At 41.2% G+C, this 140,375-nt stretch overlaps 4 protein-coding genes across 5 annotated transcripts; 2 read left to right on the top strand and 2 right to left on the bottom strand.

The window, feature by feature from the left end:
* The first annotated feature begins 11,376 nt into the window (after positions 1 to 11,376).
* On the top strand, positions 11,377 to 13,538 carry pou3f1 (POU class 3 homeobox 1). The gene has a single exon (XM_080039180.1). It carries the CDS (start codon positions 11,395 to 11,397, stop codon positions 12,523 to 12,525), a length of 1,131 nt encoding a protein of 376 aa, XP_079895306.1. The 5' UTR covers positions 11,377 to 11,394; the 3' UTR covers positions 12,526 to 13,538.
* Positions 13,539 to 43,457: 29,919 nt separating this feature from the next.
* Positions 43,458 to 45,826, bottom strand: utp11 (UTP11 small subunit processome component). Its single transcript, XM_080040186.1, has 8 exons — positions 45,658 to 45,826; positions 45,351 to 45,412; positions 45,127 to 45,229; positions 44,861 to 44,980; positions 44,345 to 44,438; positions 44,109 to 44,239; positions 43,872 to 43,982; positions 43,458 to 43,737 (listed from the first exon to the last, which is right to left on the bottom strand). The coding sequence occupies exons 1-8, from the start codon at positions 45,715 to 45,717 to the stop codon at positions 43,654 to 43,656; spliced, it is 765 nt and encodes a 254-aa protein (XP_079896312.1). The 5' UTR covers positions 45,718 to 45,826; the 3' UTR covers positions 43,458 to 43,653.
* A 6,010-nt stretch (positions 45,827 to 51,836) lies between these two features.
* Positions 51,837 to 80,392, top strand: fhl3a (four and a half LIM domains 3a). 2 transcript variants are annotated; one of them, XM_080039757.1, is made up of 6 exons: positions 51,837 to 52,099; positions 73,738 to 73,910; positions 74,955 to 75,129; positions 77,425 to 77,594; positions 78,102 to 78,288; positions 79,041 to 80,392. In XM_080039757.1, exons 2-6 carry the CDS (start codon positions 73,755 to 73,757, stop codon positions 79,202 to 79,204), a joined length of 852 nt encoding a protein of 283 aa, XP_079895883.1. In that variant the 5' UTR covers positions 51,837 to 52,099; positions 73,738 to 73,754; the 3' UTR covers positions 79,205 to 80,392. The 2 variants fall into 2 exon arrangements, with proteins under 2 accessions (XP_079895883.1, XP_079895884.1); XM_080039758.1 differs by lacking the exon at positions 51,837 to 52,099 and adding an exon at positions 73,458 to 73,578.
* Positions 80,393 to 96,533: 16,141 nt separating this feature from the next.
* On the bottom strand, positions 96,534 to 114,096 carry rspo1 (R-spondin 1). The gene is made up of 6 exons (XM_080038905.1): positions 113,884 to 114,096; positions 108,654 to 109,374; positions 106,355 to 106,549; positions 103,600 to 103,743; positions 102,328 to 102,552; positions 96,534 to 98,250 (listed from the first exon to the last, which is right to left on the bottom strand). Exons 2-6 carry the CDS (start codon positions 108,748 to 108,750, stop codon positions 98,075 to 98,077), a joined length of 837 nt encoding a protein of 278 aa, XP_079895031.1. The 5' UTR covers positions 108,751 to 109,374; positions 113,884 to 114,096; the 3' UTR covers positions 96,534 to 98,074.
* Positions 114,097 to 140,375: the final 26,279 nt, after the last annotated feature.

Raw genomic sequence — 140,375 nt, 5'->3', positions numbered from 1 at the left:
TAAAGTGGACAAACTTCTCTGCAGCCAATATCGACCGGCCCTGATATTACTGATTTTTTTTATGTTGAGTATCGATACTTAAAGGTGCTCCGAGGAACTCCGAGGAATGTTTTTGTTCATTCTTGCACCCCCTTTGGACAAAAGCTGTACTATTTTAACTACCCTATAGCTATTGTTCCTGGATGAGCGTATACCCATGACAAAGGCATTAAGAAAAAATATATAAAAATAGAAATCTTTGCATTGATGGTCTCGTTAGCTGTTAAATGTAATTTATGATCATCAGAGGAAAAATGAGACCGTTTCAGAAATAGCCAAAAGTTCCTCGTAGCACCTTTACGTTGATTGCATTCGTACAAGAGAGAATGATCCAGTTCACGTCAGATCATGTTTTGGGCACATAAATAATTTGTTCTGTGTCCATCTCTGTCCATCTTTCTCTGCCACTGTCATGTTCATACACAGTGCATTCATCTTGCCAGTTCAGAGTATTCACATTATACAGATTTGGTTAAGTACCATTCAAAATTGTCTGTTTTTTTTAACATGAATGTAATTAAGTAATTAATGGATAACGCTAAGAGAAAATTACTCAGTGGAAAATGTGAAAGTGAAAGGTATTTACACGTTGAATTAAATTAACACATTTTTATGTTAACAAACAAGAAAAAAAAACACAGATTAGTTATGTGCTTTTGGTCGATCTGGCACTCCCAGTGGTAGAACAAAGCCAATTCAGAAGCACTTTTTTTTTATGGTTCAGACAAATACAATAATTTGGTTCAAGTTGGTGAAGGCATTTTAAAAACTGAACACTACTTCTCTTTTAATATATTGTAGTTAAGCTTTTTGAAGCTTAACCAAAATAATTATATTCCAGACAGGACGGTTAATATTCATATAATTGAAAGATGTCACTTTTCAGGAAAATTTAGACTTAGGTCGAATCATTTGATACTGAATAAATAATTCTGGTTTTCATGTGAGAACAGTTTTCAAAGAAACATTGATTCGATATTCACAGTCATGATCTAAATCAAAAAAAAAATTTAAATTAAGAATATTTAAAATTTAACTTAACTGTCAACTGATCAAGGGTCTTTCAAGTACAGCAGGTAAAGCCAGAATGCAAGACTTTGATCAGATATTTGCCTTATCTTGTAGGTTTTATTTTATTCCATCTACTCTTGGCTTTTCCAACACTTAAATGTATGACAAATGTTAGCTGTATTTATTTTCACCTACAGGAATGATAAACCCTTTCTACTGAACTAAAATACTTAAAGCAGGGAATAGCCCACTCCAGGATGATGCTAACATAAAACAGTGCAGAGCTGGGCTGGCCTGAAGACACATGATTTAACATACTGCCATCACCAGCCTACCTCTGTAGCCTGAGCACCCCACACAATCCATTCACACATCAGTCACTGCTCGCTGTGTGTGTGTGTGTGTGTGTGTGTGTGTGTGTGTGTGTGTGTTTGTGTGTGTGTGTGTGTGTGTGTGTGTGTGTGTGTGTGTGTGTGTGTGTGTGTGTGTGTGTGTGTGTGTGTGTGTGTGTGTGTGTGTGTGTGTGTGTGTGTGAAGGAGAAACAGAGATGAATGACCGTCTAATCACTCACACAATACAGCTAAGCCCCCATAATGAAAAAGGTTGATAAGAAAAATTAACATAAAACCTAAGTGGTACAGAATGAGACAGTGGACATAAATGACAAGGCTCTTGCTCTATAAATCGACATCATAAACACAAATATATACGACTCACACACATAACTCCCAGACTTTCCTCATTCTAAGCTGAAAAATGACCCTAAAGCGTGTGTACAAATATCTGCTTCATCCTCATTTTTTTGCTTTTTGTTAGTTCTTGCAGAGCGGGCCCTCTCCACTCATAGCACGGTGCAGTAAGATTTTAATGGTAAATCAACAAAGGGCCGACATGAAAGAAAGGCTAGCTTTTCCAGTTTGCAGGGTGAAGAATTATTCATCAGCGCTGTAGTGTTGCACTGCAGGCGAAAATCCTGCAGCAGCGCTCCATTTTAATTGCCAGAAAATGACTGTAAATGATACAGAGAGAGAGGGAGAAGGGGGCAAAAAGAGAAGGAGACAGAGGCAGGGAGAAAGGGAAAAAGAGAGTTGGAATTGAAGGAATAAAGAACGGGCGGAGGCTAAAGAACCCCCCCGCCCCTCCACCACCACCAACAGCTGCCCCCCCACACCCCAAATTGAAGGCCATGGTGATAAAAAGCTATGTGTGGCAATCACAGAAGTGGAGTGTACCCCCCCCCCCCCCCAAGCAGCCTAAAAGAGAGATAGTGAGGAGAGGAGGGCGAGGGGAGTGCCATCAAAAAAGGAGTGGTGGGATTAGGTCTGAGAGAGAGTTTACTACGCTCTTTTTGTGTGCCGAACCTGCAGGATTAGAGATAACAAATGTTAGCCGGGGACGGGCACCTGCTGTGAGACGAGAGGAGGAGGAGGAGGAGAGCTAACCCGCTAAAACAGCAGAATGGGCTTCTGTGGCCCTGTGCAGATTTAGAGAAGAGAGGGCCGAGAGAGGGAGAGAGAGAAGAGAGGATATAGAGAGAGGGAGGGAGAGCAGGGCAGACCAAAGTGAACGGAACGGCTACAAAGTCAATTTGTAATTGTCAAACAGATGAAGGAGCGGAGATTTTTGGTGGAGGGGTAAACATTGAACTGGCTAATCTATATGGACCCTCAAAGCCCTGCTCTGCTCACACAGCCACTGTAACGCTGTCGCCGATGTGCGTTGCTGTTTTCTGAAATCGCAATGCCCCTGTAAATCCCAAGATCAACATGATGTTTATAAAAAAAGAAATAAAAAATAATACAAAAAAATACATTTTCAAACTTCTCTCAAAGTTTCTCCGCTCTTATCCATCCCTATAAGCCTTAAGTCCTGACTATCTTTGCACTATACCCACCTATGTATTTTTCTTTCCACCCCAGCTCACGGCACTTGTGGTCTTGTGTGTGGCTGAAATTGCCGCTGGGGCCTGGGGACCTCTCCGCCTGCTCTCTGCAATGACCCCAGCCCAGGAAGCACTCAGACTGGTCAATCTACAATTAAAAGCCTGTCTCTAGCCCACTAACTCAATTCAACCACTCAGCTTAGTGCCGCGTTAGAGCCGGTGCACCCAGACAGAACCGAGACAGACTCAACAGCATTGACCCTGCCGGTGTGGTCACTCACTACTACACACAGCCTTACAGATGTTTGAACATCATGTGGGGCTTGTCTGGGGGAAAAAAAATGCTTCCCCCCTATAGGTTAGCAGCAGGGCAGTGGAATGCACACGTGACAAGAGGCAGTGGCAATTTACCTTGAGGCCCAGGCCTGAACACAAAGGTCACGACCTCGCTCGCGTAAAATGTCTTGGTACCTGCACTTCAACTTGAGGGTTTAACCCCGCTTAGCGTTCAATACTGAGGTTGACCTTTTACTTTGATCTAACTTAAGGCATTTACTGTAGTGGCATGTGCACTAAGAAAGTATGTGTGTGTGTGTGTGTGTGTGTGTGTGTGTGTGTGTGTGTGTGGTGTGGCTTAGTATTTTTGAAACTGTGTCAACGCGCACACACACACACACACACACATCCATTGACGACATAGTAAGTAGGATATAGTAAATTAAACAAGCAGTTAACTGAAATATAAGGACACAAGAACACATGCATTCGCACAAATAGCTTTCACTCTCACTGATACACACGCAGACACTCTTTTACACACACACATTGCACGCTTCACTCACCCCATATGTTTTTTAGATTCTACTGTTTCATCATTCACTCACTGCTTGAAAAAAAGAAGAAGAGAAAATAAGACTGGGAAATGTAATATAAAAACAAAAGCCGGAGAATAACTGCAGGGGCTGGTAAACGAAGCATAAAGACCCCGAGTGACCGAGGGGAATTATTTGGCTCCATTAAGCAGGCATTAACATGAATTACTATCTAATTAAAATTAAACAGCTCATTAATAACTTTGCGGTGGGGCCTAAGTGTGGAAGTTCTCTGGTGTGTGTGTGTGTGTGTGTGTGTGTGTGTGTGTGTGTGTGTGTGTGTGTGTGTGTGTGTGTGTGTGTGTGTGTGTGTGTGAGAGTAGTTGTGTTGTGTCGTGGCCAAGAGAGCAGTCAAGTGGGATAAAACTAAGCAGCTGCCCCAAAGGAAAGTCAGGGCCTGAGAGGGCTTACCTGAACAAAGCAACTAACCCAAATCAGCCAATGTTCTTCACTAAATAAAGGTAACTTTAATCAACCATTTAATTCTGCAACTGCAAAAACTAGTGAAACACAACAGGACAAAAAGCATCCAGTGGCTTAGAGGTTAAGGTGAAATGCATCTTCCTGGGTTCAAATCTGACAGGTCCCACTGTTGCACGTCCTTGTCTCTTTCCCTCCTTTGTTTCCTGTCATCTCTCCACTCTCAATAAAAAAAGCAGCAAATAGTGTTCAATAAAAGCACAAAAAATGTACTCAAAGAATATGTGAAAACAGTGACTCAAAATCTACTCACACTGATGATAATGCGTCTCCAATCTTCCGTCTAAGTCTTAAAAAACTGGGTTTTGTTCCTGTTAAATACAACAAATTTAAAGGCATTCTGGGTAATTCTGGAGAATGTTTTTTGACAAATTACTTTTTGTCAAAATCAGTGAATATCTCCTCACAATCTGCCACCTGTCCGTAGCCTACTGTGTGTGCGCTGAAAAAAGTTATTTGTGAACAAACATTCTCTTTTCATAAACGCATATTAAATGATTTTAAAGCAATCAAAAGGGACCATGTAATATTTGATTGAAAAGAAAATTCATAAATGTGTAGTTTCACCCAAAAATGTAGTTGCAACAGCAACAACCTGTTGTCTGTTTACTGTAAGTGAATGCGTGATCCATCTCTCTCTATATTTCTCTATATCTCTATATCTCTATATCTCACTCACTCACTCACTCACTCACTCACTCACTCACTCACTCACTCACTCACTCACTCACTCACTCACTCACTCACTCACTCACTCACTCACTCACTCACTCACTCACTCACTCACTCACTCACTCACTCACTCACTCACTCACACACACACACACACACACAGTCATGCTCATTCCCACTCAACTGTAAACCAAAAGGTTAAAGATGCTGAAATGAAGCCAAGCAGATTCATGATTACAAAGACGTCATCTGAACTACAGACTATGACAACTTCTGTGAGACGCGTTGACTCACTCCTGCTGTGTCCTGTTGGGTTGTGGGCTTGGTGTTGGAAGGCCACTCAGTCTCACAGGACCTGTCAGGAGAGGAGATGATAGACACAGAGAGAGAGAGAGGGTCAGAAATCTGAAGATTGTTGTGTTTCCGGTCTTGTTATCATCTTAACAAGTGGAAGTTTGTCCGAAGGTGCTGCTAGAATCTAAACAAAAACTGAAAGTTCCTCGTAGCTACTTTAACAAATGTTTATGTTCGTAAAAAATGCAGCATCAGCACTTAGAAACCAACAACTTCTGAAGCAGGTTTGCAAACACCCTCGCTCTCCGTGTATTGATAATGGAAAGTCATCGTGGAAATCCACAAGATTGTCCGAAAGCAAAAACTTTCAACAAAATAAGGTGAAGGAATAATGACAGATAGTCCCCAGAGATGGTGAGTGAATAACAGAGAGAGAGAGAGAGAGAGAGAGAGAGAGAGAGAGAGAGAGAGAGAGAGAGAGAGGGATATGGAGTAAGGCCTCCAATGTATGCCAGTGCATGCATCAACCAGTCCCCCTCCGCCTCTCCCCATCCTGGCCAGGAGCTGTTTACCTCTCTATCAGCGGTGCTCTCTAAAAGCAGGGACCCCATCCATATTCACCGGCCTCAAATTCCTCTGCTTATCTCCCCCCCAACCCTTGAAAAAGCTCCCTGTGTTCCCCTCTGCACATACATACATACATAAACACATCTTTACGGAGGCAAGAGGCAAAACGCGCTGGGGCAGGAGTGGGGGGGGTCGGGGATAAGAATCACCTTGAATTCAAAGCAGAGGATTGTGGGTCCTCAGCAGACGGACAGATGGACAGGCAGCCGGCCACACTAGGCTAAAGGCTCACACCGGGGTTGACACACCAAGCAGGAGACGGGTAGAGGGAGGCTTTAGGGGATGGGAATAGATGTACGCCTACAGGGGCCATTGGCAATTCAGGGGATTTGTAATGGTGAGGTGTGATGCTTATGAAATGGTGTGTTGTTGGATGATGCGCGTCATTAGGTGGTATAGGTGCATGTATAGATTGTGTGTGCATGTGTAAAGCTCTTGTGTCCATTTCAGCTGCAGATGTTTACCTCCAACCTTATGAAAGAGGTGGTAGACAAGTCTGGAGTGTTTTAAAATTCAGAAATGTACATATCAAAATTGTGAATGATGCATTTTTTTCTTTTTCTTGAATTAGCTCGAAAAAAAAAACTCCAAAACCTAAACTGACAGAAGAACCATCTGCTTTGGCCTCCTGTAGAATGTATTGAGGGTCATTGGCAATTCAGAGGATTTTTAATGGTGATGCTTATCAAATTGTGTGTTGTTGGATGATACTGTATGTGTCATGGTGGTAAAGGTGCATATATACAGGGGTACAGGTTGTGTGTGTGTGTGTGTGTGTGTGTGTGTGTGTGTGTGTGTGTGTGTGTGTGTGCACATTTACACTTTTGTGTCCGTTTCAGCTACAAATGTTCATGTGTTCATAGTTTAAGATTCAGACTTATATTAAAATTAAGAATGAGATCTTTTTTTTTTTATTGTCTTAAAGTGGCTCAAAATAAACCCACGACCTCGATTGACACAAGCCTATCTGTTTTGGCCACCTTTAGAAGTTATTGAGCATTGTAATTGGATTAGCTGCTATTCCCAACATGGAGATTTACATGAAGTGGACAAATCACTTATGTTGGTGGCTGCTTTGAAAACGGGAGCAGGAGACCGGCTGATAAGAGTTGAGAGGGAGGGCTCAAAGAGTGCTTGTGCAGAAGTAGAGACACATGGAGTATAGGGGGGGAACCGCGTACCCCGGTCCCTCTGCTTGCTGCCTTGTTTAGGGATTGAAGTTGGGAACTCTCTCCACTACTAATTGCGGGCTGGTGCCTTTCATGAATATTCATCTTGGCGCGTTCAGACCCCGCCTAATTAGCCTAGAGATAGAGGAAGAAACTCGCACCTTTTAGCACAAGAGGAGCGTTTTCTCCCCCGTCGCATTCTCAGGGGGATGCTGGCAGAATAGCCCAAGTTCATTAGCCAAAAAAAGAAAGGGAAAAAAGTTACCTGAAAAGCACGGGACGGTTTGGTCTTCAAAATGAATGGGCAAACAGAGCTTATTTTGCTATTGCATATTTAGTGCCTATTACGCATGTCTATCAAAAAAAAGGAGGGGGGGAGGGGGAAACGAAATACAATTATCTGATTGAGTGAGTTGGTTGGTGGATATTATTCTACTCGCAGTAGTTGGGAGGGAGGCACATCATATGAATTTTAATATCTAAACATAGCTCGTGGCAGGCCGAAATGTTCCCAGTGGAATTGAGTAAGACTTGTATTAAACATCTAATATGAGGCCGAGGCCGTTTCAAGAGTAGGAAGTTTGTTTCACCTGTGGAAATGGAACTCGACACCTTAAACTTTTTTTTTTCTCGAAATGAAATGTTTGCAACCTTCGAACGAGGACTAAAATAATAACCGACTCTAAAAATCTTACCTTTTTCTCTAACATACATTCATGCTTTAAAATAGAGATTTGGTTTTAAATTGTTTTCTGCATAATAAAAAAGTATTTTTCTTCTCTGCATCATTTTAATCATCTTATTGAAGAGTATATAAAATGGTGTGAAATAATTCCTTAATTATCTTTTGAACTGTTTTTCTTTCATACACATTATTAATTATTCTGTACATCGCATCCTGTAGGCCTACTGATCCCCAGTCACAGCGATAGAAAGCGGGAAACCGGTTAATTGAAGGGTCGTTGGGGTCCTATTGGTTGAGGTGCGCCTTGACAATAACTGCTGCATATTAAGTAGACTGGGGGAAAGATTGACACGTGACTGACTGACTGACTGAAAAAAAGAAACGGCCCTTTATTCTAATAAATAAACTCCTAAATTAAAATACTACAGAGACACACACTGACTCCCTGCATTTTGTTTAACACCGTTTCCAAACAATTGGGAGAGGATCCTTGGTCAGCAAAATCATCATGTTTATAGTGCCCTTTCCGGGTTTGAATGTCTTTTTAGTACGTTTTAAATGTCTCTGCAGTCCCTGCATTGTCACTTTGTGTCGAGGCAGCAAAGGAAAAAGAAACTCGTGAGAAAGTGAAGAATACATTCGGGTTGACACAAAGACGAGACTTGTTGTGCAACCCCTCGTTTGTGGGAAAAAAGGGTCACAACTTCCTCGACACTCATCTCTGCGGTTCATACTCAGTGTGCCTCGCAATTTCTCTATTTTTTCCTCACTCTTTTTTTTCAATCCATCATATCGTGTGCTCTTTTCCAGTCGCTTTTCCTGTACGGCCCGTCATTCACCACCAAGTTGTGTGTGATCCCTTTCATCGAGCGCACCATGGAAACCTAGTGCGTCCTGGCAAAAATGCACCTCAGCGCACACAAGGCCATATTCTTTACAAAAGGGGCCAAAGCATCTGGATCTTTCTCTCTCTTTTTTTCTTCTCCTTCCAGCAGCTATACTCGCTGGCATGGCAAAGCACAAGACTGGGTCTGTGTGGCACAAACCACTGCTTTTTATAGACTGGGGGAGACAAGAATGACTGAATGGCTATAGCGCGTCTTCATTAAGTGCGAAGCTGGCTGCATGGAGCTCCGGTCCCTTATAGCGGTGACACGCAGCCACTGAACACTCTCAGGAGTTTTAAGGCTCAGAGGAATAAGACACCAGCAATAAGAGATGCATGGCTACTGGCTGGGATTTCCCATTAACCAGTGCCGTTAGAGAGGTCTATCATTGTCTTACGTGTTGTTTTTACATGTAATACCAATTACCCGGGGCCGGGGTATATTCTATTAACCATTATTTACAAGAAATAACGTTTAGTTAAATTAATACATGTCATGCTGTTATAGTACAAATCTATTCCCCTTCAAAACGTGATCATTTAGTCATGCAAATTAATGTTTTTTTTCCAGAATTAAAGAAAAATGCTAAACGTGATATGTTAATCATTAGATGTGTTTCTCAAACTGACACATACAGAATGCCTCCAATAAAATGTACATTGCATTTTTTTTAAGACACGTTCATAATTTCTTGAAATCGGACTTTGTTACTAATGAATCGCATTAAAATGACACGCAGATGACTCGCACGGATTGTCTCCCACTCATCCCAAATACATATATAAAGGGTGGGAGGACAAAAACCACGCCTTTCAAGAGATGATGACGAGCACCTGTGACCCCGACAACATTTTCCACTGACTCACGCACGCACACACACACACACACACACACACACACACACACACACACACACACACACACACACACACACACACACACACACACACACACACACACACACACACACAGAGTCGCTCGCTACATTGTTAACGCTGGAGACAAGAGTACAGCAGCAAGGACGCGGTCACAGCAGAAAGGATAGACAACTTACCTTTTAGTCATGTAGTCCCGGATTAAAATGAACACTAGAGTGAGGTCGTTCTGTAAGTAGAAAGAAAATAGTCGCATGGAAGGAAGATGACAACAAACTAACAGGCGGCAGAGATAAACAAAAATAGAAGAGTCAAAACATTGCTTTCAGGTAACTGATTAAAATGGGACTGAAAACCCCTTCCAAAAAGCTCCTGTTTTAGAAGGAGTGGAACATGTGCCTGATTGCAGAGTTTTAGGCGAATGGAACGGGAGAGATGTAAGATTTGTTTAAAGCCCCGCATTTCCATTTAAGAACGTGATTGTGTTTGCAAAGATCCCTTTCAATCTTCGCATCTCCCCCCCTCTCTCTACCCCTCAGCGTCTCTGAGGCTGCTTTGCAATTCATAGAATTGGTAATTTGCTATTGGGACAAAACGTGAAGGGAAAAATAATCAGATCAACCGGGAGAGGTAGCGAGGAAGGAGCCAGGAGGAAGAAACACACAGGGTTTCTCTCTGCAAGTTGCTGCTTAAAAAAAGAAAGAGAAAAAAAATACTTCGAGAGGTAAATGATATAAGAATACAGAATTTATTTTTCTGGAAACGGGTACATCTAAATGTCCAGGACTGGGGAATCAGACCAGCAGCAGCAGATTGGCAGTACGAATGTCGTGTCAAAATTACATTAGTTTGCTGATAATCACAATTGTAAATTGTGATAAGAATTATAAATTGTGATATTCAGATGCACGTGTGTGTGTGTGTGTGTGTGTGTGTGTGTGTGTGTGTGTGTGTGTGTGTGTGTGTGTGTGTGTGTGTGTGGGGGGGGGGGGGTTAGAGAGAGAGAGATTAAAAAGAGAGAGAGGGAAGAGGGAGCGTACCTTGCCTTATCATAACTAAGTGGGTGGTGATGATGAGATCATACAACATTGAAAATTACCGAGACAATACAAATAAATGACATGCGCGGAGGCTTTGAAATAGAGCGAATGTGTGTGTGTGTGTGTGTGTGTGTGTGTGTGTGTGTGTGTGTGTGTGTGTGTGTGTGTGTGTGTGTGTGTGCGCGCGTGTGTGTGCTAGCGCGCGTGGGTGGCTGCAGATTGGGAGAATCGCGCTTTATAATCTTTTTAAGATGAGGAGCGCTATAATCATCAGTGACCTATTATAAAGGTGGGTGTATTTGTAAATGCATGTGTGTCTGTTGGAGCAGTGTGGGAGTGGGTGGGGATGGGGGGCAACCCTTCAAAAAGATGTCCCGTACTCCCCCACGTGGTTATTTGCAAAACAACCGATCTAAACTCAGGGAAACCTAATCAAACCCCGCTGCTGCAGCCCTGTCCAGTCACCTTCCTTGGAGAGAATTGGGGTGGTGGTGGTGGTGGGGGGGGGGGGGGGGGGGTCAAGAAACGAGGCTATCGAGAAGCTATAGCCTAGAAAATGAAGGGGTGACCTGTTAAAAACTCAAAGAGACATTTAATAAATAGTACATGTGTTTCTCCATAACATATGTAAGATCGGGGCTCTATCCATCCTGTGCGCGAAAAATGCGCTGTGCCATGTATTGAAACCCTGCGCCTATTGAATGTGTCCCCAGTGGGCTCGGATCGGAGAGGAGCCAATACAAGCGGAAGGGGGGCGTGTCTTCGCTCCTTCCCCAAGACCTCCCAGAGCAGGTTGTTGCGTTTTGCCTTCTAAAGCCTGGAGACCTCCGAAGCGCTCGTCAGTTTTCGAAGTAGGAGCCATGGCGACAACAGCTCAGTATATTCCGAGGAATAACTCCTTGCCGTCCAACCCGCTCATGCATCCGGATTCGGATAGGATGCACCAGGGGACGACTTACAGAGAGGTGCAGAAAATGATGCACCACGAGTACTTGCAGGGGCTCGCAGCCACCAACACGGGACACCCGATGAGCCTGACGCACCATCAGTGGCTGCCCACGTCCAACACCGACTGGTCCACGGGCACCCACATCGGGCAGCAGGAGCACAAAGCCAGCGTGGTGCAAGCGAGCCGAGAGGACCTGAGCAGCGGCTTCCACCACAGATCTCACCTCGTGCACCAGCAGACGCAGAGTGCCCACCATGGCTCGTGGGCGCCCACCACGACCCACCACTTGTCCCCTCTGTCCCCGGCATCCAACGGCCACCAGTCGCTCGTTTACTCCCAGCCCGGATACACAAACCTTAACGCAATGCTGAGTCCCCAGGCCGGCTCCCTGCACCACGGCATGCGGGACACGCTCATCGACGACTCGGGCAGCCACGACAACCAGATGGAGTCGCCACAGCAGGCGTTCAGCCACCACCAGGACCACTCGGACGAGGACGCGCCCAGCTCCGACGACCTGGAGCAGTTTGCCAAGCAGTTCAAGCAGCGGCGGATCAAACTGGGCTTTACGCAGGCGGACGTGGGCTTGGCCTTGGGCACCCTGTACGGAAACGTCTTTTCTCAGACCACAATCTGCAGGTTTGAGGCGCTGCAGCTCAGCTTCAAGAACATGTGCAAACTTAAGCCGCTGCTAAACAAGTGGCTGGAGGAGACAGACTCAAACACGGGCAGTCCCACCAATTTGGACAAGATCGCCGCGCAGGGCAGGAAACGAAAGAAGAGGACCTCCATCGAAGTGGGGGTGAAAGGGGCGCTGGAAAATCATTTCTTAAAATGCCCAAAGCCGTCTGCTCATGAAATCACCAGTTTAGCCGGCTCTCTGCAGTTGGAAAAAGAGGTTGTTCGCGTTTGGTTTTGCAACAGAAGACAAAAAGAGAAAAGAATGACACCAGTGGGGGTCCCTCACCCGAATATGGAGGACGTATATTCCCAAGCAGAAACCCCTCCTCTACATCGCACACTACAGAGTCCTGTGCAGTGACTATTTTCATGAACAATCCCAGCATTTCCGCAGGGGGGATAGGAAAAAAGGGAAAGGGACTATGGAGTTTACAGTATTTAAGTTTGGCTTTTTGTTTTCCTGAGAGAGAAAAGAGACATGGAAAAGTTGATCAGATGAGTTTTGCTCTTATAGTATTCGGGGATCGTCATGTCCTACAAATAGATGGCAAGAGGGAAAATGTTAAGAAAAAAAAATCAAGAAAAAAGAAAAAAAAAAGATTCGCTATTACTGATTCCGTGCGCATTTAAAGTGAAACAAAGATCTTTATTTACCAAAATGATATGGAGGAGACATGCATAGAAAGTCAATTTGATATCCCCATGGCTGTTTCAAATGGGGAGTAATTAATTGTGGCAACTGAGGCCAACTCCTCCTGGTGTACTATGAACTGTTGGCGCTCACCAGAAATGAGGTGGCTGCCTGAAAATGATCAACACTGGAGACGAGTATCCTACACACTGAATGAACATTTAGCTTTTTCAGGCTTAAACTGATTAACCAGACTTCTGAATATTAGTGTATACTTTCTTTGTTTTGTTGAGTGTGATGTTTTGGTTTGAGAATACTTTAACTTCAGTGTCTCTCTTTCTACAGACTTTTCTGTCTTATGATTTATTGTTTCATTATTTGCTCTAGGTACTGTAACTCATCAGAGGCAGCATCCTCTATTTGTTTCTGTTTGCTCAGTGGGAGTTGATGGTGGGAAAGTGAAATTATGGCACCCGAAAAAACACTCACAATTAAGGTCAGACACCATTCAGAAAATGACCAGTGCAACTGGACGTCTAAGTCCCGCTTGCATGCCTTAAAAAGTATATATATATTTAAAGCTTTCGCAGGCTGACCACGTCGACATTTGCAAACAGCACCAGACGCTAAAAGGGTAATTCTAAAAACACATTTTATTTTTTATTTTGGGGAGGGGTTGATTGTTTTCAAACGTTGTTTTCTTTGCATGGAGCACTTATTCTTTCGTTGATATTATTATCATTATTAATATTATTATTATTATTGCGATTTTATATTTGTTATTATAATTGTGAGTGGAGCTAATCTCCATAGGTTAAAAACACAATAAATCCCATGTTTACAGGTTCCTGGTTATCACCACAGAGCGCTGTCAGCTCACACTGCTTACTGCCTGTTATCCCGGTCGTATTCCAAACATTTCAAGAGAGATTGGTCAAACACGAAACGAAAAGTAATAGAAACTCAGGTAACTTCAGTGCCCCATGTCGGAATATCACGCCTGTACATGATTTTTATTTTATTTTCTTAATAATTTTTTTTAAGATGATTTAATCTGGTTAAAGCCACACCATTTTCCTTTGTCCCATATATCCATTGTATTATATTAAAACGCTGGATTCGGAGAAATGAAAATAATAATTCGTTATGGGTAAGCGAAGAAGGGACTTGACTTTAGATATATTTATTTTGTTTCTGACCTGAAAAGGCAAAATCTGTAAATCTCATGCGTTGTGACTTTTCCAGTCCAAAAGCCTACAGAATCCAATACATGACGAGGGAAACTTTTTTTTTAAAGAAAAGAAAATAATGATAATAATAAAAAAAAGATTTTAGAGAAAATGTTGCCAGGATTATTTCCGATGTGTAAATATGTCCAATATGTAAACTTGTATTTGTTCCGAGATATTGTTTTGTTTTTGTTTCTTTCCGGGCAGTTTTGTACACTTACTAATTCCAAGAAGATATTTTAATATGATTTCATTTATGAATCTGACCATTTATATATATATATTTATTTCTTAAACGTGTTTGGAGCTTTTTGTTCAGCTCTGTTAATGGTTACGTTGCAGTGGATTTCAGTATGTTTTCCTTTTTGTTTACTACATTGGTTGTATGTTGATTGCTAAATGTAGACTGCAAAGTCACATTTATATTTATGTTATAGTAATATTTTATTACTTACATAAAACATATATACAAGAAATGGTCTTTTGTCTTCATTAAGATCCAAAGCACTCGTCTTTTGTTGCTGTCTATTGTAGCATCACCAGGCAAACAAGATAAACATGATCATAAAGTTGAATGCTGCTGGGCACCGGGAAGTGGTCAGCACACCATGTGTGTAAATAGCAGTGATTCGTTATGTAACATGGGTCGTTTAAATCAGAAGCTGGGTACATGTGCTGTTAACGGGAATAGACAACAGTATTTTTTACCTCAGGCATTCCCTGCTAAATCCACACAGTCTCTGACGTTGTCCACATCTTTGTGTAATATTCGCAGTATTAAATTGTGCAATATTAATACGGAATGGCTGTCTTTTCATTGAGTGGTGGCTATTATTATTATCATCAACATAAGCCTTTTAGAATTATACGTGTAATTAGCCTAGAAGAAGCATAATCCAGGTGACGTATTTATTTAGAGTATAGAGACTTAACAGGCCTTCTTCAGTCAATAATGAGTCATTGGGATGTGAGCTGTTTTCCTTATATAAACCATCGAACATCACTTGTCATGTGTGAAGCATTTAAAAGGCGAATTATGCGGAATCTTTGATCTGGGACACAAGTGCCTGCAGGCAAAAAATAAATAAATAAAAAAAATCAGACTCTTTCCAAAGATGGAGAGAGGAAAAACACATATAGGATGAACCAAAACGGCAGGCCCTCGAGTTTATTTAGAATAAGGACATTTACATTCACATGCAGCATATCTTAATGTTTTTTCAGAACCCCAGGTAAATATTCAGTCAATATAAATAATATCATGAATGTAGTTTTAAAGTTAGGCCCTTCTGTTACCCGTATACTCACAGCGGCAGTACGCACTGTTTTTCTGCATTTCAAATCCACACGTTAGACCAGTTGGCCAATTGGATTCCATTTAGATATTCAGGCGCTGATCCATTTTGAATCCATCCCTCACGTTCACGCTTTCATTTTCTAAAATCACCGTTAAAAGTTAAAAGATGAAGAGCAGCAGAAACATTATACCGCACGAAGCATATCCTAAAAAGTTCAAGTCTAGGCTTGTTGAAGATGCCCATAGTACATATAAGCCAATATTTATTTTAATCATCAAGGTAAAAGTTCATTTCAAATAGTTGCCAGTTGCACATTTGTTTTGTATTAGGCTCTTCTATCGCTCATAATGTGACCAAAACATGACCAAACATGAATGAGCAATAAAAAAGTTTTTACGCATAAATCCGTTTCTAAGGAAAACTCAGGTGCAATTTTGGAGAGTGACATTTAGGCTTGGCTACTCGACTCTTATTTCTTCTGTGGCATTTAAAAACACATCTCTTGACACCCAATATCTTCGAGTGGCCCATTTTGCGTAATTCGATTATTCAAAAATACATATTTGTGTGCGTAATTGTCTTGGCCACAGTCGTGCCATGCGTTGTGAGTAGTAAGTAACATGATACAATATTAGCCCGCCAATATATAAAAATGTTTTTATGTGCAGCTGCGATGCCAGTGAAGAAAGTGGCTTTGCACTGGCTGAGGTGGTCAAACTGTAGGAGAAGAGGCCAACATTAGGAGCAAACCACTTGCCAGAGAACAGCGGATTACAGGCGCCCCCTGCTGGCAAAATATGTGTACTGCAACACCAAAGCTCTACCTCAAACTAGTTTGAGAGGAAGGAACAATACAAAGCAAACTAAGCAATATAATAGGCATATACAATATAATATAATCATCGTTGTAAACATAATTTGACATATTTGTGTGTGTTTGTGTAAAGCACACACATCTCGACACATACAGCCAAGTAACTCCACCAACTCTTGTTGTACAGTGCTACTGTATTCAAACATCAAGCTACGCCTCAGTTAGGCTGAGTTAAATTACATTGCTTGAGGTAAAGTATAGGTTCTAATCTGTGAAGCCCTAAACTTGACGTTCCTATTTTTCCATCATTACATTCCCCATTCAGGTTAACTTAACAAAAGCAAATGTACAAAACAATTCCTTTCGACAAAATTAAAAAATAATACGAGCTAGAGGGATTCATATAACAAACAAACAAAGAGGTCAAAAACTGTGGCACCATTCCAGTATCCTTACTGTCACAGGTCACAACTCTCAAAGTTTCCTCTTACACTATAACAATAAGGTCAATCAAGATGCACAAACTCCCAAAAATAATATAACTGCATTTCAAAATAAGATTCCACATATTCTTAAATTAACATAATTTAAGATTACCTTATAATTTACTGTCATGTTAAGTATTAATTAATATTGTCTTTAAAGGCTCCTACATAAAGTGTGTCTATGAAGTTGTTTGGATGCCGCCTATAGTTCCCTGATAACTAGTCCTCCATTTGTCAATTCTTCAATGTAGTGGGCCACGGAGAGACACAGCAGGTCCTATGAAAAAAAGAAGTTTTAAATGTAACTCAGCCGGCAATCCACCATCAAACCTCCCAGTATCAAACCATCGAGGGCCTCGAAGTGACCCGTGGAAAAAAGTGATTGAAATGCAATGCAAAACACGGAGGCCTACGGAGTGTACATAGATGGGGAAACAGAAGGAGTCCATAGTTGACCAGACGAGAGAGATTGTGGTGACTGGTACCAACTGTTATTTTTTGATGATATGCAATTTTTATTCGGTACCGTATGGAGGGACACAACCTCCATTATGCCCGTGAATCAATAATACATGAGCAGAACTCATCACAAAAACAGCAAAGCCCAGCTATTTGACCTACGAATCACCACAGTTCACCCTGTCCTCCTCTCCTCCTCCTCTCCCCCTCTCTCTTTCTCAGTATAGTCTGCTCTCTCCTGCACTGAGTGGGCCCTCGGCACAGTTTGCAGACGAGCTCCGGCCCTGTGAGAGGGCCCGGGCGCTTGCTCACCAACACACCGATGCCTCCTTCATCAGGGAAGTATCGTCACACACAGGAGATGTGGATTAGTGATGATTAGCAGGGATTATGGCTGGTTAATGGTGGGAAAATACATTAGGAAACCATCGGCTCTGCGAGGGGGGGAGGAGGGGGATTTCACTCACGCTAGCGGATTTGCATTGATCCACAGCAAATGAATGAGGATTAGCAAGCATCAAGCTATCTGCCAACAGATAAATAACATTAAGCGTATTATACGCCAACGCCTGTTATTAATGACATTACAAGCACCACTACAATGCTGGCAATTATGGAAATAATGGTGGCGGTGCTGAATAATTTACTTCGGGTTGGGATTCTTGGGATTCCCGATCATCCTCATGTATACACAGATGTGGGGTGATGCTGGAGAGCTTAGCTAAGTGTTAGGCAGTAAAAGCATGTCGTTTTTTTTGGGTACAGCTCTCTAATAGGGCCTGTGTTAAGGGGGTTAAAATATACAGTATATTGGTAATGGCTTTATCAATGCTTAATCAATCATTTATGACTGCTTTATGGATTTGTTAAGCCATTTGTAAAGACACGTTTTGGGATTGCGTTGCTCTGAAATACCCCTTTGGTTGGTTTAAATTCTCCTCCAGCAACACGTCAGTCTTTTGCTCTCTCACAGGAAGACCCCTCCAATGGATCATTTCATCACTAACCCTTTAGGGAACCAAACATCCATTCATTAAGAACTCCAGACTATATTGGTATAGTTAAAGAAGTCCTTTTTTAAATGTTTGCTTTCCTCACTAACCCAACTAGTGTGCAGCTTGCAAGTCCATAAGTAACCCAGGAATGCAACGTATTAAATACTTATCTATAAAGCATTAATAAACGCAAAACACTACACTTTATATCATGAAGTGGATATTAGCTTGAAGTGACAGGTGGCAATCTTACAATAAAAGCACATGAAAAATGTGGTTGCTCTAGTTTCTCCTTTAATATATGCATCCCTTTCATTTTATGGCAGGTAAAAGTTCTATTGGATCAATACTGAGATATGATTGACACTGATTAAATTGCATAGAGAAGGCAGCTACAATACACTTACTGTGCATAGGAACATATTATATATCCGTGGGTGGAGTGCGGGGGGGGGGGGGGAGAGAAAGGTGCTCATTCCTCTGTCTCACCCACATTTTTAACCTGACATTTTTGACCTGAAAGAGCCTGTAGCTTTCTCTCTCTATTACTACCACTTCCTCCAAGCAGACTTCTCCTCTCCTCCTCCTACCGTTTACGTAATAAATACTCCACTCCCACAGTGAGTGGCAGAGAAAGGGGGGATGGAGACTGGAAAGAGAACAGAATAATGCATTTTTTCATCAAAAATTCCGTCTCTTCCCCTACCTCAAGGTTTCCTCCTCTGAGCCACTTGAAAGATGGGCAACAATGTGGCCACACAGTGAACACCTAGTTACCATATGAAACACTCCAGCAGTGAACTGGAGGAGACGGAGACGGCAGAGGAGAAGTCTTGTGTTATTTATGATACTGGGCCTTGTAGCTATATGGGTTCCCCCTTCATGTCGACTCCAAGGTATGGCCCCCATATGCGCGTGGGGTTTAAGTGTGGCTTTAGAAAGTTACTCTCCCCGCTCTCTCTGCATCTCTTTGCTCCTCACTCTGAGGTTTTGAAGAAGAGAAGTAGCCCGTCTCCCTCTTTCATGGCTTTGAGGGACATTTTATATCGCCTCAGGTGTCTGTCAGTGTGACTAACAGTTCTGAGAGTGGAGAACTAATATCTCAGGAACTCGCCTGCAGGCAGCAGCACATCGATGTTTCTGTTGTGGCATACAATGAGAGGAAAGTCGTACTTTAGAGCCATTCAGCGGCAGCAATTACGACTGATTCAGTGAGCTGGTTGGTATTAAACAATGGATGTGACAACCTTTGCAAGTAATAAGAACACAGTGGGGAAGGCAAGATAAATGCAATTGTCTGTACTGCACTTGCTGTAGGATGTCTGCCAAAAGCTCGCAAATAGCACAAGGAAGCATATTGGGGATAACACAATAAAAAAATTAATAATAATGTTTTTTTTTCTTCTTTTCAAGACGACTTAACTGAAATTAAACTACACAGCTGATAAGGTTGCCCTTCTAAACAGCTGCACAAGGTTGCAAAGTCAATTGTTGCATATGGACACGGCATGTTAAAGGTTGTCCCTTCTCTTCACCTCCAAACAGGACTTTTGTCAACTGTAGTGGTGATCGCCTTGATAGCAAGGTTCAGTTTGGAGAACAGCAGAGGAGTGGGAAAGAAAAGACAGGGCCTTGCGGTAGAGATGCACATAGCGATAAACAATAGGAAGGTCGTCCAACCCGAGAGCACATGTTCAGGGTCTTCCTTCATCAAGGATATTCAAATGGAATACAAAACAAACATGGCTCTTCAGATTTCAGAAATATATAGCACAGCAGCTGAAAGACCATCTTTCTCATCTACCCTGATCAGCTTTATTGTTATTTCTAAGAAGGCATATGGACAATCTAGGAAAGGATAGCGAAGGATTCTCACACAAAGATAATGGCAGTGCAAAAGTAACTGTGGAAGTTTCCAGCTCTGCTCCACCCTATAATCTACACCCAAAGAATACGCTTTGTGCTTGTCCTTTATCCATGACTGATCCTTGGTGTTATGCATGCTGGAATATATCATATATTGTGAACCCTGTGCAAATTGGAGCCGGACAATAAACAGATCATCAAAGATGATCCTGCTGCCCCCGACAGTCGGCTCTGCCCTGCGATGGTGAGTTCAAAGGACGAAGATCCGTGGGCAAATGAGTGCTGTAGCTCGGCGCACAGTCAAACTGAAACAACAACAAAGATAAGGCTGATGGAAATAAATATATAAATAAGGAAGGAAGACGGAGGAGAGGGAAAAAAATTAGTCAAGCGTGGGGGGGGGGGGGGGGTAGACACAGCGCAGAGATGAAATGGAGACCTGCCACTGTGCTCAAGGACACCGTGTGCCACTATGTAATTAGAAATGTACACAGATGATTTGGATGCAGCGATATGATTAGGCAAAGCAGTCCCCAGTCTTAGGCCTAATCAGCTCACTTCTGAGAGATACTCCAAGACTGTTGGTGTCTGTGTGTGCTTGCATGTGTGTGTGTGCTTGCTTGTGTGTGTGTGTGTGTGTGTGTGTGTGTGTGTGTGTGTGTGTGTGTGTGTGTGTGTGTGTGTGTGTGTGTGTGTGTGTGTGTGTGTGTGTGTGTGTGTGTGTGTGTGTGTGTGTGTGTGTGTGTGTGTGTGTGTGTGTGTGTGTGCGTGCGTCTAAAAGTAGAGGGGGTGTTACTAGAAATCTCTCCTCTCGCTACAAGCTCTAAGAGGGTATGGAAGAGAAACTGGCATAAAGACACCCATGCAAAAAAATTGAAGACTTCCAGAAATTGGGAAACTCTCATGGATGGATATGAGCACACATTTAATATACAAACACATATTCAAGGTGTTGTTTATAAAGAGGATTAGGGCCAGCATTATTGGGAAGGAGGAGATATAACTTTCAGAGCAGAGCCAGTGTCAAAGACTTGCGATGATGAAAACACATGGAGAATGAGAGGAACAGAGGCTACAGTATACATAGTATGGGAAACAGATTGGCATGGAGAGGAACAAGATTAAGGGAGAAGGCATAGAGTAGAGAAGTTGGCAAGAACTATCATCATACATTTTTTTGAGTGAGTAATAATACTATATATAATGAAAGAAAATGTTTCACTGTCCCACTCCCCAGTCACTTTCAGGTCAAACTTCAGAACAGGTCTTTTGAGAACACCGTATTGTGATGTCAGCGCAAGAGGAGTCGCACAATTACACCCAAAACCCCAACACATATGTGCCCCGGAGCTAGAGGTTGGGACATGCACAAAAGAGGCGTTGGTCCACAAAGACCCCGAGTTATAATGAGCAGAGGCCAATTAAAAAGAGCTGCTCTCTCCTCATCTACCACCTCTCCCTTTCTCCTCCTCGCTCTATCCGTCCCTCTGTCTCTCCTCCTCCAGTGGCTTGTTATTGATCACCTTTAACCCTGTCTCTCATTGGTGTCAAAACCACCATTTAGGGTCATCCCCAGGGCTGAGCGTGTGTCGATCGCACCCTGCCCTATAAATCATTACCAGTGGAAGAGGTTCTCCGAAAAGGCGCTGGCTGGCTTGCCTGAAGCGCAGTGGGGAAGGGCCTTACTTTAACGCACACATTTTGGCAGAGCCCAAACTGGTGCCCCCAGGGGTTAAGGGGTCATCGATGGTCATATGGATTAACTCCCAGACAACCCCCTCCCCCTCCCCCCCTCTAACCCTGGTATCTCCAGCCAACCCACCTCCATTCCCCCACGGGCCCGGCGGAAGCACCCCCTTTGATTTTTAAATAAGACAAAAGGTCATCCGGCGTCCTGACCTGTCTTAGCAGAGACCTCCGTCCCTTGTTACGTGACAGTTCTTCTTTATTCATGATGGGCCCTTAATTTGTGTCTCTCTCTTGTCGCCGCAGAGTGAATGAAGGATGAGCAAAAGTTTTAAGGTGAGATGTTAAAAAAGGGAAGTTCACAAGATGATACGGTCGAGAGGCTTTTTGTCAGTGGCGCAAGCGGGCGACAGGAGGCCATTGTTGTCGGTGTCTATCTGACTTGGCTATCTGTGTTGGCCCGGTGCAAAGTGCCCTACCTCCTCCTGGGCTGGAGGCGCCTCATCGCCTCAGTACACGGCTCCATATCAGCCAGATGCTGTATCCACCCACGGCCCTCCTCCTCCTCCTCCTCCTCTTCTCTTCTGTTAAACCCCTTTCTCACTCTCTCCATCCCCCCAAGCTCTCTTCCCCATGTAGAGAGGTAACTAAACAGTTGTCTCCAACTCACTCTCTGTCTCTTTCCTTCTAATCTGCCCCTGTCTGTCTGTCTGTCTGTCTGTCTGTCTGTCTGTCTGTCTGTCTGTCTGTCTGTCTGTCTGTCTGTCTGTCTGTCTGTCTGTCTGTCTGTCTGTCTGTCTGTCTGTCTGTCTGTCTGTCTGTCTGTCTGTCTGTACGTCCGTCCACCTGCTGCTCTCCCCACAGTGGTCAGACTAGGGCCTGGGAATGAGGGGATAAGAGGTGACAGGTCCTTTGTCGGGGTAAAGACTCATGACCCATAAGTCTTTATGGGTAAGCAGCCCAAAGGAAGGGGTAGGAGAATCCCTCTCTTCAAATCCAGGCCCATCATATCCTACAAGATGGTGTGTAGTTGGAGGTCATTTAGTTATTTCTTTATATAAGGTAACAATTTTCGTGGGACTTATTTGCACTAAAGTATTTAACATTTTTGCTACTTAATACATCTACTTTAAGAAGCAAATATTTGTACTCCAATACACTCTTTTGACACCTTTAGTTGCCTGATCATTGCAGAACCTACGAGTTTATTAGGGTTAAGCTACCCAAAAGTATGAAATAAGTGTCATCTGCATGGAGTTATAGCTGCTGCTTTTTTCTGCATAATCATTACTTTTACATCTAATAATTTATATATAATTATTAAATAAAGGAACGGTACTTCTGTTGTGTAACACACGTCACATTTTGTATGCAGTATTTGAGATTTACTTTTACTTAAGCAAAGATTCTGAATGTTTTTCACAACGTTAGCGAGTAATTAAAAATACTCAATAGATATACTATACTCTGTAATACATTTTCCATATTCCACTCATTTTTAATATGGTAGCTGCTGCTGTGTAATGTGGATTTAAGCAGACAGAATGGGGGGGGGGGGGGACCACTCACGTTAATCAGCTTGCGTTGCTTGCATGTACAGATGAAAGGTGATCCATTGATGTTGAGGGGGGATGGTGCTGAGGCGAAGCAGAGGGTATGGATTTGGTACCCATTGTTGGTAGGGGGGTTCCGCTTCTCCACCCACCTCTTCCCTGCGGGACGGCTCTACCAGGGGGTGCAGGCGTGGGACAGGACACTCTGCCATCAAGGGGATTAATTGGTGTGGCACCTCTTTGGTGCACATGGCCAAAGCAATTAAATAGTGGCCCAAGGCCTTCAGTTTGCCATTACTAAACCGGTGACAACGCAGCAAATTGGGCCTTTCTCTGCAAACTTGTGCCCACGTTAGGAGCACATATGCCGGAAAGATTAAACAAATTCTGCATGTGTCTGCAAAACTTATTTTATGATGTGTGAATACTGGGGAGAAAGACCACAGGTATGGCAGCATCAAATACCCAAAGAAGGTGAATGATATGGAGATGGAAGACTTTAAACACACACATTCTTTGAAATCTTTGCAAATGTTTGTGTATACGTGTCCGTGTATTTCTGCATGGACATTTGAATGTAATATGTGCACAGTGTAAGCAGGGTCTGGTGGCTTTCTTATCTCTCCCACTGTCTCTCCCACACTCCCCGCAGCCGTCAATTAGTGAGCCTGGGTGTGCATAGGCCTTGTGCTCTTTAACACAAGCCTTTGTTGCCTCTCTCTCCCCCTCTCCCTCTCTGTGTCTCCCCCGTGTTTGAAGATTGAGAAAAGACACAAGGCAGGTTACAGTAGCACCCCTCCTCTCTGGGGTGTTGGTTGCTGTCTGCTCTTCTGTTAGCCTGCCTGGGCCCAACGCAGCAGACCAATAGGTGTCCACAGAACCTTCAAACACTGGAGGGACAAACATACAAGCCTGGCCATGGAAATATACGCCATCACCTCTATGAGTGCAGAAAGACGAATGGCCCCTTACAGTATATATGCACATTGTGGGATGTAGAAGGTGTGGGTGAAGACGGAAAAAGAAGAGGAGCTATGCTAAGACAATGCTAAGAAAAAGACAAGGAGGCAGAAGGATGGAGAGGGAGGGAGGTGCATGAAAAAGGAGAAGGAACAAAAAATTAAGAAAAAGATTAGGAGAATGCTGAGAAAGAAAGTGAATGGATAAGTAATGAAGGAAAAGATTAAGGTTCATAAACGGGAAATTAAGGGACAGGGAAGGGAAGATGGATAAGGGTGAGAAGGAGAACCAAATGCGCCCCTTCAATTTTCCCGAAAGCACAGTCTGCAAATTCATCTATGCAATAAAGAAAAATGTGATATACAGTACAAAGCCTTTGAAACTTTATGAAATAGTCCATAACGATCTTGACAAAAAAATAACCTCCTATACTCAGGACACTGTTACCAGTGTTTCTGAAAGATGTACTAGTTCCCAGAGTCTACATACGGGGGGAAACTCAAACAGAGCCATGAAAAACACACCTCTCCCTACAGATACGAAGCTGTTTGCTGTCAATGTCAAGACGAAGAGCAATTCCAGGTGCCTTTAATGAGTAACTGACAGATCAAATATATTAGGCTAGAGCCAATATGCAATTTTTCTATTAAAAAGAAAAAAATGTAGGCCCAAAAAGAGCAACTGAGTGCAGACACCCTTTATTTAACCAGGGCCAGACAGGTTCAGCCCCCCCTACGAGCCAGTGGCTCTTTCCCTACAGCTCTTTAACGGCAGTCCAGCCCAGGTCTCCAGACACTGGGCTGGAGAGAGGCGTGAAGAAGGGGGCCAGACTGCAAACCATCCATCACGTCCCCCTGACCCGCCCTGCAGTGCTGAAAAGACCACGGTTATCACTCACCCCCTGACACAGCCATCGACGTTTGCCCTTAGATGCGCACACGCACACAAACACGTGCACACAGACACAGACACACACACACACACACACACACACACACAGACACACACACACACACACACAAGGACACTGAAGAACACATATAGACAATCCGCAGCGCCTTTGCAGTCACTCCAAAATGTCCCCGTCACCTCTTGTCCTTTCCTCCATTGAACTCTCATCACCATCCTTCAACCCTCATCATTCACAAAAATGCCAACAAGCTCAACAGATGGCTCTTAACCAGAAAGGCCATGACAAATGCCAGGTAACTCCCAACAGTGACCCAATCATGTTAGTCTACTCTCAACTAGAAAGCAGTTATGTCTTCCATTCCTGCAAAAAACTAGTGCAAAGCCAGTGTCAGCTTCTTCGACCTAGACTGGTGGGGGCCTTTTTGTGCTGATCCGAGTTTGGCGTTACAATAGCTTGTATTGTCCCGCTGCCTCTCAGCTTTATTACATATGTATGTGTTGATTGCTGCAAAACAACAATGCTGGTGCATGGCATTAAGCGGTAACAATAACAGTGATGCTTGGCGCTCCTACTCAGCGTTGGTTGTTTATCCAACAAACCCCTGTGTTTGACGCCCAGCACCCAAGTGGTGTGAAATACCAGAAGAAGAGCCAGCTTAGAAATATCATGAATGGGAATTTTACAGAATTCTTTCCTTTACTGAAAGGATATTTCACGCTAAAAACTATTACAGATCAGGGATGACTGACTGGATTTATTGTTATACATATCAAGTCAAGTCAAGTCAACTTTATTTATATAGCACATTTATAACAGCCAAACCAGACCAAACTGCTGTATGGTAAAATAAGTAAAATACATTACATCCAAAACATCATAAAGAAAACATTTAAATTAAATTAAAACACAAAACAATAGTAAAAGTTCCAGTAGACACTGCTGGGATAGAATGCTCTCAATAAAGCCAAGGAAAATAAGTGGGTGTTTAACAATGACTGATCAGTTGTGGCAGCAGATATTATTTTAAATGGCAATCTGTTCCAAAGTGTTGGAGCTGTCTTGAAAGAATACAATATTTGCCCGAATAACGTTTAGTTTTGGCTTCATCCAGAGTGCCTTGCATTGAGTCTGAACTCTGATCACTAAGCTTTGTACTAGTTACCCAGTTGTGATTCATATTGTGCAGATGTGTGAAATTGATACAGAATCCATGGCACAATGGACACATATGAGAGCGCTCCATAGGCTCAAAGGTCACCTGGCCCACCCACGTCACTGTGGTGTAACGAGCCTGCGTGGAATGCCAGGGGGTCGTTCTGGTTGAAAACCTTGGGTTTGTCACCCGCTCAACCCTGCAAGCATCGTGACACACCCGAGCAGGGCCAAGCAATGTGCCACCCCCGCCAGCACCCTGCGGTATCAGAGACCTACCCACCCTTGGGTCCCATTCACACAAACCCACACATGGGCGTATACGCAGACAACAGCCATCTCTGATGCCCTTCTGATTCTCTCCGTTGGCATTTCGCTGGAGAAGTTTAGTGTGTGTACGTGTGTCAGTGTATTGGTGTGCCTGTGCGTGTGTGTGTGTGTGTGTTTGTTTCACTGGGGCTGTGTGCAGAAGGGAAGGGGGGGTGACAAGAGTTGTGGTGCAGATGTCCACAGAGCCAGCCGAGCCTCATGAATGGCAACTGTTGTGATGGTGACGGGGAAACGCGTTGGAGGCCTGGCCTACGCACTCCAGTCCTCTGAATGGCTGGAATTCAACATGGTCGAAAAGACAAGCTCATGCGTGCAGACTGGAAACAATGCGCCTGTTTATTACTTTTCTCTCTATCTCTTCTTTCTCAGTCACTTTCACTCTTTCTTCTTTGGCTTTGAATTATACACCCTTTGTAAATGCAGCTGTAATTTTCATTGTGTTGACGTTTTGATTATGGACATGCTGTTGATTATGGACATGCTGTTGTTGTTCTCCATATATATATACAGTATATATATATATATATACTGTATATATAAGTATATATATGATTAAAAGCTATAAAGCCAATAGCTATATGGCTAAGAGCAAAATCGAATTGATTCATTCTTAATAGTAAATCAAATGAAGCTAATAATTCTTCGAGGATGAAGGACAATCTATTAAAACAAAGGAACAAAGATGGATAGGAAGTCACAGGGTAATTGATTTGAAGTGGAAATGTTATGATTGATCTATTGATTAGCTGTCTGGTGCTCCGGCCTTTTCTAACAGTTGACGTACCGCTTCACTCAGGGGACCAAGAAGCCGGGCCCTCAGAGGGACACACAGGACCATCTAGTTACCATGTAGCTATCAGGACTATGAGACCAAGGCCAGACAATATATGGAGGACGCCTCTGTCCTGTTAAACATCTGTTCAGCTATTCTCAGAAGGCAATGCTTTGGTAAACACATGTTGTGACTCAGTGGGCTGTTTACATCTTAGAATGTATTGTAACAAAAAAAGCTTTTTTTCTGGATAAAATTATGTGACTGATGTTGAATTGACAAAAAAACAGAAGTGGAATTTACTGTATGTGTGCTAGAAACACATTTTTCAGAAGAAAGACTAAATATTCTGCTGCTCTCAGTTTGCCCTAGATTTTCTTTACAGTACGCTGTCAACATTATGTGTAAATGAGAGCACACGCACATTTCCACAGATGCACATAACACATCTACAGTCTTTCTCTGAGTTATAGTAAATAATATCAGTCCACGACTGTGAATGTCCTCGCACACTGTCTATTAGCTACTGTACATCCGAGAAAGCACATAATGCAAAGTAGAACCCTAATACATTATTTGAAAAATGTTAAACATTTTTATAGACAAATGATATGTTGTACACCTCAGTTCCAATAGAGGTACACACAGCTCCCATCTCCTTCTTGTATCAGTGACAGTGAAGTGGACAGCCAGACTACAGTGAAGACCTTTATCCTGACCAACACACAGATAAATCACTCAGCTCTGACCCACACACTCACACAGGGGAGCGACACAGAGTAAAAGTCCAACATGTCCCAAGAGGGACCAAGAAAAGGATTCTTGTTTGAAGCAGGAAGGGGTTATTGTTCCCAAGATGCCCGGGCGTGGGTATCATCCAGGCACAGAATAGCTACGGGGAAACATTATCTCTCTGGGCCAGTTTACAAGACCCAGTCTGGCCCGGCCTGGCATACAGTAGTTTGGTCATCTAGGTACTTTATGTTGTGAGTGGCTCTTGTCTCCCATAAGAACAAAGTGCGGGCTTGTTGGAGAGACCCAGAGGGGTGAGTCCCTGCTCTCCTATCCGCCTCCTCTCCTCCCCTCTGGCCCCCAGACCAACTGCGATGCTGCTGGAGTTCAAGCCTGGCCACGTGTTGGCCATTACACTCCCACAATGACCTTGTTGAGCTCAACATTTAGAGTCCCATAAAAACATTATTGTCCGACTCCTGGGATCGTTTGTCCACTTCTACAAAGGCTCAGAGAAAAAAAACAAAATGTTAACCCCCCCTCTCCCCCCAGGGTTTTGCGGAGGCACATTTTTCAGATTCTGCCCCTTCTCTACCCATCCACCCACCCGGTACCACATTGCGCCTACAGTGACGTACTTCCCAGCGGCGGGGGCACCGCTACACCAGTACAATCAGATATGAAGAAAGCTGCTTGGTCAATATACTGGCCCCGAAACACAGCCATTTTGTGTTTTGCATAAATCAGCCTTTGCCCTTTTTGCCACAAATGTTCCTGTTCTATCCATTCGTCCATCCATATCCTTCCTTTATTCAGGTGCATTACTATAGACCCATAACAGCTAAAAGTCCCTAATGGTCATTTAGTCTCTAAATATGTCCATTTCACATTGGCTTGGTGCATGTACCTGCTGAAGTGAATGGGCAAGGTCGTGCCAGCCTATTAGCCATATTAAAAACCAACCCATTATGGTAATTGGGGAGGGCTAATGCATGTACAGGTTGCTTAGCGCCCATGTATTAGCTCTGATAGATGACTCAGTGATTAGCATTGAAAGGTACATTGTAGTACAGCACTGCTGCTTGTCCCCGCGCTTGCCTTCCTCTGATCCCGTCTCTAAATGTCCTGACCTCTACTGTGGACACTTAGGTCGTTTATGCACGTCCCTGACCAAATGTGTGCTGCTAGGAATCGGAGTGACCGCTATATGTACAAGGACATTCGTTATTCACTGTGACAATGACAAGGAAAACTATTTTTTTTTCCAGAGGGCTGAAAAATATACTTAATTTCCATAACAGGCAGGTCATTATTGTGGTTAGAAGGCTCGTTTCATCCTCATTATCTACCCTTAGCAAATGGACCTAAGATGTGCACGTAAATATACAGACTGAACATCCTGGACTGTGATCTGCTGGAGCAGCACATTCACACACTTATCAGCATACTTCCTGCCAAACACATATTAAAAAAAAAACACTTCTTGGATGTGGAATTATTATATGGGGAGAGAGAGGGGAATGACGTGCAGAGACCTGACCCGGGTCGGATTCGAACCCGGGTCCGCTGCGAGGCCTGAGCCTCTAACCACTGTGCCACGCGCGTCCCCCCAAGATGTTTGCATTCTTAATAATGAAATAAGATTATCCCAATATAAAAAGGACCTGAAATGTAATTAGAATATATATATATATTATTAAGAATGCAAACATCTTGGGGGGACGCACGTGGCACAGTGGTTAGAGGCTCAGGCCTCGCAGCGGACCCGGGTTCGAATCCGACCCGGGTCAGGTCTCTGCACGTCATTCCCCTCTCTCTCCCCATTTCAACTCTGAAAAGAATGCAAATATCTCAGTATTCAAAACGCTATGAAAAATACATATTTGAATGGAGTACATGGGAAGGAGTAAAGCCCCTATCTCACTGGGCTGCGACTGTTTGCGACCAGTTGGAGACACAAAATTGCGACAAAATGTGCCAATTTGCGACAATTTTCATTTGCAGTCTCACTGAGTTGGTTCCTCACGACAAGTTTGCGAATGTCTTTGCCGGAAGGTCGCATTTATGTCTCACGAACGTCTGGCGAGTGTCGCACGAATGGAATGTCAGTCTCCTTTTTGTCTCAAATCAGTTGCAATTTAATTTCATATGTCGCCAAACCCTCGCAAAGTTGTCTCACACTTCTCGCACTTTCTGACTCGCGGAGACTAAATTGAGAAGGGTTTGCGACGCGAGAGACACACCGGCGACGACTCTGAGACTATTTTGAGACTGATTTGTCGCACACTTTTTTTGAACATGTTCAAAATTCATGCGACAACACTGCGCGGCTCTGCGACTCATGCGAGGAAATTGAGACCTCCGCGAACGTTTGGAGACAGTTTAGAGACTCGTTTGCGAATGCAGTCTCCAACTTGTCGCAAACAGTCGCAGCCCAGTGAGATAGGGGCTTAAGCATGATCCCACAGGCATACTGACAAGTTTTTAATTTAGAAATCCATGAGAGGAATGCTGTGCCTTAAAGGAGCGGTAAGTGATATAGTCCTTTTAGCTAACTTCCTGTCAGTGATTGCAGTTAGCAGTCCCATCCCTCGTTTCAACGTTGCCTTCACATGAACACACAGCTGTCTTCGTCAGATAGTGCAGCGATGGAGAGCAGCGACTCATCATTCATGGTCACAGAGACCCGCCTCTGTCTCCTGATTGGATAAAAAACAAGTGGGATACTCAAAATTGTATCTGGCAATTGCTGCAAAGCTGAATGACTGCCGCATTATGAACTGTGCTTACTGTTTTAGTGGTTGCTGTGTGAATATAGAATGATTTGATAGTTATGTTAACAAAAAAATATCACTTACTTTAAGTACCGAAATAACATTTCATTATATTTTACCATCTGTCCTGAACCACCAGCACCCACCCCGATCCCCGTCATTCTCCCAACCCAGAGCTCCCTTCCCCTGCTCTGTGAGCGGCCCTGGCTGGCTCTCTCAGGGAAGGGAGCACATTCTCCTTTCATCCCCTCTTAGAGGACAAACATCAGTCCCATCTTACCGCCCATCCATATTCATGAGCCGCTTATAAATATCTGATAGGAGCCTCGCTACAGCTGTTTAGCAGGGAGAGTAACGTAAAGCCTCTCGCACATACACACACACACAAACAAATATTTCTACCGTATTGTTCATGCATGTGCACATTCAAATATGCTTAAAGATGTACTGTGTCATTCTGTCTTTCACACACAAACAAACACTGGTCGGAGGCCGGCTATCGGCCCCATATCTTCCAGTGGTTCTACCTGCCTGGCCTTCTGATAACATCGGCTCATTGCGGGACTATCTCTCTCTCTCTCTCTCTCTCTCTCTCTGGCTTTAATTAAAGCGCAAGTGTGACCACAAAATGAGAGAGGAATCCTTAAGTGCCGTATTTACCTTCCCTCTGACAGGGCTTGTGCTTATCAGTGAAGCAGGACTGGAGTACTGGAGCCAAGAGACAGGGACTTCTCAAAGGCCTGAGTAATCGCTCGGGCCCCTCTCCCTCAAAACACACACACAAAAAACACACACACACACACACACACACACACACACACAATTCCTCAACCTGAGCATTACCCAATCTTTTGATGCATATGGAATACAAATGCTTCACATTGGTTCTCAATTTCAGGAATTTAAATTAGCTAATGGAATATACAGTAAGAACAAAGAGTTTAACTAAATCAACATTCGCAACACCTCATTAAGACAAAACAAAACAACATAACAGAGTGTGAAAGGGGAATTGCTTATGTTCAGTCATGTGGCTGTAATGATTCATGGTAATTATTCTTCTAATATTTTCCAAACAAACAACCAAATACTTTTGACTGTTGGAGGAACATTTGACTTGTACAAACCGGTATCCCTCATGTCCTACATAGAATAGCAAGAGAGAAAGCAATAAAAAACAATCTTGATGTTGCAGTCTTATGAATGGTTCATTTGTCAGAAATCCAACCACTACACGACGAGTGCCCCTCATTTGGCTTTTTACACACTCAAAAATTCTCAAAGTGAACCGAAAATGTACTCCTTTGCAGCCGTGAAAACAAAACAATGAGCTGAAAGATGCTAAATAGCTCTATAGAGCTGTGCACATTTCTGAGTCAGATGATAATTTGTTATTTTTGTCAATGAGATTCCCCCTTTTACATTGATTCCTATTACCAAATATGAACTAACATTTTAAAGCAGCTTTAAATCTCAAGTGTTTTATTTTTAACCTTGTTCAAATCTTAACCTTTATGCTCGATTCAAATATGTCTTGCTTCTTTGCATATACGAGGAGGAGCCCTGCAGCCATTTACAATGTAGATTCCTGGGGAGAGGAAAACAGAAGGGTCTTTTTTTTCCTGGGGCTTCAGATTAAAACGGTGATATGAACACGTCCCTATCACTGTCTCGTAGAAGCTTTGTAATCACATCCCTGCAACTGATACTGAGGCAGAAACAGAGCGTGAGAGGGAGGGTGAGCAAGAAGAAGAGAAAGGAGGGAGATAGAGAGAGAGCAGCATAGAAAGAAAGAGGCAGCCAAAGGCACAATCTTGGAAATCAAATGCCACAATCCACTGCATGTTTAGTATGGCACAGATACGGTGACAATATTCAAAGGTGACATAGCATATCATTGGACAATAGTGGAGCAGGTTCTTGCCGTTTCAGGGGAGGTAGAAGTCGCAAAACTGCACTTCTAAGGGAACTTTGCTTGTGTTTCTTCTTATCTTTTGATATTTTTTTATTTACTGATACCTTACTGCTTCCAGCCGCTCGTCTTCTCCTCCAACTCATTAGAAACGTTAGAATTGCTGATGCAGGCAAGAAAACACATTTTGCCTCCCTCTGGAAAATATCTTAGTTCTGTTTCCAATACAAATAGAAGTAGATTTAAATATTGCTCCTCAGGAGTGTGCTCGTGAGACTGTGCAAGAGAGGGAGGCAGGGGAGAGAGAGTGTGTGTAGGCCTACTGTGTGCATCTGTGTGTTGAGCCACGATTGGTGTTGTATACGAAAGTTTGAGAAATTGTGTGAGCGTCTATGTTTGTGTGTGTGACACAATGTGTGGTCCCAGAGGGTATTTCTGTTCCTTGTGTGGAGTACAGTTAAAGTGAACAATATAGGCTGTAGTGCTGCACTGCACCTATGCAGTGTGATACCACAGAACATCAACAAAAGGCAGTATTCAGTTTTGTAGAGGAAATCTGAAATCCCTCTTCACTTTAGGAAATGTTCAAAAATGTTGGGAGCTTTAAGCCACACGTCTTGAATATCAATGGTAAACATAGATTAGGGTCCATTAGAATGATCGGTTTGGCCAATGGCTTTGATCCTACATGGAAAATACCTGTGTACCGCAACAAGTGCTTTTATTAGCTTAAGCCTTAGTCAGTCATCAAATAAAAGCATAGGGACTATACTTGGAAAAAAGTGATAAAGAAACATATGTAGGCTAACTCAGATAAAATACATCAAAGGTTGATAAAAGTAAATAATGCAGTAGAATTAAATTACAGTTAAGCAGAGGAGGAGGGAATTATAGCATAAAAAGTGAAATATGAAAATCCAGAGGGAAAAAAAGGAGAAAACTGAAGTAAATAGAAGATGGAGAATTGAACACAGGGAGGGGAGGGAAGGCAGGAGCTAGCTATAGCTTTGCTCATTAGCCATGCACAGCATCTTGGCTCCTCTCCCACACCTCCCGGCTCATCAACGCCTGGGCCCTGACTGCCAGCGCACCCCCACCTCCATGAACCTCCTCTGTCTGTATCATCCCTCCATCCCTCCCTCCCCTTCCAGCCCCTATAATCACACCCGCAATCGCAGCCCCTAATTAGGTTAATTAATTTGTATCAGCCCTTGTAGGGACTTGGCTGATGAGGCAGCCATAATAGCATCAGCGTTTCCCCCACCACCCCCCTTGTATAAAAGAGAAAAAAAAGGGGAAGAAAGATCTGATGCAAAACCTGTCTGTGACAAGACAGGACTATAAACCATGGGGTCACATTTACCTCCCCACCCCCAACCTTTCTCTCGACACCGTGTTTTTCTCCCCTCTAACCCCAACACATCCCTTCCCCCTGCTCTCCCTATTCAATCGTGGTGACACTGAAATCTAAATAAAGAGTGATATATAACCTATCATGTCACAGGGCTTCGTCGTGTCCACTGGAATGACACGTATATTGTACGTATATTAAAGAATCTAATCTGCATCTTCCCAGGGACATACTTTGTTTGTTTGCATAATACAAGTGTGGACTTTCGCTTGTTTGTTTACACTCACAGTCTGTCGTGGATTTCCAAAAGTGGAAGAAATAAAAAAAGTGCACGGTATTATGATGATGATTTCTCTTGGCGGTTTTGTCTGTGTAGTTGTCGTCAGAGGGACCGATTGAAGCATCGCATTACAATCAGTGGCCCTCAGCGCCCCTCATCAGGCCACTGACGAACAAACTCTGATTAACACCCCACTCCCCTCCCTATCTGATTACTGCAATCACCCGGGCTAACCACGCAAAAGCACTGTCCCACTGCAACATGCACACGCACAGCCGTGCACACTCAACACCTCACTGTTGAGAAGATATGAGGCGCCACAAGTTCACAAAAAGTAAGTCTTGTCATGCATTGTCACTTCTGCCATTAGAGAGGTAAATATTGGAGGAGCAACACACTAATAGGCCTTGGCAGGAACATAGTGTGAACAGAGAGAATATTATAATGTGTAAATAAAGGGGCTTGATACAATAGTAAACTAATATAATGAGTAGTCTGCAAAAACGTACACACCTACAGTTCAAACCCAAGTCCAGTGTCCAGTGTGTGTAGTGAGAATATTGCTCCCCCCCCCCCCCATACAGAAGAACTGGGCGCGTTCCAATTGTGATGCAAGCAGACACATGCATAAATATACACACACACACACACACGCAATCTCAGGCAGACAATGACACTGGGAGGCTGCGAGACAAGGACAGATCCGGTAGTTAAAGCGTAATGAACACGTCCCCGAGGCGCGCGCCTGGCATTCCCCTGAATGATGGACTGACAGTAATACCGGGGCAGATGGGTGCCCTCCACGCCCCGTTCAACACCACACACACACACATGTACACATCCTCCCCCTGTTGTATCCTCCTGTGCCTCTCCCCTGCAGAGAGATACCCCCTGTAGGTTTGATGTTAAGGTGGGTGGGGGGAGCAGGGGTGCTGTGTGTGTATGTGTGTACGTGTGTGTGTGCACCTTGAGGTGGGGGGCACAAGTATGAGGCCCCCGTCATGATTTAGGCTCCCATGCAAATTTAATCAATTCGAGTACCTCTCGCCAGCCAGGGCTCATTAGCGGCAATTTAAAAAAAAAGGGGGCCTTGTGATTCCCACCTCCTTGCACGAGCCAGACATTCAACTCACACAGGCACACAAACATGCTAAGATACACACACACACACACATCCAAATACTCACACACAAATACACAGAAAGGCACAAACGTCAGGGGCACTGTCAAGGCTGTAAAGATTTTCCTTCAGACGTCTTCCCCCTGGCATGGAGAGAGAGACCCTGCCTGCACGCTCAGAAAAAAAAGAAAAAAAACTCTCCTCCCCCTTTTCTGTCCCTCCTCTCTCAATCCACTACTTCAAAAGCCCCATGACACCCGGCTTCAAGTTAAAGGAGAGAGGGATCCACTCATCCCCCTCAACCCTCCCATTCTGAGACACCCTCCCAACACTCAGTCCCCAGGCTACCTCTTCTCTCCTCTCCTCTCCTCTCGCTCCCAAGCTCTCCGTAATTGGAGGATCGATTAGTATTGTCCTTAACCATCCTTAACCCCGGCTATGTGCGCTTGGCTTTGGAGCAGGGCACAGGAGCTGTGTTGGGTGGAGGTGCAGCACTTTGTGAGGATCAAGTGCCATGCAGGATACAACCATGTGGGGAGGTGATAGTGGCTTGTGACTCATTTGTATCATCCTGTATCATCCAACATTAAAGAAAATCTGACCACAGAAATCCACATGCCATCACTCAAAAAAACTTCAAGGGTTGTTTCATCCAAGTTACATTAAAACTTAATAGTTTTGTAATTTGATTTATTGTCCCAGATTCGATCTGCCACTGAGATGAGTATCACTTGTGATGAATGAGAAATCTGTTTTGGGAAAATGTTGCCGTTAACCGACACTTTTAAATGAAATGGATAATTTCCTCGATTTAAACACAGTTAAATATCTATGTCTAATGGAAGATGTCTACACTGGTATCTCAGGGTGTCCCTCTGTGTGTACCTTTATGTTCCCCATATTTAACAGAGCAGGGTTTTCCCATAATATAGGCCTATCTCATAACTAAACTTGTAGCACAAAGATCCATTGTGCTGTACCCCGTCTTAACCAGTTTGCACTTTTTTACTCTCAAACAGTTACTATATATGGGGGTCAAAGTCATGACCTGCAGCTGTGCGATACCGCATACTCCACTCCACTTCTAACTCCACCCCCATTCTAAAAAAAAATTACTATTTGTTAGCAATCCTCCAGGGTCATTAACTTTAGAGATGCCGTCGGACAGGATGGCCTGTGCGAGTCCTCAGATGAATTATGAGGCCTTCGACAATAGAGAAATGCCTGTCTGTATCTTTAAAATCAGAAGGTCGCCCACTGCTGCCCACCCCTGAGCCCTGCCACTGCACCCCGGCGTAAGAGTCCCGTTGCTAGGGGGAGGGGGGAGGGGGGGGGAATGAAAGGAGAGCTTGAGCAGGAACAGTGACTGGTCTGTGCTTGGGTCGCACAGTCCGATAGGGGTCCCGGAACTGCGCACATAGTAGTTTGACCCCTGGGCTCCCCTCAGCGACCTCCACCCCCATCCGCTTATGGACGCTGGGCCCTGAGGGTCCCGATCCCTGCACGCTCTCTCAGCAGTGTGACGCAGTAAAGGAGGCAAGGGAGGGTGGGAGGGGTAGGAGAGGGGACCGAAGACGTCAATCACTCATATAGTGGTACAGCTAAATTCTGATTTGAATGGGCCAACACTAAAATGCCTACTGAAGGACCTTGCTGGGTCTTGTTATGTACGTGTTTAAAAAAGTGGAGTCAGCTATTCTGGAGAAATCAGTGAATATCTCCTCACAATATGCTACCTGTCTGTAATGTGTGTGCGCTGAAAGAAAACAACAGTATTAATACACAGCCTATAGGTTCTCTAAACGGGCATGTAAACAAAGGGGGCCCACTGTAGCTAGCAACATGCCAGTTTTACAGCGCCTAGGCTGGATTTTATTTTCAGCACACACACACACATTACGGACTGATAGCAGATCGTGAGGAGATTTTCACTGATTTTGCAACTTTAAGGGGTATACAGTGGCTTGTAAAAGTATTCATACCCCTGGAAATTTCCCACATGTTGTCACGTTACAACCACATACGTACATTTATTTTATTGGGATTTTATGTGATACACCAACACAAAGTGGCGCAACATTGTGACGTGGAATGAAAATTAAACGTGGTTTTCATTTTTTTTTAATAAATAACATTTTAAAAAATGTGGCGTGCAAAAGTATTCAGACCCCCTGAGTCAATGCTTTGTAGAACCACCTATCGCTGCCATTACAGCTGCAAATCTATTGGAGTATTTCTCTACCAGCATTGCACATCTACAGACTGATACATTTTGTCCATTCTTATTTGCAAAATAGCTCAAGGTTCAGATTCAGCATCAGATTGGATGGAGAGTGTCTGTCAACAGCAATTTTCAAGTCTTTCTCAATAGTCTCAATTGTATTTAGGTCTAGTCTTTGACTGGGCCATTCTAACACACGACTATTCTTTGATTTGAACCATTTCACAGTAGATCTGGTTGTATGTTTAGGGTAGTTTTCCTTCTGGAAGGTGAACCTACACCCAGTCTCAAGTCTTTTGCAGACTAACAGGTTTTCTGCCCTGTATTTGGTTACATCTACCTTCCCATCAACTCTAACCAGCTTCCCTGTACCTGCTGAAGAAAAGGACCCCCAAAGCATGATGCTGCCACCACCACGTTTCACTGTGGTGATGGTGTGTATAGGGTGGTTTGTAGTGTTAGTTTCCGCCACACATTGCATTTTGCATTCAGGCCAAAAACTTCACGTTTGGTCTAATCTGACTATGCATGGCTTTTGGCAAGGGTTGGAGGAAGGTGCTCTGTTCAGATGATATCAAGTTTTTGGCCTTAATGCAAAACGCAATGTGTGGTGGAAAACTAACACTGCACATCACCCTATACACACCATCCCCACCGTGAAACATTGTGGTGGCAGCATCATGCTATGGGGATACTTTTCTTCAGCAGGTACAGGGAAGCTAGTTAGAGTTGATGGGAAGATGGATGGAGCCAAATACAGGGCATAAAACCTGTTAGTCTGCAAAAGACTTGAGACTGGGTGTAGGTTCACCTTCCAGAAGGACAACTACCCTAAACATACAGCCAGATTTACAATGGAATGGTTTAAATCAAAGCATAGGAATGTGTTCGAATGGCCCAGTCAAAGTCCAGACCTAAAAACAATTAAGAATATTGAGAAAGACATGAAAATTGCTGTTGACAGACGCTCTACATCCAATCTGATGCTGAATCTGTAGTTTGAGCTATTTTGCAAAAAAGAATGGGCAATAAATATCAGTGTGTAGATGTGCAAAGCTGGTAGAGAAATACTCCAATAGATTTGCAGCTGTAGTGGCAGCGATAGGTGGTTCTACAAAGTATTGACTCAGGGGGCTGAATACTTTTGCACGCCACACTTTTCAGTTTTTTATTTATAAAAAAAATGTAAAACCACGTTTAATTTTCATTCCACTTCACAATGTTGCGCCACTTTGTGTTGGTGTATCACATAAAATCCCAATAAAATAAATGTACGTATGTGGTTGTAACGTGACGAAATGTAGAACATTTCAAGGGGTATGAATAATTTTGCAAGCCACTGTATGTTTGCTACATGTGTATCCATATTGTCTCATAAATTTGTATAGTTAAAAATATCCTCATTGACATTTCTTCTGCAATTAGGAACATGCTGTTTACTCTGTACTAAATGACAGCAACCATTCAAACCTAGACACCCACCATCACTCTTTCTCTGTTTTGGCCCCGATCCTGAGGTGTTGGCTCACCTTTGCTCTGGTCAGCAGTGTTTGGGCCAAAGCCTCTGGTGCCTTTTCCCTCCAGCCCACTCCACCTCTTGTCTGTGAGCCTGGTGACATTTCAGCCTGCCTCCCCCCTTCCCCTCCAAAGGCTCCCGGGAGAGGCTGATGGATGGGCTCTGTTTATGAAGCTGCTGCCACCACAGTGATCAATCAAACCTGGGTCACTGTGATCCGCTGCTGCTGCTGCTGCTGGCAGCCAGCTCTTCAGTCTATTCCACACTATAGGCTGGCTGGAGGAACTACACACATACAGTGTGCCGGCTGCCTCACCTGAAATATGGGGCTTCAGACAGTAGATTTCAGAGAGCCCTAGAAATCTAGACTCAGCCAATTTGGGATTGTCAGGACGGGGGATTTTTTGGTGAGGAGGACTGATGGCACTAAATAGTTTGCCTTATAATTAAGTGGCAGTCACAGCATCTAAAGTAATCCATGCTTTACCATGAAACCCAGGCAAACTGGCCAATCAGTTCACACACACTTTCCCATACACCTGTGTGTATTGGAAAGCATAAAGATGTGAGGAAGACATGGAAATTGACAGCTGTCATCGGCCTTTATCGTTGAAGATTTGTTGATGTGTTGCAGATAAGAAAAGCACAGATGTAATTCATAAAAATTATTTGGATGAATTCCATTTAGCTGTTTCGGTTTTTGGGTAAGACTATTTAGGCCAGACAAAGTAAGGCATTTTGGGGCCAAAAATAGAATAAATTGTAAAATAAAAAATTTTCAGCTCAGATCATTTCTATGAGGTGTCCAGAACAACATACTAAAAGTCCTAAGAAATCCTAGTTGAGGAAATATGTTTAATTCTCATTAATCCGAGATGTGTGCCAATAAGACGAGACACCAATAAATCCCAATGGGGCTATTTTTTTCCTTTAGTCCTATCAAAATGAAACTTTACACAATGAAAGTAACCATGAAAATTAAAAAATGTTGTATTACAAGTTTCTTTGAAAATGAATTTTAATATGCAAATGAGCTATACACTAATCATACTTATGCCCAAAATAAACCCAAATAGGCTTAATTTTTTCCTTTACTCCTACCACAATAAAACTTTGCATAGTAAAAGTATACTTGAAAAGTAACTTATTTTGTATTACAAGTTTCTTTTTAAATGAATTTGAATATGCACATGAGCTCCACACTTATTGAATATCCAATCATCGTACTGCCAATGGGTGATGGCAATGCTGCTTTTAGACTGGCCTCTAACCTGAAAAACTGCCTGGCTTACCTGCCAGGGGTATAACAGGTGCCTCTCATGAATTAGATTTGTCTCTTCAAATGCCACTGCATGCAATTTGACAGCACTACAACAACAATCAGAGCAATGAACAATGTGACGTATTAAGCCCCGTTCGTTTAGCGAACAGCAGGATTAACTGTTAAATGTAAATTTTGCCGTGGTCGGTCTGCAAAACAGAACATTCCTCTTATGCTGGGTTTACACTAGAAGACTTTTAAAAGACTTTGAAAAGACTGAAACCCTCTTACATCTAAAGACAATCAACTCACACCTGAAGACATTAGTTTTCAGTCACAGAGTGAGATTTTGAAAAGACAGGGGTCTCATATTGGTTGTTGCTTTCTTTGGTTCTTGTGCCGTAAACAGCTTGTGTGCATTCAGATCAGCATGATGCAACAAGAGTACTAACAAGTCTGTGTCATCACCTACTAAGACTGTGTCTTTTGTTCTGGCAGAGGTAATGGCAGTTTGGACAAGGAGCACATCTGCATTGTGCTTTGCATGGTTTGTGATACACCATCACACATCATGCTGATCTGAATGCACACAAGCTGTTTATGGCACAAGAACCAAATAAATTAATTGATAGCTGTCCCCAGACAAATGTGCAACATCACAACTCTCTTCCTGAGATTGTCTTTCCCTTTTGGCAAGTCTGACCTGTTTGGGTCACTTTGGTGGGCCTAAACTGACCTGGTTTTATCTGTGTTTTATCTAGTGCCATCCAATTTCTTCCCTAAAGATCTCTCATTACATTGGTCCATTTCATCACTCAATTCGGCCCACCTGATTGTGTTAACCTGCTCAATTTAACCAATGCAGCTCAGGGTTCACAAACTTTTGCACATACAAAAGTTGGCAAATAATTTTTTTTTTAAACTGTTTTAACAATTGATTTCCGGAAAAGAAAAATGTTGAATTGATAAACAAACATCTGTTATTTCATATAAAAAATACTGGTATTGATAAAAATGAATTAATAATGGTTAAAATAAATAAAATTAATAAAGGCTCAAGAGGATCACATACATTCAAGCAGCACTGTATGGTGCATAAAGTAGACAAAGGAGTTACTTGGTCCTAAGGTGTGTGACAATCTCCTCTTTAGCCATGCCATTTCAGGCTGTGATTCTACGTCTCCTCTATTTGGCATAGGAAAGGGAATGGCACTGAAAAAAGTAAAAAATTACACTAGCTAGGGGAGGGGGTAATCTAATTCATGAGAGGCACCTGTTATACCCCTGGCAGGTAAGCCAGGCAGTTTTTCAGGTTAGAGGCCAGTCTAAAAGCAGCATCGCCATCACCCATTGACAGTACGATGATTGGATATTCAAAAAGTGTGGAGCTCATGTGCATATTCAAATTCATTTAAATAGTATTTAATAATACAAAAAAAGTTACTTTTCAAGTATACTTTAACTATGTAAAGTTTTATTGTGGTGGGAGTGAAGGAAAAAATGTAGCCTATTTGGGTTTATTTTGGGCATGTACGATTAGTGTATAGCTCATTTGCATATTAATTTATTTTCAAAGAAAATAGCCCTATTGGGATTTATTGGTGTCTCGCCTTATTGGCACACATCTCGGATTGATGAGAATTAAACATATTTCCTCAACTAGGATTTCTTAGGACTTTTAGTATGTTGTTCTGGACACCTCATAGAAATGATCTGAGCTGAAAAACATTATTTTACAATTTATTCTATGAAAAACGCTATTTTGCCTGGACTAATTGTGCATTTTGACTAACTGTCACACTGCCATGGCAAGTTACTGGGACAGCTGAATAGAACCGAGCCATTTGGTAACTAAACATTGGGATACCTGATGACCAGTGACAAATGAATTTAATAAACTGTAGAAACCGATGAAGCTGTTAACAATAGCTACATTTGTCTTTTAAGTTAGCTTTTTTAACGAGAGGTATTTTAGCACAAGCACAGCTGCGGCTAATAAAATTAATAACGGGTAATTTTGATTAAAGGGAGCTAATCATCAAGGATTGGTAATAGTGTTGTTATCAATGCTTGCTAATTGCCACCTAAATCGTACTTCATTTTATTTGCTGCAGCTGTGTCTACCTTGCTATGAATGCGAAAAGTGTCCGCTGCACGTGTATACAGTATGCTGCATCGTAAGTCAAGGACTGTTACAAAGTGTGTCCTTCAGAGGCTCAAGACGTAAGCTGAACCTGTGGCTCCACAAAGACAAAAAATAAAAGGTCAAAAAACGATATAAACATTTCCAAGTTTATCACCAGGATAAGATTGATGCGGGTTTAACAATTTAGCAGGTTACCACTTTTCCTCTTAACACCCTATGATTTACAACACATTAGGGCGGCTAACAGACATTCACATTCATGCCTGGCTAGTAATGTATACCATAGAGTGAACTTTTCATTGGTTCACATCATGTATTTTACCTGTGACTAATGACCACATGTGCAAAATATCCTATAAATATGGTTTGGATGTGACTTTAAGAGTTAGGAGGACAATCTGACTGCAACTGACTGGTGTGCATTGAGCTGTGGGATAGAGGGGGAAGCTAAAGTTGTTTACTTCAAAATCCACCAGAAACTAGACTAAACTACATAGCTATTCGTAACATATTACAGAAAGCATAACACCATAAGTGAACTCTGAAGTCTAAATGTTTGGTCATCATGGTCTATTCTAAATGCATATTCCAGTGTGCTCAGCCACCAACCGATTTTCTATGAATTAAAAAATAAAGAGCACTAATGCCACCTATTGGTACAAGAACGGAATAGAATCTACTGCCACAATTCTGACTGCTTAGCTGAGCGGAGCAAATAAAAAGACTATAAAATGTAACCAGAGGCCTCATTCACTTGCTGTTGTCTTTCACTGGCAATAAACCCATAAATAATGTCAACTCCAAGTTACATGCAAGTCAAGGAAACACACAAATGTGTATGTTCTTCTCATATTTATTTGGAAAAAAAACTAAAGGAGTTAGGTAAATATGTACAAAACTGCATGGTTGCAACAATATTTGAGGGAAAGAAAAATCTTCCCACATCTGTGGTCTATGGCGTAAACTGAAGTCCATTATTTTACCAGCATCTCAAAGTTGGTTATTTCTTGTCAATATTAGGACAACTCTCCTCTCAGCGTCTCCTCTTAGTCTCAAACTTGTAGATTGCTGCAGCATTGGGCGTCTCCTTTTTTACCTTGACTTTGTTGATCTTATCCTGTTGGACAGAGTAAAGAAGGTTCTTCATTTTGATTGTGGGTTTGTACAGAAATAAAAATTAACAGTGGCGGAAACAAATATTTAAATTGAAGCCCAAATGCTTATTGTGATTAAAGGAATTCTTCTGCTCACCTGTAGGTCCTTGCGGGTTTGAATCTTCTGGCTGATCACAAACATTTTCTTTTCTCTGTCAATCCTCTGGGAAAGGATCTTATACTGGTGCTTCCTCTGTCGGCCCAATTTCTACAGTGAAAGAGTGAGGAGAAAGCATGAAGCTAGTAGTCGCCACGATATGAATGAAGCACTTTATTTTCAATTCAGACATATTGTACACATGATGTTAATCTGTATGTGTAACAAACAGCGGACCTTGACAGTGTTAGGCTCCACAGCTCCCTGGATGCTCTTAGTCTCCAGAGTTGTCAGAGTGGGTCTGTTGTACACTCTGTCCAACAGCTCAGGAGCTGTGTTCAGGTGGTCTGCCAAGTCAAATGACTGCACTGAGGAGACACAGGAAGACTTTGAGTTAACACTTAACCCCATAACAAAGACAACGGGTGGCTGCTCACCTCAATTAACATGCTTTATATTCCATTTATATTTACCTTGCTTTTTGGAATCCACAAAAAATGTGTGATGGTTTTTCTGTTTGCCGTCTGCCTCCAGAAGATGGAGCTCTCCTTTCAGCCTGTCAATTTTCTGAAGGCAAATAATTAAAAAGACGCACAAAAGGATTACAGGGGGCAACAAGAGAATCCCCTTTTTGGAAGGATTGATTACACTGTGGGAGGTTAGGAAATGGCTGGAAACACATCTGTTATTTAGGTTTATTTGAACACAAACTGCGTGCAAAAAGTTCCAGTAATCTTGAGAAATGCCATTAAAAGAATAACCATGTATACGGTTGAGGGAACAATATTAAATCACTTTTGGACATTTTTGAATAGGATTTGCACTTGGCACCAACCAGCTGTTTTGGGACCATAAGTGTGTTTGAAGCTAATAATTATCCAGCTGTCAGAGTGCATATGAACTCCATTTCTGTTGTGTTCTTTTATTCCAACTTTTAAATAGTCATAAATTAAGTCAAGTGGGTGATATAATAGGAAAAATAAACATACCTTCGACTCTGCAACCCGTTTCATCTCCACATATTTGATATCCTGAGTCCTCATCACTTTCTTCTGCTCCTCCGTCACCTCCACCTCCTCGTTGGGTTTTTTCGCAACGTGAACTCCATCCTTTCAAAAGGCCACAACATAAGCCATAGTGTACTGAATGCTACGAACACAGCAATCAGGGGAACTAACTACAGTGTTTTTATCTTCAGCCATTTTTGCACCAAGATGCTCATGTAATTGCTCTTTCAGTTGAAGCTAAATCTTACCTGCAGCTGAGAGCTGATCATGTTATAGTAGAACTCATCTGGGTTCTTCTCCAAAGCTTTCTTCCGCAGAGCAGAAAGAGTGTTTTGTTTCTTGTGGTAATCACTGTAAAACAAAACAAATACAAATGCCAAGTCAGCTCAGTACAAGACTTACTCCTTAAACGTGCACACATTCAAAGTTTTAGGAGTCTGAATCCAAAGCCAGACAAGAACACAAAACTCACACTGCACGGAGTTTGTAGTCCTTTTTTTTCTCCAGCAATCCCAAATGTTTCCTGAAAGCAGGCTGGTCCAACAAAATGAAACAGTTAAGAACATAGCATTTAATTCAACACAACACAATTCAATATTAATATTTATCGCAGCGGGTGTCACAGGGACAAAGTAAAATGATAATTATGATGTTGATAATATGAAGAATATCAAAATGGTCACTGTCTAAGTCCGGGGGCACTTCATAACAGTATAAACCTAACAGGAGAGCAGGCTAACAGGCTAAGAAGCTAGCCATCACAACACTGAAAGGCTCACCTGAGATCTTTCATGGTGGTTTTTCTGTCGGGATTTCAACGCTTTCCTGAACGACGACATTCCGAAAAACGTCCGCGAGCGCAATAAAGTAAAAAATAGTTAAGTCAAAGCAAGTATCTGTAGGACTTTTCCTAAGCTGCTGTATACACACTGCTGCTTGAGGCTTGAGGTCTTGTGCTTCCCTGATAACTGAACACGTGGGTTCCTGCCTGTCGGGTTCACTGCGAGTAGTTTTGCATTTCCCTGTCGCAGATTCGCATCTGTACTCACGCCAAAAAAATAAAAAATAAAAACACATGGTATATCAAGGGTAAAGTACAATTTGGTGGCGTTAAATATTTTGATATGCCCTTTTCATTTTACAAGTAGTTGTTACAACACTAGCTTCGTGTCGTACAAGCGCGTAAGAAACAGCAGATGGTGCTGTTTCACATATTTTTAAATCCTTATCTGATGTGAGTCTATGGATGTGAGTTGAACCCTGTTAGACATTCCTTCTGTATATAGACAGTAGGCCTATATAGTGGGAGCTTTTTGATTGTGGTATCATAGTGGAAATGTAATGCAGTTGCGGACAGTAAGATTGAGTTGTTGTAGCCTACTTTACTGAAGTGTTTCCATACTTCATACTCAAACTACACATTTCACAGGGGGGGAGCTATTAGCCTAGTCAACGTATTCACTCCACTGTGCTTCTTCAAGATTTAAGATTGAGATTTTACAAAACGAAAAACATGGTTATTTTGATCAAATATGAACCATTGATATATATTTAACTAGTCCACAGTATATAAATCCTAGAAATAAATGAGTTCAAATGTGTTCCATATCTTCACAAGTCACAACATTAAAGTGCATAATGTGATGCATCAGTCATAATTATCCATTACTGTCATAATTGTATTGAGCCCATTCTGCTGCAACGATACTAACTTCTACAGTTACTTAGAGTAGTTTTATATAGTTGTACTTGTAGCTATGTTACTTTTCTTTAAGTTAAGGAAATTAAAAACTCTTCCTTTGCTGGTAGCCTGTTATGTGAATAGATTATTTAAAATAATAATACATTGATTCTGAACATTTTATATACTGAATCATCCAATTTTCTTAATACTGTTTACTATCCCATAACTTCATATCATGTAAGTTCAAAACCCTTTATACATGTTGGCTTTCAAAACTCTGAATAGCAAAGCTTGTAGGGCTTATACCGGTAAAGGGAAATGGCTGGGTTTAATAATATGTATCTAGTAAAAGAACAATGCATTTTGAATCTGACATTTTCTTTGGTTGTATTCAAGCCTGTCTTGGCAAAGGATCCACTTGTGAGGGTCATCAGTGCTGTTGACTTAATAAGTTTTGGCTTGCACTCTTACGTGCGCCAAATCATTTTTGTCATTGTAATGATGGCCTGCAATAGAGTGCACAGTTAACACTAATCAGTTACATGTTTATGTCCTTCATACATAGACACTTACTGTATGTTTCCTTTGGGGTTCCAGACCCCTGTTTTGATTTATTCCCAGACCAGGAGACTTAAAATTATGATTATGTAGGAACTCTGAAGTATTGCCTAACCATTCACACACACACACACACACACACACACACACACACACACACACACACACACACACACACACTCAGACAGGAAATCCACTGTAACAATGAGATTGTAACTAAAATATTTGGTTGTTTGTATCCTTTGACGATCAATCTGTGCAGTTGTTGTCTCTCTGTTTTGAGAGGAAATGAGCTGCAGATACTTGGAAGATGAGGGGGTCATCACTCTACTCTGGGGAAAAAGGCTCTCCACTTCCTGACATGATATTTTGGGGGTAGACAAAGACAAAGCCACAACGGCACCAGTCCCCTAATCTCACCCAGACTCACAACTCCTTGTGTATGTGAGAAAAAGCCAGTATAGGATTGGAGAGGGGATATTCCACTAAACAGCCATTCTCTCCCCCCCATGACATACCACTATCCCCCTTACCAACCGCAAGGAATTTGTTTTATATGTGTGAGATTTGCCCGGCATGCAAAATGTTTTTGCGGGTGATTAGACCAATGAATGGGATCAGTGTTTCCACATTATGTCACTGGCTTGTTTATCAGTGTGATGGATAACGACCCCACGATTCCTGTGAAGGTTTTCAGCCCAAGGATCCACTCGCCTCCACTATGATGTTTAACTAGGCAGAAACAGAAGGCAGCCAGGATTAACAGCTTGAACGTCTTGCGCTCCGACTTGGCTCCTCGCTGTTTAATTCATAGGAGAATTTATCATCACAAGTGAAATGCCTGGTGAGCCACGGCAGGGGTAAATACTACTTTGGAAATCAGGGGGCTTGTAACAAGCTGATACAAGAGCAAGGAGGACAAGAGGTTGTGGGTTTGTCCGGGGTCAGCAATGGAGGAATGCCCTTGTGCAGCAGATGCGAGTCCATTTGGTAAATACGACTGTAAAAATAACACCGCTGACATACTGCAAGACTGGCTGCTGCACTTGGGCTGAGCTCAGCGCTTTGGTATGTCTTCCCTGACCATGGTTGGTCCTCATCTGCAAGCGAGTCGCCAGGACAGCCCACTTGAAAAAAATGCATGAGCCTGAAGTTCGTCCGGTGTGATTGTTCACTTGCAACTCCTTCATATCAACTCACACAAGTTAGAAAAACAACATCAGTATCCGATAAGACAACGTTGGTAGTGGTGGAACGTAAATAAATAAATGCAATAAGATAAGTTCCTTACAATTTTGAGGTACTGATACTTTACTCTTTTCCACTTCATGCTATACTTTACTCATTGTGTTTCAGAGGGCAAACATTTTACTCCACTACTGGAATTTGGCAGCTAAAGTTACTCATTCCTTTCATATTAAGGATTTCTATAAAGCCACACATGATAAACTTATAAAGTAAAATGTAGTGTTGAAGAAGACTATACTAGGGATCCCTGACCTTTAAGGCTGTTGACCCCACAAGGAAGTGTCATGGGTCACGTTGGCACATTACAGATGTGTAGTTGTGCGGTTTCACCAAGAGAGGAATTCTCAATTTTTCACAAAAAAACAAATCAGAAGATAAGAGAAAAGTCTATACTTTCCAACTATAGGGTATTTTTACATTCTCGTATTGTTTCTGTTACTTAGGAAAACAAATCTGAGTATTTCTTCCAACACAAATTAATTATTGGACATCACCCAGCCTTAATTCCAAATATTTCCTTCTACTTTTTCGATGCCCCAGCCAAACAGTAGGTGCACTCCTGGGTGGGTTAACCACAAACCCTTGTAAAACAAAACTCGTCTACAATTAAGTGCCCATTCCATGCTCATAAGTGTATAAGTGTATATTGTGCCATGAACTGTTTTATACTGGAGACAGTGAAGTGGCGAGAAGTTGATGTGTTTCAGATGAGATCAAATTTACTTCAAATGCTTTGTACCAAAAACTATTATCACCAACTTCATCAATGGGATCTTTCAGTTGGTGGTCTTTTGGCCGGGACACACATCTTCCCCTGTACCATCCTAAAGCTGCTATGTATTATCCATGTGGAGAGCACGGACACATACTATTACAAGTTGTTCCTTGGTTTTACTTTGGTGGGACTTTAAACTATTTAATTGCCTCATTAGTCTGCTTCTCGGGGTAACGATGCCCATTACAGTAAATTTTACTCAGGTGTTCCAAAACCACACACTCAATTTAAATTTAATTTAGCAGAGCATGACAGTCCCCTTGGACCTCATCATCACTGTTCACACACCTCTTCAAAAAGTGTTTTAAATTGTATTGTATTATATTTTTCACCCAGGGTAGAACATATCTTAGATAAAGTTACATTTGATCAGCTTTTCCATACAAATAGCTTTTACAGTTAATACTTTGACAGTCTTCTTTTCATTTGGTGTGTTCTCTTCGATGAAAATGTGCATGCTTTAACCTGATTACTCAGTTAACCCCCATTAACTTTTGAACTTGTTTTTCCAAGCACAAACATAGGGATGTTTTATGTAGTGCGTGAGAAGAGCTACCGTTAACCTTTTTACTACAGAAAAAAAAACAAAAAAACATTGAAGGAGTCATCAGGCCATTTCTGCAGCAACGCATTGACAGGCATCTGTCCTTTAATTTGTCGCTCGCAGTCTGACGGGACCACGCCTCAGAATGTAAAATTAGAATGTATAATGAGGGGGTTGTGGGGGGATACAGGGGTCAAACCATTATAGATCACACTCTTTCAGTTGTCGCAGGGCCGTGAAAAACAAGAATCACATGTTTTAGCAGATGTTAAAAAACACTCTGTTTTTGATGAGACATTTCATGGGTTACATTTTGCAGCTGCAGATGCAATTCCCAAAAAAATTGCATTTTTGCACTGATGCCATATCAGCATCAAGTTTGCAGTTAAGCACATGTAATGTTCATCTTTTAAAGTTTGGTGCCCATTGTTTTTTTGTTTTTTTTACAGACTTTACACAAATGTTGAACAATGTTTATTATAAAGCACAAAGGTTTGAGTAAAAATGTATAATCGAACAAAGATCTCTTTAAAGAGAGATTTTTCAGTAAGACATTAGATGATATTACAGCCATGTTACACAGCGACTGGCCAGGTGTCTAGAGGTGAGAAAGTACCCAGGAGTGTCAAACTCTCTTGCAAGGTCTGCTTTCGATTCTTAACACAGCTAATTCTGACACAATAAAAAAACGATGCAGATGTTTTTGTCTGTTATTTTTAACCCTCCGTCCACACATTTATTTGTAAATGTTGAATCTTTCAATTTCCTTGGAAAGAACAACAAGAGACATTTCCCCTTGGTGACTACTACTCTCTGTATCAACCTACAAAATACCATATCGGTCAAACTCTAGTGTTGGTTTGTTTGAGTTACAGCAGATAAGGCTGATAAGACTGACCACAGCAGAATAGTGCGCTATGGCAACCAATCTAAATCCCTAATGTTATGGGAAACAGTGGAACAATGCTATCTATACTACAGCGTTGTGCTTCTGCCAACCATACTGTGTTTTAATATGGGTGGGCAATGGCTGAGCAACAGCAGTGACTCAGGTTCAGATGCAATAATTCGTCCATGTACTGTATGACAAAACAACATCCAGCTGTATCCAGGATGAATGTCTGTCTCCCCCAATTATTGAGTCATGACAAAAAAAAACGAAACACCAGGACTGGAGAAAGGACCCACACTGTGAAATAGGGAAGTGATATTTAATGGCAGGGTTTAGTAATCTCAGTTCACTAAAGGTTATTTAAGAGCAAAGTACATACAGAATGTGGTATGAAAGTTAATGCTGATGTGTGTATATTAATGACACCAATTTCAGGCAGAAGCTGTCCTATTCTCTACAAAACATTTATCCATGAACTTCTGCTGATTCTTCTACCTTATCCGATTCTGATCTTTTTCTTTTTTTTCTTCTAACCCTGACCCACCATATACCATACATCTACACAGCCTATTTTTAATTATGAAGCCAATCCCAGGATAATTTTAAGCATTTTTAATGCCAATTAAGATTACAACACCAATGTTTTGGGTGATTGGTGATGGCTTAAAGACCAATCACCCTATTTCATCAATTAACATGCAGGTGTAACCCCAGGGCTTTCATTTAAATAAATAAAAAATATATATATCACAGTTTTAATGTAACTGTTGGCGAGGAATAAGGTATAGTTCCACTACAATTATTATCAGACCAGAACCAGACTGACGCTGGGCACCATTTATAATTGCGTTGTATACAATTATGAGTTTTTATTTTTACGCTTACAATGTTAACTCGGATGTTAATATCACTTAACTTGTCCAATTAGTTAGTTTTGGATTCGTCTCTCTTGTTGATGTCTGATTTATTGAATAATTGATTGGATGAATGATTGACACAGTTTATTTAAAAAAAGCTTTAAAAGTTCCTTTTGCTCAACAGGCATGTTGAGAAAAAGGTAATTCTATGAGAATAGACTGCAAATAAATAGCAGGCCGGGCTGGGGGCTCCCATCACACACTCTCCACTGCCTGAACCTCTCTCCGGTCTCGTTTGAAGTCGCTGGGAGAATAGGGAGGGAGGGAGGAATAGTTTTTTTTGTGGGGGGGCGGGATTTTGTGACTCACCAGCAACTTCCTCAGTAGTAGGACAAATGTAGCCGGCAAGCTGCATCACTCTGCGCCGCAAGAGATTTGACTAGTAGCTACTGTCTGAAGGAAACACCAACACACACACACACACACACAAAAGTTGTAGCCTACAGCTGGTGGGCGACGCTGCCGAGCCGCCGGAGAGTAGCGAACCTGCAAACTGATCCCAGAACTGATCTGAGCGGGTGTCTACTGGCAGAGAGACAGAGAGAAAGAGAGAGAGAGGCGGGTTGTTGCTGAAGTTCCTCCAGACTTCACTAATTACTCCTGGTAGGACTTCACTTTTTATTCCTATCTGCACTTTTTTCTTTAAGTTTTCCCTATTCACCTCTTTGACCTATATGCCTAAAAAGCCATGACAATACTTGACATTAATTATTTTCATGATAAATTAGTTTTAAAATAGTGTTATATCCCACATGGCATTTAAAGCATTGTAAGCATTTCCAAATGATTTAAAATGGAAATTAATGACATAAAGAGTCACTTAAGTCTGTTAACTTGGTTACTATAGTGATTGTGTAACTATTTGAATCTTTAATGAAAGGAAAGTCTTTGGGGAAAAAGCAATACAATAGTTTTGAGTCTTTAGTATTATTAGTAGGCTAGTATTAGTATTAGTATAGTTAGGTGCATAGTCATTATGATCTATAAATATGTAATTGTCACACCTTAACATTAAATGTAGGCTACTTCATTTAAAGGGTTTTTGCTACTGACTTCAAACATCACTGAGTGTATAGATAAGAGCAGGTGTGGGCTTGACACCATGACAAGCTTTTAATACTTCACACCTTAGTCAAACACGTCGCCCGGGGAGAAGCCTGCCAAGTTAAACCCTGACAAAAGAGGAACCACTTCCTGTGACAAGGGCCGAGAGGGTCTGGGCATATTTTCTGTCTGACTGTGTGTTATTCTGCTTTCCTTGTTTAGGCCTTTTTTTCTTAGTTTTCCTGTCACACTAATCAGAGTGTCACACTTGCACTCATGTGCCTCTGTGACCCAGCAGCCTAGTGTGTAGTAGCCATAGATAGTATAATAAATAGCCTACTACTACACACACACACACACACACACACACACACACACACACACACACACACACACGCACAGCCCCTCAACCTGAGCATTATCCAATCTTTTGATGCATATGGAATACACATAAGGCAGAAAAAAAAATGCATACATCATGAAAGTGGAGGAACAGACTGTGTTGGATTGCGTGACCCACTGAACTGTGTGGACGACGGATTAAGGAACAACTGTTGTTTGACAGAAGCTCCCAGCTGAGTGCTGTGTGTAAGGCCTCAGAGAGCAATGTCCCTGGGGCCAAACGTGTCTTTTTCTCCGGCAGCAGGAAGTGGGCTACAACAATGTGTGTCTGGGAAGAAGGGTGTGTGTTCTGTGCTGCAGCTTCTAGGTTTGTTTGTGGGCGTACGTCATCACATCGTAGCACACATAGTAGTAGTGTCACAGTCAGTCATCAACGGTTCACCTGTTGCGTCAACTGGGTGCAGTGGGAACATAAGGAGTTGGGGCTTGTTGTCAAACGGGAACATTTTTTAATCAAGCTCTCACATGTTTTCTTGGCAATGCGTCACCTTTGAGGTTAGTTTTTTTTAAAGCTGTTTGCATAAGCATAGAGATGAAGATGTTGCTCTTATTGAGCCTTGTCTGCAGTTTACTAAACGGCTGTCATGTTTCGTCTTGTTTCCAGTTTGAGGAATTGTGTCGATTATGACAGCTGACTTCGTGTTCAGACATACAAATAGAATATAACGTCAGACACATGAATTATTTATTTAGCTTTTTAAGATTTTATGAAGCTTCACAGTCCATTTTTATATGATGTTGGTTTGTATAGTGTGGATACGAAAATATATTAAATTAAATTGTAGAAAAAAACCTTAATCCTAGAAATTGATCTAAAACTTATTTCACTCAGCCAGGAATGTGTTTTACTTTTGTCATTGACTTTTCAGTCACCTTGTTGATATGTCACACACAGAGGTTAGGTCAGGTTGTAGACTATATTATTGAGGCAGTATAACAATGCTGTGTGCACAAAAAGGACCCATCATAAACTTTTATGTAAAAAAAGTTTTCATGATGGATGGACAACATTTGCTTATGTATACATCCAGCAGTAGTGAAGTCACAACAATATCATTCATTTGGAGTTGTGTTTCTGACCAAATGTACAGTCAGTCCAAATGTAGCTCCTCACAGCTCTGTTGTTGATTCTATACCATCTGCTGAAGTCTCTTTAATAACTGCAAAAATGCTCCACTAGTTGTTCATTTTGTCTGTCTGATGTTAAGTACTTCAAAGCAGTGGACATTTTCTGATCCTTAAATTGTATTGTTCGCGCCGTTAGGCAAATGATGGCTTACATAATGCATGTCTGGAGTGGAAGTCTACACATTCTCAAGTCACAGCAGCAGAATTTGCGCACACACCTTTTCTTCCCTGTCTGTTAGAGAAATGACACCTTGGCGGACATTTGTTCTCCCAGGCATCCCACTGTGCTTTTTACCACTGACAGGTTATTTTTACACAAACTTGTCACAGTAACAAGCAGGAATAATCCCCCATAGCAGCCAAAAGCCAGTCAGTCTATCCCATTTAGCATCTGGGAAGCTTGCCTTGACAGAGGGCCTCGGGGCTGTATAATGTATTTGTTTGCTTTCCTCCTCTCTTCTTCCCCTCTCCCTTCTCTGTCTCACTTGACCATGGTCCACATTCTTTCGGAGGTCTCAGTGTTTTCCAAAGGTTAGCCCCGCATTGGTGGTGGTTGGATCCTGGCCAGCTCTAAACTGCAGTGGGACTTAAAACAAAAGTGAATGACTTTGGGACTGGTTGTGGCCGGTTTCATGGGCTGGCATCGTTTGAAACCAGGCCAACGATAATGATGGAGAGTCTAGCGGTCAAGTGGTTGCAGGTGGTTAGGGGAGCAGAATTTAGATTTTTTTTGTCAAGCAGTTCTCTTCATTTGACGTTCTGCATTAGCCTGTCCCTGTGTAGAGTTTCTGAGGACACTCATGGGCACAGTTTGTATTTGTTTCCGTTACTTTCAGTCACATTTCTGTGTATGGCTGTTTTCAAATTCCAAACTGTTGGTCATATTTGATTGTTCTCTAACGTCAAGGCTATAATGGTTTTTGTGCCGGCTTCAAACACTCATGATCTCATGTTTAACTACAAACTCCATGTTGTCTCTGTCTAATCTTTCACCCCTTTTTCACTTTCTTGTTTTAAATTTACGTTGTGTTCTAATTTTTGTAGAAGTTTTTGCCAATCTGAACATTCCAGCACAGGCTATTAGGGTGCATACCTTGTATCCACCCTCTCATTCATGTTGCTCCAAACAGAGTCAAACATTGCAACTCAACCTAGCTTTTTTCGTTCTGACCAATTAAAAATGCATCACATCTGTGTTAGCAAAGAAATGTGTGACCAAAAAAGGTAAAATTGTTTTTGCTTTGGTGCTACAACAGAACCTCTCTGGCACACACCTCCCTTGCATTCTTGTAAACTTCATCAGTGAAAAATGTGGGCTATCATATTGTAATGACTGTATATTTTCTATTTAGTTAGTTGTGTGTACATCTGTGTGTGTCTGCATGGGGTTTTTTGGTAGTCAGCCTCCTCTTCAACAGGCTGTGGGGGCGCGTGGCTGGCAGCAGGACAGTGTCTGAATTCTCTCAAACGGGGGAAGTGACCTCAGGTTTCCTGTGCGAGGATGGCCAGGTGCTGTGGTGTTATTGTGAGGGGCGCAAGACTTCCTCCATGGATGCTTTGTTGGTAAACGTCTGAAACTTGATCCACTGAGTTCGGGCCCCTGTGGGAGGTAATATACCCCCCCCCTCCCAATCCAGTCATCCTGCCGCGCTCTCTGTCTATCTCTTTATTTCCTCACTCTCTGCCACAGCGACTCCTCAATTCATGTGAGATTTTACATTAAGAGATTGAGAACACACACTTTATATAAGCAGCTAAGCGTGTATAGAGGATAACTGACTGTGTGTGCTAATGGGGTAATTACATTATTGTAAGGATACAATTACAGGTACATACCTAGCACTTACCTGCTATACTCGAAAAGGAAGTGCTGTTTTCGGAAGGAAATACCAAATTGAAAGGACAGAATCGCAGATGCCTCATAACCACACACTTGATAGTTTAATTCAAACTAATTATATGTGGAGATGGAATGGGGCCTCCATTTTACTTCAACTGTCTGTTATAATCATATTATATAGAATCATTGGTGCCTTACCAGTGTTGTCCCTGGCACTGTCTCACATGAAACAGGTGTTATTTGAGTGCAAGAATCCTGTGTGGACTAACTGTTTGAATTTGTGCCGCGGAAATGTGTGAGTCAGCCGTGACTGTTTTCCCTACACCTTCGCCTCAGGGGAGGATAATAGGGTCATGCAAGTGTAGGTACAGTACGTACAAATGTATAGGATTGGATAAAAGGTACCGAATTGCGGAAGAAGTGCAGCAGTTACCTCCATCTTGTGCCCAACCTGCCTGCCTCGGTCTGATCTTGGGAACAGCTCAATCCCAAAATAAACCCGTTTGCATTGCCTCGGAACACCCTCACCTCTGCTGCGTGTGGGAAGTGTCTTTGCCAAAAAAGTGTGCTAATCTACCTAGAATTGCTTAATGTTACTGTTTACCCATAACATTGGCACCTATAAAATATGTAATCATGGGTGAACGGTACATTTCTAAACATTAGAATAAATGTTGCAACAGTCCATAAATAAGCATGACAGCTGGTTATAAGCAACTAAGCACTGCACATCAAGCAGCAGGGAGAAGGGACGACTGAGAGAGAAGCGCAGATTTAAAGTCAGCAAACAAATTGCAGTGTTTTTTTGTATAAAACTAGTAATGTGATATATATTATAATTCATATAACTGATGGTTATGTTAATAATGGATACATTGTAGGATAAGCCATGGTTAATGGAGGCACTCGAAGAGAAGAACTCTGCGTAGAGGGAGGACTGGGCTTACACATCATACTGTAACACCACATCTTCATGGTTGGGATAAGAGAGTGATCTTCTATTTGATAACATTGTTGTTCAGGGAATCACTGGTCCACTTACCCACAATGATCAGCATACTGTATGTCAGAAGTGGATCATGTTGAATCTCAGTAAAGAATTACATTATATTCAAAGCTGACTGACACCTATAATTGATATCTTTGAATTGGGACTCGTAAAATATAAAGCTACAGTATGATGAAGTCAACATTCATCTAACAGAAACCATCCGCCTACATAGAACTAAGAAAGTGGTTTTATTTCTATGGGAGAAGCAATGTCGTCATCCTTCCCTTTGGTTTGCTCTTGCACACTGGCTTAATTGGGCAATCATTTGAGACCATGTGGCATGCAGTCCTTTACCACGCAGTGATACACAGCAGGCCTTAAACAAGGCAACAATGCCTGAGGCTTAAAATGTCACCTTTCAAAACACTGTAAAGCCAGAGAGGGTGGGCTATTAACAAAGTGTTTCTCCACAACAACAAGCTAGAAGGACTCTGTTCTCATAACAGATGTCTCAGAGAGGTAATTTAACCTCGGCACTGTATACATGCGCTGTATACATGCGTTGTTCCTCCATGCCACTGCTGTATCCCCGCGTTCACCCCCTGCTGCTGTGTTAGTTGTGTCTTTATATGGCTAGTAACTTCAGTTTGCCACAATGCCAACTGCATTAGTGTGAACTGCTTCCCGAACACTTAATAGGGTTGGCTCCCACGTCTGAAATAATGATCCCAGACTGTGACATCATGGCAGAGGAGATGCAGTCATGAGAGTGTGGGTGTATGGCAAGGTGTCAGCGTTTAGTACTCTATGTGCACATTACTATGCAAATGTGCAGGAACGTTCTCTGTGTTGCGCAACAGTTTCCCTGGGATGAACTAAAAAGGCCTTACTTGTTGGACCGCATGGAAAGATGCAACATGTTCAGATGTGTATTATCTTGTCACTGATAAATACAAGACTTGTTTATTTGGAATGCAGCTGGGAGCGAGAGCATTCCCCTCACTGAAAGTAAACACTGTTGAAAATGCTTGCTCTGCATGATGAAACTAGCGAGCGATCAAGAATGTGACTCCTTTCCCCAGAATGTCTTGGACCATTTCCCTCTCATCATTGTTCTTTCTCTCTCTCTCTGTCTTTTGCTCACTATTTATACACACACACACACACACACACGCACGCACGCATGCACGCACGCACGCACGCACGCACGCACGCACGCACACACACACACACACACACACACACAGTACACCTACTACACACGCATAAACACATGCACACACACTTTCGTCTCTATGGCTCTGTTGGAAAGACAATAGTCTGTTTAGAGAAGACAGGCTGAGACAAGCCAGACTTGCTTCACTGAGGTGTGGATTAATGTCAGTCACACAGAGAATGGGGCACTTGGCACATCTCGGGGCACACGTTGGCACTTATTTGTAAAGCTATCAAAGTTGCATAGGAGTAGTAAGCAGAAAATGATGTTCCCTGGCCTCCTTTGCTTCCCTGTGTTCTCTTACCTTCATAGGGTTCTGGCCAGTGCTCATACATTGCTTTGGAGGAACCATAAATGGCAGAAAGTGTCCTTTATGTGGCTATAAAAGGACGTCAGCTCCTGAGAAGATGATGGTGATTCAAACGACAAGTAACAAAATGCGAAGGAATTGACTTCTGGCCCAAGCACACTGTTATTGCCTGTGGACACATCTGTCAGCATGTTGTCACAGAAAAGTGTAATCGAGAACAAATTACCTTACTGTGTTTAGTTTACTCTGTGTGTACCAACTACTAATCATGAAAATGTTGAGTCCCCCGAAGCATCCATGTCAACTCTCATGCAGTCACCTTATGTAATTTAAGTGCTTAAACATGGCGCAGTGAGATCATAACTGTGAAATACTGTTTTGTTTGACAGTGTGTTCATAAACCAGCAGATCATATTGAGCTCAGGATGTTTGTAGAAGTGGGGAACATAGCTCAGTCCAAAAGGATGATCTGAGCATTTACAATCAACACCATTTCCAAATGATTCACAGAACCCCTGTAACAGAGAGAGTAATACCATTGCGGTTGGTTTGCTTGTATACGCATCTTGGTTGAACCTTGAAGCTATATGGGCCTGTGCCAAGCTCCAAACGTTCTTAAATGCATTTGAAGTTGTCCTTCAGAAAAATCATGCATTTTTAATTCTAACCCTTGCACTTTTTCTAATATATTTCTACTTGCCATATGCGATCTTACATATGAAGCAGACAACAGTCTTTTCACCTATAATCCATGAAGTTCCCTATACAATTTGAACATTGAAACCATTATGGAATTACTAAGGCTCTAAGTTAGCACACGTTCAAAAACTGAAAAATAATAGTAACATTTTTAAATATATAAATGTTTTGGTCGAGACATCATTACAGTTCACAGATATTACAAAAACAGATATCACGCAGGCAAATCAGGCATAATCATGATTGTTACGTTTAAAAAAATCCAACCCATCGCCTCCCATCTCCTCTTCCACAGATGGTGAAAGCATCGATGGTCAAACACAAATTAATTTGCTGCACTGCATGTGGTACACTAATATATGCAGATGGTCATAGGAGTGATGTAATGTGCTTTTGGAGCAAATACATTTTAAATTGATGGGGAAAAAGTACAAATGTCTGGACCTCATTGCCACCAATTGTAGCTTCAGCTTTAGTATCTATTTTTGGTCAATGGAAAGTCTTTCATCATGTCATTCAAAGCCCTTTATCTTCTGAAAAAAATCAGAAACGTAACAGCGGACACTGCACTTAATAAAGACTTCATTCAGGTGTAGATTTCATTTCTTGGAGTTAACAATAGTGTGGTGTGTTTTGTCCTATCTGAATATGGAGAGTTCTTGTTCTTCTTTGTGTGCAGAAGTGCCTACACTGTAAGAAATTTCCCTGTAAAAAAACATTAATCAACTGGCAGCAGGGTTGCCATTTTCTTACTGTTAAATTAACATTATTTGACTGTCACTAAAATTGACAGGATTATACTGTTAATGAAAAAAGGGATGAACCTGGACTAAATGTTTGTTATGTTGCTGTTTGCACCGTGAGCGAAGGGGATGTTATATTTCATTGGGCAGATGTGTTTCATCCCTATATAAGTTTACTATGTCCCCTATTTGTTCAAATGCTAAACACAGAGAGCAGCTTCTGTTTGTTACTTCAAGACACTTTTTTACAATATATCAAGTTCAATGGAATGATTAATTTCTATTGTAAATTGTCTCCTGAGTTGAACTAGGGATCTTGTTTAAGATTTCCACAAACCGTTTGTTATAACCAAAAATAACAGTTAGTTCACACAGAAATGTTTTATTTAAACAAAATGCATTGTGAGGTAATGGAATGAAACATCCCCTTTACTGAGGGTGCAAATAGCAACATAACAAACGTGTAGTCCAGTGCAAGTCATTGTGGGAAAGGGGCCGTCTCTACAATACACTTTGTTGTGCTTACTTGATTTATCTAAGGCAATCCGTTTCCTTCATTCTACTGAGTAAACACAACTCTTCAGTTTAGTAAGACTAATTTGGTTTAATTACGTTAACTGCAATTTCCATTTCCAAGTAGATTTAACTCATCTTCAAGTAAACTTAACCAGAGGATATACAGTAAACAACACTTAATAGTTAAGATGTGGATGGATGAGGATTAATGTAGAAAATGGTACAAGCTTCACATGTGCAGGCAGCTCATGTCAAGTTGTCCCTTCCAAGTTTGATGGTAAATTAACAGGAAAGTTCAGTATTTCTGAAAAACATTACCGTTCCGTAAAATAACAGCAAAGGACTGTAATTTAACAGACTGCCTTTTATTTTAACAGTTAAATGCTGTTTTTATAAATAACAGGTAAATGCTGTTGAAATCCTGCTGTAAATTTACAGCAATTGTTTACAGTGTAGAAATAAAGCTGTCTCTGTGATGTTGGAGAAATAATGTGACGGATACAGAACCCCATTACAACTGGCAGCTTGATGGAGTGTATACGTCTAGGGCATTCAGCCAAACCACCTACAGAGATGGCGCTTGACCACAAGCCGCAAATGTAACACATCTCTGCAACCAATCTACATATAGGCGTTATATAAATCGACACAAACTCCTACATGCTGACCCACCAAGAAGCACATGCAGTTAACAAGTGGCAGGCTGCTCAGGCAATAAGAATAACACTATTTTCAGATAGACACTTTCAATTTTTAAAGAACATGTGATTTTGTTCCATATCATGATGAAGAGAGAAGTCAGTTTTGGTTTACAATTCATGCCAAACATGACCAGCTCAGAGCTAGGATGCTAGAAGCTCACTAACACCAGGTGGCAAACAGGGTCCTATATTTCCCACGTCACTTAAGCTCAAAACTGTACATTCACTTGACTCCAGTCCTTTCAAAAGCTTTGCAAACATACCAAAGTTGTTTTCTTCTTTACTTTCCCTAAGGTCCGCCATACGTTTGCAATTCTGTTGGTGCTTTAATGGGCCTAAACATTCGGCTTCAAACGGAACCACATCCAATGTTGGCAATGGAAATTAGATCAATGGGTAAAATGGGGGCCAGACGGTGAGCAAAGCATAGCAGAGGGCCAATGACACAAGCACCATGACTTCATTGTGGAAGTATTCAACCCCCCTTAAAAGACCCCATCCCTCATCCCATCGCACGCTTTCTCAACAGTCGCGAGTGGAAACTGTTTAAGGTTTAATGATTGGAAGAAAGTAACAGAAAAAAAAACGTGTCCTAAAGTATGTGACGACGGTCATTGGCCACACCATGTTATGCTTGTGTGGCGGTCTGTCAGCAGAGTATAACAGTGCTTCTGCTAGGTAGTGCCATGTAGCGTTTAACATTCATCTACTGGCGCCACTGGATTCCGCTAGTCCAATAATCAAGGCAGAGCAATATATCCTGTTAATTTACACGGCACTTGACACGCATTTAGACGTCTCTGATCGATGAAGAGACTGTGGAGCCGTGACAAGAACCTTATGCCTTCAAACTAGCTTCTCACTTTGTTTGTGTCTGTTTTGTGTTTGGCACTGTCCCTGCATCCCTGGAAGCCAAGAATACTCCTATATAGGGAAAGAGAAAGCGGGATAATAGCAGAATGAGGTCAAATAAGACTCGGGCAAGAGTTGTGGTTAATAGATTGAAAGAGATAGACAGGTCTGCATGGGAAGCAACATAATTCAACCACGCTATCAGTGTTTACCAAAGCACCTGTTTTCACGTTGTCTCTCCATTTAACAACTGCAGCGGGGACTTTGCATTTTATCAGCGATAATGAATTAGGTGTGGAAGATGAATGGTGTTTTGCATTGCTGCATGATAAAGAGATCCCGTTGTGTGACACCAGGAGATAAGAACCTGACGGATTGCAGCTCTGCTCTGGCAAAGTCGACAAACTAGCTCTAGGATTTCTGAACTTGCAGCTCTTTCTCGATACTTAAATGAACCTTAGATAAATCCAACCACAACCCATTGTCTACCAAGGGCAGTATTGCTTTTTGATACCAATCAGAATCTGTTTTAGGTGGGTACATGTATTTACATCTACCACTGCCCCTTCACCGCTCCCTTATCCGCTCCCCTATTCATTTGCTATGATTGATTTGGACATGACTTGCTTGCTGCCAGGTAACCAATCCATACTATCAAATTGAACCAAACTGGCAGTGTGGGTATGCCAAAGCTCAATGACAAGTAAGAACTAGTAACGCACAAGGTCCGACAAAGCTAGACTGGAGGACAGCGGAGAATAAGAGAAAATGGTGAGCGACTCTGGGACGTGTTGGGTGGAGGCAGTCCTGGCGTACATGGCAGCATGATTTATGGACACCTTTGAAGTGAGCTCATTCCAACCACACGGCTTGCCTGCTGCATTTCAGAGCAGGGACATGCTCCTGGCAGTATGGCGAGGGGGGACAAATGACCTTTGGGTCAGTAACCTCCACTAGTGAACCACTCACACATGCACGTCCTGATTATGGGGCAATTCATCAGTGTGTGTTTGGGTTCCAACAAGCAAAAAAATTAACTGGCAGAGCTTCCAACGGACACGTGACTCACTCCTAGTGTAACCTACTTAGAGGTCAAAGCTAACGGGGAGAGCAGCAGAGCGAAAAAGGAGGTGGTCCCTCACTGAGATCCTAAAAATTGGGTCAAGAGAGACGTGCTCTTGGAGAGTCCAGCTTGTTGTATTTTATTTTGCTGCAGTGTGCAAAATTATCTGGGGAAACTTCTAGTATCTGCATTAGAGTCTGAATGGAAACACATTTTTATCTTCCTATGTAGTTTAAATCTCTCACTCTCCAGTAGTCTCACCAATGATGACATCATTTGTTTAAATAAGTAAAGCTTCCATCTCCTCTTCTGCTGGTGAGGATTGACGAGTGAGGAGGGTTGGCTTGGCAGTCGGTCTGGTTTGAATTCATCCTCCATTCGATATGTTTGGATTGCTCTAACCAAGATCTTCCCACTTTGTTTGAAACCCATTTCCTGAATACATCAAATTGTTTGACCTTATCAGCTTCATTTATGTGAGCAGAAAAGCCAGGGATTGTGAATATGAGCGGTAATTACACACAACGGAAAGTCCCCACAAAGCGACTGCTGCTCAATGTTCCTGTACAGGCCCCCAGTTTGTCTGATGTGCTTTCTTTAAACCCTCTATCTATCCACAGCTTTTTGTGTTCTCATGTGTGTACCTATGTACACGTGTGACAACTCATGCACGTGGTTGCAGGTGTTCCCAGATATCTACGATTTTATCCCTATAAGCAGGACTGTGTGTTTAGATATAACACGCCAGCTCTGCATTGCGCCTGTGTGTTTGCAAATGTGTGTGATTGTCTCTCTGAGAAATCCCAGATAAGTCCCTTTTCGGGGTAACAGGAAGAAGCAGAATGTGTGTGTGTGTATGTGTGTGTGTGTGTGTGTGTGTGTGTGTGTGTGTGTGTGTGTGTGTGTGTGTGTGTGTGTGTGTGTGTGTGTGTGTGTGTGTGTGTGTGTGTGTGTGTGTGTGTGCATACTGACATGGACCTCTCATTGTTATTAACCTGCCAGTGGTGAAAGGGGTAGGAAATTAACCCCCGCATTTGATTCACACAGCGCATACCAGAGTAAAGGAAGAAGACATAATGTTTTTTTATGACAGGAAAATGGACCTGGGGGATATTTTCAAAGGTCAAGCCACATTATCACATCTCTTTTTATATCTTCTTGGTTTATGCTGCTGGATTTTACTGCGTGGTGATTTTTAAACACATAATAGTATGCATTTAGCTGTATGCACTAGTGAAATAGCACATTTATTTGAGTTAGATTTGACCTGAGTTTGGGATGGATTAATATGGTATCTGAGTTCCCTGATGGTTTATTTTTTTACTGTAAATTTTCACATTACCACAGCATCCCTAATAAAATGCAGGGTTGTGCCCTCAGTCTGCGCTGCGGAGGATGAAACAAGAGCTAAAAAGTCACTGCCAAGAGGTTTATGGTGCAGGGGAATGAGGGCACTGTTTACACGTTGCTAGGGAGATGTGACTGAGAAGGGGAAAATGGCTGCATTTACTGGAAATGACTTCTAAGATATTTATCCCAGCCGATTCACATTTGGCAAACGCCCCTCAATGTCCTGAGCCAACGTATTTCCTTTTTTCCCCCCATACAAACGCATCTTCTGAGTCGGACAGCGAGAGAGGTGAGCGTGTCGGTCGCTTTCGGTTGTGGGAGACAATCCATGCAGCTGTCAAGAATGTAGATTGTTCTTACTGCGTACAATGTGTAATATGAATGAGAGCCCTCTGCACTCGGTAATTGGAAAACATCCGCCTTTCCTACTGTATAACAACATGCTGAATATTTATGTCTGGGGATGTTGTGATGTATGCTTAAACAAATACCCTTCTGGTCTGGGTATTAACCTCAGGGTCAGGTACCATCACTGCAGCCACGAGCCGCAAGTCTGAATGAGTTATAAATAATTGCTAGCAGTTGTGGGTGTGTACTGCACAGTTGTGTGTGGCATGCTTAGATTGCTGAGTGTGCGGCCTGTGAAACCTTAGCCCAGCTCCCTTGATGTCCTGGCTAGTTGCGCTGACTCTGCAACCTTAGGAGACCACCTGGAAATGACCAGTCTTCTTCGGGAGCCATTTTGTGTCTTTTGATTCACAGTTAGCCTTGGCATTCGGCCCCTGTGTAACTAATAGCTAGAGCATGAACAGCAGACTTTTCTGTCATATGAAATGCGCAGAGAAAGTCCATGCCATTTAAATCAGTATTCATTGTCCAAAACTCCATAGCAGCAGCTCAAAGGCACGTGCCTCAGATCCATAGGACCTGTGTAAATAAAATGAGACTCCAAGTCTCTTGGCTGCGGCAATAATGTTTGTTTTAGTTGTAGGTGCAGTCCAGAGGTAACTTCCCAATGTAGTGACTTGGGGAGATATTTGATGTGTCTGCATTGCATGTTACAAAGGCACAGAGAAACAGCCAAAAGTAGATCTTTCTGAGGAAATGACATCAGTGACATGACTATCTGTTCCCCCTCTGGAAGTTGGACTTGTGAAAACAACATCCTCTCTAGGGGCTTGCAAACCAGATACTGAATCACCCAGATTGCAAGTGAAAGTACTACGACCTCACTACTTCTCATTCTGCAAATATTTGAATGGAGACCGGGCTGTGTTACACATGTTAAGTACACTATATTTACCAGGCATGATAATCTAAATTTGAATGCATTTATTTTTAAGCAATGTGCTGGTCCACAGCCCTTAAAAATACAGAGCAGGTGTCAAAACTGATAGGTGTCTCCAACAAACAGTGGAGGCTTCAGGTTTCAAAGGGAAGCCCTATATCCTCTGGATCACAGGGCTGAGAATGACAGGGAGGATGAGGAGATAACAGGACAGTGACTGAGATAGCCATTTTTGGGCACAAATCTGCCCTGGGAAACATTGGAGTGAAGGGGTTCCTATGATTAATGGCCATGTTTGTTCAAAGAGAAATAATATACTTTTCCTCTCATACTGAGACCTTAGAACAACCCTTCACGACGTATTTATTCTAAACCCAGCAGCCACAGCGAAGCACTGTGTGAGAACCCCAGAATATGTAACTGTTATCCTGAGATCTTTCAGCACCTTTCTCAGATTTCCTTTGACTAAATACAGTATCTGCATCCATGTGAAAGAACGGTTTGTTGAGCAGGCATACATTGTTGATTCTTTTGTTGAATTATTATTGATCACACTCTCTTTATCTCCCCTTCTTCTGTAGTTCTTGCTTTACTCTCCTTTCACCACACTGCTCACCACCTCAAAGTGTATCAAAAGCTCAGCTAGAAGACTTTCAAGATCTTTTTTTTTCACTTGCTTTTCAGATTTGCTTTCTCTTTTCTCACTCTCACTCCAGTTTTCCCTCTGCCATTTAAACATTTACCGGCAAATACCAGCACACAGAAAGAGAGAGAGAGAGCGAGAGAGAGAGAGAGAGAGAGAGAGAGAGAGAGAGAGAAAGAAAAGACAACCTTTCTTGCATTCTCTAGGCAATGACTCTCCAAAAACCTCCACTGGCACACAGGAGTTGACTGCATAGTTTCCCCAATGCAAACCAGATGTGAAGCACTAATGTATGGCAGCATTTTTTTCTTCTTCAAAGGAAGACAAATGTAGGCCAAAAATATAGCATTTTGGCCATCCTCGCACAGTGATTTAAAAATAAATTCAGTTTCATTCCTGAGTTCCAAAGCTTCCCTCATGGTGGTTGGGACAGAGCAGAGTATGATTTAGAATAATTGCGATGTTATTGTTTGGTGTTGGTGGGGGCATTGTGGAACGTTGGGATGTGAGACCGGCTCGTGAAAGGAGACTGATGAGATTATGACAATTGCGTTTTTTCAGCTGCACTCATCACCCCCTTGCACATGGTGTCCTCCCTTTGAGCACGTCCTCAAGTGACTGTGTGCCCAGTGACTGTCAGATTATGACAAATGTATGTTTTAAGTACTAGTAAACATAGGTCAGTGCAGGCTTATGCTCGGCCTTTGTTTAACTTTTGTCCACATTTGAATCACCATATCAAATTCTCGTAATAATTGAGTCCAGAAGGTTTGACGTTCTCTCATGCCAGTTACTCCTCTTTATCCTGATGTGTGCGTACACCCACACAGCACAATAAAGGCTAATATTAGTAGACATCATGCTATATCCCTACACTTGCATGGTCTTTAAAGGTTACCGTGAAGGGACAAATTACAAAGGCTGTGGTGTCATCTTCTGCTGCAGGTAGTCATTTCCCTCCTTTATGTTTACGATTGTTGGCTTTCATTTGAGCCCATCGCCCGCCTCCCACTCCACACATAGCCGGTGTTTAAATGCTCAGGGACAATAACAGGTTTGCGCTCCAGTGTCTGGTCCCGAAAGCCTGTACTCTATCGTCAAAGTCTGACCCAGGCTCCCACATAGGATCGGTCTCAGGTGCCTCCCCAGACCCACCAACCCTCCCACCTCCACTCCCCTCTGCCCTGTCACAGCTCGTTCATTGATGTCGTTCAAAGAAACTAAAGTAAATGATGATACAGCTGCTCTCAGTAGCTTCCTATGTGTAGTGTCCTGAGGTTGTGGGTGGCCCTGGGTTCCCCCCACTCAAACTTCAACTCATTTGTAGAGCCACTGGTTGTTTACCAACTGCATCTCAACAGTCGCTCATTGCGAACCCCATCATATAAACTCTGATGGCCGCAGATTGCTCAAAGTTTTAAATGTCATAAAGATGATTGCAGCTTTGGTTTTCTGATTTAGAATCACTGTCACAACTCCACTAAACAGCATGATGCTTTACTAAACTGCCATTGGCTTTTAACTAAACAAAAGGATTTCTTAACATCAAGTGTTTTTTTTTTCTATCTCGACTTGCAAGCTTGTTTAAATGAGGACATCTGTTTTTGAATGGCGGTGAAGCATTATCTGGCGGTGAAGCATTATCTGCCCTTCATGAGCAATTTCATCCTCTTCATTGCTTCTCTTTGATTACTGGGCTTCATTTATCTGATACAACGAAAGACAGCCGGAGCAGCACCCCATTGATTAATATATAACAAATATTTGAGTGTCCAAGCCTTGTGTTGTGTCATCGTGACCTCGATGGTTCGGACCATTTAACATAATGTTCATGCACACCATGAGTCACGGTAATGGGAATTTGCTTTCGGAGTGACTAGTGTCCACAGAATGTAATGCAATCCCTCTAACGTTACGTGTCTTAAACAAAAGCTCTGAATCATTAAAAAAAATATTGTACAATTCATGCCTTTGTCTTTTCACATTAGTAAATGGAAAGTCTTCAATCGTCACGAGGCACTGGAATAAATAAGATCAGACGACTTCTCCATCAGCCTCCTTTCAAGTGGCCACTGGACTGAGACATAAATGATCTTTTGTGAAGTGTGCTTTTGCCATTGTGCTGAATTTTTGATACGCTCAGCCAGGCCCTCAAATGATATACTTAAGTGTCCAGGGCCATACTTTTTCCCCATCTCGAAGCCAGCCAAGGAGCTTTACTGTGTTTGGAAGCTGTCCAGGCACCAGACAGAAGGAAGGCAATGTGATGGTATGTGTTTATAACACAGCCATTTCACTTTCACTCACTTGCGTTTAGGAATTGTCATATAGGTTAGGTTCCTGGTCCAGCATTCACCCTCCTTTAATTGTCTTCCTTTCTTTTTAATTTTTTTGCTGCGGCACTGTTTAATTTCCCTTAAAAGTTCCTTCATCACTCTCTTTGGGGCCTGTGTAAAATGGAAACACAGTTTTGTCTTCTGAACGGGACCTGTTCTACTGGTCTGTGAGTCTTTTTGCTGCCAGAAGACCAGACAGTAAAAGGTAACTGAATGGCAGTTGTAGTCACTACTATTTACAAGTAAATAAAACCTTACTATGCACAGTAAAATCCACACTTGCTTAAGTATCCACTTGGAGATAAAAGCACACTAGTCACGATGGACCTATAAAAAACAGATCTTACAAATAAAGCAGTTGTCTTGGTATTAAATGGGTTCTTCCTAACTTTATTGCTTACAGACCTCATACAACAGCGAGCATAGCCACAATTTCTGTACCGTGTCCGACTAAAACATTTTAAAATGGCATCTTTGGCAGGCTGTGTTGCTATTTCCACCACAGGTCATGTTGTCTTATCAGAGTGGACACAGTTGCACCACTTCCGCACTCTGACATGTGTGGCCCTGAATTATCTTGTCTCATCGTAGTACTTTCACTTGCAGAAGAAAAAAACTGATATGACACAAAAACAACAGCTGCTCCACTGACATTAACTTGATGCACTCATGGGAAATCCACTATATATACTGTAAGAAAACTCATGAATGAGCTTGAAGCATGGAAAAAACTTTCTTGTCACAGTCACTCTGTTTCCTAAATAGTTTGTCTTACTCTTGTTAAGCTAGTGGAGGACTTATTTGGTGTGAATTAAGCTGTTGCTCCAAAATCACCAGCAATAAGACGAATACAAATTATGTTAGTCCACCTTTAGCAGACACACACACACACACACACACAACAGACACTGATCCACAAGAGGTGTCTTTAACTAGACATTTACAGATAATACAGCGTCCAAAGTCAGTCTGTTTTCTTGACTTTTACAATGGAATTTCAACCCTCATGAACATTTTAGATGAAGACGTTGTTGTCATTTCGCCTGTGCAGTACACAGCCATCTGCCTGCTGCGGTCAGCATGATCTCCATCCGCTGTTGATGTTACACGATGTCAAGTGCTTTGTCTATCCGTAGTCAAACAGATATTTTACAAGGGAATTCTTCTACTGCACAGAAGGGAGGGGGGGGGGGGAGAGAAGTGACAGGCCCGTTCCCAGCAGGCTGTGTAGACTGTTCATTTGGAATCAACCAGAGCGTAAGCAAAGTTTGGGCTGGGGATTATCAGGCCTGCCTGTGGGACTGGACTGACAGGGGGTCTGCTAGCCCTTCACTAACCAACCATGGCTATGTTGCCCAGCAACAGCATACAGCCTGCTTGCTTGCATTGGTGTGTTGCTCTGTGGTGGCTCACAATTGGCCCTGAACTTCACCCACTTATGTCACTCAGGAAAGGTTGTGATGACTAGTAAAACGTAGCCTTGGCATTGTTCTGCTATCTTAAAGCCGTAGGAACGTATTATACCCGCAATGGGCTTATTAGATTGGATATTGTTTTCCAAAAAGTGGACATTTTGTCCCAATGGTAGCCCTAGAAGTCAAGGTCAGGGGGTCTCAAGAAACATCTGGATTCATCTATCCTAAAAGTCCATTGTTGACTTTGGAAACATCTGTTGACCTTTGCTGTGGAAGCTTAACTCAAGGGATTTTGACCATGTGACATAGTCTTCATCAGCGGATGGAGTTGACTCATTGGTTATGTATCTGTCGAGAAAAGATCTCACAAAAGTGTTTCAATGAATATAAAGTTCAAAAATCTGCTGTTTCATGACATCTGAGCAAATATGCCAATACAGTTGAAAGCTCCTGAACAAGCCAGCCAATGGACTGCCTCAAACCATAGCCTCACAAGGGTTAAGAAAACCAGATAAAGACATTGCCGCAGAGTCAGCTGACCCATATAGCTGCGTTTAATATATTTTTAGTCTCTCTCTCTCTCAGATGAACTCCCTCTGGATCATTATAGAGAATGGAATGCACTGTTGACTTTATCATACAGAGAGAGATCCCTACTTTGTGCCGCAATACTATAATTAAACTTGGACCATTGTCCTTTATGGAGGCAGTGGTGATTTCCTTGAAGCCCACACTTTTCCCAGGGGGCTGAATTCTGTCACTGCTCTGGTATTTGGGAACTGTATTAACCCAGATTGAGGTTCTTAGTCACTGGGTCATGGACAAGGAGATGGACCTCTGCCGGGAAGTGAGCATACTGTACATACATACAAAGCCTTGTGAGAACTGGCCTCCATACTGGATTTCTTTGTGACCCATCCTTCTTCTCTTCTCTTCTCTTCAATTACGGATTGTGGGTTTTTGTGCAGCCATTCCTGCATGCAGTCAGATCTTGGTCCATGGCCCCGGGGGTCAGTGAACTGCCGTCATGCTCCTCTCTGTTAGAGCCTGTGCCATCAGGAGTTCATTTCAGGCTCTGCAGTGCATTAGCCACTCAAATTCTGATACTCAAAGTGAGTAGTAGTTGAAATTGAAGATGACCTGGATGTTTAACACATGCTCTTCTTCGGATTTCTTAAGTAATACATATTTATGTATCCAGCTTTGGAGTCTTTGCAATAGTGCTGTGTAACGTTCCCATCTGTGAAAGTAAGTAATCCACCACTTAACATTAAACTGATTGCTGGCAAACTAGTTAATCTAGTTGTATAACACATATTGTCTGAAGCCCATAAACACAAGTGTTGAAAAGGAGCCTAGTTATTCATCTCTGTTTAGAGTATTTGTCTTTTTTTTTAGAGGACATACGTATGTATTTGCTACCTATCTTAAAAAGGTTTCCTGACATATTATGGCTTATGCAGCCTTTTAGTATGTGGATATGGGGATGATACATGTGAATTTGAGGAAGGCAATAAACAGCTGCCGGATGATTGGCTTTGGAAATGAAAGCTGACATGAGAGGCGACACAGCCCTGGCTTTGAGAATCATGCCTAGTCTCGTTCTCTTCACCTGGCAAGCATAGGCAGCACATACCTACCTGGCACCGCAGATAACATTAAGGCCGTAGCACTCATTTTCAGCTCTATACTCTGTTGATCTTATCTTGACGTTGTGGTTATGTGGGCTGATGGCAACGTCACCGGAATTTTTTGATGGATGGTGTGTCAAATGAACAGAAATTGATGGTAAAACGCAGACTCGCAAGTTCAGCGCCCTGCTTTGCATTACATAGGCCAACCACAGCTGCTTATTCTGATATTCTGCCATAACCTCCAGATGGATACTATAATATGAGACATCAGATAATGAAGATGTGTCCTTTCAGTCTTTATTTAGAGAGATATGGCAGTCCACTACTGTGAGCCAGAGTATACACATGGCTGCAGGACTGTTGAGCCTAGTTTACACCTTCTAATTTATGCCTAAAGTTTTTTGAAATGGCTGATAGTGTCTCTCTCCAGTTTGGGTAAGGGGTGTTGTAAAAGCAGTAAGCTTGGGTTGAATGTGAGCACTGTGAGCAGGTGAGGTCTACTGGTTCTAGACTTTCTCACTCACTTTCTCATTCTTAATCATTCAAGAGCCTTTGTCTGGCCAAGGGCTGAGACGGTTGAAACACGAGAGTCTGGGACACATGTTTTCTTTTATGATGGATTCTGTGTGATTTGGCTTTAAGTCTTCGTTCCCTTTTTTCTGTCACCCGGTTTTTTAGTGTGTAAATGTATGATTGTCTTTGCATGCCTCTTATGTATATGCTGTTGTGTAAGCGTCTGCAGAGATGGTTGTTTTGTGTGTGTGTGTGTGTGTGTGTGTGTGTGTGTGTGTGTGTCTGTGTGTGTCTGTGTGTGTGTGTGTGTGTGTGTGTGTGTGTGTGTGTGTGTGTGTGTGTGTGTGTGTGTGTGTGTGTGTGTGTGTGTGTGTGTGTGTGTGTGTGTGTGTGTGTGTGTGTGTGTGTGTGTGTGTGTGTGTGTGTGTGTGTGTGTGTGTGTGTGTGTGTGTGTGTGTTTGTCCGTGTAAGACAGGCAGCTGCAGGGCGAGTTTTGAAGTTTGATTGATTATTATATCAGACGTGATTATTGTTTCTGGGTGGTGGGAAAGAATAGCCAGCGGTGCAGCCTGCCAGAGGGCTGTATCCCTTACTGTATCACTGGGCTTTCCTCCAGCCATGCTGTAATGCTTTGGCAACCCGATACTGTTGCCATAATGCTCTCTCACAATATTATTTTGTCACTTTGTTGTGTGCTCAGTCATGATCAAGGGGCCTTCGTACAGTGAAAATCACATACTTAGACAGTAAACCTCCTGTATCCGTATATATCTGTGATGCTGTAGTTGTATATTAATGCCGAAAGGAAGCCACTTGCTAGGGAGTCATGTTCAAACACCTACAAGTGGCTCAAACTCCCACAAATGTTGCACGGGGGTTCCTGTATCTGTTGGTGGTCTGCGCTTAACTCAGAAATATATTCTCGCCTTATAAATATTTACAGGTGTGTATGATGTGCTGCCTTCTAAGGCAGGGAGACACTACTGTATTCCCACTCAGTCACAAGAGTGATTCCTCAGTCTGTATTGGTGCTTTAACTCTTAATGTTGGACCATTTGGAGCGGTTGACAGCGACAGGAAGGAGTTTGGAATAGCTACAGAGAGAGAAAGCAAAGTGACAGCTCTCTCTCTCTTGTCCCCTCCCTCTGCAGCCACCACACTTTCATCACGCAGCAATAAAAGATAATAGGCATATTGCACTGCCTCTCTTGTCTCTCTCTCTCTCTCTCTCTCTCTCTCTCTGTTTTCTCAGTCTCTGTCTTTTTTTTCCACTTGCTCCTACTTGCTTTGCATGTTTCATTTGGGTTCAGCTCCCTCGCTGGTACAAGCCGAAGTATTTACAGGGTAAATATTGGCAGTGAGAGTCTATACTGATGTCCAACTGCTGTGCCGGAAAAGGTGACAGAATCATTCCTCAGGACTCTCACTCCTTTTTTCTTCTCCTCCCCCTGTTTTCTCAGCCCTCTGTTCTTGTTCCTCGTCTCTTTTGGATTTGTCGGCATTTGTTTATTTTCCTAGATGGTGCTGACCAGAGTGTCTCCTTTTTGTGTTTTTCAGGCATACAATAATTTACAATGGCTGACCGCTTTGACTGTGCCAACTGCAAGGAGTCCTTGTATGGCCGCAAGTACATCCAGTCAGATGACAGTCCCTACTGCATCCCCTGTTACGACAGCCGCTTCTCCAACACGTGTGATGAGTGTAAAGAGCTGATCGGCCATGACGCCAGGGTAAGGCATTCATTTTGACATGATCAGACATGCAATCAGCTATCTGCTGCACATCAGTAACAAGTGGAGTACACACAGAAGTTCAATTGTAGCATAATACTTTTTTTAAATTTGATTTAAGAAAAACAAATGTTCCTAACGGCTATTGTTTTCTTTAATGGTTGCAGTAGAATGAATGACCCATTTAACTTTAACTTTAATATTTCCACACTGTGAGCAACATACTGTATTAACATTTTAAAGATTAGACATCTCATCAAACATATGCCCTAATTAGCTTTAAGATATTTCTGCCATTTTTTTTGCCATGGTATTGGATCGCTAACCCAGAAGTTATGTCATGGTAATGATGCATAATTCATGCTAAATGAGGCGTGTTCTATATATTTTTCATGGCAAGACATAGTGAAGGCTAATTTAACATGCAATTATATAACATAAGCCAAGGGGCTAATTTTGTCTACGATTGTAAAAATGAGGGAATGTCTCACACTTTAGCACAATCAAGTTCAAATTAAATTTTCCCTTAATGGAAAACACTCACATGAAGTGGATCAGTTATGACTGACATACGCTACAGTGCTAAGTAGTTTGCATAGCTAAGAAGGCCAATGAGTTATCAACACGCTCTTGGGCATTTGACGATAAAGAAAACCAGCATTTTCTTGGCTCAGCGCCTCACAATCAATTCAGAATCCTTGATGGACCCTTTTTAAACAGAAGTATGCCCATAAGTACAGTACTATGTGTACATGTACACCGAGTAAACGAATAGTCCTTACTGCCGGTGCAGACCTTTTATTGCTCTGTTTGACCAAGACCAATCCACCTCTCTCCTAAGGCTTTTTTGGCCTTTGTTGTTGTTTGGTCTTTCAATCTTTTCCCTATTTACCTTCCTAAAATTATTACAATTCTGGAACTGTAAAACATGAAAATACATTTGGAAGAGACCTGTAATGATTCAAGGGGATTCCATTAATGTGATGCGTTTATGAGATGACCTCCAAGTCCTTTTTTCTGTCTCTTCCTGTTATGCTGCTATAGGAGCTCTTCTATGAGGACCGGCATTACCACGAGCACTGCTTCCGCTGTTTCCGCTGTGACCGCTCGCTGGCAGACGAGCCCTTCACCAGCCAGGACGAGGCCCTGCTCTGCAACGACTGCTACTGTAACGAGTTCTCCTCCAAGTGTGTAGCCTGCGACAAGATCGTCATGCCAGGTAAAGCCCAATAAGGCAGCAGCCCAGGATTTTAGTGTTGAGATTTAAAGCAGAAGTAAGCGATATTTTCTTGTTAATAAACATGTGAAATCATTTTATATTCATACAGCAATCACTTCAACAGTATGCGCAGTTCATAACACAAGTCTCCCAGTCATTCAGCTTTGCAGTAACTACCAGATCCCGTATCCAGTATCAGTTTTTATCCAATCAGGAAAAAGAGTGCATGTTCATGTGGTGGTGACGAAGGGACGAGGGAGGGGACTGCTAACTGCAGTCACTGACAGGAATTTAGCTAAAAGGACCATATCACGTACTTCTCCTTTAAGGCTTCTTTTCATTTGTACTTTGTGATTGACTACTTTCCCAAACAATGTTATGTTATTTGTGCGTAGAATATTCTCACGGTAGAGGTTAGACAGGGAGGATTCCGGCTAAACTGTCACCTTTTGGAACCAAAAACTTCTATTTAATTTGAAAATCCAGGATGAGGTAGTTGATTAAAATATCTAAATACTAGACGGATTGACTTTTTTTTTTAAATATCTTGCACATAATGTATTTGACAGTACCTTATATTACTGCACTTCACTCACCCACTAAGCATAGGTCAGCTTGCCACCATATTTGACTTTCCATGTAGTATACAAATTCAAATCTCAGACTAGATAGGCAAATGACTTTGGAAAAATGATTAGCTGGCAAACTCGAGGAAGCAGGGACAAATGAGTAGTATACCGTAACAGATTGAGCAGACATTGAAAGAAAAGTGGTTTCAGTAAGAAAAAAAAGACAAAGTCGAGGTTCCATGATTGAGCTGCAGCCAGCACTGAATGTGACAGAGTAATTGCCAGTCTGCTTGACTTGTTGCCTGTAAGCCATATCCCCAGGGCTGTGTGAGCCGCCAGCAGGCTGATTATATGAAAAGATAAGCAAGTTAATTATTAAAGCGCCCCTGTAGCATCCAACACTGCCCTCATGAAGCCACAAATTGTTTCAGGAAGAGTACGCCATGTAGGTAATCTCACTTTTTTTTTAGAAAGATCACACATATTCTTTACAATGTTTAGTCTACGTCACACTCTAGTGTGTAGATTCTCCCTGAGAAGAACTAATCATTATAGAGAAAGAGATCAGATCGAGGAAACCTTGACCAGGGAAACTCTGGAGACTTCAGTCCTGCAAACTCTTAAAGATCGCTGTGTCATCCAAACATTTGATTTGTTTGCAATTCTGAATATTCCCTATGCATCAAAAGAACAGTCATTCTAAAAAATATGTCGGCCCTTATACACAAACACACACACGTACCTTTGTTTGACAACTATGCTGGGCTGGAGCTGGGTTTGTTTCACTGAGAAAAGGACAGAATAATCCTTATACCAACGCCATGCAAATGTTTTTTCTCATAAGGTGATTTGGTTAAAAACTGCCCCCATGCCAAAAATGGTCACACAGGAAGTTGTGTTTTTGTGCTTATCCTGCTTTGTCCCTCAGTTTATTCTGTCAGGAAATCCTCTGACACAGACTGCATGTTTTATTTGAGCTTAATCTCCAAGATTGTAACAATTTATTTGGAAGAATAAATACATACAAGAACTTTAAACTTGTTGGAATGCTTGTAAAACTGCCCGCAAAGATGATGTGTACTGTATTTAGCTTTTTTGCCTTTTTTCAGTATTTGTCAAATACTCAAACCTCACTGTTAATATCATCCTCATTGAGCCACTGTAATTCACTTAAGGTCATAATCAGTAATGTTTTTGCGGGATATTCTTGCAGTTTTTTGTTGTTGTTAGAGAGCCCCACAGCACAGAGCCTAAAGCAGTGAAACGTTATCTTTTTGCAGACAGCAGTACAAAATGTCGGCCCCACACAAACCACTGCGTCACCATCCAATAAACCAATCAGTATGATATAAAACTCAACAGCCAAGGGATAGAAAATGGATTGGTTGGGGAAATGGCTTTATCCCTTTCTGTTGAGCCTGCTGCCAGTTTCCAGCAGTAAGGAAAGAAATGTTGGGCCTGTGGCATAATGATTTAAAATAGAATAAATCTCAGTGAAACAAAATGAGTTGTGCATGCATCCGTGCACTTCAAGTGTGTTTTTTCATAGTTTAATAAAATTGCCACTAAGAAATAGCAAAATGACCGTAAGAATCCTATGAAGTACGGCCAACAATTCATTCTAAGTGAAAGAAGTTAAGTCTCTCTGTCCCTTGTCATTCTTTCCGTCCTTCTTTTTCCTTTCTCATGTCTGCCTCCTGTCATCCCTGTTTTCTCTCTCTGCTAGGTACGAGGAAGTTGGAATACGGAGGCTCCACATGGCACGAGGGCTGCTTCATCTGTCACAGCTGCGAACAGCCCATTGGCTCAAAGTCCTTCATCCCAGATAAAGATGAACACTACTGTGTGCAGTGTTACGAGGACAAGTTTGCCCCACGCTGCACGCGCTGTAAAAAGGTCAGCGAAGTTATCAATTCCCCGTCACAGATGCACTTCCATGGGGAATACTCAAAGAAACCATCCAAACGCATGGGTGACTTGAATTGGATTTAAGGTGGAGTCAGCTATTCTGGAGCATGCTTGTGGTCAATTGATTTTTTGTTGTCAAAATCAGTGAATATCTCATCAAGATCCCCTATCTGTCCGTGTATTGTATGTGCACTGAAGAAAAATACACTGTTAAAACAGAGCTAAGGCTCTGTGAACTGGCATGTTGCTAGCTATGGTGGGCCCCCTTTGTTTTCATACGCTTTATTTACATACCCGTTTACAGAGCCTAGGCTGTGTATTAACACCTGATTTATTTTCAGCACACACAGTGTATCGGATTGTGAGGGGATATTCACTGATTTTGTCAACAAGCATTCTCCAGAATCGCTGACTCAACCTTGAATAGGTTTGCAGTGAAGTAAGTAAGTAATATACACTGATCCCCACATCAACCTTTGATCTGGCTCATTTCAGACCTTGTCGAAAGGTGGCGTGACCTATCGGGACGAGCCGTGGCATAAGGAGTGTTTTGTGTGCACCAGCTGTAAGACACAGCTGGCAGGTCAACACTTCACCTCCCGAGACGACAACCCTTACTGCCTCAAGTGCTTTGGCAGCCTGTACTCCAAGAAGTGCGAAGCCTGTGACAAACCAATCACAGGTAAGGTTACATCACTATGTTCAACACACAATGATCATTGATTTGTGCTATCCCAGGGGTTTGATTTGGGATGAGGCTTAAACTCTAAAAATGCTGTTAATACTTTAAAAATAGATTGACTTTAAGATTGGCAGCCAGTTCCAGCATTTTATATTATGTGCCACATGGTTGAATTATTTTAAACTTTTCAAGATTCAAGAAATTCACAAAATGTTGCTTTTCAGCAAAGACATGATTAAAGGATAATACACATTTTTATTTCAGGAAGCAAAAGCTTTATTGGGAATATCTTAGATTAGCATTTTACTGTGAGTGATTGAGTCCATTAAGAACACACTATTTTATCCCAAATTTAAACAATGTTAGTTATATCACATTAGAGATGACTGTAGTTCTGTTCTTCCATGTGCTTGGGAAAATGTGATGTCACATACATAATATGCACCAGTCGGGACTTATGAAATTTGAGTCAGATTCTGATGACTGTGGTGGGGTTGTTTGGTCACTGTCAATCAAATCTGATCAGTCACATGCTCACATCACTGAGTTTGTAGTAGATTCACTGTGTTTTGAGTAAGAAACTCATATCATACTAATATATAATACTAGTACTACTATGTCTTTTTAACTTGGATTTAACTTAACTGAAGTGGACACAGTATTTGCAACTTCAGTAATGTTGAATTCAAAGTCAGCTAAAGTCTAAAGTTTGACAAAAAAGCCTAAGGTGTGTCTCAATGTTCCTGTCGTAGGTTTCGGAGGGGGAAAGTACATTTCGTTCGAGGATCGCCAGTGGCATCAGACGTGCTTCTCGTGTACCCAGTGCTCTGTTTCACTGGTGGGCGCCGGCTTTTTCCCCAACGATGACAGGATCTTGTGCCGCGACTGCAACAGCAACAGCAACAGCAACCTATAGAGCATGCACTCATTTACCATATTCTCGCCCTTCCCTTGTCTTACCTTTCGCCTTCGTCACAGCATTTCAAGAATGGTAACACAGGCTAACCAATGCTGCCTCTCAAGTTGTTTTTCTATAAAGAGATCGGTTCCTCTTGGCCCCCTGTCTGGGTCTGATTTTCATCCAGGAGAAACTGTGCACAATCCTGTTTTAATGCTGCATTGGTTGAACCACCACAAAGATTTGTTCTTTAACCAAAAAATGTTATTATATTGTGAAACAAAATTATTAGAGTGCCTTAAGAATATTATCATCAATATGTATGTACTATTGAACCAAAGAAAAACGCAAAATGCTAGTCAAAATGCTAGTCACTTTGCAAAAGATCCCTTATGATTTTTTTTTATAAAGAAAAAAAAGAAAGTAAAGGTAAAGGTAAAGGTCAGGCTATAAAGAGAAGACATACTGTATATAGAACACTGATAAAGTACAGCATGTCCACCTTACAGTCTGTATTTCATTACGTATGGTGGAGGTACTGTCTTAATGCTTATAACTGCAGTTTTAAGCATTTTCAATTAAAATATGTCAGAAATTTAGAAACTAAGAACATTTAGAAAAATATGCTGATTTAGCTTTCAGTGAGGTAGTCAATTTATGGTAGTTATGATCAATAATATCATGGTTAGATATTCTCTACCATATTACAGTATGTCTCTTCCCGCTACCATGTTATGTGCACATAATAACGCAATAAAAAAACACAGACCACCTTTTTTGTAATATAACTGCTTTTGTTGAACTTGCAATGACGCTTATTTTTTACGCAAAGCTTCTTTTAATTTTTTCTTTTTCATTTGTTTTAATTAATCCCTTTTTTACCACCATTGCTCAAAGAGCCAGCATTGTATAACCCATGAAGCTGAAATGAAAAGCAATGCCATTCCTGTGTTGCAGGAGTATGCATGTCTTTGCCTTAATAATTATGTTGTGGCTGTTAACGCTGATAGTGTTTTGTTTTTCATTGTAAGTTTGTAACATGTTTGTGAAAAATTATATAAAAAAAAATGCTATATTTCATTATTTCAGCTTTGATGCTGGTGAGTCAGAGTTGGCAAATACATACACATTCTAAGGTGTAACATACGCCAGAAGATAAGTTTTATTTGGGATGTCTTTATCAAATAAATTTACACTGACCGATCATTGCTGGTTTGAGCATTTTTTACTCTGTGTGCATTTGTGGTTTTAGTTAAAAATACCTATTAGTGGTTAATGAGGTCATATTTTCTGTGGACTGCAGTGTTTACTGTCTAAGCCAGAGAAAAAAAAGCCTTGTGGTGTGTTTTAAAAGTCTTTCTAGGAAAGATCCTTGTGTGTGAGTGAGTGCACGGGGGAAGGGAATGAATGTGTGCGAAAGTATTAGAGAGAGAAACCATGCATGTGTAATAAAAGGAGTAAAACGAGTTTGATTGTGTCTGTAGGTTGAAGAAATGTGTGTGCGTGAGAGAGAGAGAGTAAAGGGGAGAGTGAGCGCACAAATGTGTGTGTGTGTATATATGTTTATATATATATAAAAACTTTTGTTTATGCTGAGTCGTCTGTTTCATCGCCTTGAAGAAGCACACGTACACAGGCTGCCAAATTCACTCTCCTGTCGGCACTGGTAAAATGTCCTCCTCCCTGCCTCCGTTTGAGATTTTTTCACCAAAAAAGGAAATGGAAAACTCGTAGGCTGCATGGGGGAGGAGGGTGACTGGTGGTGGAAGTGGGAGAGAGAGAAGAGTGTGGGAGAGAGAGAAAGGAGAGCGAAAGAGAGAGAGGGAGGATGTTCACATCTGGAGTTGCTCCATGGCACTTTCACTGGGGGGTCAGCTCCACACACGGCCCCCTTTGGATTTATTGGAAGGAGGAGGCGGGGAGAGGTGACGGCTAGCGGGAAGGGTCAGAGGAAGAGCTGTGGAGATGTTAACTGTATCATGGTATACCAAGCACTCTATGGGCTGGTTCAACTTAAACAGCCGCTTTCAGTGAGTGGGGAAACATGGCCCCTTCATTTGTTTCAAAACTCACTCTCTCACACAATTTATTATCTCTGTCACCCAGAATCAAGTTTACCCAACACAGAGTTTCCTGACAAACAGGACACGTCTGAGAACGTATGGCCTTTCACTTGGGTTGAAATGTGCAAACAGCTGCGTTGCTTGCTTCTCACACCCCCTCACAAGAGGTTGGTCACCTCTTCAAAAAACTTCAAAAAAAGACATAAGGGCTCCCAATGTTGCTACTGGGCCTATCATTTCACTAAAACATCAACTCTTGATGCAAAAATCCAACAGTGGGATTTGTATTACTAGTAGACTGGACACCATCTGACATGTTCTGTCTGCCAGTAATGTCATTTACAATTATGCAGTGTTGCCTGGTGCAGCTTTTTAAAGAAATGTTAACACTGCTTAGAGAAGAAAATAACATTTATGCCTGCCATGAACAATACAGTATAAGTGAATGAACAACTTTCACTTTAAATATCAGATTGAAATCAAAGATTTTCTCTGATCTTTTCACTACAGCGTGCATCACCAGGCCTTTTTAAATACAGATTACAGTTGTAGAACGTCAATAACAGCGTGAATCAGCGCTCGTGAAAAGCTACTTGTAAGGTAGCAAAGTACCCAAAAGTCAGATGAGGAGTGTGGCGGATGCTTATGTTCATACAGGCTCAGATCCCCAAAGGTTTATAAGAAAGTTGGCTCAATAAAAACAGCAGCGAGGGATGATTAGCAGAGAACCCCGTCCACATTGTTTCCAGATGTCTGCTGTGCCCTGTGTTCACCCAGCCGGATCTCTTTTCAGCCTCACATCAGAATCACTTATCACACACTTTAAACCGGAGAGTAAATCCTCAGGATCCATGGTAAAGTGAATGGGATGAAATGCTATTACTGTCCTTTCAGTGCAGTCATTTTACCCATCTCGTTAAGATATTCTCCTGGGGCCGTATTCACAACACATTTTATCTTAGCACTAAGAGTACTCCTAGGGAGCACTAAAAGTTCTTAGTTAGGAGTAATTTCTTAAAACCTATTCACAAAGCTGATAAGACCAACTTTTACTAAGGAATGGGAGGGACTCCTAAGCTAAGACTAGAGGGTGTGGTTGACCCTGTTGCTATGGATGACGTCATGTTCATACCTTCAATGCCCACAGTAATTGGCTGAGAGGGAATGAGAGCTAAGAGTGAATTTATGATAGAAACACTGTGGAGATATCCATATCGTGTCGCTGTATTAAAGTAGAGAGTTTTTCCATACAATTAATGACAAGTGACACTGATTTAACATGAAACCAAGATACTGCAGGGTTTCCCACACATTCGTTCACAATTAGCCTAAAATAGCGCCACATAGGTCTATTCATTTTACATTTTACAATGATTTGAATCGGAAAAAATATTCTCATTGAACAGCTGCACGCCATGCACTCTCACTGTATTTCTCTCAACGGCGACTATGCAGCAATAGTCAGACAGCGACAAACCAGGAAATTCACCATTTAGAAACAACAGCCGGCAAAATCGTAAAGTGCATTCGGAAGGAAAAAGGCGAGACGCGCAACTATACAGACAGCGGACCTGTGGAACGGTGGAGATGGTGCGAAGCGCCACCATGAGCGCCACACATAGGCCTACTCTAGTAGGAAATTAAACCCAAACGTGACACCAACAGTAACTTTCAGTGTATCGTAAACCCAAAGTAACTGCAGGAAAAGGAACTTAATAAATATTTTTTATATAAATATAATATATATATAAATGTGTCTATACTTTCTAAATATAGCTTTACTAAGATCATTAAACCCTTACAGCTATTAAAGGTACCTTTTATAAAGCTCACTAGCATTACATCTCTCCAAAACACCATCAAATGGTTGTCTGTGATTTACTCTTAGTGACTTAGGAGTCCTCTCGAGGACTCCTAGCTTTTCATAGATTTAGGGGCTAGTTTTAGTGCTAAAATGCTTTGTGAATTACACTTATTTTAAAAAGTTAGGAGTCCTAAAATTAGGAGTGAAACGCCCCTTATTTTTGAGAGTTACTCCTAAATCAGCACGTTAGGACCTACTCTTAGCCTTAAAATGTTTTGTGAATACGGCCCCTGATCTGGAGACGGAAAATAAGTCAATTCTTGTTTGAAACGATCTATTTATAGCCATTCATTGAAAGATTACATAACAAATGAGGTCAGTGTTTGATTATGCTTTTATATGTACATGTTTAAATTAAATTAAATTAAGTAGATTTAGAGTTGTAACTGGTGTAAGTGTTTATTTGACAAAGGCCTTGAATCTGTTACATGAACACTTTTGAAAATCTAATTTCAGAAAGCTTTCAAATGGAGCCTAATTGAACGGAGTAAACGCTTAAAAGACGAAACAAGAATGAATAAATTACTGCACTCTCCTGTTTTTCATTTGCCAAACTTCAAGACGTAATCAGAGAACCTTGATGAAGCTTGTTCCAGCAGCGGTGAGTGTTGCTGCAACCTGAGGTCACGTCCTGTTTGATGTCTAGACAAGCACACAGTAGCATGAGTCAGTTTTACGCTGTTACAGTTCACATTATTAAGCCTGCCCCGTATCCAAAGTACCTCAGGGGACACAACTCATCAATTCCATTTTAACAGGATGACGGGATAGACAATCATTAAGAACAATACTTTGCATTCCTTGTGAATGAAAACATTCAGGACTTTAGATATTGTTCATTCCAACATTTATTCAGAACATTTTTTTTAATGACGCACCTGGTGGGAGCAATAATGCTGATTACAAATTGGGAAACACCAGTGGTGAGTGATATGGGGTCTCTGTGTGTGTGTGTGTGTGTGTGTGTGTGTGTGTGAGAGAGGTGTTTACTGATAAGGTTTTGACAGTGGTATCAAAACCTTGCTGTGAAGAAAGAATATCTGTAAACAATTAATGTTTTCAGTTGCTCCTATCCTAGATGTTGTTTTGGTTTTGACAGAGAAGGTTGAGCAGCTTTTTGAATTTACTCCAATGGGCACCCCCTCAGTAGCCTGGTGCTACCAGACCATCGTACTTAATTTCATTTGTACAGAAGACTACTGAAGGGAAAATGAAATTTGGGCGGAAGTAGGTGGGCGGGCAGAGCCAGGCTACCACCTCAGACTGTGTTGTGCCATTCTGACTGTTGACACACATATTTAATGGCAGAATAAAGTCTAAGGCATGTTGACTCAATCAGTCAGCTCCGAAATCCCTCATCATCAATATGTCATTTTTTTTACACAAACAATAGGGGAGACCGGGTATGAAAGTAACACTTTTTTCCAGAGCACTTAAACTACCATTTCTTTTAAAGCTACAGTTCTGAATTTTTTAGGCAAAGTACCCATATTTGTCTACTACAAGTGGCAACCATGTGGGAGATTTACCAGCTTTTTTCCTCTTCCCTAGCTGACTTCAGGCCTTTTTGGTTACTCAGGTAGTAAGGTCCATGTAAATTAGACTATCTTTCCATGCAGATGCCGAGTAAGCATTCCTAAGAAGAACTTCACTTGTCTTTCTGACTCATCATCAATAAGTGAGCTGCATCAGGTAGAGTTTCCTATAATCTCCTCCCATCTAGCCACACAGAGCTCCAGTGTAACTGGAAGTGAGAGAGTCTACAGTCCAGTTATCAGCAGTGACGCAACACTGGCTGAACAGTAAGCAGTGAATAACCAGACACATCGCCAAGGTTTTTGGCGATGTGTCACTTGAGTCACTGCTCAAGTGGTGGGTGCAATTTAAAAACCAGGATCATTGTAGAGAGAGACGATTGTGGTCATTTAGTGTCTCTCCCTGTGTAATGGCTTTACCTGATTTATCCCACAATCTAATATCGTCTTAGGAATTTCATTTATCGGAAAACTAAAGAAGAAAGCTTTTTCACCACATGAAGTATGATTATCATAGAAAGTCATTTTGTGACGATAAGGGCCGAGAGCTATGAATTTATTCAACAAGCAACAGAGGCAACCTAGAGGCGGTAGCTAGCCCAAAGTGTTTAAACATCAGCTCATGTTCATTTATCGGCAGCAAACAATATATTTAGTGTTTACGGTATTCACTCTAGGAGACTAAAGAGACAGGCTATGAGTTTTGGCCGGGAAACTTACATTGATTATTTTCCATATTGGAGCATGGAGGCCGCCATAGATGTCAAAAGAGAGAAAGTTAAACCCCTGGCCATAGATTTCCATGGATTCTTCCTGCTCTCCCCTTTCCTGTGTCATTACTCAGTTTAGCGTTAGGTGTTCGCTTGACAAAATGCACTGGTCCACCGCAGTCGTGTCTGTAATACGTAACCTCAGCAGACGTGGGTTAACCCCAAATGAATGAGAGATTATGCTCTCAATGGCAGTTCAGCATACCTCAGTGACTTTTTAACTGCATGCTTGCTACCGGAGACGCTGGGGGATGAGGTGATATATAGTCAGACTAAGGTTGAATTATACACAGCATCAGTCAGTTTAAAGCTTAAATCAAATACTCGTTTCCACACGAAGGTATGGCAAACAATGAGTTGTAAACACACATATTGACATGTTCGCTGATAGATGATGCACTACTGCTCACTTGCAGACATTTTACAGTTTCACACTATATTACCAAAGTTTAAAACACCTCACATGTAAAGAGCTTACATACACCGTCAATACTGTACATACCTCTGTGATATCTGAAAGTTATTTGTTCCCATTTTCGGTAAAATATCAAACAAACACAACATATAGACCATTGGTTGAACTATATCTCTATCAGCTGTGGCTCTCTAGTGTCATTGACTCAAGAATACACTGTTCATTGTTTGTACAAAATCCACACAACTGTACTTGTATACGAGGACTTAGCCATGCAGATGGGAGCTGATTTTTAACTACTTGTGTCAGTGTGTCCACTTGGGTTAACGTTCCTGACCATTTCCCTTTGAAATGTTTTGGTAAAAATGTATTGTATCCCTATTGTGTATATGTCATTGTCGTATGTGGTTTTATTGTAAAAATAATTACTGTGTCGCTTGTTGAACCCATGTAGTACACATGAAGTCGAGCAGCTGTCGTGGCTCACTGCGTAGAGGCCTAGTATACAATGTGGATGGAGGAGGAAATAAACAACATACATCTGTGTCCCAAGCTGACACCCATGGGGCTAGTGCTTGTTGAGGAGCCTGCCTCTGTGGCTTGGCCTGAGCTCTCACCCGCTCCATTCACTCCCATCTGAGGTCAAGAAGTTGTGCTTGCATGTGGGAAGTTCTTCTACTGTCTTGAAATGAGCGCTCCCAGCAGGAAAACAAGGCTTTGTTTTTACACAGTTCAGGGTCGGATGTGTACACTTTTTTCATCAGATCTCAGTCAAAAACCCTAACTGATGATGACAGCTGCATACCTGACACCTTAGCTATAGTCATTGACCACATAGCCTACATATCCTGTATATGCCAATAAACATCACAACTATTACAAGAAAAGTTTATTAAAAAATCATGTAATTCTGACAAATGTAGTGTTCAATAGACCATGCCAATATGTGCATTGGACTTTGTACAGCCACATTCAAACCGTGTTAGGAGTAACAGTTTTCTGCTGCCATTTTCCCTTCCCCATACATTTTTACACTTTTAAAGGTTTGATGTGGTTTGGGAACTAAAACAGTGTATTAATGTGGGAGCGTAGGAATGTAAAGCTGAGAACACACCGGGCGCGTTGGCGCTTTGGGCCAAAGCGACCAACGCGCCCGATCTGGCGCGTGGTCATTTTGTGTCAAAAAATGGTCCAACGCGCCCAAAAGCAACGCGCCTACGTCATGGCCTACGTAGATGAGCCCGCACGAAACTTATTTCCCCCCGCTTTTTCTATTGCTGATCAACCATGGCTGAGATAATCCCCATCGCTGCGCTCTATCTTTTGTGGGAGTCCGAGGAACGGAGCTACGCAGCTAGTCTCCCCCGATATATTTATTCCCCTAATCAACCATGGCTGCGATCAGATCCGACCCGACACAACAGCGTTCATGTCCACACAAAAACAACACCTACACGGCCAACAATTGTGCCAAAAAACATATAAACAGCAAGTGAACGGAACAAATAGCCTTAAAACAGCATTGCAGATTCACGCCACTCGGAAATGAACACAAACAGCAAGGCAGCACCATACCAAACACATTTACAGCAGCATTGTGCACAGGGCAGTAGAAAATAAAGGCAAGTAGCCTACATTACCTGGCTGTGACGGGACCGTGGCTGGCGTAGATAGCCTATAGGGCAGGCATAAACACCGGTGCTTCGCTGTACTCGTTGTGAAAGTTCCCCGGATTTAGCCGTTGTGTTTGGGTTCATTATATGGAGGTGGTGGCCGCACACAGCCGGGTGAGTTAGCTAACGCTATCCGACCGGTGCTAACTTGGTTTATCGGCTTAAGCACAGCCACACATATTCACTGAATTAACCAGGAAGCCCATTCTCCTGGCTCACTTTCCCCACCCGAGCGGCTTCATATCACCAGCCAGCCGCATTAACTCCACGGTGTTTATACAGTCTCGCACACACAGCGGTGATTATTTGCTCCTGGTTCACTTTCCCCACGTCTTGTAACCCCGAGCGGCTTCATACAGCACCAGGCAGCCAGCCGTAAATACATTTCCTACTCGGTGTTTGCCTCTGTGTTGTCACGGTCTCGCACACACAGCGGTGATTATTTGCGCCTCCATTTTGTCTCAGATTTTTCTGTCCTCCGGCTCTCTGCCAGTGACGTAGGGTCAAGCTCACCGCTGATTGGCCAACGCGGCTAAACGTCACGCGCCGGAGCGTTGAAAGTTCAATATTTTCATCTTTTTTTTGAAGCTTTGCCGGCGCGGTGACGCTTTTTGACGCTTTGCCGGCGCGGTGACGCTTTGGCAACGCGCCCAAAGTGCCCAAAGCAACGCTTTGCCGCGGCCAACGGATCCTCGCGCCCCAACCAATGGTTCCCTATGCAAAAATAGGATTTTTTAACGCGCCCACCACACCCAACGCGCCCGGTGTGTTCTCACCTTAATAAATTCTTAAAAACTCAATTAAGACTGGAACATCTTCGGGACACACGAATATCTGTCAAATCTATTGTCGGACTGTGGCTTGGCCCTTCTTGGTAATTCCTCTGGCATGAATTTCTAATTCCTGAAATGCACAGCATGCATTATAAAGCTTTTTCTTTTGTTCCTAAACAGGAAAACTATTTTTGTCAGCAGATTATTATCATCATGATATTTTTCAGAGTTTATTATTTTGTCTTTCATTTGTTTTTTAGGTTACATTTTGCAGGTGAAAATTAAACTTTTTATTTCAAAATGGGTTCGCAAAAGGCACGTGGATTGGGCCTGGTGATTTAAGTGTAAAAGATAAGATAGCAGTTTGCTCTGAATGCATGACTATCTCAAAATAATATCCCCACAGTTGCATTGCTTTCTATCTTGGAGCAGCCCATGAATACAGTCATCTACTGTTGGCAGCTGGGCAGCTCTACTGGAACAGTTGTTTTGAGATGAGATGTTTGGAATACAGGTTTAAGGAGTGGATTGACCATGATAGACTTTAATTCAAAATGTCAAGAGGTTGTTTCTGAAAAAAAAAGCAGTGACACTCTCCAAGTCTTTGTGAAGAAGCAATCTGATTTCTTTTTCGGTTAAAAAGGAGAGTTTGTGTTGGACTTTGATGAAACGAAAAGCGAGCATATTCAGGCCGTACATCTAGTGATTATACATTTGATACCAGTCATTTGAAAGGATTTACATTGGCAGGCACATTTTCGAGATGATGCATGATATGTCACAAGGTCAGTTTATGGATTTTGTAAATATTCTGAAATAGAAGGAGCTAGAAAAATATATTTCCTATTTTTCATCTTCAGAATTTTCAACAATTTTGTGTTTTAAAAAAAATGCTTGCTTGACAAGAAGTACTTTTCTCACAAGCTCATATTGCTTTAAAACAACCCCACAGAACTTTGAAATCCATGTCTACAAGTAATGGCCAGGTCAGAAAATTAAATTCACAAATCTATCATCAGAATTTCAATGAGATCACCATCATCCCTAAGGCAATGGTCACAGATGGAAAAACTTGTCGGCGTAAACGTAGCTTTTTGTGACTGAGCTTTAGTTTGCGTCTGTTTGTTTGAAACACAGGAAAAGAGAACATTTGATCCTTTAAAATATACAAACAGATAATAGTAATAAAGGTAGGAGTCACTTCTTAATTACAATGATGACTGAAACAACAAAGATAGTTATGATTGAATTCCCTTTTATATTGTTTTTCTCTGTTCTTTTCTTCTGGATTTGTGCCTCTATTTCCCTTTACAAGCTCCTTAGAAAAGCCCCTGAGAAAGAAAATACTTCTTTATGTGAATTATTTGGATTGCCAAATTGTGCACGCCACTATGATATCTGAATGTCTAATTAGTAGGATGATAACTGTTTATGTGTTCATGGCCCCCTCTAGTGGTTATTTCTTCAACTGCAATTCCATAGTACAATATGTGCACCAACAGCTGACCATCAATATGTATATAATATATTACTGTATAAATAACATTTAAATCAGTACAACAAATGTTGCCTTGCCCCAACCTTACCTCTACCTCCACACTCTGAAAAAACTATCGTTGACCCTTATCCCAAAGTAATACTAGCCTGACACCGCCCACCTACCTACTTCCGCTCAATTTTCATTTCCCTTCAGTAGTCTTCTGTACAAGTGAAATGAAGTACAATGGTCTGGTAAGACCAGGCTAAAGTAATACTGTTGTATCATAAAATCTGAATATGAGAGTGAGACGAGTAATGGTTGGGGTGTAGAAAAAGTTTTGTTTTGATTAAATTATCTTATACATCATGTAGGCTATTGTGTTAAACCATGTATACCATTTTCTATCAAGATCAATAAAAATGTGTGTACAACCTTAAAAAACAGTCAGGATAATGTGTAGGCCTATGTGACCTGAACTGAATACGGCCGATGGTGTTAACTGTTCAGCCCTTTAGCTTGAAAATGAATGTGTGTGTATTACTGCCTTTAAGCTAGGCTAATTTGCACGTGCAGCTGCGTTTTGTGCCTTGTTAATGGTCGTGGCAGTGTGTTAGCTACAGGCAATGTTAGAACATGGTTAAACTAATTGACAGATGTGTGTAGAAATAAGATAAAGGGTTGACAAATGCCTTTTAATGAGGTTCATGTTTAAACCTGCAGTGTGTAGAATTTTGGGTTTTATTTCCTAGCAGATTTTGTAGAAAGTAATTATAATATCCACAAGTAGGCCTACATTTAATTTAGTGCATAATAGCTGAGAACATTTCTAGAATTATAATTTTTTCCCTTAGAAAGGGTCTCATTTCTGCATATTTTGGACCAAGGCCTAGTGCCGCCATCTTGAAAGTGTCATAGTTGGAATGTCATCAGGTGCATTGTTTAACATTTAGAATTGTTCTTGTCCTTGAAGGCCACTGTAGCTTCTGTTATTATTCAAAAGGGTTGGGGTTACCCAGGGAGTGTTGCATTCTAGAACTTTGTAGAACTTTCTTGATGATGTCATATTACACACTGCACCTTTAAAAACACAAGTAAAAGGCTACATTTAATTATGTTTGCAGCTATTGCAAAGTGTGTTATGTGTGTACTTTTAAAAGATTATTATTTAAAGGTGCTGGAAGCGGAATGGTTCTTTTAGCTAACTTCCTGTCAGTTACTGCAGTTAGCAGTCCCCCTCGCTCGTCCCTACTCCCTACGTCACCACATTAATGCACTGAGGTCTTCAAGCAGCAAGTTATCTAGCATCATCTCAGATCCATAAGTGTGATAAAACATGATAAAAACCATCAAAACAGACATTGGGAAGGATTTTTACCTGCTCCACCATTGTAGGCGCATATTGGCTGTGTTCGGAAAGCCATACTAGCGTTCTACATACTCACCATACTGCATAGGCTACTGTCTACTCAAAGATCGATTGTGTATGCGAGGTGGGTCGAAACGTTTTCAGTTGAAGTATACTCCATGGACATATAAAGAAGGTATACTCAAGCGATGAAGAATTTCTTCTTCTTCTTATAAGATTCAGGCAGTTTAGACGCTTTAGCGCCGTAGGCTATAACCGCCCTCTACAGGTAAGATATTGAACTAGATTTTTACAGTCCTGTTTTCATCATCTGTGTTTTAGATCTCTTGTTTTATAATTAGGCTATGTTTGAGGCGGAGGATCCCTCCGACGCTCTCTGTCCGGCTCATCAGACAGCTGAGTTGAGCTGGACGAGCTGCGGTGTGCGGGACAGCGATCTGTTCTGATCTCTCTACACTATCAGACTCACATCACTCATTTCACTTAGTAACTCTAATGTTAGGTATTTATCTTCATCTATTTTAAGAGTTTATGAATGACTGCACGTAGGCCTACAGTTGTCAGATCGCAGACCCCAAACTATGTCGTTGCCTAGCAACTTGCTCGAAAATATTTAATTTTCCTGGGAGAATTGACCGAGTGCATTGTGGGGCGGTTGAGTAGGAAAAGTATACAATCATAGACATTATAAAGGATAGACGCCGCGTTGGCCGCTACTGCCTATCCTTTATAATGTCTAGTATGTATACAATCGTCAATCGATTCATCCCCAAAATCTTCCCGGAAGTTAGTAGGCCTACTCATCCGGGAATTTCTCGCATAGCCTACCCAAACTCGCATACCCAACCGTCACATACTCAAATTGAAGTCAAAATGAGTAGCCTATGAGTTGGACGTTAGTATGGCTTTCTGAACACAGAGGCTGTGTTCGGATTAATACAATTTTTAATCTCTCAAATTGTGGTAGGGTAGGCTTGTGGGGGTTGGAGGTCTCATAAATCTAACAGTGTAGCCTATTAAGCTACAATCAATCCACTTACCAATCGAATGTGAATTTAGAAGCTTAGTAACCTGATACAAACTTAGAAATAGACATTTAGCATAGATACCTGAGTCACCAGAGGCCTGTTTCAGGTAGCTGGTTTTGAGGCAACCCAGAGTTTGTTCGCTCTGAGTTAGTGGAAACTCTGGGTTTTCGGTTTCAGGTAGCAGGTTCAGCGCAACCGAGAGTCTGTTACTGCGGCAACATACGCCATGGGTCTAACCTGCTCGGGAGGTGGTTAGACCTACCCTGAGTTTGTTTTCACTTTACGCTGCAGCTCCGACTGAAGAAAGAGTGTCACTGTCACACGCGTCCCTGTACAGTTTGAAGCAAAATCACTCCATAGAAATCTCCATCGGGATGTTTTTTATCATTTCCTGTAACCGAAAACCCAGAGTTACTCATCAACCCTGCGCTCTGAGTTGACCAACTCAGAGCGCAGGATTAAAACCAGTAGCCTATGTAAAACCAGCTACCTGAAATAGGCCCCAGAAGGTTACATTGGCATGCCAGAGACACCCAGCCTGTGACAGGATGATAGCTTTCCTGTGCATGGTATGTAATAATACAAAAGGTCTAAAGTTATAATGCCGCCTGATTTAATACACTAACACTAACGTCTGGTGAAATTCACCCGAAAAACATGTTACCCTGTATCACTAATGTTGTGTGAAAATCACTTGAGCAGGATGACGTCATTGAGCAGCTTGAAGGTACTGAAGGACCCAGGCAACTCAGACAGCACAATTAAAATCATGAAAATACAATCAGGTGGGTGAGATTCACCCGAGGTTAGTGTTCTAGGGTTAATATAACTGCATGCATTTAAAAGATTGTTTTTTTTTCACCGATGTAGTGCTGATTTATTCCAAAAGGGGGCGGTACATATCAAGTATCCTTCTACAATTCTGCAAGCTTCTTATGAACTTTTCCTCTCCTGTATCGTGGCTTTCTGACCTTTTCCTCTGCCCTCAAACACATTAGGGTTAAATTAAGCTTTTTAAATAGCAGCTAAACCGAGCATGCTAGTTCTCCCATACAAACCCCAGCTTTTTCACCTAAGCTTATTCTAGATACAATTATTTGAAACATTACTGTTTCGCCCTAGGACATCCTTCTTTTCCCTGCAAACAGACCTTACTGATAGCCATCTCTTACGGACACTTGAATATCTGCCACTGTCATTGAACCAGTTTGCCAAATTTATTCTCACCCTGATACCCTGATGCCTGTGTTGCGTTGTTGTGATTCGATTTGAGATGATTCCCATTCAAATTGACTCATGTCTTTTAACTATCATCAGATGTAGATTTATCTCTCACAAAAGACTGTTGGCTTCCCCAAAACATAAAATAGTTTCGTTATTTTTTGATTTAGCGGCTCCTAGCTTTTATAGATTTCTGCTGCTGGTCAAACATGCGAGGCTGTCAGTGTTGATGTGCAATTCGTTGGAATATTTTTGAATCGAAGACGACATTTTTTCTTTGTAGATTTCCAGATTCAGCCTCTCAGATCTTGAGCCATATTAGTGAGAGAGAATGGTTATATGGAGCCTTAAGAGATGGAAATTATCATGGATGAGTGGGATTGCTGACAGCACATCTCCAAAGGCTAATCTTTAAAGAGCTGGAAGCCACTTTACTGGGAGGGAAGAGTCCAGTAGATGCTGCTGGCAGGCCGCTGGTGACTCAGTTGGAGATTCCAGTGGCCTCGTTTACCCCGGACCTCTTATTCACCCGGCTGATGACAGAACATCTTTAGAAGATTTCTGCAAGATTTATGTCGCGGACGCCGTGTATTATAATGGAACTGAAAGACATGACTGAGGAAATGTTGTTTAGTTTTCGCAGGCATTTTGAGTAAGACATCGCTGAAATAATAAATAATAGCAATTGTCATAGTTTAAAGGGCCAGGTCACCAAAAAAAAAGAACAGTTTTTCATTCATACTTAGAAGGGTAGTTACCTATGTTTTAGAATATAGTGTCACAGCACAGGTCAAAGGAGGTGAAGGGGATTAATATTTATTATAATTAAAATAATTCATATCTATGGTCCTCATAGCATTGAACAATTACATTCACAGACCTCGCTGTGGACGGTTTTCCTTGTTTCGCTACATTTATAAAGAAATAGCTCCTGAGGAATAATTTAGAGTCTGTGTCACATCACTTCTGGAAAAACAATGGTGCAGCTTAACGTTTAATTTCACCGTAAAGCATCAGCGTTGTTTTTTTGTTGTTGGTACGATCGTATTTGGTTATACAGTATATATGTCAGTGTTTCTTCCATGTTTACTGTTTAAAAGCATCAATGGTACTAACAAACTCTACACTAGAGCATAAAGGTTTTCTGAGCTTTATATGTATTTGTAGATGTTGTAGGCCTACACTTACACTTTCATACAGATCGTATGAAAAAACGTGAGCCAGCTCCATCCGCTGATTGGGATAAGGGATGCAGATGTAAACCCTAAAAAGAAAGGCAATTATAATTGAACCTTTGATTTTTTTTCTTTCTTTGGTCTCAGACAGCATTGGAAAACATGAAAAACAAAGATTTAGTAGTGGTTTAATGGTAATCCTTGTAGTTAAGAGCAGTCAGTGAATTTGAGAGTGATGTCAGGCTCTGATGTTGGATTTTGGTATAGTGTGGTGGTACCCTTTTGTTTACACATGGATCAGGAATTGTGCGTTTACGTCAAGCAGACATGGACTTGGTGTTCTCTACTGACGTGATGCGCTCCCTGGGGTCCGGCTTAAAGGCCAAACTAAAGTAATGACATCATTCAGTGTTATTGATCTTGGCAAATCAAGGGCACCCATATACTCCAAAGATTTACCATTAATTTCTCTTGGAAAACATGGGACTGGGGAACAAGAGAGTAAAAAAAAGAGGGAGAGAAAGAGAGAGTGGGAGGTGAGGGAGAGCTCCGTCCAATGGAGCCAGGGTAAGAATTTATGGTCAGGAAGAGCGATGAATGTGTAATTTACGGTGCATACTCTACCATTCCCCCTGCCCTCCCTTTTGGTAATGAGAAACGGCTGTTTTGTTGTAGGGCCAAGGCATGGTATACCCCCTCCATTCTGGCTATGACACACCATTAGTTTTTATTTCTGTCTCTGCTTTTACGACCCCTGCCCAGGCGCCAGCATTTGGCCGTTGATCGGGTCCATCACACCATCTAAGCTCTTCCACCTCCCAAGATGGCTTCCTGCAGGGCCGAGGAAGGCCATACCATAACTACTGAGGGCTGTGGACAGGGGGAACGATAGCATCAAGCAGATTTCTTTCTCATTCTTTGAGGCTTTGACTGAGTTCAGTTCAGAGAACAGGAGATGGATATACTTAGTAGTATAAACTTTCCATGAAGGCAGGTCTGCTGTGAATACAATTGACGAAACAGTCCTGACTGTTCAAGACTGACCTCACTTGCCATGCGTTTGCTTAGTCTGTTCTATGAATAGATCGTTACCGTGATTGTTTTGTCAAAAACAAATTGACGACCAAATGATCCCCATAAAGAACAATTCCTCTTAAATGCAACTGGGGTCTTAATTCATTGTTTTGGCCATTATTCTTAATGGTTATGTAATTGTACTATTGTTTAAGTAATTGCTGACTTCTGAGAACATGGCGACATCGTTATAATGAAATCTGACTGGGAAAAAACAGTCCCACCACAGACAATCAGGCTGTAAACAAGTTTATCTACATGATCTAAACCACTTTATTTGGAAGTAAAACCGCAAGTGAGAGCACCTAAAATGTTGCTCTTTGTACAGGAAAGCAGATTAGATACGGCAGGAAAAAGTTAAATTTTTACCATAATTATGAATTTTTGAATCATTTTGTTTGTTGATGCTGTGTCCCTGCCATTTGTCTTCAACCTTGTCCTGTGTTGTCTTTAACCTCATGTGGTAGATACCACAATAAAGTCACTAACAAGCTATCATACTAACTAAGGTTAACTGTAAACATTTGTTTTGTTTTTATTTTCTACCAAACAGTCTTGCTAATGTGGGTGTTTGTTTAAAACCTCTATGATTGTGTAACTCGATGTTTTTCTTGCAACACCGGACTCGCTGACTTTTCAGGTTTTTGGCTATTAAGTTGGTAAGTTCAATGATACAACAGTCAATTGGAATAATGGCCATAAATATGAATATAAAACCAGAGTTATAGGACAATACAATTATCCACAGCATAGGTAAGTTTATACAAAACTTTTTCTTGATGTGTGTCATATACGAAGACATACAGTGTATGTGTGGCACTGGTATAGACTGTGAACTGAAATCAAACAAACTAATAGCAAAATCAGTGTATGACTTTCATCAGCTTCATCCAAACTTTATTTAGGCTTTCACAGAATAAGCTATACATGATGATACTAATGCTTCTTTTGTTTGATCATGAACACAGTTTGACATATTCAGTATCACAATCCATAGTATAAATGCATAATGTAGCGTGTAACTTCTCCTGAAGCTAATATCTTGTGTACAGCAAACAGGCTAACGGAAAACATTATAGGACAAAAACAAACAGACAAACAACAACTTTTCTCGGTATCTGCAATGTAACGAAGCCAGCTTTTTTATTTGTAAATGAGTATAAACGTGTAAAATGCTATGATTGTTCTGAAACTTGAGCAGTAGGAAACATTATAGTTGTGCAAAATCTTCAGACCCTGTCACAAAGAGACATGATTACTGAGCAGCTGATGAGTTGATGGCTTATATAATAATCAGTGGCTTGGTAGTTACTGCATATTTGATATATCATTGTGCATTTACATATCCTTCCTCTTGTTTCCCAGGCCCTATTCCTTTCTAATCTATGAGACCAATATTAACACATATGTGCAAACGTAAACACACATGTACAAACATCTAAGTTCCATCAATAAGTAACTCTATTCCGTGCAGAAATGCATACAAAGTACACAAACACCCAGACTTTAGGTAGAGGCAAACACACGCACACTTTCACGCACTCACACATTTGCATGCACAAATGCGCGCACATGCAACCTTGCACACATGCAAATACTCTGGGTTTTTTATTCCTCATTTTCTGTGCAGACATATTTTCAGATATCAACATCAACATTTCATTTGAAACAAGCAAACCAAGCTATCAAATGGCAAGAGTTGGCGTCAAGACACAGGAGGATGATATGAGCTGTGCTCCCAGTAATCCTCCCCTACATCTTCTCTTAGGCTTGCTTTGTAATAGATTCCCTCCTCAAAATAATACACATATATATATATGTATATGTATATATAGAAGACCCTCTGTCCTCAACCACCACAAATGATTTCCAGTGCCTTTCTTTTTTGTTTTGTCTCACAATAAGGTACAAAGACTTGATACTATTTGTTGTCTTTACATCACGTACAGCGGCTTTGGAGAAAAATCCATCTGCCACCTCTCACAAACTTGAAAACAAATGCAGAACAGATTGTGAAAAAAAAACGTCTGGAACAAAATACATCATAGAGGAGACTGCAGTGACCCTTCATTCATTATCAGACTTCTCGGAGAAGCCGCATCGGAGACCCAGGAATCTGTTTCTCAGTTCAAAAAGTGACATAGGCCAGTTCATGACACAAACCATGTCGAAACAATTTTCAACGTTGGCATTGCGGCCTCGGTGACAGTGATACAGCCAACAAGTCTTTCCGAGCATCACTGAGACACCAGTATCTTCCAGATATGTTCGTTTACTCAAGAAAAAGCTTGGCGTAGCCTTTCGTGTTGCAGCGATCCCTCCAGTTCTCTTTGCATCTTCTACAACGCATAGCAGCATAAATCCTTCATCACTTTGATCTTTGTCTATGGCTGGTGCTGCTGGCTGAGGCATTGTTTCAGTTTGTTTATTCATCCAGCAGGCGATTGGAGTTTAGGAGACAGAGCTGGTTGTGATGCTGGGGATAGTAGTGGTCCTGCTCTGGCCCTTTCTCCTCTTCCCCCCTCCTCCTCCTCCTCCTCCTCCTCCTCCTCGGCTGCCATCTTTGCTGCCTCGTCCTCTCTCCCTCCTGTTTGTATCGTCTTGTCGATCTCCCTTGCTCTTCCTCTCTGTAATGAGAATTTGCAGAAAAAAAACATAAATGATTAACTTCATACGGTTTTTCAAATAAACTCCAGTGAGATATCTGTCATCATCGGATGTTGTATGTAAGAAGTGTCTCCGCTCGGCTAAACAAATTCAAAAACATGGATTCCTGAGGGATGAGAGCGCACGATAAGAGCGATGTGTGTTGGATCAGGACCTTGGGGTTGGGGTCGTGTGGTTGTTTAAAATATGAGCAAAACAAGTGTAACCCACGCACGTCCAGTACAGAATGTTTAATCGATGCTAACATGATGCTATGTTTAGCCACGCTGGCAGGATATGTACACAGCAAACACGCGGTTGACAAATACAAGCGGTCGACAAATAATAATCAAACCTACTAGCACAAAATAATACATCCAAACATTTGGAAGCCAATTTATTTTAGCCATGTTTGTCTGTTTACCACTCTGGTCTGAAGTGAAATATCCCAACAACTGTTGGATCAATTACTGTGACTTTTCGCACGGACACTCATGGTCCCCAGAGGCTGAATTATAATCGCTTTGTATTTGTTATAACTTTGATGATCCTTTAGCCTCTCTTCTAGTGGCATTATCAGGTCACAGCTTTCATGTCTCCAATACTTTAGGAGCACATAGCTGAAATAATAACATTCACAACAGACTGCACTGTACATTGTTTAGAGCTAACTGCAGAATGTTTCCATGCTGATACAACACATGTGTACTATATGGTATATATATATATTTAACATTAGACATGCTAGGTCACAGTGAGCATGTTAGCATTTAGTTCAAAGCACTGCTGTGCCTAACTACAGCCTCACAGAGCCACTGAGACACGTGCAAGACAAGCTCCCTCATCTCCTCCCTGCTAAATCGTTTGTTTTAGGATTCACACCTGTCACAGATTGAAGAGTATAATTGCGCTCTAAGTACAAACATCTATCACTGTGTGGTTAATGTCCACACCTAACATTCAAGAGAGGAAAACGCTTAGCTATTCTGCCTATTTATAAATGCAGCACATGCATAGACTTTGAGAGCACTCAGGAAAGTCAAGTGACACCATTTTCTGTAACATAAATCACTTTAAAATCACTTTTGGCATAATGAGTTAAACATTGTCAGGGGCCCAATAATGGCCCATCAGGACGTGAAGAGCTGTCACAAAGTGGAAATGGACATTGTGTCTAGTGTCAGATGGCTATTGTTTAAGCAGCGCGCAAAGTATTGGGTTTTGTATATCTGAAGGGGTGTAGTTATGCAGAGGATGTTTGTTATGAACTTGCGCGTTCTGCACATCCTGGAAACCGACAGAACACGTGCCAAGGGCTGGACAGTGTTCACTACACAGTTGACAACAGCAGGCTTATGGCGCCACCATGTTTGTCTACTGCTATGCAGTAATAACTTTAGGTCTGTGTTTATTTACCAAACACACATTTTTAAACTTGTCGGACAAACAGTTTTGATTCTTTGATTTAAGGGCAGCGCCAAAATAAAAATAAAAAATACAAAGTTACAACAGGCCTATTTCTCAAATTTCACCAAAAACAAATTTCTACGCAGCCGGTAAAAATCATTATACGGTGATGAAGTAGAACTTATGTAGTTGAATGTGGACATACCTAACTCAATAACATTGTTTCACCGCAGGCCCATGCAGAGTCACAATTGCTTTGCTCTCAAACGCAAACTAGGAGGCTCAGTCCCACACAGTAGTGCATAAACAGGAAAAAGAGCCGTTAGAGCCAAAATCGTGAAAACATTTCTGCTGACATTTGGGTTTTTTCTCTCGCTAAAATCATACGATTTTATGTCCGGCATCTTCATCGTTTATGTATTAATCTTCAATAAATAAACATAATTCTGAGCTTTTATGGGCACTGTTCAAACAAGCACTTAATATTGAGCACTAATAGTTTCGCTGTATATGAATGGGAGACGAGAGTGAGCCCTGAGTGAGGTAAAGGGTCCTTACACACACTCGGCAGCCTCTGAGTTGATGTGCTAACGGTGTAAGGACTTAATTACTCCTCTAACAAATCACAAATGGAGCCAAGAGAGGGGGACTCCATCAGTTTATGACAGCCCTGATTGTACCTCCTCTCCATCCAAGCTAAACAGTTTTGCCTGACAAATGCAATAACACATCCAGAAAATTCTGTTTTCGCGTGAGACCCTTTTGTGGAGCTTCGGGAAAAGGGGAAGAAGTTTGCAGCCAAATCAACACAAAGCGTGAGATCTGCAGACCACTAAATCACTAATGTTATACAAGGTCTGCCCCCTGTGTTTTATATAGCCAGCACTGCCAACTCCCACAGATGACTCCACAGCTGCGCTCTTTTTCGCTCTGAGTTTACCCACATGAACTGGTTCACCGGAGTCATGGTACTATCACCCATGAATTACCTCACAGAGGAAAATTTGTTCCTGTGCATCTAGGCAACTGGCGTGTGTCTTATTTTCATACCAAAGTATTTAGCAGCAAAATAGAGGGAAAAAACTGTGTTAAAAGTCTCCTTAGCATCGACAGCCAACCATTTAAAAAAACACAAAGCTGCTATGTCTCCTCTCTCGTCAGGTGACACCTCACATATCCTGTTGCCTGTCTGATATGTTCTACCTTTGCTCCACGTTTAGAGATTTGGCCGTCTACATAGAAGTTTTTACAGGGCAGTTTATAATATTTCACCGTTAATTATTCTTCGGAACCCAAGACCGACATTCTTTCCAGGATGCATGGCGTCAGACTCTTTGCTACTCATTTCTCAAATGATGCTGTCACTGGCCTGTCCAAAGAAGAGCCCACTCCTCGCTGAGCAATTATACAATCCACGCCAGCCTCCTTCCCTCTAGACAGGACCACACATCTATATGGGACAGTGTCGGATCATGTTCTCTCTCTTAAGACTCACAGGCCTAAAGAAACGCTTCCAAAGTGGAGGATAGTGCTTGCTTGAATATGCAAGCCTCCTCCGTGTTTACTCACATATATCAAGGCATATCATCTGTTACGTGTTGCAACAACTGTACAGTTGCCAACACTGTGCAAATATTGTTACACAATGTTGCTGCTTTGCCCGAAATCCCCTAAGCGTGCCACCATCCAATAAAGGCTTTAAATACTACTCGTTTACAGCTCTCTCAGTCCTTGTTAATGAGTAGAAGCTTCCAACTTTGGTTAACATTGGCACAATTTGCAATATGGTGACATTTAGAGACAGAGACATTTGCTAATGACACTTCATTAGCTATAATTATTTTTGCAGTTCAAGAGAACAAACTTAAAAAGCTTCAATTAACTGTTAAACAATAGCTCCGTCTTATCTCTGTGCTTCATAAGGTTTATCATCCCAGCACAACTGCTGGTAAATATTTGATATATTTTGTTTAAAAGCAAATAAATGGGATGATTGCTGTTTTCTTGGCACTCCAAAAAACTCTGGACCAATTGGCCAAAATCCATCATGTATTAGTCTTAGCCGCAAATGAGGCCAAGAGCATCTAATAAGCTGTAATAAAAGCCGATAATGGCCAATGACTGGTATAAGAATGACTGTTAACCTGCTGGAAAAGCAAGCTGCTGCGTGGATGATAAGAGCCCTAGCAAACATGCCATGGCCGTGTAAACCTCACGCTTCAACGGTCTTCGGAACAAATAGCTCTTTTCTAGCTATGATCCTTGTCCAGCTTTGCAGTGCGTAATGCCTTCATCTGCTTGGCTCAAAAGATGGAGTTTATTGTTTACATGCTGAAAAGTCAAGAGATTCTGTATCCTTCTGTGAGCTCGGCCAAACCAAGCCCAATCAACACGCTGCGGGTCACAGACACACTGGCGGGAATGCAGACCTTTGGAGGTTGAGTAATGCTTCCATCTGTCATCATATTAACTGGTGGACGCTTTTCATGAAGCGCACACAACTTTACTGCTTGTTCATTCGTGAGTATTGTCCACTGATGAAAACTATTATTAGCTATTAGTTTTTTTATTGAAAAATTCCCTAGCATAATGTAATTTCCTCCACAGTGTATCAGATGTCTGTGCTTTTCCGCGTGTGTTAATGTGTTTACCTCTCACACAGGGCGTCTTGGTCACAACGCACTTCCTTCTCTCTGTCTCTGGAGCACAGGCCTGTGAGGGTATGTATGCTGGCGAGGTGTCTGGGCTGTGGATCTGCGGCACGGGCAAGCGTACCCGAGACTGCGAGCCTTTCTTAAATCCACATGTTTTGTTCTTCTTCATACAGGAACCCCATTGGCTCCACTCGCCCAGTTCGCACTCGGCAGCACGCTGGCCTGGAGGAGGGGGGGTGGGGGGGGTCAAGAAAATGTGACAAAGACTTAAGGTACCGAGTAAGTCCAACATCTCACATTTGTTTCGAAGCATACATGTATATGTCTGCTTTTAAGAGCTCAGCCGTTTCAGCACTGAAGAATGAGATTGAGTCATTTTTAAAATTCCAGAGACATATGATATTTATTTTGTGTATTTGACTAGAAAACATGAACCAAACTATGAACCTGGAGATTTACCAAACCATATGATTGATTGATTGATTGATTGATTTATATATTTATTTTGTCCATGGATGTCTTCCAACAAAACTCATTTCAACATTCTCACATGTACAATCCATAAAACCATGATGAAAAGGAGGCAGGGTGAAGAATATCTTATATTTCCTGCCCCCTCAAAACAAAACAAACAAAAAAAACACTCAACATGTCAACTCATGTCAGTGCATGACGATAATAAATGAAACAAAATAGAAACCAAAACATCAATCTGAAACTGATTCCAAAACAAAGCAAACCATGATCACAACCATCAATATAGAAATCATCAATTCATATAAGTGCTCATACAAATTCATTGTTTTCTCTTTTATTTGCTGTTTGAGTATAAGGTTATAGTTTACTGTGTCACGCTTGGTGAACCAGCAGCAGGGAAAAGTTCCAACAACTGTTGCCACATAGTCAGTTCAAGGCTCCGGCTGTTTGCCACAATGAGCCAAGACTTCTGGGTTTCACTGTTATTGTTGTCGTTTCTAACTTCAATCAATTATTGTCAATAACAACATCAAAAATGAAAAGAAAAGAATAGGAAGTAAATGCAAAGAATAACAGATCTTTTTATCAAGAGTTCACTTTCCCCAGACAGGACAATATAATATCATTGGCTGCTCAGGTGAATTGAGTGAAAATATGAGCTAACACCTATGAGCTGCTGCTGATTAAGTGAATGCCATTGAAATAATAGTGACAGTTTTTTTTTTAGAAGAGCTTAGCAAGAGCCAGAAGTTTGAAATAAACAGTTCAGGTTAAAGGTGAAAGGTCACTCACCGACACACTCCATGGTCTCGTTGGCGGTGCGCTGGTCTGGAGGGCAGCTGACATAACATCGCCCACTGTGTGAATACAAGCCCTCCTTACATTTTGTGCAAAAATTGCGATTGAAACACGCTTCACAATTGTCTATTTTACATTCTGCAAGACACAGGGGAGACAAAAAGACATGATCAAATGAAAGGATCAAATCAGTTCAAGTCACATTTAGTCTTTATGAATAGCAAATAGTTCTCAGGACAGTGAGGACAAGAGGGATTGTATTTCGTCTGAGAGATTTATTAGTGATTAAACAACACGGGGTCTATTTAGGGGGAGTAACGCTGTTCCCTTAAAAACACATGCACCGCAGGCCTTTTTTTTTTTTCTTTGGAAAAGCGGGTGTGAATGAGTACAGCCAGGCGCGTATTGCTCAAGTGCATTTCTCAAGAGTGGTAAGAGTTCTCCACACCTCAAACTCATTAAAATCTTGAACTCTCCAGTCAAACAAAACAACTTCTTGAAATTTTGATTAGAACATAGCGGGATAAAAAACAGGCCTCTTAAAAGGCTCCAAAAAGATTTGGTCTCATTGTTAAGGGCACTTCATTAACCGCAAAGACAGAAGGGAAATCTTTTAATACCTATCAATATTTCTGTACAGGTAATGTAATTTGATGTAGCTATATTCATGTGTTAAACATTCAAGAATGTTTTAGTCTGCAGCTGGTCCGATGCCAAGATCAGAAATGTTCTATAAGCCTGAATCCTCACTGGGATGGTAATGTTTTGCCTCGTAGATTACTATTTTTAAAAAATCAGACAGCTAAATTTGACAGTACTGACGTTTGTAGCCCTGTAATGTAAGAAACATGTTGCTAACAAGACTTTCTGGGGTGACATGTATGAAGTCAGATGATGGGATAATAACCTAGGTTAGCCACTGAGGGCCTCCGAAAAGAATTTGCTGAGGAAAACCATCCTTCTCTGGAACAAACTAGGCCAGTAAAAGAATGCTGCAACACATGGGAGATTAATTTGTTACTCCATTATCCATATTTTCATATTCATATTAAAATCACAGAAATAATTCCAATAGAATCCATACTGTTCATTTAGAATGGGATACAAATGGTGTTGTCTACCTCCTGTAAGCGCTTACAACACAGGGCTCCAACAATAAAATGCCTTACTATCAGTACACTGTAACAGCTGGAGCACAACGTTGCAGCTCCTGTTTTCAGACTATAAATCTTAGATATCAAAATCTGAAAATATTGCACCATCCTAACCAGAGTTTTAAACCGTATCTGCTTTTACGTCATGTACAAAAAACATCATTCTGCACATCTGACAGATAGTGTGTGAAAAACATCTTGAAAGAGAAGAATAGCCCACATTTTTCCTCCTGCAGCAGAAAATACATACAGGCTGGTAAACATCTGACGCAATTGTACACCTAGGCCTACTACTAAATTGAATCCATGAATGCCATTAAACTTAAGGTTAATGGTTTCCTTTAATTATGGAGGTAATAAACATTTTACTGGGCAAAGAGCATGATCAGTAGTCGTTTTAAACCCGCTCACATTCATATAAACCTTTTGTGTAGTTACTTCAGAGACTATACAGTATATATCACAGCCTGTATATGATATAGTTAGACATAGTGTATGAGAATAAAAAATGTGTAAAAGTGAAAGCATAACAAACATGGATTGTGGTCTGGCATGAATTTCGCACATGAGGGCCAAATAAAATAAAAAAAACACAGAGATCCTCTGAAAAACAGACAAACAACAATGCATTAGAAATGTTTTTGTTGGGATTTTGTTCCAATCCTGTTTTCTGCCCACACGTAAGGGGAAACCAACAACAGACAGAGGTGCTGGAACGTCTTGGCAAAAAAGTACAGGGCCAGTGCCACAACAACCAACTCAGTTCCTTAAGTGTGACCACCCTTTCACCCACCTTCGAAATGAGCAAAAACCGCATGTAAATTAACTACAGATCAATTCAATTTAAAAAATAAATAAAATCCCTGGCTTTCCTCCTGCTCAGAAAATACTTGGTGGCTATTTTTGCTCCCCTTTTACAGGGATAAGTAGGTACAACAGAAGGATTGCATCAAAAGGTCACTTATATATACTTATTTTAAGACACTTGTGTTTTTGATTGAGCATTTCATTATGAGGGGATCATCTTATTCACTCACTCATACATGAGAAATAGTTTCACAGATTGATTAAAAAAGATGAGGCGTAATGAAATGGCATAGCAAAATAACTGGTGTAGCAAATGGTTAGCAGTTAGCAATTCTGAAACGCTTGTTGTCAAAATCACTTTTTGTCATAATCAGTGAATATTTAATCACAATCCGCTACCTGTACTGTGTGTAAGATGAAAAAAGGCTTAGGCTCTGTAAACTCCTATGTAAACCAAGGGTATGTAAACAAAGGGGGCCCACACTCGCTAGCAACATGCCTGTTTACAGAGCCAAGGCTATTCACACTGGATTTGTTTTTCCCCCCAGTGAACTGACAGGTAGTGGATCGTGAGCAAATATTCACAGATTTTGACAGATCATTTTCACTTCTGCTGGCTTGACTTGACATCAGCTGTGTGTATTGTAACACAGTGGGCTGTAGCTAATGAGTTGCCAACTCTAGCCTGCAGATCAGTAAATCTCATGTGCCCAATGATATACTCTTGGTGCACAGGGACACTTGCGATGTCCCTTGGTCAAGAGTCTGCAACACAAAGCAAAACTTACGGGTGCATCTGTTGTTGCCCTCTGGGTTCCTCATGCCAAAGTATCCCACGGGGCAGGAGGCCAGGCACACGCCTATCTGACGGATGTCATTGCGCTCCAGGAAGATGAAGAGCTTGGGCTTACATTTAATGCAGCCGTTATACTCCGAACATCGTTCACAGCCTTTGGGGCAAGATGGTGGCCCCTCAGTACTAACTTTGAAAACACAAAGAGAGAGAAAGCACCAGTCAGGTTGAGGTATAGGCAACAGGACAGCATGGTGAAGGCTATCATCACAGACTGTAAAAGACAAATTGTTTCCAGCCAGATAAGAATTTTAATGAGGAAATAAAAAGGGCATTTGTCAACATTCAGCCTTAGAGAACAACATCAGGGAACCTTAATATTTTGCTGTCATCTCCACAGATCCAGCCATAAAGCTGCCAGTACTTTATCACTCCAGCAAGCGGTGGGTTTATGCTTGCAGCTTAATCTAACCGGGGGCCAAGCCAAACATCTTTGTTTGAACAGTAAGTCACTGTTTACTTCAAACTGCTTGCCGGAGATCCTTAACAGATTTTCATTTCGAGGAACCCGGGTAATTGGGGCTGACAGTCAAAATCAGTCAACTTACACACCACAGGCTTCCAATGGGGTCACTCACACAATAGTAATAGTGATGAAGTTGGCAAACAAATAGTGATGAAGTTGGCAAACAAAGCACCGTCAGTGTTTTTCTATTGTGGTAGCAAAAGCAAGTATCCCCTGTCTTAGGTCAATGCACGGCAGTGCATTGACACTTCCATTCTTTGTAAACCCAGACATAAATCCAATGCCCCCAATATTTAAAAGAGTAAAATGCACAAACCGCATATCTTAACCATTTATAGGAAAAGTGTGTCAAAGTGGACATCCTTTTTTTCCAATGTTAGGAGGCAAAACCAAAGTTGTCTGAGTTGATTCATAGTCCTGTACTGTATCAGCCCTAAATATATATTCTCTTGCACAGCAATACATCTGCCGTCCTGCCCCCCGGTGATAATTCAGATTGTAAAAGCGTTAAAAGGGTTCTCCCCTGAACAGATTACACCATGTGTGTGAGTCACGGTAACGTCAAATAGAGCAATTACAGCCGTGTCTTATTGCTCACTATCACTAAATATGAAATAAAGCAAAACTGGACCTGGGCAGTAATCGTAGCAGAGGGGGAGGGGGGGTGAATGCAAGAATGTGGTGGTGTAAACTGTTTGTGACGTGTGCTGTCTGAAGCACGATGAGCAATATGAGTTTCTCTCCGTTCTGATGGTTTCAATTTGATCCTTGCATAACACTGAATATTTCTTCTTTTCGAAGGGGAGAAAAAACAAGTCCCTCGGTTATCAACTATTTTCCTATACCTGGAGGGGATGGTTAAAGAAAAGACTGACTCTGATGACATTGTCAATGTACAAGCTGTATATCAGAGGTGTAAACTGCAGACTCTTTCCATTCCTGGCTATATAGGAACAGCCTCAAATGACTGGGACACTGTAGAGGGCACTCCTGTGTGTATGGCGAGTGACCTAAATCCTTCTGTCCTCATTTCAATGGCTATGACAATCTGTGACAGCATATATGATCACTGTGACTTGTGAGTTTACACATTGTAAAAAATATTTTATTTTTATGACACAAACAATAGTCGAAAAAAAATGTTTCCTTTCCAGTACTGTTGCCAGTCATGGTTTTATATGAATTCTGGTTCACAGAGGTTGTAAGGTTGAGGCTGGCTTTGGCTGAAAGCTTCTTGTGTGTAAAGGAAGAATTATTTCAAAGCTGACAGTAACACCAGCGCCGAGGCTCTGAGGTCAGAGTGGTTTGCATGAGGTCAGAGAAATGCTTACAACAACATTGGCGGCACGGTCCAATTGAGAGCCTAGAACTGTCAGGTACTCATTCCAATGATGTGCCCACCGAGCCAGACACAACACAAGCGACGGCTTTGAGGGCCAGCCATCCAAACCCTACTTTTAAACAACCCTAATACCCATAAAAGTTTTACATAAACTAAGAGTAGCATAATCGTATAAGGAGGAAGAAAGAAAGAGCCAATCGAGGGGAAACGACCAGGCTAACACAACCTGCCCTAGGAAAAATAAATAAGAAATGATGAGAAAATAAACAACATGTTATCATAACTTTGCCTGTTAAATGTTTATAAGACCAATCCATGATCTCATACCCCAGAAACGAAAGGCAGCAGTGCTGAAAGGGGGGGAGGAAAAGAAAGAAAGAAAGAGATTAAAAAAACTAAAAGGAGAACGAGAGAGAGAACACTCACCCCGTCTCTGCCTTCTCGCCTTGGAGGGCTTCGAGGAATCGCTGTGAACCATGGAGCTGAGGAAGACCATTGCCAGTGCCACCAGTCTCAGCTGCATAGTCCCTGTTGCCTTGACGGCCGCGCAGGGTCCCCCCCTGCGAGCAGTTGGATCAGGTGGGGGGGCCCTTTCCTCTGTGGGACAGGTGGATCTCTCTGCTGCTACTGCTGCTGCTGCTGCTGCTGCTGGGACAGAAGAGCCCTCCTCTCTCTCTCTCTCTGCAATGGCACTGCTCTCTTTCTCTGTCTCTCTCTCCCTTTCCCACCCTCTGTCACTCTGGATCGTTCACTCGTCTTTTAGAGGCTGCTGCGTCCGCAAGTCTGTGTAGTGCAGGGTGATGCTACGGTTGCAAGTCCAAACATGCCCGAGGCACAACAAGCCATCACTGGTGGTTTGCACTGGGCAAAGGGAGTAGACAGACCGGTGGGTTGTAAGGGTGGAGGAGGGGTTGAGGGGGCTGCGTAGTAGAGGATGAGAGAGTTGGGAGAGGAGTTTGTGCCGAACTCCTCTGGTGGTTCAACCCATGAAGCTCAAGGGTGGGCTGGCAAGAGAAGCATCCACTGTTTGTGGATGGTTTGCTGTAAGTGGCTATTAATGATGCTCAAAAATAAGGGCTTGCAGATTGAAAAAAGATGGATGAAAGTTCTTGACTATGTGTGACAATGCAGCTGCTTGTACCAGGACCTGTAGAGAGAGAGAGAGAAAAAGGGATGTAGAAAAGACAAAAAAGATAGGAAACAGATTTAGGAGAGGAGCTGTTACATGTAGAAATAAACTAACATTAAAGTATAAGCCAATATGCCTTTTTTTTAGATAGGTATTGGAGAGAAAGAGTTGAAGTGGGGCAAAGAGGGGACGACATGCAGAGAACTGAGCCGGGCAGGATTCGAACCCGGGTCTGCTGCGTGGCCTGGGCGGCGCTCTGACCACTGCGCAACGAGAAAACAAAATATGCCTTTTATCCAATATAACTTTGTTTCTTCTTCTAAGAGTAACATGAGAAGCCCAATACCTTGCTTAGCAAAAGGACCGGAAACAAGGGAACAGCTAGATTGGCTCTGTCAAAAAGTGACACCAACCAACGTCCTGCTTGTTTAATTAGTTCAAAACTGAGGGGTAAAATACAACAAGGTTTACATCTCTCTGCAATAGTTTCCTAGTATGACTGTGGTTACGATAAGACCCCAGTCTTGTCCTAACTGTGCCTGGCCAAGAAATAGTGCAAGACATAGAAAACTGAGCTTAACATTTGGCTAAACTAAGCTAACCAGTTGTTGGACATAGCTTCATGTCTTCTCAAGTAACTCAGCAATTTGCCAACATCTCATAAATTCTTCTTTCAAGTTAGGCTACTTACAAAATAACATCAGTGTGCTTTAGGGACATCTACACACTCGGTTACATTAGTAACTTTTAAATTGAAGAACTAAACTCTCGACTTCGTAATTCAAATGATCAGTCTTGGAACAAGGAAACTTAAACCACAAACACTTTGGGGTCATGGCATTTCAAGCTGTATTTGGACTTGAATGATGAATTGTGCATGTTCATCCTATGAAAATACAGAGACGTCAACTCTCTCGCTCTCTCTCTCTCTCTCTTGGAAATGCAACACACTCGGACTAAAGGCTTTTGTCATATTTGGTGCTGAGATCTTTTTGAGATAGTGTCATACGCTGCCTGTATTTACAGCTCTTGTGTGAAGAGGACACACAGAACATGTTAGGATCTGAGCAATGGGAGGTCCTCCCTCGCAGCTCAATAAAGAAAAATAGGACCATATTTGGCCGTTGAGTTGGTTGTGGCTCTGAATCACACTTAAGGACAATGCCATTTGGTGCGTCTAAACATTCCAGCAGGCAACATTACATTCTTTGTTAAAGTATAATTAAAAAAGGACAAAATGATTACAGATTTCACCACATTCCTTTTAGGTGAACTGACTGAAATCGATAATTGTGAAACATTAATGTTACTTGATTCCTTGAACTAAATGGAATTTTTCTAAGGCCACTAGTAAAGAGGGCCATCTGTTGAAACCTGTTGTACCTAAATGAGCAGAGAAAATAGCAAACACACACAATTACAAATAATCTTGTGTTCCTGAAGATGCATATTATAAAAAGGAAACATTTTAAAAAGAAAGACAAAAATGTTTACTTTCAATATATAATCATTCAATAGCTTTACACCTAACAGAGGACATGGATAATTGTATCCTCAATTGGGAATATACCTTCCCTTTTCCCCACCAGTACGTTTATTTACTTTTTAACACGTAATGACTTGGAATGTCACTGACACCTCTGGGCTAAATTCATATTTACGGGAAAGAGCCAAAAGAGTGGCGCGGCCAGTTGTTCTGCAGCACCTGTTGGTTACTTGAGAGAGTGATGATCGGAGAATGGGACATGCTAAGTGTCTGGATCACTCAGAACACAACCTTTCCAGCAGTACTGAGTAACTCAAGACATGTGCCAGAGACTCTTTCATAACCCAGCACTCCCACGCCTCTGTGCAAACCTGCCAAAAGCCCACCTCAGCTCATCCATATCTGCTCGCTCGCACACCATGGAGATAAGAGAGAGGATCAGGCTGTTACTGAGAAAAACTGATTGTTGCATGGGGCACTTTGAGAAAAAAGACCATGCTCAGTAGATGGGTTACGGTACAATACGATACGATACGATACAACTTTATTGTAAAAGCAGATCTGAAATGTGGCTGTGATGCAAGACAAATTTCAGATAGATAGATAGATAGATAGATAGATAGATAGATAGATAGATAGATAGATAGATAGATAGATAGATAGATAGATAGATAGATAGATAGATAGATAGATAGATAGATAGATAGATAGATAGATAGATAGATAGATAGATAGATAGATAGATAGATAGATAGATAGATATCCAGTAGCTCACAAAGTCAGTCAACAGACATTATGAAAATTGACAAACAACAAAATGGACAAACAGTCAGTCAAACATGCAATGAAGTTGTGTTGTATTGTATCGTATCGTAACTCATTTACATAGCAATGGTCTTTTATCCAACATGCCCCATCACATGCAGTTATCTCACCAGGGAGCTGTGGCACTACGGTGGCACCTTTTGTGTTTTAAAGGTTCACTGTCTCAGCTCCCCCATCCATTTAAACTGCCTTTCCTCCCCACCAGGCACATTCAGCTGAGCCGCAATGAAACCAAGCCTATAGCTCATCAAATAGTCAGGAGATTAAATTGCCTCCTTTGTAAGTCCTAAGTTTGATCCATCAATTATTCAAGCAACTGAAAGGGAGCTCCCACTCTGGGAATTTATTGAACCCGAGAAGGTGCCACAAACTCTGAGCTCAGAGTTACAAATGCAACCTGTCGATGAACTTTGCGTCAGTGACTGAACCTACAGGCTTTTTGACACATAGAGCCCAACAAATAGCATCGCTGTGTTTGACGTGTGCCAAAAGGCCTCAGTCACACACACAACTGAGAAATTAAGATAGAACGGTTTAACAATTAGCATTTGAAATATACAAGCAGTCTAAAACGCAAGGCAGAAAAAGAGGATAGAACATGCACATAGGCTACCAAATGAAATAACACAAATGCTGGAGCCAACCATTCACTGTTGCGTGGCCACATGTGGCCTCACGTTAACCTCAAACACTTTTCTTTTCAAGATGAAATTATTGTGAAGTGGCATCTGACACATGGACTCCAAAAGTGGAATTATGGTATTGGGTACAGTCTGTCTTTTAAAGGAGCACATGATGCTCCATGAAGTCTGTGCAGTGAACAAAGCAACAGGAATTTGTGTGTAATTTCGCCCAGTCGCAGTGAGCATTCATTCTCAATTTATTTTGATATTCATAAAATCCCTGATTTTCTACATTCAAGCCCTAAGCTCTAGTGGTGCTTGCCAACCCAGCTCACAATAAAAACAGACGTGGAAGAAGAATATGAAGAGATGACGCAACAGAACAGAGGAAATAGGGAAATGAGGTGCTGACTGAAACTATGGTAAGAAAAACAGAGCCCGAGTCATCGTCATGCTTATGCACGCACTCTTGCTCTCAACACCTTTTAATCTACATCTGTAGATGATAAGTAGCCCTGTCCAGCTAAGATATCTGCAGAGTGTGGAGAAACACCTGGCTGCACCGCCAGCAGCAGCACCCACAGAAGCCTCCACCATTTTTTCGATAATCACTTCCCCTGCTCTGCGGCTTAAAGAGTTTGGGCATGTGAGAGGTCAAATGTGCAGCAGTTAAAAACACACTCAACATTTACAGCAGAGGGGAGCATCATCGGCCTCTCTGCCTCCCTGCTCCTTGCTCTTTTCTTTTGAAGTTTTCAAGCGTGCGCAGCTCGCAGCAGTCAAGAGGGTTGATCTTGTACAGCTCAGTTGAGCACAGATCAGCTTTGTCTCGCAGGCTCGCACACCAAGCTGGATTACAGCTGTTTGCTTTGCGCCGCTCTTCGGGGAGTAGGGAAATCAAGTGCAGATCACCACCTGTCCCCAGTCCAGCATCTCTGCCGTCACGTCACTGACCTGTTGTTTTTCTAAATCCCCCCTCCCCCCTGCCTGTCACTTTGAAGCTTGGGAAGCAACTCCAGAGGATAACAAGGAGCCAGTCTGCGTGTGTGTCTGTGTGTGTGTGCGTGTGTGTGTGCGTGTGCACGCGCGTGTACGCGTGCTGTTGAATGTAATCTTAGTGAGGGAAATAATAGTGTGTAGAATTTGTCCCACTCTTAAGTGCAGTTAGCCAGTATAAATAACTATCAATATATGATGTGCCAAAATTAATTCTCAATATTATTTAACACATTTTGTTAAAAACAATTACATTTGAAAATGTTTTACAGGAAAAAGTTACATCAGAACCCAAAGGTTACTCAAAATAGAGCTCTTGGAGTCTCAAGTTTAAAACTTTCAAATGGGACAATGTTGAAGAGACTTCACAATAAATATAGAATAATTATTATAATAATAAGCAATTAACAAATGATAAATTAACGTTTGATATTAGTTTACAGTAAAAAATAGTCTAACTTTTACAGAGAAAAATGTCACGATTAGTTTAAACAAAGTTCAACCCGAATTAAGACAGTTATTCAGAGAAAACCATTCAAGATTTTACCATTTAAAATCAGTTTATCCAATACAATGTGAAATAAAAATTCAACCCACCTGTACATCGAGGTGAAGAAAAATAACGCTGTTCATTGAGCGGTTGGGACTCAATTTCCTTTTTTATAAGGGAAAATCCGTTACTTGTTTGGTCACAAAGAACTCCTCCTACAGGATACCCCCATGCAACTTTTCTCTGTCATCATTTTAAAAAGACATGATTTAATTTCTTTCAGATTTGTCACAATTTCGAGGCAACTTCCTGGCAGGCTGTAAAATGATGCAAAAGACAGAAACTGTGCAATGGATTAAAACATATTAAATTCCTCCAGTAAAAATACTATATGCATAAAAAACACATAGGCCTATGCGTAAAAATATAAAAAATAAAAAACATTCGGCACTAAAATTACGTTTTTATTTCGCCTCCTTCAGTCAGGACGCGTTTTTGCACTGATGCTCCTGCGTGTTGCGTTTTTATAAATCCACTTTGGAGCGCCGAACTTCATCCAACTCCGGCAACTAGAGTTACAAAGCCGTGATATTTGCATCCAAAACCTCAGCTCTGCCAGCGGGCATTACAGGCCCCACCCCTCCGATTCTCACTGAGAGATGAAAAACCTGCGGTGGACTTGTGTGAGTGCTGCTGCTAAACAACTAATATTCTATTCAATATAACCTGTATTTTATCTGATTAAGATGTGTGTGTGTGTGTGTGTGTGTGTGTGTGTGTGTGTGTGTGTGTGTGTGTGTGTGTGTGTGTGTGTGTCTCTCTCTCTCTCTCTCTCTCTCTCTCTCTCTCTCTCTCTCTCTCTCTCTCTCTCTCTCTCTCTCTCTATTGGGCCTTAATTTAGGAGAGAAAGCTAAGATATAACACATACTCCAAATGGAAAAAATGGTTTCCTTAGCATTTCATGATGTCATGCTGGACAAACACAGATGAGCCTTTGAATGACGATCAGCACCTGTAGGTTCCATTTCATGTCATTGGCAAATGGACAATGACATGAAACAATGTCCATACACAATGTGTTACATTAACACACACCCTTGTGTTCAAAAACTGAGATCATTTGCACATTCCTGTACTACTTAGCTCTTTATCTTAAATCACTTTTTGTTTATATTATTTTATATGCCGTATTTTTACTGTTTATTGTTATGCACCATCATACCATAGCAAATTCCTTGTTTGTGTGAATGTACATGAAAATACACAATTCCTGATTAAAGTTCCTGCATGTACAGGTAGAAGTTTCTGACTTCTGGGTTTTACCAACAAGCAAAAAATGACCTTACAACATCTGACCTGGACCCATATTTATTTAATCTACTTTTACTTAACCACTTGACCCTACCAAGTGGGGTCATTTTGACCCCAGCGGTAAACATCTTGTCATATCTCACTGGTATTGTATTCTATTATTCTAATTTTTCATGTCTTTGTCAAACAATGCGTGCCTCATGACTAAATATTATTGTTTTTTGATTTTCTTCTGATATCTGCTTTTTTTAAATACAAATGTATTGGAGTAATTTTGACCCCAGCCAATTTGGCCTTTGTACTTTTAATAAATATAACTATTTATTGAGTTTATCTTTACCATAGTTTCTCATTTAAAGTATCATACATCATCAGGGAGAGTAGGGGTGCTCTCTCAGTACTTCTGAAGTTGACAAACAGCAGAGAAACTCTAAATCTCTATATTTCCATGAAACACTGATATTCCCCTAAAACCAATATTTTCAATTTAAGAACTGAGCATATCATCTTTAACTCAACTAAAATGATAATAGTCTGTTGTTTTTATCTCAGATGACATTATTTACATAACTTGTAATATTTATAGAAGACAAATAATGTATTGTTTTTCTCTGATGGTAGATTCTTCCAGTATTTTTCCTCTGGGGTCTCTGTGACCCGGTCGGTAGTCCATGTATGTAAATAGGTCGGTAGGACAAGGGTTAAATACTAATGATCTAAAACGCCTAAGGCATGAAAAAGGGTTTAAAAAAGAAAATCAGAAAAGGCAATGAGCTGTTTTATATAATAAACAAGTTATTTCAAACACACACACACACACACACACACACACACACACACACACACACACACACACACACACACACACACACACACACACACACACAAGGTATTTGGGTTAATCCATCAGGTTTTTTTTTAAATATTTAGTTTAATCTACTTCGGACTTTTTGAACCCATTTAGTTTATCATCAATACAAGTATCACATACATGTTTAACTTGGACATAATAAGTTTGAGATAACTTTGGGTTTCTGTCAAAGTAACTCTAATATGGAGACAATTATACCATAAAATGTTTTTGATTCACACATGTGAAGGAGAACATGCTGCTAATTTAGTCATATGTGACTCTCTCTTTAAAAAGAACACAAACAAACATGGAAATCTTTCAAAATTCAAAACCAAATCATCATTGTTGATTCGACGTTATCATATGTGCACGTACAGTAAGTATAAAACATCATAAAACTCTCCTATTTCTCTCTTTTCCTACAGGGGCCATAAACAACAGTTCTTGGAGACCATGCAGAGCAGCATTTTTTGTTTTGAGACTGTGACATTCATCAACAGTGTTACGATGAGAGGGACTACTGGATAAACACCAGCCACATTCAGCTACACTTATCCTGCTGATGGATTTATCATGGGAATTAAGTTACAGGGCAGGCTGTTTGTTTTTATGTCCAGTCGCCAAGAAATAAACAGAGCCAGAACCCTGAAAATAGCACATGATCACTTCATGGTAACGACGGCCTGTGATTCAGTTTGACGTCTGCCATCATCGAAACACATTGAGACATTGAGATGATTCGGAAGCTTAAATGTGAACTGACTTAGTTGAGCATGCAGGCAGTTTGAGTTGGATTTTATTGGGGTACATTTTTCAGCTATAAAAATGCAAGATATACAGTATACCTGGCTACATTATTCTACCAGATACCTGGTACATTCTGACTTAACTATTTATCTAAAGTCTGGGTAGCCCATAGCCTGGTGCTACCAGACCATCGTACTTCATTTCATTTGTACAGGACTACTGGGAAAATGAAATTTGGGCGGAAGTAGGAGGGCGAGCAGAGCCAGGCTAGGTAGCCCATAGTGTTTTTGTTGGATTTTGTGTGTGATGAATGCAAAGACTCCCATTGGACCAACAGAGGGATTCTCAGCCTACATGATGTGTAATGCTACCATTTTTACATCATAGAAGGTTAATGTCAAGTGGCACTTCTAAACTGGCCAGTTGGACTTTTTAAGCATTTTTTTAGAGTGACTTTGACAGCTTGTTAAGTCATGAAGACGTCCACTGTCTGCCAAGAGACGGCCCAGCGGAGCCCTAAAACAGAGCCAGACAGTAATTTTTTTGTATCAGCTGTAAGATGCTTATGCATGCAAATATTGCAAAGTCGACTTTATTAAGGTCATAATTTCTGTCATAGACAAAAAGCCAATGGTAGTTATGGGCAATCTAATACCTCCAGGGTAGACTGCAGTTCAGCCAGTTTAAAGAGAGACTGGGGGATTATTGATGACTAATGATAGGTTTATGACTCCAACATTGTGACTGTTCAGAACAGTGAGAATGTCCGAAAAAGATATACAGATGTTCATCATATCCATCATCCAAGAATGAAAATAATACCCGTCTATAATATATAAATCAAATAGAGCTGATTTTAAAACCATACAAAGCACTGCAATTGACCATAATTTAAAATACAAAACGTACCGTTTTTGAATCAAACAAAATCCGTTTTGAGCATGCACATGATTGGTCTGGATTTCCATTCCCTACCTACAAATGTGGTAACAAATCTAAAAAGGGCGAAGAAAGATTATTGTTCATCCTATCGTTCTTATTATGGACAATAGTATCATAGTATATTTCATACGTCAAATATGAGATATCAGATATAATCACATGTATACCCTATTTAAACACTCTGGATGCCAGCAAGGTATTTAATCTTGATCATGTTTCATGCATTACAATCCAATTGGCATTAGGAACTAAGTGTCCATAATACATACTGTATAAGTAACATTTTACTTTTTTTGTTTGTGTGTGTTGTGGTATAAGTTAATTTGGCTTGATTGGCTTGTTCTCAAGGCAGCCTGTTCTTCCAACACATACTTTTAAATCTCCTACAAATGACTTGAGACAAGGCACTCATTTTAGGATGTGTGAGACAGAAAACAGTTGAGTTTTGCATATTTTGTGTGTGCGCCATTCTGTGCTGTAACGTGTCTCAAACTCCTCATCCAATATCTCTTTACCACAGTCTGTTCCCTCCTAATGCCTGACAAAACCACAGCCAAGGCCTGCTCCAAAGTCAAAATCTCCCTAGTGGTCTGTGCAGAAATCCTCATGACTCCAGGCAATTATATCCAGAGTACACTCAAACTGTAGCTCAGTTACAGTGGACTTTTAGGAGATGCTTTAAGATATGATGATACAATGGACAAAGAATTTAAACAAGATATCGAGGGCTTGGTGCAAAAGTGACATATTTGGCGAAAATGACTTTTATAAATCATTTTAAAGGTTCTTGATAAGTTCTATCAAATGGTAAAATAATAACGTCACTATACATTTTACTTTTTGAAAAAAAGGCTGAAAACATAAAGGCGTAAGTGAAAACAATTGAGTTTAGAGCAAAATAGGGGTAAGTGCACTGAGCTTGGCGCACAAACGGCGAAAGTGCATTATAAATAGGATAAAAGAGCTGAAAATATGGAGGGATTGCAGAAAAGACTAACATTTATACTACAAAAAAAATATTTTGAATATGTTTGGAGAATTTGATATACCCACAAATGATGGAGAAAATATGGACAATAAAATAAACACTTTATATATATTTTTTTTTTTAATATAGCCTATATATTTTTTTTATTTTAGTTTTTTTTAAATATGAATTCCTTAAAACCTAATCTCTATTAAAATAAAGATTGCTTCCATATGCGCTTTTTTATTAAATAATTACGATCAATAAAAAGTTTGTTTTTGCTCTACTGTAAACATTCTGAAAAAGTCACTTACGCCTCTTTTGCGCCAAGCCCTCGATATTAATGACAACCATTTTAATTATCAAAACGTAACTTAAGCAATGGTGCATCCCATTAGGACAGTTTGTACTTCCCAATGTATTATTCATTATCAAACCTGATCTCTTCAACAACATTTCATCCTCTCGGCAGGTTCAAATCTAAGTCAAGTGTTGTCTGTAATTACATAGACAACCAGTACCCACTCTCCCCAACGGCCTTAAGGCCAGGACACACCAGTCCGACTACCCGAAAATGGAGTCTGCCGATTCAGGCAGCTCCAGTCTTCCCATCGCGGCCGAAAAAGTGCAAGGAACACACCAAGCCGACTGCTGACTTTCCGTACACTCTGCGCTTTCGCGGGACGTAATGTCTCCATAACAGCAGGCGGCGCTAATCTGTATTGTGGCCCGAAAAAATACGGAAGCCGGAAATGATGGGACGGCTCTCTAGACCATAAACATAGATAGAAATACGTATTTATATTTATGGACCATAAAGAGCACCATTTTTAGCAGAGAGTGTCGAGTATGGTGTCGAGCAGTCAACAAGGGTTGATGCATGTGAGTACTTGCTGAACGAAACAAACAAACAAACACATTAAATCAATGGCTAACTGTTGTTAGCTGTTTGTGCTACCCACCTCACCGGGCTTCACTGATTCGCTAGCCCTCCACAAATTAAATTGCTCCAACTGAAAGACTGCCCGCCACCGATTGAACATGTTCAACATCGGCTCAAAAGAAGCCCAACGACATCTACGACGACCGATTTCACGGCACACACCAAACAGATTCGTGTCCCCGCCCCCTCCAGCCTCTACGACGGCGATTATCGGGCCGGTGTGTCCGGGCCTTAACAAATTGACGATTAAAGCTTTAACGCTGCACTTTACTTTCACAAAACAAAAATCCAAATGATCATCAGAACATACAGTACACATCTAACTTGTTGCTTAGTGGACAGTAATGCCAGGACCACTGTACAGCTACCATATTGGATGTTTACATTATGTATACATTGGACTAAATTATGAAATTAGGTGTTGATTCAGTTCAAATGTTAATTTCCAGTGAGTGACTGGGTAGATAGATTCAAATATTTATTTTCCCCTCGGGTAATTTTTGCAATACAAAAAAAAAACACAAAATTCCAAAAAAGAAAGGGCTTAAACTCAGAACTGACTAAATCCATAACCCAGTGGATCAGTTTTACCAGTGAGGAGGCTTTAAAGAGCCTGGGAGAACAATAATTAGATTCGAAACAATAATATTTTCGGTTATAAAACAGAAAAAGAAAAATGTGTTTGAAGCTGCAATATGTCTCTACGTCTATGTCTGCGGGCCAGTAAGACCGCTTTATGTACTGTGAGGAGTACCAAAATAATCACCAGATTTTGAATTGCTGTGTTTGACAAACAGCAGCAGCCAGAGTGCATTGACCACAGATTTTTCAAAATAAGAGTTACAATTACTGCCATTAAGACACATTGTAACTTTGCAAGTCAACAAACACAGACATCATGAAGTGCTGCTTGTTGTCTATCAAATCACCAGACTTCTTGTCTGCTCTGTTCTGGTGAAGTGCAAAACAAGGCTATCTACGCTGGGAGAACACACACTCTTTTTGCCATGGTGTTGATAGATGTATCGTTACATGTTGAAATCGTAGATCTTTGAACACAGCTGGAGAATCCTAAAAGGACTTTAATGGAGTGCTGTCCATCGTCGTGGATGTTAGGATCAACTGAAAATGTGCATGTACCTAGAGAATAATATGATGAATGCATTCCATAATCATACATCAACAGTAGGTGTCATGTATCTGGTTTTCTTAAGAACTGGAAGAAAGAGAACAAAGTGGATAATTGATAGAACACATACAGTATGAGGAGGACAATATGTTTATGCCATTACTGGGAATATAAGATGACACACATAAATATATCAACGTGGCATTAAAAGAACAGGATTTGAAGCACTTGCACTAACTTCTAATTATGCTACACTTACAGTCCTAGATTTATAGCTCATTTGTGTCCATATAATTTATCTTTGTGCTCAAACCATAGTTTTTACTTTGAAAAATCCAGCTCCTCTATGGAAGTTCATGATTCTCCTTGTCTCAATTTAACTGTAGTTTCTTCTACAGGTACAATTTGACCCAGCAGAGAAGGAGAGAAAAGCATCTAAATCCTCGATGCAATATCAATATTAACATACAGCAGATGTGAAACAGGTTTCCAGAATTCCTGGCTTACGGGAAGAAGAAAAAAAAGTCCATTTTGGCATTTTCAAAATGGCTGTGAGTGGTTCTGGATGTTTAATCTTGATTGGCTAAATGGATTACAGAATCATTTGTTTGGCTTGAACTGATGACTAAGGAGTAAAAGGGTAGTATTTTGTGTGTGGTTTATCGGGCTGTTGTTTACCAAAAGAAGGGAACCATTCTATTTTTGGACCTGCAATGGCCATTTGAAGTCATATGTCATTTGTATATGCGCACATTTTTCTTTTTCAAATATCCGCCGCCGACAGGAGCAGTTGAATGTAAATTGACGTTAGGACGGCCACCGTCCATGCGCCTGCTCGTGCGGCTATATTACCATCTTTACTGTGCCGAAGTACACTTCTTCCAACCGTGCCATTGGCAAAGGAAAAGGTGCTTGGGCATGGTACGAATGCCTAGTGTCAGTGCACCCTGAATAGGCATATCACACCAATTTATTCAACAGTATCATTATGATTGAGAACACTAAAATAAAAGCTATCCTGTCAAGTGGGTGGAAGATGTATGTGTAGCTCAAATGTTATGGGAACCTTTTCCTTTGAAACTCTTCCCACTACTCGAAAATAAAGATTGATCACATTTGAAACAACGTGCCCAGAGAGCGTGCCGCTGCCAACATGTGTTTGCCATATTGGTCCTCAAATGAACAACCGAAATATCACCTTATTTTTATACACGCGAGGCATGTGGTTACTTTGAAAGGATGTACAATGCCAATCACTAGCGCTTCACAAAAAAGCCGACGTACTGTACATACCTAAATCAGTCTTGAAACGATTAAATCTACCACCTGATATTTTTTTATTATCACACTGTAGAAATGTCAAATTGATAGGGTGCATTTTAAAATAAGAAGAGCAAAGAGGTTTATGGTAGATCGGTTTTATTTTCAGGGTATTGTTAGCTCAGACCCGGTGAAATCATCTTCATGTCATGAAGATTTAAGGCATAACGTCATTGAGCGAGAGAGTAAAAGAGGCCTGCAAATGTATGAGGCAAATAGCTTGAGTGCAGCAGATGTTTGAAAGATCCAGATGAGGAACTTAGACATTACACTTAAAACTTAATAAAAACTGGGTTGTCCTTGTTCACATAATACACTTCGAAACTCATTGGTTATTAAGTGATACAACGTTTTCATGATATGCAGTAGTAGCCAAACAAAATACCTTATTACTGCACTGAGCAACATCTTATCCGTCATCTTAAGTTGTCCTTTTCAAAACAATGTGATGCAATGAATGCTATTAACCTACAGTTTGTGATACTGCATTGTAAACAGGTACATTAAGATTATTTTATTATGTGGCATTTCTGAAACACCAGTGTGGTGAGCAAGGTTTCTCTGCCTTTCTGACTAGACAGCATCACTGATGGATGTGGTTGGGTTTGTTTATAAGGGCACACTCACACTATGCCCAGTTTTCTAGTTGCACAGTTTCAGTTAAGAATTAAGAATCCACATCCAAATCCAGATCCACCCCTCCTGGGCCCGGGACAACTGTACAGGTGTTTCCCCCTTGACGTAAACGCAAATCGAGGGCAAACTGCGCCCAGCTGCCAAACTGCGCCCAGCTACCAAACTTTTTGGGCATGTTTGCGCCGGTATATACTTTGTGCAAAAAAACAGGGCAGATTGCGGGCGCTATTTTGCCGCAATTAATTGAGCTATTAGCGCGCCCAATCCATTCTTAATGGATGTGGGTGGCCCTAAATTTACTCTCTTTTGATCCCCTAATGTAAATGTACTGACCATACCCTGGATAAACTGTTATATCACTGCAGTATGGTAAGAAAATGCCCACATACTATATACCCATATACGCTATACCTGCCGAGCACTAACTTGTAGGCAGGAAAAGTAAAGTGATTAACATAGCAAAAGTATTTGACAACTAAGAGAGACATTTTATCTGAGGAGTTGTAAAGACCAAAACTGTTTTAAAAGTAAAATTACAGAATACAAAATGATGCCCCGTGTCACCATGTCTACATTGGGAACTGATTACTGATTACTTACATATCTACAATAAATAAATCATGCAGCCTCAGGGATTCTTTCTCTTGAAATGGCAACAGCCTACATAGAGGTATTTGGCATTTAAATTCTCAAACACATCTATATTTCAGAATGTTTTGCATAATGCCAATGGAAAGGTAATGTAAGTTCTCCAAGACACAAAACTGTGCTTAAAATAATTAACCATCCATCTACTTGCATTCGTACCAGGTGCAACTGACACGTACAAAGCAAAGGTATTCTAAGGTGAGTGTGGTTATGTAAGTCAATGCCGTAAACCTGCAGTTGTACTCTGGCAGGTGCACAAGAAGATGATCTATATTAGCCAATGGAACATAAAACAATAGCTCTCAGGGATTTAATGCAAAATTGATGAAGGCACAGCTAATCACCAGTTAACATTTACGCCATTGATCATAAAAAGAAACATGTGAGTAGACAAGTTGGCAGCTAGCTGATTCCAAGATTCCAGACAGCCTCATATCACTAAATCTTCTTTTCATTTTCATACCCTCCAGAAACCAGCTGAGACAATCATCTGATGCACTCTTTAATGAATATATTTATTTTATTTCATACTTTTCCTTTATGCCTCTGAATGTACTGAAGTCAATTCATGACATTACGTTTGCATCTTTCGGAAATTATCTTAGGAGTTATGATGGACCTCACTGTGGTATGAAAAGGACTTCATAATTTGAGACTGCTAATCGGAAATGAATTACATATATTGGTTATACATAACATGGTGGCAGTTCTGTCTGATGGTACAGTTAACCATAAAACTAACAAGTGAATTGAAACTGGAGCCTGTAATAGCCATATTAGATTGGGGTTTTAATATCCACTTCAGTGTACACATGTGCAATCTCCTTCCATCTTTAGTTGTGACAGATTCGGCTGATGATGCAATGTTAACATATGTTAAGACTGTCAGACAAAAGACTGGTTTGATCCAATAATCTTTAGATAGATGTTTCAATATGGTTGCAGACAGAACCAGAAATAGTTTTTTCCCTTCTCTGTTTTGTAAAAGACAAAAAAAACTTGACTGCACAATATTGAAATAAAATATTGAGCATTCTGGGTTGAACATAATTTCCTTTATTGGATTATATGTTTGATGGTTGTGGGTTTGGAGCTGTGTCTGCTGTAAATAATCAGAGTAGCTTGCACATTTGTTGCACATACTTTCTATTCTACGTAAATTCTGATATATATTTATTGTGTGTGGCAATTGTCTGCAATTGCAATTGCACTGCAAATCCTGTACATAAGTTCTAACTTGTGTAATGTAAATCATAATTAAGTGTAAAGTTAAGGCCCAAAAATGTGATAAAATCAGTCAAAAAACATATAGGTAACAAAAAAGTTAGCAGTTTCATAGGCTTTCCATACGTCGTTTTACCTCGTATCGTGATAATCACAATACAAATATAATTTGTCCAAATAAGCGCTATCATTACTCACTAACCAAGAGCTGGTTTTCATAGAAAATGTCACAAATATTGTCTCTGCCCAGACACATTGTTGGTTGTTATCCAATGAGAATTGTTGGACGCGGGTCACGCCAAACTCTAATGTTCATTGATGGACCACAAATGGTGTGCCATGACAACATTTTTCCACTGTTACATAGTTGCTAATATTTTCCCCAGATAAAAATAAATGTAATAATAGGCTGATTGCACACACACGTGGATACAGTCTAGTTTTATTGATGGCTCTGGTAAATGTGGGCCCTGCAGCTGAGGAGGATTTGTAATGACAAAATGTATTAATCTTAGCCTGGCACTGCCCGCCTACGTACTTCCGCTCAATTTTCATTTCCCTTCAGTCTGGGCCTGCGGTATATTCTTAGGTTTTCTCAGGACAGATTTTTGACGGTCCAATCAGTGAACAGAGGGAGTGGCTCAGAAGCCGGCGCGACATAGGTCATGACTAAATTATGCGATTGGTTGGCAGATTCAGAGTGGCACTGGGCAGATCCAATAGTTTTAAACTTCAACAGAAACCAGCCTTTAAGTGAGTTAACGTTTGTCAATTGAGCAATTCCAGACCTTCTGTACAAATGAAATTAAGGATGATGGTCTGGTAGGACCAGGCTATATTAATCTAGTAATTTCTGTCAAATAAGAGTCCAGATGCTGCGCGAGAAGAAATCAACAATTGTCTCTCTTAATTACATAATATATAATCATTATGTCATCATTATTGTGATAAGTGGTGCACTAACGATTTAAGGAATTTAAGGAGCTACCGGGGGAAAAGGTTTTTTTTTTCAATCTTATTTTTTCTCTGCTATTTTTATATCTACTCCTTCATTTTATCTGCTGCCCCTTTCCCCGCGTGGTGCGTGGATTACACAGCCCCAGTCATGCTACTTCTCTCTGACTGATATTGTTTATGTTTCACTCGAGCGTGATTCGCCTCCCACAGATGTTCTGGAACTGTCCAGGGTGTTAATCACAAGGAACGTCCTCCGTGCTGTAAAGGAGCCTGGCGTCATTTCAAACCTTTCCCCTGAACGTCTCTATAAGGCTGGTGTGTTTTTCTCATCCAGAGGCTAATGAGTTCATTAACACTTGAAACTGAAAAGGGGCCCCGTACGGTGTCTAAACAGACTTTGAGCAATGTATGTAAGTACTGGCATCACTCACCTACTGTTTAACATACAGTATTATTCTGCAATATTTTAGGTGTAGAAAAAACAAGACTTGCAAACATTTCTATTTAAAGTTATCGATAATAGTAAAAGTTATACTGTTTTATCTCTCACTGCAATTGCTAAAATTAGGTGATTTAAAAAAAAATTATTTGCTTATGCTTATATTTATTGAAATGATTGTACATGTCCTGATCCAAGCCATTGATCCACCCAATGCAACCTTCCTCTTTAGTCCCTTTGAAAAACTTAAAACTCTGATGCAGCAAGTGTTTTACTACATCTTTATTTTTAGGTTACTGTAATGTCACCAATGCTATTTGACCAACTGATGGCTCCATCATCGCAGAAGCATGAACCAAAATCTGGTCAAACCAGATGGAATTCATTAAGGGTGCTTCACACATGTGAATGCAAATGCACAAGTAAAATATGTTCTTACGATGTAAGGTGCAGCCTTAAGAAATACGACATCATGGCTCTGAACAGATCCAAGGTGAGCTCTGAAAAGCATATACCAACCAATGAGAAAAATATTGTATTTACATATTTACTTTCAGATTTTCGGGAGCACAGTCACATGTCACAGATGTGATGTGAAGATAGCAATGGTGTAAGCCCATTAAGTCTTAGTCAACTGTGGTGTGTGGCTGATGCAGTATTCATCAAAGAACACATTTTGCCCGCAGCTCTGATCTTTAATGACAAACATCTAGATGTATTATCGGAGATTGTTAAGAATGTTGAGCTGAAATACATGAACAACTTTGACATTTGTGTAGACCTGCAGTGTTACAATACTGCTTGACTTCAAACAACCAACAGCTGTGGCATAATAAATAAATAAAAGGTTTTAGTTAAAATCCCTATTGGCATTGCCTTATGATGTCGGCACAAACTCTTTGGACTGCCTTGCGTGACTTTACAAAATTGCCATCAGTTATGTAACCTTCAACCCGTCGTTTGCTTGAACGACAACCAGAAGCCACAGGTCTGATAGACCATGGCTCTGTTAACCGTGCCTGGAAAGCTGTTCTCATTAGGGTTGAACTGTGATTTAGGGAATATTGAGGACAGACGTCATGGCTGTTGGAAATGTGGTAATACCCCTACGCACTGTGCGGGCAACAGAAGGCTAAATGGATCTGCAGGGACGTGCAGTTTGAAAAAAGTTTTTTTTCTTGTTGTTGTAAGGAGTCCATTAGTCAGGGGTTCCAACAACTAAATAGATAGATGGAACGATGGATGGATGGATGGATGGATGGATGGATGGATGGATGGATGGATGGATGGATGGATGGATGGATGGATGGATGGATAGATAGATAGATAGATAGATAGATAGATAGATAGATAGATAGATAGATAGATAGATAGATAGATAGATAGATAGATAGATAGATAGATAGATAGATAGATAGATAGATAGATAGATAGATAGATAGATAGATAGATAGATAGATAGATAGATAGATAGATAGATAGATAGATAGATAGATAGATAGATAGATAGATAGATAGATAGATAGATAGATAGATAGATCAAGATGTAGAAGTTTTTCCCTTGTTCATTGTTTACATAAAAGCATTTTTATGATTAAGGATAAATGATCATGTGATTTAAAACCAAAGCAAGATTTATAACAAATGTTGACACTGGTCGTCAGACAATACCATAAAATGTTAACTAATCGCAGAGTGGACATGGTTTTATGCAACACTTTAGTTGCAAGTAAAAATTAGATGTGCTTTTTCCCAGCTGTTTATTGCCCACAAGATAACTCATAGCAGCATGCATCTGTTTGAAGCCAGCTATGATGCATGACTTGCACATTTCCTCCCATCGTCAAATTGTAAAAACGGTTGACACTCAATAACTCTTTTATTGGAGAGCATGTAAATGGAACAAATGCATCTGCAGCTATTAGAAAGCTTCAACTTGTCACAAGTTGTCAATATCTTTGCGTCTGTATCCTCATATGCCCTCCCCTTCCAAAATGGCCCTGTTAGTAGACGTACTGGAAATCCTCCCACATTTAGTTTTAATCCGACATCAAATAAGGATCTGGAGTGGAAGCACCATCATAAGAGAGAATCATTTTTGTCGGAGGCCTTGAGCTCATTTACCGTAAGCCTTGGCCGGAGACAAGTTTAGTGTTCCCCACTAAATTGGAGATTATAGTTATCTTTGAACAAGAAATATTTAACTCGGAAGCACATCTTGAGTTCTCTCTTCAGTACTAGTCTTTGAGAATGATCCTGTCAGCAAACAAATATAAATATATACTGTAAATATTAATATCTAGTTCTAAGAAAAAAAAATATTTTTGGGATGTTTGCCTCACAGTGAAGACATTGTTACATAGTCTACCCAATGCATTTTCAAAGGTCACACATTAAAAACAGCATAATATGAGTCACAGAGATAACAATAACATTTCAAAAAATGGTTAATGTCACCTTTTAAGTTGTTTATTAAAACTGACCTGAGATGGTTAGTCACTGGGTAGTTTGAGCCAAAGTAAAATGTGTTCCATCTGCATATTTACCTCAGGAAAAACATTTTGGTTTAATAGATAGAGTGTTATCTTTATTTCTGAAGTAGACAGCGTTATGTGCTGTTGAAAAGGGATAATGATTTAGCCATGCTAGAGCTGTGGCTCAAGCGATTCTGATGTCAGTCAGTCTACATCTTAAGTCCAGAATGAAAAATCACAACAAATAGTGAATTGATCATCATCCCCAGAAAAGTATGACTTTGATGTTACCCTCCTGACTTTAAATCCAGCTCCACAATTTTGTGAAACATATAATATAATATAAATCTATTGGGTGAATTAGGGAGAGCGCTAAGCGAAGAGTTTGATTTTTGAACCTTCCCTTGTCAACCATCATAAATACCTGCCAAACTGTTGAAATTCCCATTAGCCTCAGTGGGAAAGTTAAAGTGATTAAGCCTAGTGTTATTTTAAAATATTAGCATGCTAACATGCTAAACTAAGATGGTGACAATTCTGCACAATTGACCTGCTAACCATCAGCATGTGAAGTTGCTTTTAGCTTAAAGCACCGGTGTATATGTACCCAGACCTAGCGGTCCTTGTCGTTGTTGATGTGTGGACAAAGATTTATTCTGGTTTCAATTTGACTAGATATCGCCATCTATTTCATTTGACTGTTTTGTCTTTTGTATTTTTCGGTAGAAAAAAGGTACTTACATCATGTCTGTGTACTGTGTCTAGCCTTGAAATCCTCTGAAACAGGTTTTGGGTACTAGGATCTTTTGGTCAGGCGGTAACAGTACAGTATTTATTTCACTTCCAAACTCAGCACTTAATCATAGGAAACACTTCCCATGTTACACTTTGTTTGTAGATAAGGAGGAATGAATAATAATGATGCAGGGCCCTGTTGATGAAGCAAAGCGCTGACGCATAATTTTACATTTCCTGCCCGATGATTATCACTGATAACATGCTGAGTTCTGTGCAAACGTGCATGGAGAAAATCATTCAATATTAAAACAGTTTTCATTTTACCGGTAGCATTTCAGAGTTTGTTGAGCCAAAAAAATAAAAATTAAAAATGGTTCTTAAATTCCCACAGTTACAATCATCCATACCAAATAGTACCATGACATTTTATTGCTCTTTTTTCACTCAGTTTCAGAATGGAAACTGTTTCCAATCCAATGTTTTCTCTCTGTGGCTCGGCAATGCATTTACATGACATCTGATTTGCGATAAAATGTCTTTTTAATTACCTTTGTCTCTGTGTAAACTTGTTTCTCATTCTATGTCTGCCGGTTGCGATCACATCTCTGAACAGCTCTGAAGGCAGCACCAAGCAATTTACCTGCATATAGTTGACAACGTGTTTAGACTGGAAAGGGCCATTGACAACACACTCCAAAATAAACACATTTTTGTAAATTAAGTTCTTGTTTTTCTTTGTAGAGCCAGGAACAGATGTCTAATCTGGCTGATGAAGCGCAACCATCTCAAATAACCCTTTTAGCTTTGGTTCAATAGATATACATTTCAAACACAGATGAAGAGAAAAAAAACATGTGGAATCTCGACACAGGTGTTGTTTTCTGGTATAGAGTTTTTAAGGAGTGAGTGCTTCTCTATTCCCCAACAAGTAATAATCATATATCATTTTCCGAATTTTATCTAGGTCTATCAAAATACTTTTTTTTATTATGTGTTCACAATGGACACATAAAATACTTTCCTGAAGATCTCCAATGACACGATTACAGAAAACATGCTTGTTATAGGCCGTTTACATAGATTTGTTCGCCAACTGTTAAACAAGAACAGAATTTCAAAAGTGGTTGTGTGGTGGTGGTGTCTCCTCTGGCAATGCAGACAGAAGAGAATTTTCCTCTGTCTTTTATTTGACATGGTTCTGTTGACTCAGGCCTCCTCCCTGCTCAACAGGTGTCTGACACATCAAACAGATGTTTCTGTTCAGAATGTATATTCCGTGTCTGTGGTTCAAAGATATGGTTTATAGTGCCAGCCATATCAGACCAGACACCTGACATCTGAAGCTTCTCTGTATATTCAGATAAGACTTACTGCAACTTAAGAGCTTGACTGATGCCTGAGTCACGTCTTTTTTCTTCTTGTATTACCTTTGTATAGATTATAGTCCTAATTATAATGTGACGTGCCACAACTGCATCACATTAAGGGACGTGTTCTTTATTTTATTTTAAATAGCAAGCAACCATTACAGCTGTGCATTTGAAAGTATGAGCATGCGTGTTTGTTTTGAGAAAAAATAAATCATCGGCATGCTTCAGACGCACTCTTTGAACGCGCATGTGTCTCCCACTCAGAAGGTCCGTGGTAGCAGAAGTCATTAAGGGGGCTTCCCATCTGTACAAGTTAAACAGCAGAGGAGCTGCGTGTTGGAAATTGGAATGTGCTAGTGATTAAGCATGTCACATGTGCAGTAAACACCATGATTCAAAACCACGTATGACCCCCTGCTGCCCACTGAAATCAGAGCTGATCACACGTCTACTGCGGACACGTGCAACCCCAATGGCCCATTTAATAAACACACCACATTTTTCCTAACAACTCCTAATTGGCCCTCAAAGAAGGACTTTGATTTGATTTGTATGTGAGTCGATATCGAGGAGGAAAAGACAAAGAGGAAAATCCCTGACAAGATTCGGTTTCCCCCAAAGGGCTTGAGAGTCAGTTTAACTGTCCACAAATTTGCTCGCAGCCCAATAATTGAGATCAAGTGCTGCAGGAGAAGACAGGCCCAATGGAGGATCAAATAACTGATTACTTAGGAAAAGAAAGTGAGGGTGCCTGCCAGTGAAGATTTGTAGAGGGACCAAAAGATCAGTTTGTGTAACAAAAGATATGGCACAGGCTGGAAATTCCTCTAAATCAAATCTTGTGTGTATGGGATGAAAGTTTGGGAGAAGGATGCAGGAGGGATGCCATAGCTATGGCTGCAAATTCATCTGCACTACTTCTGCAGAATGTTTAAGAGTAAAGATCCTGTTTTTTTTAGATACATACCTTATTGTCAGCTCTTATTTGCTATTCCCACAGAAATAATGTGAATGGTGATCGGGACATCCAACTTCTTTAGTAGTTCATTTATGGAAATTTAAGCAAACCCTTAGAGAGATGATCATGACTACATACAACGCTGCATAACGATACCAGTGGTGTTAACCTCTGGACATTGTTGACAGGGTAAACTGTGTGCATTCTGTACAGAGTAGATGCGGCGGTTACTTTGTTTTTATCAAATAAGGACTAAAAGTATTTCTGAAAAGGCGACGAGCGCAAATTCGTTTTGGCGAGGGTTCTCAATTGAGCGCTTTTTGTTTTGCAAATATGACTGAATAGATACAATCAGAGCAGAAAAGTAGTCAAAAGGAACACTATGAGACTGGGACATTAATGAAATCCCAGACTTGCACACAAAAGAACAACAACAAATAGGACACTGATCTCCGTTTCTTCCTAAATGCATCCCAGCTGTCCCAAATGGAACCACTATTTTGTTGCTAAAGACAACATTTAATATCCTGTAATGTGGGTTTGATAGGCTACAAAAGCATTCTTACATGTCACATCTGCAGCCCTCTGACCCTGTGCTTCCTTTAACATACATCTGGACTGATGTTATCTGCTGGGTGCGCAGTGTGGGTCAGCGGTATGGACTTCACAGACTTAACCGTGGTTCACTGAAGTCTCCTCCACGTTGGAAAACCTGTTTTGGACAGCTGTTAAGTTTAAATTTCTTAATTTAATAGTTTGGTATGGGCACCTTGTGGTCGTTAAGTTTCCAATGAGGGAAAACAATCATGTTGAAAGAGCTGTGCTCGGTTGGGGAATTAAGGAATGAGGTGGAATGGATGTTCTCTTTTTCTGCCTATTCACCTCCAAATAGAAACCCTAAAAACAGCAAATGTGTGCTTTTCAAGTTGCTCAGGTTGCCATGTTAAAAAAAAACATAATTGCATGACTTCTTGGCATAACATTTCTTACAGAAACATATTTTTAATAGATTTAAATTTTATTTTAATTAATCATTATCACTGCTATATGTTAATCTAATTATCTGAAGACCCAGACAACCCTAAAGTTTTTAAGGAATGGGAAGCGTTGACTTTTCCATCCAAAAACCCGTGTTCCTATTTTATTGCAAGGATCTAGATATAGATACTTCACACTTCACAATTTAATTTTTTTTCAAAAACAATATTTTCTTTACATTATTTGGCACAAAGTAATAAGAGAAGACGACTACACCTTGTAAAATGTGCGAGGCATTTTTCACCATTGTATGGCACTTTTATAAAAGATGTAACAATGTGCCTGCAGTTCAGAACAAAACCATAAAGGAGCAGAAGGAGTGGGGAGAGAGGGGGAAACACCGGGGATGCATGTTCCACACAGATTCTCCAGTTCCACATTCCTGCAGTGCAAGGAGGTGTAGTTCACACATCCTATCTGCCCGCTCAATTTAAATATTTTGCTGTGTTTTAAGTGCTTCTTAATTTTTCATGGTCTCCAGCCCTTCCAGCTGATCCCTTCCAGATGTGGCACAAGTTGTAGGTGAGTAAGAAAGCATGGGGCAACGACACTCCGCCCTATATACACACACGCTACCATGAAACATATTCTTCCTTTTATTTATTCCTACATTTCAGGTCAAAAAGACACACACACAAACACATTAAGGCTATGTGAGTCATGTCCAATGTTTTTCTCAAACTCTGTGGGAATCACAGATAAACTTATTTTTTTTAAATGGAAGAGGGGGAAACTATTCCCAGCAGCATTTGACTAACCACATACTCTGCCGCTGGGCCAATCACTGTCACGATGAATGCAGCCATGCCATATCTTGATCAATCACAGAAAACCTCCGGGCACAGTCTCTGCTGGGTTCAAAAACATTTAGTTTCAAAAAGGTCCGGGAAACAATAGGCCTGTGGGATGATCCACTCAAAAAATGGGGAGCTCACGGCCACATGGTCACAAACACAGGGGAATGTCCTTGTCAACAAGAAAATCTGGTTTTGCTGCTATTTTTGTTTAGACTGACAGTCATAACCGGTTTCATCTGTTAATGATCAGGCCTAATATTATATTTTTTAAGCTCTGCTTCAAGAGAAAAAATATGATCAAAAAGAAGAGCACAATATGGAGTTGAGTTTAGATTAGGTATTAAGTTTACATAATCAATCAATTTGAATGTGCTGTTGGCCTTAATGCAAAAAGTCACCTTGAAATACAGACCTTCAAAGCAGCAACTGGTTTCATCTTATTTCAGTTTATTCTGCAAACCAACCGATTCAGGTAATTCATACCAGAGAACATTCAGATCCTTTCAGTTTTTGTCAAATTGAATTTACTTTTGTGTGACACAATGTACGGCTTTCTACAAAAAAGAAAACATCAGCCACCTTGTAGCCTCAGATGAGATGCTGAACCCAAGAGCAATAAGGACTTTCAAAACAGCCTTCCTGCAAGTGCATTATTATGCAACTATAACACAATGTCTTACACCCACACAAAAATGTTCTCTGTGATATATGACCAGTATTAAGTCTCTATAAGTTGATTTTCACAATAGACTCACTGCACTAAACTAAAACCACATCCTGCATGGAAGGTAGGTAATAAATCAAATAAATGTAAAAATATATATTTTGGCTTACAAGTGTTCAGTGTTCATCATTTAGGAATGGGCTTAAATAAAGCAACAATATGGTAATTTAAATCCCCTTAGGCTCCATGGTCATAATTCTAAAAGCCCAACGTTTGTGCTTAAGCACATCATTGAACCAGAAATCAACTCCATATTGTTGACATTATAATGTCTGCCCTGGGGTTTTAGTATTTCCTTATATCTAATCTCTCTCAGAAATTGCAAGAGAAGGCTTGATCTCCATACTAACTTTTTGGGGGGCTCCAGTGTTTGTTCCTACGTTTAAGGATTTAAAAATGTATCCCTCATAATACAGGGATTGTTTGGTTTGCATGTCAAAACAGATTCAAGCAAAGACATGAACAATTGACTAACATTTTCACCCACATGTGTCATTTTAGAGGATTTTAAAGCCTCATTGTAGAGCCTGCAGAGGAGACACAGTAACTTGGAAAGAATGATGTGTTAAATTGGGTTGATATGAGTTGTGTATCAATGTGACTGATGGGCCTTACTATATCCTCCCTACCTCCTCAACATTCCATCTTTCTCATTGTATTCCCACAACATGCACTGCAAATACAGACGCTATTGTCCATGAATGTATAGTTTTTGTTGATCTTGTGTTTGCCTGCTAACGTACAAGTATGACCGCAAAGAACAAAATGCAGTCACAAACGTGTCAAATCTGCCTCCAAGATTGGGAGACTGGAAAGAGTGATCTAAGGAATCTCACATCCATCTACACCGAACTAAATCGTGCACAAATAATGGAATGTTTTTGAAAGTAGGTGAGGCATGAAAGAGCCCATAAATAGGCTACCAGGCCCAGGATTTGGGAGAGGTTCAATGCAACATAACCCAAGTGCAGAACAACACAGGAGCGAAAAAGGCTGAATGTCTTCATCGCTCCTCATCCTCCAGACAGACGGAGTGAAGAGGAAAAGGCATATCGACCTCAGTTACACCAAAACTCAACGCAAAATTTATGGCACCCTGCACAGCGAGACAGTGAGGGCGAAGCCAAAATCTGCCTTTTTCGCCTGCCCAGTTACAAAACACCATCAGATAGCTCCGGTCGATTCGTCCAAAAAAAAAAACAGGGGATTTGTCTAATTTACAGGTCCTCAGGTCCACCATGGGGGAGAGTGTTGTGGTTGGCTGGGGGGATGCCTTCGCGCCACAACCGCAGCCAATAGCAAACTGTTCCTTTTCTCTCTCTAGGTCAGGTCACGCTGAAACCATTAGAGAGGAAGGGCACGGCAGTAAAAAAGCGCTGAGGTCAAAAGTGTTCTTAGGAAATATGGTACTAACGAGCATCTGCATACCAGAGTCATGGAAACAGTTTTTTTTTAATCATTATTATTTTTTTTTTAAACATTCTACCGACACATCAAACGATGAATGCTGAGTCATGTCATTAATGGAAAGGAATCTTTACAGAGCAGAACCTAATTTTTCTCAGCTCAGTGGACCCATGTAGTAAGTAGACTAAGGCACAAAGACGAAAAAGAGAGAGAAAAGGAACTGGGGGTGGTTTAGAGAGAGCGTGCATGAGGACTACATGGGAACTAATAATCCCTTCACAATAGTCTGCTCGTCTGGGTTCAGATCTGCTCCACAGAAACTCTCTATGGTCTGGAACATTCCTCCAGACTCAGGTTTAGTTCCTCCTGGAGACAGACGGCAGGTTGGCTCTTTATCCCGGACTCCCCTGACGAAGCACATGGCAGGGGTCGGGTCGGCCGTCCAAATTCTTGTCATTTGTAAAACAAATTTGGACCACTATTATAACAACTTCAACATGGGCGACCATAAAAGTCCATTACATGTTACATTTTCGTATATACAGTATATAAGGCAAGAATAAATCCCAGCCCTGAGAGCCTTCTTTCTAAAAGGCCTGTCCTGCTAATCTGCCGGGGCACCAATGTATTATTCTGGCCTCAGGTACTTGAGGCCTTGGCTGTTAAAAAAAATAATATTGTTTTTGCATATTTGTGGACAATACTCCAGCCAATGCATGCAAAGAAATTGTTTATGTCTAACACTGCGAAGAAGAAGAGAGGACTATACTTGCAGCCTCTGAAGACTGGAATGAGAATATGAACTCACGCAAGCCCTGCAGCTCTAGTGCCACTTATCACTCTTTTACATACTAATTCTGCCAAGTGCAAATTGAATTTAAAGGGAAAACAATTCAAACTGCATTCATTCCTGATGGATTAGAGATAGTTCACAGTCATCACTCTACTTGGAAAGGCCTGGTCAGCATAGTCACCACCAACATGCCACGCCCGCCATTGTTGATAGTACCAAAAGGCAAAAAAACTCCTTTTGTTTCTCTCTTTGGATCAACTGCACTGACAGGCTTCAAAGTATTTTTTTTTGTATCTTTCAGACTATTCCTACGCAGTCCAAATTTGGTCTTCTTTTTTTTGTGATCCAGCCTCTCATAAAGTGTATGTGCTCCAGCAGACACGTGGCCAAGCAGACTGGAGAGGAGGTCAGAGAGTTTCGAGTACTTTTTGGGGATGCTGCAAAGGGGAAATAAATCCTTCTCCAGCGAATGTTGTTATTTGACCGGCTGGAAGAAGAACCACGGGAGTCTCAGAAAAAAGGAAGTGCAAAAACATGGTGCAGGTTTGAGTGGATGATGATGTTGTTTTTTATGATCATTTTATGAAGCCCGGACAACAGCAGCATCATGGTTAAGCAGGGGCCCATGACAGCGATTTGGTAAACATGTCTCAGAGAAATGTAAAAGGGCCGCCAATAAAGCCCTGCTGCTATTCCTTGTCCTGTCAGGTTGTTGTGGGTTAGAGACCGTCGAAGCAGGTCGGTAACTTATACCCTGAAGTCAATTCTAAGCAGGTCTCTCCTTTAAAGGTAACATTTGAACCATTGCTTCCTAAGGACACTTGTGTTGGCAAGCAATCACACACAGCAAAATATTACGTTGCGACACAGATCATTAAAAACCTGAGCCGGTGGGAACAAACATATCATGTCTGTTTCCATAACTAACCTGCGGAGGATATTAAAACAAAACAATTACATACAAATGTATACAGATTTACAACTTCTTCCTGGATAAGGAAATGTGTAACATTCACAGATTAATGAACTTCCCATTACTCTTGTATCATCTCTGCTCAGAAAAGGCTTTGCCCAATTGTCCTGCATGGATAGCAACAGAAGAAGATAGCATCAAACCACAGTAAGATGCGATCAATATTTTGTTCAACTGTTTGGTTTGGCCTTGAAAAAACACACACAAAATGAATTTCCGTGGTCATGCTTACACCATGTGTATTGCCTTTATGCATGCGATATCAATGTGTGTCTGTCGACATATTTTTAGACCTCTAGGAACACTTTTTTTTCCAATTTCTCTCTTCCCGCCATGTGAAATTTGTATGTGAAGAGTTTATCCAGTTTTTTCTCTTGCATTGAGTACACATTTGGGTGCGTTTGTCATAGGGCAGAAAAGGGGGTAATGCGTCGGCCAAACCACACTACTGGCCCATAGATAGGAATTTAGGAGCTAAATGATCCAACATTTTACTTACTCTTGTTATGTCCCTCTGTGATTTGCAGTATTTTTCCACATTTCTCCTTTTCCACAGAATGTAATGCTTTTACTGCGGAATGCACACATTTGGAAAAGTTATTGTTTCTGAAATGCAATTATATTGTACGCACATTTGTAATAATGCTGTTATCTGCATCATGGCTATGTGCCAAAACATGTGGAAAATACCAAAGAAAAAAAAATAAAGCCTGAAATGTAATTTATAATATTATTGCATTAGACATTTGAGAGTTTTGGTTGGGGGCAATTTTTTTAACTTTCTTGTTTCCTGTATGTGCCAGGTCCTAACTAATTTATCAAGCTTTCATGGGGGTCCAGAAAGACCTACCAGGATGCCAAGGCAAAAGAAACAATTTGTTTAACTATGGAGACTCAACCCACTCAACCCGGGTCTACTTAGATCGTACCCGAGTAATGCCAAGGATATATTATATACGAGTGTGACACTGAATGCTTAGGGAAAAAATCAGATTGAAAGCAAAGGAGGTTCCTTCACTCAAAGAGCCTGTGTTCTCACGAAGATCAGGATGGGAACGAGAGGCACAGAGCCTCTCATTCCTCTACAGGCCAAGTCCACTGCCAAGAGAAGTTCCAGGTGGTCTTCAGGCTGTCTTTGATCTTCACCAGCCAGGGTCCCTTGTACGTATCAGTCAGTGTAATCACTTGTGTTTCAGAGTGCTCGGGGGGAAACAGTAGTGCTCCATTTCCTTTTCATGGCATGACCTCAGCAGTGGCAACTATAGCCGTGGGGTGACACAGACCTCCGTCCAACTAGGCGTCTCTGTTGTCCTTATCTAATTGAAAGGGCAGCAGATAAATGTTAGAGACAAGCTGCCTTGTTGAGGCAGGGGGAAAAACAAGCAGAGAGAGGAGAGTGGGTTGTTGGTGCCCACCTCCGGTGAACACTATTTCTATGCCAACATTTTTGGCAAGAAGCACTATGGCACAAATCACCCCCTGAAACTTGCCATGAAACAATTATTTTAAGCTGACCCTTCAAGTTTACATCACGGCCGAACTGCGGTCCAGTTACTGACACTCAAAGTGTAGCAGAAGTCCAAAACATGTTTGCACGAACACCCTCCGATTGGCAGGGTGAAGCCAGTGCTGTGGACCAGATGCACAGACATGGTGCTAAGGCGGGCCTGAAACCTCATGGAAGCTCATCGTTGGACTTGAGTTTGTTTGTCTTGGATGAACTACACAGGCCTCCTGCCAGCCTCTTTGAGCAAGTGCTCAAGAGGTAACTAAATTGGTTTAGTACATTAAGATTGAGGTTGGGGTAGCATTCTTGCATTTCATGTAAGATAAGTATTACATTTCTGAAAAAACTCTTGACATATTTTTCTTATCACAAGGAAATTGTTTTACGGTTTTGTTCAACACCATGGGGTACCTTGCATTCTTGCTTTTCTCTGTGCATTTTATGTGACATTTCAGGCCACAAGAAAAAGACAACATTGATTTAGGCCAGCACGAACGACAGGCTTCAGGCTTGAGTGTGAGAGCGCTTTTTGTTGATGCTCCGTTGTCGTGGAAACTGTAAGACACAAGCCTGTCTCTGTGAGGTATGTCATGTGCTGTGGTTTACCGTTATAGAGGCCCTTAACGTTGTGCCATTAAAATCCCTTTAAATCGTGGTTGTTTAGACCTTTTGGGCCTATTTCCCTGTAATAGTTCCCACATGTCTGACAAGAGATATCAATCTTATCGGACACAATACTAACCAAAATGTTTCAGGTAACCAAATTACTTTTGTAAAACCAAATTTGTTTATTACATTCACCTGGCACTGGGATTGCAAATGAATGCTTTTTAATCAGAAGTTGCTCAGAGTTGTGTGTCAATGATGAATACAAAGTGATCTTGTGATAATTTCACCTTTGAGAAATTAAAAATTCCCATGCTAATAAAAATTGTAAATGCATCTAAATATTGAGGTTCTCAGTGACAAGAAAATAAGTAAATATTTTGGCTTCACATTTATATTACAACTCAAACTGAAGGTCAATGACTGTGGAAAATGACCTGGGAGCCAAGTTCAGTGAGGGTACGGCCTGCACGGAACACACTTAGAAATACATTTTCACCTTATTGTGGCTTATCTCTTCAACAAATGGTGGTTTACATGCCACAGATTAGCACTCATAAACACCATTCGTTAGAGGGCTCCGAGAACACCTCCCAAAGGTCCTTGCCAACAGATTATGCTTTGATTGATGTGGTGCGAAACTTGTGGCCACGACAAGCCGCCGTGAATTAAAGAAGTGGAAGATTTAGGTTTGGTTAAAACTATACACAGGAGATTTTACGCATAAGTGAAACACATTCTGAGAGAAAAAAAACTTATTCCATCACATCTCCATCTGGGTTTTTACAGGATTGGCATTTAATTTTCTTTCATGATTCATGGTTCTCACTTCTGATTGTTCCCTTTGTTGCCTCTTTGTAATTTCACATCTGCCTCATCCCCCTTGAAACTGGCAATAGATCTCTCTATATAAATGAAGTGTGGGTGCTATCTGAAGACACAAGCTCCTGGCTGGAGTGCTGTGGAGATGCGAGAAAGTGGCGTCATTGGCACAAGACTCCAAAATGTGTAATTACAACCCCTTATATTTCCAAATGTCTTCTCAACCTAAATGTACAGCAATGTGCATTTAATGTCTGGAAAATTCCACAGGGATGC

This window comes from Ammodytes marinus, assembly GCF_949987685.1.
Source record: "Ammodytes marinus genome assembly, chromosome: 13".
Taxonomy (NCBI): domain Eukaryota; kingdom Metazoa; phylum Chordata; class Actinopteri; order Uranoscopiformes; family Ammodytidae; genus Ammodytes; species Ammodytes marinus.
Note: the sequence above shows the minus strand (reverse complement) of the source record. Positions and strands in the feature narration are given on the sequence as shown.

Bases quoted from the DNA above. Each gene is read 5' to 3' on its own strand.
- pou3f1 (XM_080039180.1), top strand. From the start codon at position 11,395: ATGGCGACAACAGCTCAGTATATTCCGAGGAATAACTCCTTGCCGTCC.
- utp11 (XM_080040186.1), bottom strand. From the start codon at position 45,717: ATGTCGTCGTTCAGGAAAGCGTTGAAATCCCGACAGAAAAACCACCAT. The intron at 44,240-44,344 runs GTAAATATAAAT...GTGTCTCCTCAG, and splicing joins TGTGGATTCCAAAAAGCAAG to TGCAGTCATTTGACTTGGCA. The intron at 43,738-43,871 runs GTGAGCAGAAGA...TCTGTCCAACAG, and splicing joins AAACCCGCAAGGACCTACAG to GATAAGATCAACAAAGTCAA.
- fhl3a (XM_080039757.1), top strand. From the start codon at position 73,755: ATGGCTGACCGCTTTGACTGTGCCAACTGCAAGGAGTCCTTGTATGGC. The intron at 73,911-74,954 runs GTAAGGCATTCA...ATGCTGCTATAG, and splicing joins TGATCGGCCATGACGCCAGG to GAGCTCTTCTATGAGGACCG. The intron at 75,130-77,424 runs GTAAAGCCCAAT...TCTCTCTGCTAG, and splicing joins CGACAAGATCGTCATGCCAG to GTACGAGGAAGTTGGAATAC.
- rspo1 (XM_080038905.1), bottom strand. From the start codon at position 108,750: ATGCAGCTGAGACTGGTGGCACTGGCAATGGTCTTCCTCAGCTCCATG. The intron at 106,550-108,653 runs GTGAGTGTTCTC...GTGTTTTCAAAG, and splicing joins GGCGAGAAGGCAGAGACGGG to TTAGTACTGAGGGGCCACCA. The intron at 98,251-102,327 runs GTAAACACATTA...TTCTCATTACAG, and splicing joins CAAGACGCCCTGTGTGAGAG to AGAGGAAGAGCAAGGGAGAT.